This window comes from Mobula hypostoma, chromosome 17, assembly GCF_963921235.1.
Source record: "Mobula hypostoma chromosome 17, sMobHyp1.1, whole genome shotgun sequence".
Classification (NCBI taxonomy): Eukaryota; Metazoa; Chordata; class Chondrichthyes; order Myliobatiformes; family Myliobatidae; genus Mobula; species Mobula hypostoma.
In genome coordinates, this window is record NC_086113.1 from 60553362 (window position 1) to 60697540 (window position 144179).

General features: G+C 41.5%; 1 protein-coding gene across 4 annotated transcripts; it reads left to right on the top strand.

Annotated features, from left to right (window-relative positions):
* The first annotated feature begins 17935 nt into the window (after positions 1-17935).
* gcm2 (glial cells missing transcription factor 2) lies at positions 17936-66657 on the top strand. Of its 4 annotated transcripts, none has more exons than XM_063069381.1 (7): positions 17936-17981; positions 18720-18967; positions 24587-24744; positions 26284-26536; positions 41275-41387; positions 48604-48729; positions 65226-66657. In XM_063069381.1, the coding sequence occupies exons 3-7, from the start codon at positions 24652-24654 to the stop codon at positions 66102-66104; spliced, it is 1464 nt and encodes a 487-aa protein (XP_062925451.1). In that variant the 5' UTR covers positions 17936-17981; positions 18720-18967; positions 24587-24651; the 3' UTR covers positions 66105-66657. The 4 variants fall into 4 exon arrangements, with proteins under 4 accessions (XP_062925451.1, XP_062925450.1, XP_062925452.1 ...); XM_063069380.1 differs by having other exon boundaries at positions 18720-18948; XM_063069382.1 differs by having other exon boundaries at positions 18720-18948; positions 26311-26536.
* Positions 66658-144179: the final 77522 nt, after the last annotated feature.

Genomic DNA, 144179 nt, shown 5'->3' on the forward strand with positions numbered 1-144179 from the left:
AAAGAGTCAGGTGACTTCAGCAATTATTATAGCAGCAGAAGGATTTATACCCAAGAGTGAAAATAGGATGAATAGAAAACTGGACCCATGATGGACAGAAGAATGTTGTCAGGCTGTGAAAGAACAGAAATAGAGCATTCAGGCAAGTTAAAAGAACCCATAATATGCAGCATTTGATTCAATATAAGAAGGCATAGGCAGTGGTGAGAAGAACTATACGTCAAGCTAAAAGGGCATTTTGGAGGAGTTTTTGCAAGAAAATAGGAAGAACAACACCTGTGGGAGAGGTATGGAGAATGATTAAGAGGATGGGGGGAGATAGAAGAGAATGGGAATATCCAGTAATGATCTCTGAGGAGGAAACAGCAGTCTCTAGTAGGGATAAGGCTGAGATCATGGCCAAGTAGTTTGTACAGATACACAGTTCAGAAAATTTGTCTGAAGAAGGGAGAAGGAGAAGGGAAAGAATAATGAGTCAACACCAGGTGTGTTAAACAGGAGGGAAGAAACAGATGATATAATTGATGCAACACACACAAAAAATGCTGGTGGAACGCAGCAGGCCAGGCAGCATCTATAGGAAGAGGTACAGTCAACATTTCGGGCCAGGACTCTTCGTCAGGGCTAACTGAAAGAAGAGATAGTAAGAGATTTGCAAGTAGGAGGGGGAGGGGGAGATCCGAAATGATAGGAGAAGACAGGAGGGGAGGGGTGGATCTAAGAGCTGGAAAGTTGATTGGCAAAAGGGATACCAGACTGGAGAAGGGAGAGGATCATGGGAGGGGAAGCCTGGGGAGAGAGAGAAGGAGGGAGGGAGGGGAGCCCGGAAGGTGGAGAGCAGGCAAGTGAGAGGGACAGAGGGAGAAAAAAGAGAGAGAGAAAAAAAGGGGGAAAAATAAAACATATATTAAATAAATAAGGGACGGGGTGTGAAGGGGAGGAGGGGCATTAACGGAAGTTTGAGAAGTCAATATTCATGCCATCAGGTTGGAGGCTACCCAGACGGAATATAAGGTGTTGTTCCTCCAACCTGAGTGTGGCTTCATCTTGACAGCAGAGGAGGCCGTGGATAGACATATCAGAATGGGAATGGGACGTGGAATTAAAATGTGTAGCCACTGGGAGATCTTTATTTCTCTGGTGGACAGAGCGTAGGTGTTCAGTGAAACGGTCTCCCAGCCTGCGTCAGGTCTCGCCAATGGACAAGGGAGTTGCGTAGGGAGCGATCCCTGCGGAAAGCAGAAAGAGGGGAGGAGGGAAAGATGTGCTTGGTGGTGGAATCCCTTTGGAGGTGGTGGACGTTACGGAGAATTATATGTTGGACCTGGAGGCTGGTGGGGTGGTAGGTAAGGACAAGGGGAACCCTATTCCTAGTGGGGTGGTGGGAGGATGGGGTGAGAGCAGATGTGTGTGACTCCCTTGTCCATTCGTCCCCTGTATCCATTCCCAGCGATCTCCCTCCCGGCACTTATTCTTGTTAGCGGAACAAGTGCTACATGTGCCCTTACACTTCCTCCCTCACCACCATTCAGGGCCCTAGACAGTCCTTCCAGGTGAGGCAACACTTCACCGGTGAGTCGGCTGGGGTAATTATACTGTGTCTGGTGCTCCTGGTGCGGCCTTCTAAATATTGGCAAGACCCGACGCAGGCTGGGAAACTGTTTCGCTGAACACCTACACTCTGTCCACCAGGGAAAGCAAGATCTCCCAGTGGCCACACATTTTAATTCCACGTCCCATTCCCATTCTGATATGTCTATCCACGGCCTCCTCTACTGTCAAGATGAAGCCACACTCAGGTTGGAGGAACAACACCTTATATTCCGTCTGGGTAGCCTCCAACCTGATGGCATGAATATTGACTTCTCTAACTTCTGTTAATGCCCCTCCTCCCTTCACACCCCATCCCTTATTTATTTATTTAATATATTTTTTCCCCTTTTTATTTTCTCTCTCTCTCTCCTTTTTCTCCCTCTGCCCCTCTCACTATAACTCCTTGCCTGCTCTCCACCCTCTGGGCTCCCCTTCCCCCTTCTGTCTCTCCTAGACTTCCCATCCCATGATCCTCTCCCTTCTGGAGTCTGGTATCCCTTTTGCCAATCAACTTTCCAGCTCTTGGATCCACCCCTCCCCAGCTGTCTTCTCCTATTATTTCGGATCTCCCCCTTCCCCTCCCACTTTCAAATCTCTTACAAGCTCTTCTTTCAGTTAGTCCTGACGAAGGGTCCCGGCCCAAAACGTTGACTGTACCTCTTCCTGTAGATGCTGCCTGGCCTACTGCGTTCACCAGCATTCTTCGTGTGTGTTGCTTGAATTTTCGGCATCTGCAAATTTCCTCATGTCTGTGATATAATTGATGATCCACTTACGGTGGCAGAAATGGTGAGAGCAATAAAGAGATCGAGACCAACATCCTCAGGGAAAGATCTGATATGCTCTGTTATGCTAAAAAAAATCTAGGAGAAGGAGCGCTCTTGAAGTTGCTGCATTTTTATAACAGAGTGTGGGAGGAGGGAAGATTACCAAGTGCATGGAAAGAAGCAGTAATAATTCCAATAAGGAAACCTGGCAAGGATCCGTCAAAACCCACTAGCTACAGACCAATAGCATTAACATGAAATATATGTAAGATAATGGAAAGGATGATAACAGAAAGATTATTGTATGAGCTTGAGAAGACGGGAATGCTGGCAAGTTATCAGAGTGGATTTAGGAAGGGACGGAACTCAGTGGACCTCATTGAGAGGTTAGAGACTGAAATAAGAAAGGCCCAGGCAAATAAAGAGTCAGTAGTTGCAGTGTTTTTTGACATTGAAGAAGCCTATGATATGATGTGGAAGGAAGGATTGTTAGTTAAACTGCACAAGATGGGGGTTGGTGGGAGAGTTTTTAATTGGATTAAAGATCTTTTTATTTGGTAGAAAAATACAAGTTCGGATTGGATCAGAATTATCAAAACAGTACATAGTGGGAAATGACACACCTCAAGGTAGTGTGATCAGCCTGTTACTTTTCATCATTATGATCAATGATGTCTTCACAAAGGTACCAGTGGATATAGGTAGGTCACTGATTATGGATGATGGGGCCTTGTGGAAAAGAGGCGGGAAAATGGAGCATATAATCAAGAAACTACAAGGAGCAATTGATGAAGTGGTAGAGTGGGGTTATGATTGGGGATGTAGATTTTCAGTAGAAAAAAACTCAAACTGTATTTTTCACCAGGAAAAGAATTGAGGTTGGGGAAAAGTTAAGGATGCATGGGATTAAATTAGAAAGGGTTGGATCATTTAAATTTCTGGGAGTTATATTTGATTCACGATTAACATGGGCAGACCAGTTCAGGAAAGTTGAGGAGAAATGTAAAAAAGTAATAAACGTGATGAGATGTTTGACTGGTAGGGAATGGGGAGCAAGTTGTTCAGCATTGAAGATAATATATGTGGCTTTAGTAAAATCTGTGTTGGACTATGGAAATATAGCAGCTAGGTCTCTTATGAGGAAACTGGATATGATTCAGGCTCAGGCTTTGAGAGTGTGCAGTGGGGCTTTTAATACATCACCAGTATCAGCCCTACAGGTAGAAATGGGTGTAATGCCTTTGGAACTAAGAAGGATGCAACTGATGGCAAACTACTGGGCTAACTTGCAGGGGCACAATGATTCTCACCCTACTAAAGGAGTGTTGCAGGAGTGCTGGGAAAATGGGAGGTTTCAGAGGGATAACTTTAGTCAGGTAGGGAATGATATTGCTAAAGAATGTGGAGTGTTTGATCTAAGGATAAGCCCTTCAGTAGTTTATCCGGTTGTAGCTCCATGGAAGCTTGTATGGCCTGACATAGAACAGCATTTGTTAGAGGTAAAAAGGATAGGAAAATATAAAACTGATTTGGTAAGTGCATTTAACTGTCATCTGATGGAAAAGTATAGTGATTATACTCAGATTTATACGGATGGTGCTAAGGAATCTGAAACAGGAGTGACAAGGTTTGGGGTGGCTATGTCAGCAAAATAAATTGGAATCAGCAGAAGAACATCTAATAAGGGGTGTATACAGTGGAGATGCTGGCAATGTTGATTGCATTGCAATGGGTGGAGAAAGCTAGTCAAGTCAAAGTGTTGATATGCTCAGATTCATCCTCAGTTCTAGCAAGTTTAAGGTCTTTTCACACAAACAGTCAGCAAGATGTACTTTATGAAGTCCTTCAGTCAGTCACAGGAATTGCAAATCAGGGAGGTCAGGTAAAATTTCCAGCACATGTAGGGGTGAAGGGGAATGAGAGGGTGGATGAGTTGGCAAAGAGGGCATTAAAGAAAGAAAATATAGACATGCACATTAGTATCAGTAAAGCAGAGGTTAAGTGTGTAATCTGGGAAAAAATCAACCAATGTGGCAAGAAAGATGGGACAGGGAGGGGAAAGGGAGGCATTCATATTAAATACAAAAAAGTGTTGCAGGTATTAGGGTAGGTCGTGGATACAGAAGAGAGGAGACTATGTGGACTAGGTTAAGGCTGGAGCACTGTGCATTAAAAAAAACATTGAAAATGATAGGGAAACACCAGACAGGATTGTGTGAGGAATGTCAGGAAGAAGTAGAACATGTAGTTCTGAGTTGCAGGAAGTATGGGATACAGAGAGAGATGATGAGAATTAATCTAAGGGAACTGGGGGTGCAGGAATTCACGTTAAAAGGGTTGCTGGGCATGGATGAGAGAGCACAGGTTAGGGTATTTTTAACTTTCTTAAGGGGTACAGGGGTTTTTTATAGGATATGACAGATAAGCAAGAATAGGGTACTAGGATAGCCAAAGATGGGAGGATGAAGTGTAGGTTAGGGTATGTGTGTGTGTGTGTGTGTGAGAGAGAGAGAGAGAGAGAGATTGGGTGAAGGGACTTAGACTGTAAGTCTTTTGCACACTCCGGAGCAGAAGGTGGTGGTAATGCACCATTAAGCTGGGTGCCAACCGCTGTAAAACAAGACGAAGAAGAGGCATAGTGTAAACTTTGCCCACACATAGCGGAGGAGGGAGGGAACGTCGAATCAGACCATGAGAGGCCTGAGTTGGGCATTTTCGTGCCTTACAAGGCGCAGATTGGAAGTCTGTGTGGGGCGCCACTCCTTGTACAGACTAGAGCAATGTGTGATTAAGTGCATTGCTCAAGGGCACAAACACGCTACCACAGTTGAGGCTTGAACTAGCGACCTTGAGGTAACTAGATGAATGCCTTAACCACTTGGCCACGTGCCCAACACAGTAGATAGCTGTATATATACACTGGTGTGACACTCTGGTTTGGAAAATGGTCTGGAAACATTCCCATCTTGTCTGAGTGCATTCAGTCATCAGCACCTGTTTCACAGAATGTCCCATGAGATCCACTCGTTAGGTGAAATGTAGAATGAGAGGGGGGAAAAATAACAAGGAGGCAACAAAAAAATTTTTTTAAATGAAAAGCATATGGTAGGAATAAATGTTGTAATTCACTATGATTATTGCATAAATTGGAAACATGTTCTCAGGGAAATGTACAGAAGAAATGTGGCAAATGTTCAGGGGATATTTGTGTGGAGTTCTGCATAGGTACGTTCCAATGAGACAGGGAAAGGATGGCAGGGTACAGGAATGGTGTACAAAGGCTGTTGAGAAGAAAAGAAAAGCTTACAAAAGGTTCAAAAAACTAGACAATAATAGAGATCTAGAAGATTATAAGGCTAGCAGGAAGGAGCTCAAGAATGAAATTAGGAGAGCCAGAAGGGGCCATGAGAAGGTCTTGGCAGACAGGATTAAGGAAAACCCAAGCCAATTGACAAGTATGTGAAGAGCAAGAGGATAAGATGTGAGAGAATAGGACCAATCAAGTGTGATAGTGGAAAAGTGTGTATGGAGCCGTAGGAGATAGCAGAGGTACTTAATGAACACTTTGCTTCAGTATTCACTATTGAAAAGGATCTTGGCGATTGTAGGGATGACTTACAGTAGACTGTAAAGCTTGAGCATGTAGATATTAAGGAAGAGGGTGTGCTGGAGCTTTTCGAAAGCATCAAGTTGGATGAGTCACTGGGACCGGACTAGATGTACCCAGGCTAATATGGGAAGCGAGAGAGGAGACTGCTGAGCCTCTGGCAACGATCTTTGCATTATCAATGAGGATGGGAGAGGTTCCGGAGGATTGAAGGGTTGTGGATGTTGTTCCATTATTCAAGAAAGGGAGTAGAGATATCCCAGGAAATTATAGACCAATGAGTTTTACTTCAGTGAAAGAAATTAGAAAAGCTAAAAGAAGATACGAGGCTGCTCTGGCAAGTAAGGTGAAAATAAATCTAAAGGGTTTCTCCAGTTATGTTAATAGCAAAAGGATAATCAGGGATAAAATTGGTCCCTTAGAGAATCAGAGTGGACGGCTGTGTGTGGAGCCAAAAGAGATGCGGGAGGTTTTGAACAATTTCTTTTCTTCAGTATTCACTAAGGAGAAGGATATTGAATTGTGTAAGGTGAAGGAAACAAGAAGGGTAGTTATGGAAAGTATGACGATTGAAGAAGAGGAAGTACTGGCACTTTTAAGGAATATAAAAGTGGATAAGTCTCTGGGTCCGGACAAGATATTCCCTAGGACCTTGAGGGAAGTTAGTGTGGAAATAGCAGGGGCACTGACAGAAATATTTCAAACGTCATTAGAAACAGGGATGATGCCAGAGGATTGGCGTATTGCTCATGTGGTTCCATTGTTTAAAAAGGATTCTAAGAGTAAACCTAGCAATTATCGGCCTGTAAGTTTGACGTCAGTGGTGGGTAAATTTTTGGAAAGTATTCTTAGAGATGGTATATATAATTATCTGGATAGACAGGGTCTGATTAGGAACAGTCAACATGGATTTGAGTGTGGAAGGTCATGTTTGACAAATCTTATTGAATTTTTTGATGAGGTTACTAAGAAAGCTGACGAGGGTAAAGTAGTGGATGTTGTCTATATGGACTTCAGTAAGGTCTTTCCACTGAAAGTGGTTCCACATGGAAGGTTAGTTAGGAAGATTCAATCGTTAGGCATTAATATCGAAGTAGTAAAATGGATTCAGCAGTGGCTAGATGAGAGATGCCAGAGAGTAGTGGTGGATAACTGTGTGTCAGATTGAAGGACGTTGAGTAGCGGTGCGCCTGATGGATCTGTACTGGGTAAATGTTTGTCATATATATTAATGATCTGGATGATGGGGTGGTAAATTGGATTAGTAAGTATGCAGATGATACTAAAATAGGTGGTGTTGTGGATAATAAAGTAGGTTTTCAAAGCTTGCAGAGAGATTTAGGCCAGTTAGAAGAGTGGGCTGAAAGATGGCAGATGGAGTTTTAATGCTGAAAAATGTGAGGTGCTACATTTTGGTAGGACTAATCAAAGTAGGACATACATGGTAAATGGTAGGGCATTGAAGAATGCTGTAGAACAGAGAGATCTAGGAATAATGGTGCATAGTTCCCTGAAGGTGGAATCTCATGTGGATAGGGTGGTGAAGAAAGTGTTTGGTATGCTGGCCTTTATTAATCAGAGCATTCAGTATAAGAGTTGGCATGTAATGTTGAAATTGTATAAGGCATTGGTAAGGCCAAATTTGGAGTATTGTGTACAGTTCTGGTCACCAAATTATAGGAAAGATGTCAATAAAATTGAGAGAGTACGGAGGAGAATTACTAAAATGTTGCCTGGGTTTCTTCTCCTAAATTACAGAGAAAGGTTGAACAAGTTAGGTCTTTATTCCTTGGAATGTAGAAGGTTGAGGGGGCACTTGATAGAGGTATTTAAAATTACAAGTGGGGTAGATAGAGTTGACATGGATAGGCTTTTTCCATTGAGAATGGGGGAGATTCAAACAAGAGGACATGAGTTGAGAGTTAAAGGGCAAAAGTTTAGGGGTAACATGAGGGGGAACTTCTTTACTCAGAGAGTGGTAGCTGCATGGAACGAGCTGCCAGCAGAAGTGGTTGAGGCAAGTTCGATGTTGTTGTTTAAAGTTAAATTGGATAGACATATGGACAGGAAAGGAATGGAGGGTTATGGGCTGAGTGCAGGTCAGTGGGACTAGGTGAGAGTAAGAGTTCGGCACGGAATAGAAGGGCCGAGATGGCCTGTTTCCGTGCTGTAATTGTTATATGGTTGGTAAGTTGATGGAGAAGATCCTTGGAGGCAGGACTTATGAACATTTGGAGAGGCATAATATGATTAGGAATAGTCAGCATGGCTTTGTCAAAGGCAGGTCGTGTCTCACAGGCCTGATTGAATTTTTTGAGGATGTGACTAAACACATTGATGAAGGTAGAGCCGTAGATGTAGTGTATATGGATTTCAGTAAAGCATTTGATAAGGTACCCAATGCAAGGCTTATTGAAAAAGTAAGGAGGAATGAGTTCCAAGGGGACATTGCTTTGTGGATGCAGAACTGGCTTGTCCACAGAAGGCACAGAGTGGTTATAGATGGGTCATATTCTGCATGGAGGTCAGTGACCAATGGTGTGCCTCAGGGATCTATTCTGAGACCCCTACTCCATGATTTTTCTAACTGACCTGGATGAGGAAGTGGAGGGATGGGTTAATAAATTTGCTGATGACACAAAGGTTGGGGTTGTTGTGGATAGTGCGGAGGGCTGTCAGAGGTTACAGCAGGACATTGATAGGATGCAAAACCGGGCTGCGAAGTGGAAGATGGAGTTCAACCCAGATAAGTGTGAGGTGGTTCATTTTGGTAGGTCAAATATGATGGCATTATATAGCATTATTGGGAAGACTCTTGGCAGTGTGGAGGATCAGAGGGATCTTGGGGTCCGAGTCCATAGGACACTCAAAGCAGCTTCGCAGGTTGACTCCATGGTTAAGAAGGCATATGGTGCATTGGCCTTCATCAATTGTGGGATTGAGTTTTGGAGCCAGGAGGTAATGTTGCAACTATGTAGGACCCTGGTCGGACTGCACTTGGAGTACTGTGCTCAATTCTTGTCGCCTCACTACAGGAAGGATGTGGAAACCATAGAAAGGGTGCAGAGGATATTTACAAGGATGTTGCCTGGATTGGGGAGCATACCTTATGAGAATAGATTGAGTGAACTCGGCCTTTCTCCTTGGAGCGACAGAGGATGAGAGGTGACCTGATAGAGGTGTATAAGGTGATGAGAGGCATTGATTGTGTAGATAGTCAGAGGCTTTTTCCCAAGGCTGAAATGGTTAGTACAAGAGGGCATAGTTTTAAGGTGCTTGGAAGTAAGTACAGAGGAGATGTCAGGGTAAGTTTTTTTACACAGAGAGTGGTGAGTGCGTGGAATGGGTTGCTGACAGCGGTGGTAGAGGTGAATACGATAGGGTCTTTTAAGAGACTCCTGGATAGTTACATGGAGCTTAGAAAAATAGAGGGCTGAAGGGTAACCCTAAGTAAGTTCTAATGTAAGGATATGTTCGGCACAGCTTTGTGGGCCAAAGGGCCTGTATTGTGCTGTAAGTTTTCTACATTCCTAAATTAGGGTAAATCCTAACTGGCTTTGAGAAGGTGGTATTGAGACTGATGACCAGAGTGCTGGTGGTGAGGACTGTGAAGGTATGGTCAAAGGAGGTGGAAGAGTGGATGATGCAATGAACCATATCCAGGGATTCATTTTCGGATTCAAATGATTATGTCACAGCTGTCACTGACTTCACCAAACCTGTGTGGATAAATGTGTGTCTTTGAGAATGTACCTGATATACCCCAACCAGAAACCATGGATGAGCCATGAGGTTCACCATCTGCTGAGGGTCATGGTGTTAAAGACCAGTGATACAGAGTTCTACAAAAAGTCCTGATATAACCTGCAGAAAGCTATCTTGAAAGCAAAAAAAAAGCAATTCCAAATGAAATTAGAGACAGAATTGGATGTATGTCAGCTCTGGCAGAGTTCTCAGGCCAATCCTTCCTGCAAGGGGAAACCTAAAATCATAAATGGTAGTGATGTTTCACTCCTTGATGAGCTGCATGTCTTTTATGCACGCCTTGAAAGGGAGAAGACAACTAGACCTGTGCAAATCTGACGACCTTGTGATTTCTGTCTCAGAGGCCAAAATCAAAATGTCTTTCAAGAGGGTGAATTATTGCAGTGTTGTGGCTGGACACTGAAAATCTGTACCAACTAACTGGCGAAAATGTTTGAGGACATCTCCAATCTCTCACTATTACTGTCAGAGGCTCCCACTTGTTTCAAAAGGGCATCAATCACACTGGTACCCAAGAAGAGTAGGGTGAGCCTCAATAGCTGTCACCTAGTAGTATTCACTTTTCCCATAATAAAGTGCTTTAAGAGGTTGGTCATGGCTATAATTAACCTGTCTAAGCAAGGAACTGGAACCACTGCATTTTACTTACTGCCACAATAGGTTTACAGTGAATGTAAACTCACTGGCTCTCCACTTTGCCATGGAACATGTAAACAACAGCAATACCTACATTGGACATTCAACACCATCATCTCCTCAGCACTAATGAACAAACTTCAAAACATGCATCTCTGTATCTCCTTTTGCAACTGGATCCTTGTCTTCCTCCTCAGGAGATCACAGTCAGTGTGGATCGGAAATAATATCTCCTCCTCACTAATAACCAACACAGGTGCACCTCAATGATGAATGCTTAGCTTATTGTTGTACACTTATGACCGTGTGACTAGGCACAACTCAAATATCATGTATACATTTGCCACTGACACCACTGTTGTTGGAAGAGTCTCAGATGGTGATGAGGAGGAGTATTATTGCTGGTTATGGTATACTAGACTTTCACCTGCTCTTACAATCATGGTATTTATGTAGCCAATTCAAGTGAGTTTCTGGTCACTGATCTTGTTGGAGGAGGCAACGATAAGACCATTGAATGTCAGGGGGTAACTGATTATACTCTCACATTCTGGAGATGGCCATTGCCATGTTACTTACCATTTACCTGCATCCTTGACCCAAATGTTGTCTAAATTTGCTGCATACAAGGCATCGCCTGCTTCATTTGCTGCGAAATAGTGAATGGAAATGAACAATGTGCAATCATCAACGAGCACCCCATTTCTGACCTTCTGATGGAAGAAATGTCATTAAAGAAAAAGCTGCCCTAGAGAACAGCAACCACTTTATTTCATAAAAGAATGACCCCAGCCATTGGAATGTTTTTTCCTTTGTCTGTTTTTTCACTCTAACCCTGGACGCCTTGATGCCACACCTGGCAAAGGCTTGTACTGTAAAGGACAGACAGTGTCACATTATGGTTAAAATTCAGCAGTTTAATGCGTGGGCCAATGCTGTAATGAAGGCTAATGTTCAAATGTGAATAGATTATTGTGAGTAAGGGCCACTTGATAGCATTATTGATGAAACCTTCCATTAGTATACTGGGAGTACACGGAATAGGCAGTAAATAGCCCAATTTGACTTGCCCTACTTTTGGTGCTTAGAAAGAACATGGATAATTTGAAATAAGTATTTGAATATCCCAGATGTTTGGAAGAGAAGGTGTAAAAAGATATGCATTGCACTTTCTGCATTTCCAATCAAGAACATCAAGACCAAGGTAGAGAGAGAACCAATGTTCAGTTCATTACTTCATGTCAGCCAGGATCCCCCATTGAGCCCATTCTGTCTGCCTGCATTTCACCCATCTCCCTGCTGCCATTGGGCAGGTTGTGCAGGAGTCCTGGGTCCATACCACCAGGTTTGTGAGCAGTTATTGCCTTGTAGGCAATGAGCTCCCTGACGAGCTCTCTTCAATGCTGACTGGCTCTGTGGCCATAAATTCACTTTCAGGGATTCAGGGACTCTACAGTTCATGTTCTGTGTATTACTTGTTTATGTTTTTATTGTACGCATGAATTACTCTTCTTTCACACATTGGATGTATGACAGTCTTTGTGTGTGGGGTTTTTCATGGTTTCTATTGTGTTTCTTTGTTTTGTGGCTTTCTGCAAGATGAATCTCAAGGTTGTCCATGGTATACATACTTCGATAAGAATGTACTTTGAATTTTGAACTTGGAGAACCCCTGGGATTAAATACTTAGAATTGAACCCAGTTGTTGCAGAGAAAGAAGTTCCTTAAGAATGTTGAAAGAGAAGGAGAAAGTGCTTGGGGGCTTCATCATGAAAGGATAGAGGTTGAACCATTAAATATGGAAGTTGGAGATAAAGAAAATAGAATCCAGTCACTGTCCTGAGAGAGTGAGGAAGGGAAAAGAGCAGATATGGTTGAGGATCCTGGCCACACCAGTGGAGGGTACTGTAGTGAGACTGCTAGCAAGGAGAGGCAAAATTGCAGTCAATAGGATGAGTTGCAATGTAAAAGGTGGACAAAATCAAAAAGGGTGTATACAGGAATGAAGGTGTTATATTTGAATGTGTCCTGTATACGGAATAAGGTAGATGAACTTTTAGCACAGTTACAGATTGGCATGTATAATGTAGGCATCACTGAATCATGGTTAAAAGAAGATTATAATTGGGAGCTCAATATCCAAGAATATACATTATATCGAAAGGACAGGCAGGAAGGCAGAGGGAGTGGTGTTGCTCTGTTGGTAAAAAAATGAAATCAAATCATAAGGTCAGAATGCATTGAATCATTGTGGACAGAGCTAAGGAATTGAAAGGGTAAATAGATCCTGATGGGAGTTATATACAGATCCCCAAATGGTAGTAAGGATGTGGTCTACAAATTACAATGGGAGATTCAGAATGGATGCCAAAAAGGCAGTGATACAATAGTCATGGGGGATTTCAATATACAAGTAGAATGGGAAAATCAGGGTGTTTCTGGATTTCTAAAAGGGGAATTTCTACAACGCCTATGAAATGGCTTTTTAGAACAGCTTCTGGTAGAGCCCACTATATATAACCATATAAAAATTACAGCACGGAAACAGGCCATCTTGGCCCTTCTAGTCCGTGCCAAACCCTTACTCTCACCTGGTCCCACTGACCTGCACTCAACCCATAACCCTCCATTCCTTTCCTGTCCATATAGCTATCCAATTTAACTTTAAATGACAACATCGAACCTGCCTCAACCACTTCTGCTGGAAGCTCGTTCCACACAGCTACCGCTCTCTGAGTAAAGAAGTTCCTCCTCATGTTATCCCTAAACTTTTGCCCTTTAACTCTCAACTCATGTCCTCTTGTTTGAATCTCCCCTACTCTCAATGGAAAAAGCCTATCCACGTCAACTCTATCTATTCCCCCTCATAATTTTAAATACCACTTTCAAGTCCCCCCTCAACCTTCTACACTCCAAAGAATAAAGACCCAACTTGTTCAACCTTTCTCTGTAATTTAGGTGCTGAAACACAGGTAACATTCTAATAGATCTTCTCTGTACTCTCAATTTTGTTGACATCTTTCCTATAATTTGGTGACCAGAACTGTACACAATACTCCAAATTTGGCCTTACCAATGCCTTGTACAATTTCAACAATATATGATAATTATGAGGACGCACAGTCCCCTTTTATTGTCATTTAGTAATGAATGCATTAAGAAATGATAAAAATGTTTTTCCAGAATGTTATCACGAAAACACATGACAAACGGACTTAAAGACGAACAAAAACCACATAATTATAACATATAGTTACAACAGTGGAACTGAGGGAAATACATGTTAGTAGGGAAGTGGTGTTAGGTAAATTGAAGGGATTAAAGGCAGATAAATCCCCAGGGCCAGGTGGTCTGCATCCCAGAGTGCTTAAGGAAGTAGCCCAAGAAATAGTGGATGCATTAGTGATAATTTTTCAAAACTCTTTAGATTCTGGACTAGTTCCTGAGGATTGGACGGTGGCTAATGTAACCCCACTATTTAAAAAAGGAGGGAGAAAGAAACCAGGGAATTATAGACCGGTTAGCCTAACATTGGTGGTGGGGAAACTGCTAGAGTCAGTTATCAAAGATGTGATAACAGCACATTTGGAAAGTGGTGAAATCATCGGACAAAGTCAGCATGGATTTGTGAAAGGAAAATCATGTCTGACGAATCTCATAGAATTTTTTGAGGATGTAACTAGTAGAGTGGATAGGGGAGAACCAGTGGATGTGGTATATTTGGATTTTCAAAAGGCTTTTGACAAGGTCCCACACAGGAAATTAGTGTGCAAACTTAAAGCACACAGTATTGGGGGTAAGGTATTGATGTGGATAGAGAATTGGTTGGCAGACAGGAATCAAAGAGTGGGAATAAACGGGACCTTTTCAGAATGGCAGGCAGTGACTAGTGGGGTATCGCAAGGCTCAGTGCTGGGACCCCAGTTGTTTACAATATATATTAATGACTTGGATGAGGGAATTAAATGCAGCATCTCCAAATCTGCGGATGACACGAAGCTGGGCGGCAGTGTTAGCTGTGAGGAGGATGCTAAGAGGATGCAGGGTGACTTGGATAGGTTAGATGAGTGGGCAAATTCATGGCAGATGAAATTTACTGTGGATAAATGTGAAGTTATCCACTTTGGTGGCAAAAACAGGAAAACAGATTATTATCTGAATGGTGGCCGATTAGGAAAAGGGGAGGTTCAATGAGACCTGGGTGTCATTATACACCAGTCATTGAAAGTGGGCATGCAGGTACAGCAGGCGGTGAAAAAGGTGAATGGTATGCTGGCATTTATAGCAAGAGGATTCGAGTACAGGAGCAGGGAGGTACTACTGCAGTTGTACAAGGCCTTGGTGAGACCACACCTGGAGTATTGTGTGCAGTTTTGGTCCCCTAATCTGAGGAAAGACATCCTTGCCATAGAGGGAGTACAAAGAAGGTTCACCAGATTGATTCCTGGGATGGCAGGACTTTCATATGATGAAAGACTGGATGAACTAGGCTTATACTCTCTGGAATTTAGAAGATTGAGGGGGGATCTGATTGAAACATATAAAATCCTAAAGGGATTGGACAGGCTAGATGCAGGAAGATTGTTCCCGATGTTGGGGAAGTCCAGAACGAGGGGTCACAGTTTGAGGATAAAGGGGAAGCCTTTTAGGACCGAGATTAGGAAAAACTTCTTCACACAGAGGGTGGTGAATCTGTGGAATTCTCTGCCACAGGAAACAGTTGAGGCCAGTTCATTGGCTATATTTAAGAGGGAGTTAGATATGGCCCTTGTGGCTAAAGGGATCGGGGGTATGGAGGGAAGGCTGGTGCAGGGTTCTGAGTTGGATGATCAGCCATGATCATACTGAATGGCAGTGCAGGCTCGAAGGGCCGAAGGGCCTACTCCTGCACCTATTTTCTATGTTTCTAAACTGATCATCATGTGCTTGCACTTCTCACTGATCAATCTGCTGAAGTGCTGGTTATCAATAAATACAGCTTCACATTTCCAAGTCTCTGTGATCCATAAGGAAGAATGACAAAAGTGATATTGGATAAAGAGATTTCCAAGGCTTCACTTCAACACTTGTCAAACCAGTAGTAGCATTAGCAGGTCTATGTGCCATCTTCCATGGGAGATCCAGAATTTACTACTCAGTGGAGACCCAAGAGATGGCACAAAGTCTGGAGGTACTCAGTGGGTCAGGCAGCATCAATGGAGGGAAATGGACAGTTGATTATAGACTGCAGACATATTGGATATGAGATTGTGGCAAGTTAGTAGCTCAGTGAAACAAGAACTGCTGTGCTCCATCAGGTTGAGAGAATTAATGCCCCCACTGCAGTCTCTTTGTCATCTTCTTGCTATTACCTATCATTTGACCTAGGCTGTTATTGATCAAGGCCAAATAGTGTTACTGAAGCCATGCTTTCTGCTACTATTTGAGGTTATCCTACATCATCGTACAGTTATTGGATGAGATCTATACATAAACATTAGGGCAGGTCTAGTCAATTGAAACTCGGAAGTAAATACGAATATGAGTCTTTGATGTTTGCATGTTTTGTTTCGTTATGATTAGTCATATTATTATGGTAAGTAAGGCTCCTATGGTTAGTATTCATCAATTATACTTGAGCAGCCACATAAGAGTGAAAGATTGCCATAAGGTAAATGGGGAAAGTTGAGATGACAATCAAATCATGGATGATCTTATTGAATAGCAGAGCAGACTCATTGGGGTCAAGTGGCTTATTCTTTTCCCTAATTCATATATCACAACCTACATGGAACTAAATTCTAATCACCTGGAAGTATGTGGTTACAGAAGACACAGAGGAGAATTTCAATAATGTTGGTAGTTCTGGAGAAAGGTTGGCCAGGCTGATGTAACTTTCATTGGGTCAGAGTTAATCTGTGATAAAGTTATGAAAATCAAGGTGATGAAGAAGGAAGATTTCCTTCCTTCCACATAGTGTTCAATGGTTAAAGGGTAGAGATGTAACACAATTGTTAAATGGTGAGGAGTTAATGCAGAGTAAGTGTGTGATGATTGGTGTTGGATGGGTGTTACAGGGAGAGATGTAGAGCTCACTTCCTGAATGGTAGAGCGAGCTGAATTTTTGCAGAAGAAATAAACGGGCAGACTATTATTTAAGTGGGGAGAGAATTCAAAGTTCTGAGATGCAACAGGACTTGGGAGTCCTCGTAAAGGTTAACCTCCAGGTTGAGTCGGTGGTGAAGAAGGCGAATGCAATGTTGGCATTCATTTCTAGAGGAATAGAGTATAGGAGCAGGGATGTGATGTTGAGGCTCTATAAGGCACTGGTGAGACCTCACTTGGAGTACTGTGGGCAGTTTTGGTCTCCTTATTTAAGAAAGGATGTGCTGACGTTGGAGAGGGTACAGAGAAGATTCACTAGAATGATTCCGGGAATGAGAGGGTTAACATATGAGGAACGTTTGTCCGCTCTTGGACTGTATTCCTTGGAGTTTAGAAGAATGAGGGGAGACCTCATAGAAACATTTTGAATGTTGAGAGGCATGGACACAGTGGATGTGGCAAAGTTGTTTCCCATGATGGGGGAGTCTAGTACAAGAGGGCATGACTTAAGGATTGAAGGGCACCCATTCAGAACAGAAATGAGAAGAATTTTTTTAGCCAGAGGGTGGCGAATCTATGGAATTTGTTGCCACAGGCAGCAGTGGATGTCAAGTCAATGGGTGTATTTAAGGCAGAGATTGATAGGTATCTGAGTAGCCAGGGCATCAAAGGTTATGGTGAGAAGGCGGGGGAGTGGGACTAAATGGGAGAATGGATCAGCTCATGATAAAATGGCAGAGCAGACTCGGTGGGCCGAATGGCCGACTTCTGCTCCTTTGTCTTGTCTTGTCTTATGAATCTGTCACCTTTAAAATGCATCTGAGTGAAATTATGAAGAGCTTCAAACTGCAAAGCAACAGGAGGAGAGACTGTGGAGTGACACTGGCAGGAATAGATGGTTTGGGCAATTATAACTACAACGGGCTGAACAGTCTCATATGCAGGATATGTTTACCATTCATTTGTGCAGCAGCAAGAATTAACTCAATTATCCACGTTTGCTTCTTTCTGGTTTTATTTATATGTATATTCATTCAGTTCAGCATTTGCTTATTGGTTGTACAATCAGTCAAACAGAACATAGAAGTACGTAAGCAGCAGAGGAAGAGGCGCAATGGCTCAAGATATCCGTGCCAAAGACGCTGCCACTTTAAAGTAAATCAATTCTGCGGCATCTGTTTCATATCCCGCTATGACTTGCATATTGATCTGTCGATCTAAAAGTCCCTTAAACGTCACTATCGTATTTGCTTCGGCACCAACCCTGACAGCCGGCTCCAGGTATCCACCACCTTCACTGTAAAAACAACTTGGGCCTCATGTCTCTTTAAGTTTTCCCATTCTCACCTTACATGCATGTCCTCAAGTAGTTGACAGTAGTCAGTCTCTACCTGTCCTCAAGCCAACTGCTTTCCCTTTCAAGTCACGCTAACGTAAATTACATAATTAGACATATCGTATCTAAAATATTCAGTCAGATTGAAAAAGGAGCAACGTTTACCATTGCACCAGGATATACTTCGATCTGTGTAAATCATGTTTAATTCATTAGCTCTAAAAACTACACGCCGTCCCTATATCTCGTGTAACAATCGGTCAGCTTATCATTTCAAGCTGGGACATTTATCATGTCTTCGCTCATTTTTCTCTCTCTGTTTCTCCTGGATTTCAGTTTATTGAAGCTTAATTATAAAGTTATAACGTAGATTATTTCTTTTTATATAAGATAACACGGCACAATCAAAATGAATCAGAATCAGAATCAGATTTAATATCGTGAAATTTGTAAGCGACATATGCCGGTGATGTTAAACCTGATTCTGACTATGAATCTGATTCATTCCGACCCTGCCAAGCTAACATGAGTTTGAATATTTTGATGGACCCATTATGAAACTCGAACAGTTCATTAAAGTTAAAAATCCCAGGGAGCTAAAAATGAGCAGACGAGGTTGTGCTTTGTTTCTTGATAATCTTGATAATTACTTGCTACGAATCAGTAATGTGTTTGTTGACAATTAAATGTGCTTACAATGCAATATTGTATATTTTGCTATAATTGTAATTAAGCGTGTTAATTTGGGTGTTTGCAGTAATTTTGTTGTACAAGTAGACAAATTTACTTCAAATTCAACTTGAACCCCTATTTGTTCGAATTTCTATAGTAGCGTATCGAATAGTTCTTTATAGAAAGATAATTGGCAACCACTTATCAAATGTATAATCGGTTTTTTTAAAAAACTTAAATTCTCAATCTCTCAAGATAGACGTCACTTGTTAAAAGTAAGAAATGGAAAGGTTTTCATGGAGTAGTTGTTCGACCGAGCAGAATGCGCCCGCCTCCCCTCTTGTTTTCTAGGGGGCAGTTCCCGCGAGGTGAGGAGAGCGGGCGCGTTCACTGAAATGCTGGGTTGATGCATTTTCACCAGATGCAACATCGGAGACCGGGTAGTTGGAAGCACCGCGAAATTTCCGATCAGGGCGGACTGGAGATTGGTAGGAAATCCTTTCATCTGTAAATACCGTGCTTAAAAGTTAATATTGCCAATTAATTAATGTTGCTCCATTCCAGTGTTAGATCATTTAAAAACTCTTCTCATAGAGCTCTGGTTGTCCTGTGCACAGAGCCTGGCACTTATAAAAAGGTTAAACAGCAACATTACCAATTTATCTGAGTCACTTCCACTGTCCTTTTCCAGGTGGATTTATAAACTGAGCCTCTGTATCGCCTTTTAGAGCTAGACAATGACATCAGTCCAAAGCCGGAGAACGCTCCAAATACCAGTTCGTTGCTTTTTATCCGTGTTTCCCCAGATTACAGTGTAACAGATCTCCAGTAAAAATTAACCGCCTCTGAGACCCAGGTGATTTTCTCGGCGACATTTAAATCCCTCTCTTTTCGCTACCGTGCAGTGATGCGGAAAGATATATTTTTAAACCTGGAAATCTTCAAATTATAATATAAGATTCTTCATTCTGAGACAATAAGATTCTGAGATAAATATAATTTTCATGCAGGAACTCTCCATTCGTGCAATCGGCATGGGTGGGATAATTCCGTGGGTGCTTTAATTGCCTCGCATGTCTTGATCTTTTGTTCCACTAATTTGTACTTAAAACTCCAAACTTTTCGCATTAATCATGAACTAAGAAACGTAAACGTCAAAGTTGGCTCTTTCTGAGCTTTGAGACGCGCATGAAAAGATTTGTGATGGAGATGGATGATAATCGTCTTTGAAACTTTGGAACGAAGGGTCTCGGCCTGAAACGTCGACTGTACCTCTTCCTAGAGATGCTGCCTGTCCTGCTGCGTTCACCAGCAACTTTGATGTGTGTTGCTTGAAACTTTGGAATGGTATCCTGGAGAATGGACTTGGTCTCCTGGAGACGTATCGCAGAAAAAGAGTGCTTCGTTTGCTGTAGAATAGAAACGATGTGAGGAAAGAGTGGGAATCCGTTGAGGACTGACTAGGTCTCTATTGGGTGTCTAAATGTAGGTATCTGACCTACCTACAGTAAGTATAACTTGCTGAGTATTCCAGTATTACCCATTTGTGCAGTTTTATACATTTAAAGACCCATCCTCAACAGATGCAATAAACCCGTTATGTCTGATACTTTATAACTGCCTGCTTCTTAGGCATCTTAGATGGCGAGTCTCTGGAAGAAGACAATCTGATATACATTGAATAAAGTCAGCATGTCTTCATTTTGTTTATAGTGAACAGGAGTCTATGCCTGCATTAAATTGCAGACTACTGGTTAGGATGTAAAGTGCATTCGATTTCATTCATGCTTGCAGTTAAGTTTTAATGACAAACAGCATGTTAATTACCCGGGATGGAGATTTTGATTTTGCATGTGCTAAGAAAAAATTACGTAGAAGCATGTTCTAAAGATTTCAGCGTTCAGATTGGATTGATGTCAAGTAGAGGTTTACACCTGCTGTTCTTTTTTTTCTCTCTATGTGACCGTGGAAATAAATATTCTAAAATTTTGCAATATGATTTTTTTTAATTAAAAGCAGCGCTATAAATTAAAATTAACATTGTGTTGTCCAAATGTATTTTGTATAGAAATAAAAAATAAATAACTGTACTTTACCCTATTTGAATTACTATTCTACTTGAAATAATAGAATAAGCTTCCAGCTACATCGCACATTAACTTATATTTGCCACGAAGCTATTTTAATTGTTAACACATTTACACTTAGTAAACACTTCACAGTGTCCAGGTATGTCAATGGCAAGAATTTTGGAGGCTTAGGTAACTATGAACACGATAGAAGAGTTTGAAAACATTAACTCAGACTAGCAGAAAGTGCCGAGAAGTAGCAAATAAAATTATAATGTAAACTGCAGTAACAGGGAGATCTTATGCATATTCAACTCAAGTTTATTCAAGTCGGCTTTATTGTTACTTGCACAAATAAGGTGAGGTACATGTAAAGTGAAAACGTGCAATTGCCACACAGACATGTAGGTATAGTCAAGACAGGGAATGCAAACTATTTCATAACTTATTATAGAAGGCAGCGAAGAGAGAGCGATAAAGAGAGAGTGCAAAAAGAAGACCTTAGTCGAGACAAAGAAACATAATCAGGAGCAAGCCCACGAAAGTCCTTTGAAAGTGGTGGGTTAGATTGGGAGAACGGTTAACCAAAAGGACACGGCAACCCAGATTTAAAAAAAACTGGAGGAAAGAAATCGCGATGAATCTCTACAAAGCACAGGTCCCGCACAACTGGAACACTATCGCAAACGAGAAAATCTGCAGATGCTGGAGCACTGTGCTCGGGTTTGGGCTCCAGGCGGTAGGAAGGGTGCCGGTGGGATTTACTAAAATGTCCGCAGGTAGAAGCACATTTTCCCAGAAGATACTGGGTTCCGCCCTTTGGAACAGAAGTTTCCGAAAGGACTTGATAGATAGTTGTGCTCAATAGCGAGAGTTTCGGTCTGGAGTTATCAGTGATTAGCGGTGGCGGATCCAATTTCCCTGGTTTCACGAAGGATAAGTATGTGATACCAGAGAATTGGCAGAATGTGGGTGAGGAACCGGTATGGACCGGACAGGGTAAATGAACTCTTCCCGCATTGTAATCAGTGTGATTCTCTGATAACGACCATTACGCAACTTAATAACAACTCTGGAATTTTGGAAACAAACTGTGAAACATCGCAATTAATTAATTAATTATAAGTATTTTCTGTAACAATATGTAATAAAATAGAAATGTATTTTACTTCGTTCTACTTGGACCATTACTTTCTGTAACCATTATAGTGTTTATTAGATTAGATTCAACTTTATTGTCATTGTGCCGAATACAGATACAAAGCCAATGAAATGCAGTTAGCAGCTAACCAGAAATGCAAAGAATAGTGTTCTATACAAAATAACTGCGATTAAAAAGTAAGTGCTACAACACACAAGTATAAAAGTACTGAGACAGTACAATATGGGTTCAATACTGCTTAGCGCTATGATGTGAGGTTCAGCAGAGTCTTGTCCGGAGCATTTTTCCCAGCCACAGAAAGTTTCTAGAAAATAGAAAGACAGCAAGACAATTTTTTTCTGCAATCTTGTTAATAACTTAATAAGTCCTATGACCTTCTTAATGCTTATGTTTGTGTGTGTATATATACACCTGCAATATTACTACAAAAGTGCAATTGAATTTTTAAGTTTAAATACATCTTTTATTCTGAGGACATTTTCGACTTGAAACAGTAACTGTATCTCTTCACACTGACGCTGTCTGATCTGCTGAATGCCCAGCATTTTCAGTTTTTAATTCAGATCTTCGGCATCTGCAGTCCTTTTTCGCATCCCAGTTGTCTTTAACCCAATTAAAGTCGACACTTGAGTGTCTTCCCAATGATGTTTGAAATTATTGTTATCGTTTTCTCTGGACATATATTTGTTTGTTCCAGAATTAAATATGCCATGGAATTCCCAAATCCCAGCCTTATTGCGATACACAAATAAAGGATCAAATATTCATGGTAATATCACCAAAGCGAAATGAGAGCCAATTCCTTTCTCAACTTGAGTTTTTTATACTCGTTGACCACATGGATCAAGCAGAATATATCTTACTTTACAAGCTGTTACTGACCTTTCCCTTGAAAGCATTTCTTTCAAGACAACTTCCTTATTTTGCCATTGCTTTGCCAATGTGTACCAATCTGTCACGTGGAATATTATCAATAAAGATCACATGTTCTTTGCAAACCCCGCGCGCTCCTCAGTTTCAGGCAGGCAATATTTATTAGGTGCTTTGATGTTGTTCGAATGATTGGTCTTTTGAACAACTGTCAGCAAATCAATGGAAGGTTTAAAATATTCGCTTCCACTGTGTATTATGCTGGATCTGCAGCCAGTGAATGGTTCTGCAACTTTTGATTTTGCAATATTTGGGGCATTGGTTTGATGGTAGGATTGGAGCTAGCTTACTTTCTGGAATGATTTAAAGTTACTTTATGTCTGGATTTGGTTCTGGTTTCGAGGTCAATGACAGGTTTGTCATCGGGATCAGTGATGTATCAATTTAAATTGGAATGGTAATATCTCCAATTGGTGTTTGTTGAGTAGTCCTCGGAATATTCTGTGAACGAATATTTATTTATCACATCAGGGCTGAGCAGGGTTCTGAGTGAAGTCGGTGGCAGATAAGGTAATAAAAGTTCTGAAGACAGTAATACCCGTCTTTTCCTGGTCCGCTTGCCTTGTCTGCTCAGTGAGGTTGAGTGTGTGTAGATACTGGAGCAGGATTTTGGGGAGGAGAGTGGTAGCAGTGGGATGGGATGAGACACTGATGATGGTGAGGTGGTGTAGATTGCCATCGATTCCCTACATTTAATTCATGCAAAGCGGTCACCTACCTAAGCAATCCGGGTCGGACCGAGTTCTACCCATCGCCATTTCCCTCTATGCTTGGATTATAACCGTCATGTCTATATATTCAGTAGCTATTTATCTCGAATCATCTCGTCGTTTAACTCGTGCAGTAAAGGTTTCAGTGAACTGAGTACTCAACTAAAAAGACTGCTTTGCCAGAACAGGTTCCACTAAAAGATTTGACTTCTTCCAAAACTGTTTACATGAAACAACCGATTTGTTTGTTACTCTGTTTATGGACTATACATAAAACGAGGCTGCATTTAACAACGTTTTTATATAAATATGGGAAAATACAAAACACGCCTTACATTCACAAAGCAATGCGGTGCGTGGTAAATGCCATCCGCACTTGGGCCAGCGGTCAAGTTGATCTTTTGTGTAATGAATATATTTTAAAATGCCAAAACACCAAATGGCTTCGTTTACTGACAGCCGATTTCGATTTAAATGTAAACTTTGTTAACCTGCAACACAACCAACAATTCCCCCTTTTTTCCTGTTTGTGTTAATCTGTAGTTTAGACTACAAACAGGTTTACAATCATTAGCAGAACTTTGCATTACTTGGACATGTGGTTAAAATTCGCCACGAATTCTCCCCGTGCCATCCAATTACGTGCCTCGATTTAAGACTAGTTTAGCCAATTACTTTATCTTTGAAGTTGCTTTTGCCATTTTGTTTTGGTTTTGAGGAATGTGTAATTGTGTTTTATTAACAACATAAATCCTCAAACATGTTCACAGGGCCAACTCGGTCTTGTGTTTTGATGTGGTTTCGAGCCTTAATTTGTGGCGGGGTTCGGTTCCCTGTCTTCGGAGGTTGTTTGGTTGTATTTCTCACAGTGGCAGGCAGGTGGTTCTGTTCGGCGAGCTGCGTGTCTCCGTTTGGATTAGAACAGGCTACTTTCGCAGGTCACAAGCGCAATGCAACTGAGATAAACAGCAGGTATCCCTTCTCCGCTTTTCATCTCACTGCCAAAGAAAGAACGAGTCCTGAATACTGTGAGGATAAGTGGCGACATAAGGTGCAGCCTAGTGGCTAAGAAAATAAGGGGGGGGGGGGAGAGAGGAACGTAGTAGATGCAATGGCATCCCGACGCCGCAGGTTTATCTACAAAAACCTCAGCCGTTTCTGAACGCTTTTAGAAGTTACCTTTATAATTCATTGTGTCAGCTGTCTACCGCCAACCGTCTCGCTTCCTTTTCTGTCTTTCTGCCCTTTCATACAGTCCTCATGTGGTCGATGCCACCCAGCGACTTTGAGCAGAACTGATCTCCCAGCCGAGAGAGAATTATGTCCACAGGAGACCAATACGAAGATGTTGACTGCGTGTGTTCCAATGGAATGAAAATCGCTTGGGACATTAACGATCCCAAACTGCCTCAGGTAACTCTCATCGGTGCTGGCAAAGTCCTCTCTTGGAACGGAACGAATTCAGACTGCTAATTATTAACACCCAGTCTGAGGCAGTTTATAATTGGAAATAGATCCTAAACTGGCTATTGAAATTCGTAAAACCATGCAAAGCACGATGCGGGGATACTAAGGCGTTATTTTAAAAGTTTAAAAGTATAACACCAAACTTTGGGTACGTTGATTATTTAAAAGATGAGAGAAATTCAGGGGCAAAATGGATAATGAATCGACCCATCCGAAGTCAAGCTTGATAGAGCAACCATGTTCTTGACATAGATTTCCCTTTACCGTTGGCAAATTCGTCGGATTTCAAAGAGAGCTCTTTTGCAACTCTGCTGGGGTTGTGTTAGCAGTACTGAAACTATGCAAGGTATCAATGGACCGAGGGAACGGCGTTAGAACGATTAATCCCATGTTCTGGAGTATACGGTCCCACACTCGGCTTTCACGCTTCGTAAATAGAAACATAGAAACATAGAACACCTACAGTACAATACAGGCCCTTCGGCCCACAATGCTGTGCCGAACATGTACTTACTTTAGAAATTAACTAGGATTACCCATAGCCCTCTATTTTTCTAAGCTCCATGTACCTATCCAGGAGTCTCTTAAAAGACCCTATTGTACTCTCCAGATACGCCAAATTTGTCCCTATGAAAAGATTGAATGATTTAAATAAAAGTGATCACAAATTCGCATATGTTTAACGTTAGCTGTAATATGGGATCAGATTATCTTAATTTCTGTAATTAAAATTAATTGCAAAAAATTGTGAACTTTTTTGCCTAAGGCATATCCATTGAAATGAACCAACAGTGCAGATGAAAATTTAAGTTAATGCAATGTGGTCATCCAAAATTTAAAAAAAAACTAAAATGCTGGGGAACGGACATCTTTGACCTGAAACATTGATGTACACAAGACAATAACTCTGTAAAAATAAGGGGCTTGTTTTTTCAAATTCTTTATTTATTTTTCATAATTCTTATATAACCGGTTCAGTTTGTGAATTCACACTCCGCGGATTAATAAGTGGCAATCAAAACTTGTAAATTGTTGTCTAGTGAGACCAGAGCAGACCGGACCATTTACAAACCGTTGCCAGGATGGTAACGTCTGGATTATGGGCACTCTGGACAAACAAAGAAAGTCCAGCATTATAAGTCTAATTTTCATACATATATTCGTTTCTTAACAACGGCTCCACTTCTAGTGATTGTTATTTCTTAATCAGTCCTGTTTGCTTTTGATGCTATTCGTTGCAAAAGCCGCACGGACTAGATGGCCGAAGGGCCTGTTTGTGCGTACTTTTCTATGACTTTATGACTATAACATTGTGGAGGTATAGTTGAGTGATCTTTGTATCTTTTCCAATTTAAGGCCAAAATTGATGGCCATCCGCATAAACGGAATCCGTTCTTCACCTGGAGATCGCTAATAAATGTTTGTTTATAAAACATGTTTGTTCTGCTTCTTACAAGATTCAATGATTTTGTGCGCAATTTTCAGGATGTGAAGCAGTTTGACACTTTTCAGGAATGGACGGATGGATACGTGAGATATATTTATGTGGCCGACGATAAAAACGCGCAGAGGCACCTGAGTGGCTGGGCGATGAGAAACACCAATAACCACAACTGCCAGATCCTGAAGAAGTCTTGCCTGGGAGTGGTGATTTGCTCCAGTAACTGTACACTGCCCGGCGGGGGCAAACTTCAACTCCGGCCCGCGATTTGCGACAAGGCTCGCCAGAAGCAGCAGAGTAAGTATCCTAGTGCCGGATCATAGGTTACATTCCCTCGCAGAATCACTCTGACATTTCTTCAAATTTAATGCAGGTCTAAACTTGCTAACAAAACAGTAGGAAGCAAATCAGAAAAAGCAGTTCAAACGAAGTCGCTGGAGTCATGAGCAACGATGCTGGAGGAACTCTGCAGGCCAGGCAGCATCTAGGAAGAGAGAACAATCGGGTTCGGCAGGTCCTACCCGGCCTGCGGAGTTCCTCCAGCATTTTGTGTGTGTTGCTCGCATTTCCCAGCATCTGCAGATTTTTTCTTGTTTGTGCTGGAGACATGAAGGCGTTTTCCGCAAATGCAAGTTTTTAAGTAGAGTCTGGGCTTAAAATGAACATCGAAATGCATTCTTTCCACTCCACATCGGTACTTCTGAAATTAACATAAAATGAGAGAATACTGGAAACACTGACACAGAAAGGCTGCATCTGTGGGGAGAGAAACAGAGAATCTTCATGGCTATTGTGAAGGGAAGAGATGAAGCTGGGTGGGTGAGGAGGAACGTTTGATAGGGGTAAAACCAGAATGACAGTGAGGAGAAGTTATGAAAAAGGTCATCTGGTCAATGACTGCATGCCAGCAGTTACAGAGCCAAAAAGGAACACACACAAAATGCTGGACGAACTTTTGTTCTCAACAGGACAGAAAAAATGTGGGAGTTGTGAAATGCAGAGAAGGAGGTCATGCCTGGTGGGTGAAGGTGGGCATGTCATTATTCCCAAAGAGAAAAGAAAAATAAAGGGAAAAATAAACAAGCTGAGCCAGTATCACAGATGGATGACTGGTGCAGACAGTAATCTAGTTACCTGAGTTCTGTAATGTACCCAGACTGTAGGTGCTCCCCCTTAATCGTGTGTTGGGCACAGATAGACATGCCAGAGTGGGAGTGTGACTGTCACACTTCTACTTCTGAATTTACTGCCCTCTATAGCAATCAGATGTGCCTTGGCTTCACGTTAAAAATAAACTGTTATCAGGAATTATCCAAAAAACAACACGTTGTGGGGGATTGCTGGAATTGCTGGCAGCACTCAGCAGGCCAGGCAGAATGGAGAACAGTACAGAATGATTGGCCACCACAACACTTAACGTTGTATTTTGCCAAAACATACCTACCGTAGGGTAGGGCCCTGAAAAGAGCCACCAGTGAAGGGTTTCTCAGTGGCTAATCAGTTGTGCCCTCAGCACTGGGACCTATGGTGCAGAGCTGAGGGGCTGGATATGCTCTGGATTATTCCCTCAACCTGTCAGCCATTTCCTATGAGGTCCCATTAGTGCAGTAAAAATAAGGGGTTTGTTTTCATTTCTTTATTTATCCTTCCATATTTCTTACACGACATAGAAGGAAGGGGTCATTCAGCCCATCAAGTCCATGCCAGCTCTACAAGCAACCACATCAATCTCATTGCCCCACTTACCTCCCTGCAACCTATTCCCTCTGAAGTGTTTATTACCAGAACCCCAATTCTCCCACCAATCATACACCATTTCAGAAGGCCTGTCCCAGGCACAACACATAAGTGCAATTATGAAGAAAGCATGGCAGTGGCTCTACTTCCTTGGAAGCTTGTGAAGATTCAGCATGTCACCTAAAACTTTGACAAACTTGTACACATGTGTAGTAGACAGTGTCTTGACTAGTTGCATCACAGCCTGGTATAAAAACACCAATGCCCTTGAATGGAATACCCTACAGAAAGTAATGGATCTAGCCCAGTCTATCACAAATAAAGCCCTTCCCACCACTGAGCACAACTACATGGAGCACTGTTGTACGAAAGCAGCATCCATCATCAGGGACCCCCATCACCCTGGTCATGCTGTCTTCTTGCTGTTGTCATCAGGAAGAAGGTTTAGGAGCCTCAGGACTCACATCACCAGGTTCAGGATCAGTTATTACCCTTCAACCACCAGGCTGATGAACTAAACGGGATAACTTCGCTTGCCCCATCACTGAACTGTTCCCAAAAATTATGGACTCACTTTCAAGGACCCTTCATCTCATGTTCTTGATATTTATTGCTTATTTATTTATTATTGTTATTATTTTTTCTTTTGTTTTTGCACAATTTGATATCTTTCGCACATTGGTTGCTTGTCCATCCTGTTGGGTGCGATGTATTTCATTGATTCTAGTTTGGCTCCTGGATTTACTGAGTATGCCTGCTAGAAAATGAATCTCAGGGTTGTATATGATGACACATATGTACTTAGGTATAAATTTACTTTGAACTTTGAATTTCAAGCCATCTACACACTGGAGACAATTTACAGTAACTGATTAACCCACCAACTCTCATGTTGTAAGTGAGTGCATCTGGAGAAACCCAGAAGTGCAAAGAAAGAATGTGCAAACTCAACACAGATGACAGGATTGAACTGGGTTGCTGAGATGTATTGTTAAAATAATTATTTTTAAGTAGAAATATTTTAAAATTTATATTTCTGTTTCAACTGTTATCTGATAGTTTTTCAGGGATACTTGGAAATAGTTGTAATTTCTTTTGGCATTAGTCATTTGAGGGAGAGGCCTCAGACCAGCTAAGGCTCCAGAGCCTAAGGCCTATTTACCCGAGACCCAGTTGCCCAGTTACTACATGAGGCCCACTCAGTTTCTCAAGATGGCATGGCTATGTGGCTTTGAACTTGGGGCACAGAAATTCAGCAGGGCTGCGAAGAATGGTGCATGAGGTAAATCTAGCATGAGTTTGGTCCTTTTCTTCTTTGACTGAGTCTAAAGTAAGGTTATTAATACAATAAGATAAAGCATCATTCTACTAGAAAAATATTTTATCAGATTTGTTATCCTTTCCTGTGGTAAATGTAGAGATTGATTGTCTTAACTTTCCTGAAGGAGTAATCAGAATTATTGTACAAACCACCATTTTCAAATTAATTTTGAGTCTGTGAAAGTTCTCATCAAAAAGCAATGTACTGCAGAAATGTGATTTTACATGAACCATGTAATCTCATACACTCTTATATTCCTTAATAAATCAATTATACCCACTTAGACAAATATATATGCTCCAACCTGACAACTGCTCATATTTGCTCATATTTCCTTATCATGCAGGAGGCATTCTTCCTCTCTCAGAGCAAGCTCATCAATTCCCATCCCCATGTAGTTCCTTTAAGCTACTTTCTTTCATGTGTTCATTAACTCCCTCCTGATTATCCGCTTGCACAGGGAGCAAATAACCTACCAAACTGCATGTCTTCGGTATGGGGAGGAAACTCATCTGGTCACCAAGAGAATATGCAAACCCCATTCAACCACCACAGGTGTAGCCCCCCTAACCCTAACCCTAACCCTAACCCTAACCCTAATCCCTAACCCTAACCCTAACCCTAACCCTAACCCTAACCCTAACCCTAACCCTAACCCCTAACCCTAACCCTAACCCTAACCCTAACCCTAACCCTAACCCTAACCCTAACCCTAACCCTCAGGCTCACTCAACTTGCTTTTGTCTAGGGGAAGTAGCCCTCGGCCCCGCCAAACTGGGTAATCATGTTTGTGTCGATACTGTGTGATGTACCCCACTCTGCTAAATAACAGACACCATATGCGATTAAATGATTACAATTTATAGATATTACTGGAACTATGTAATTAATAGAGATAAAATATAAAAGGAAAGTAAAAGGTGCCAAGCTTATCAAAGTTCAACCACTTTGTGCACAACAGTTGGAGCTCGAGTAACGGGGTCCTCTTTCCACCACTCGATCCTATCTGACCACCTCGACCCGCCGCCTGGGACCAACCATGGTGGTCAACCAGACACTCCACATGAGTCTGTCTTCGTCTCCTCTCCTCACCAAAGACCCTGGGCCTCGGACTCCCACTTGGGGTCTGTCCGGTCGGCCAGATTACAGCATTGCGTCTCCTCTCCCTGTCCCCATCGTGCCTTCTGCCCCAAAGCCCACACAACACAATAGCTTACAGATATTCTTGCTTGTAACATCTATCCCAATTGGTTCATTCTCTCCCTTATCAATAACATAACCCAAACAAGCAGAGACAGAGAGAGAACTCTTTACATCGCAGTTATTTCAGAAAAGCCATTTTAATTATAACATAACAAAGGAGCCATTTTGATTAGCCTGCGCAGTAACATAACAGAAGAAACCCCTTACACAGGTTTTCAGATTGAATGTGTGTTATTGGAGCCATGAGTCAGCAAGTTACCAGCCCTGCCACTGTCTGCACTTTCCCATGCTCTATTTCACCTCCAGGTAAAGATATGTTTTGTTCTGCTCTTTAGCTAACATTTTGCTGCACTCTACTACATCTTCCTCCATTATAAATCTTCACAATTTTGATGAGCTCTGTTGCCAAATATAAACTCAGTGAAAAGATACTTCCAACTCTTCAAATCTCTTTTTGTAGCTCTCGCCCTCATTGTTGATAGCATAATATTGACAGAGGCTTAACTGAAAATTCGTTGATAACTTTTGGGATAGCTAAGGACACCAGGGACCCAAATTAGCAGACAAGCACCAACAAAATGTTTTAAGGAAAACTCTTTGTATTAAACTGTGGCAATGTTTCCAAAACAATTTTTCATTCCAGTACATGCAGTAGGACTGCAGCTATTGGTAACTGTGAAATGCAGTGTACCACAGTCAACCACATACCATAAAAAGTAAATAACAAAGGAAATTGGTGGATGTGCATGAAGGTTGCAAATTCAGACATCAGTACCTGGTCTGCAGCCTTTTAAAGATGATTACAGAGAGAAGCTGGTGCTACTGTTAACATTAGAAATGTTAAAAAAGATTTATACAATACTCAATGGTCAACCAGCTTGTTTTGTTTTAGCCAGTGTTGCACTGGGTTGGAACTTATTACACTCAATGTTCAATCATGTTCAGGAAGAATCTTGAATCTTTTGCCCTTTGACTTATCAGAACATGCTGGGGACTTGAGGCTTTGAGGCATTTTTGTTTTCAAGCGTACTAGAAGTAACCCTGCATCAATGCAAAAGAGCAAAAAAGACCATTATATATAAGAACAGAATTAGGCTATTCGACCTATCTAGCCCGCTCCACCATACAGTCATGACTGTTTTTTCTTCAACCCCACTCACCCAGATACTCCCTGTAACTCTTTCTTTCTTTTCCAATCTTTTTATTAATTTTCAAAATTATAAACATAGCAACAATATTAATGAACAGAGATTGGGATTACATTATTAATAATTGACACTGCAAATATAACATTGGTAATAATACAGATGCATTAAATTTCCCAAACTCTAAATATAATTAAACATGGTAGAGGGATAAATGAGAAAAAATCTAAAAAAAAAACCCAAATTAGAAAAGAAAAAAAATATATTAATTAAACTAAGCGATATTAACCTAAACTAAATAAACTAAAAACAAAACTATAGAAAAAAAAGACAGGCTAACATATTACATTGGATAGAATCATTAATGTCATTAACTCCACTCCTCTATCCGTATATTTTAAATTTAAAAAAAAAGGATTTGGAAAGGTCAAACTACATCATATGGAAATGTTGAATAAATGGTCTCCAAGTTTCTTCAACTTTAACCGAAGGGTCAGAAGTGCCACTTCTAATTTTCTCTAAATTTAAACAAGATATAGTTTGAGAAAACCATTGAAATGTAGTAGGGGGATTGACCTCTTTCCAGTTCAATAAGATAAATTTTCTAGCCATCAATGTTAAAAAAGCAAACATCCGACAGGCTGATGGGGATAAATAACTATCTTCCATCATTGGTAACCCAAAAATTGCAGTAACAGGATGTGGTTGTAAATTAATACGCAAAACAGTAGAAATAATATCAAAGATATCTTTCCAATATTTATGCAAGAAAGGGCAAGACCAAAACATACGAGTCACGGAAGCAACTTCAGAATGGCATCTATCACAAATTGAGCATATATGTAATTAGAAACGAGTTAATTTGTCTTTAGACATATATGCCCTATGCACCACCTTAAATTGTATCAATGTATGTTTAGCACATAAAGAGGACATGTTAACTAATTGAAAATTTTTTCCCCATTTTTCTATAGGTAAATGAAGTTGGAGTTCTCTTTCCCATTCAGTCTTAATTTTGTCAGATATACCTGAATTTATTTTGATAATCAAGTCATAAATAAATACTATTAAACCCTTCTGAAAAGGATTTAAACTTAGAATTTTTTCCATAATATCAATTGGATGTGAAGTTGGAAATGTGGGTAAATTAGTATTTAAAGAGTTTCTAATTTGCAAATATCTGAAAAAATGAGATCTAAGCAAATTATATTTATTAGATAACTGTTCAAAAGACAGGAAACAGTTATCCAACAATAAATCATGAAAGCTTAATATACCCTTCATTTTCCACACCGAAAAAGCTTGATCTGTAATAGAAGGTTGAAAGAAAAAATTAGACGTAATAGGGCTTGATAAAATAAATTGGTTCAAACCAAAAAATTTACGAAATTGAAACCATATTCGTAGTGTATGTTTAATTATTGGATTAGCTATTTGTTTATTTAATTTAGAAATAACAAATGAAAGAGAAATCCCTAAACTGGAAGTCAAGGAAAACCCTTGTACAGATTTACATTCCAGGTTTACCCATTGTGGGCGTAAAGTTATATGCAAATCTTGTGTCTAAAGTATTAAATATCAGATATGAATTGCCCAATAGTAAAATCTAAAATTCAGTACAGCCAAACCACCATCCTTTTTAGACTAGTGTAAATATTTTTTACTTAATCTAGGATTTTTGTTCTGCCATATATATGAAGAGATTTTAGAATCTAAAGTATCAAAAAAGGATTTAGAAATAAAAATTGGTAATGCTTGAAACAAGTATAAAGTTTTGGTAGGAGAATCATCTCAATAGCGTTAATTCGGCAAAGCATTGATAGCAATAATGGAGACCATTTAATAAACAATTGATTAATTTGATCAATTATAGGTAAAAAAATTATGCTTAAATAAATCCTTATGTTTCTTAGTAATTTTAACACCCAGATAAGTAAAATAATTAGTAACCGTTCTGAATGGTGAACATCTATAAATTGGAACCTACATATTTAAAGGGAAGAGTTCGTTCTTATTAAGGTTCAATTTATAGCCCAAAGAATTACTAAACTTATCAAGCAAGGATAGTAGTGCCAGAATAGATTTTTCGGGGTTAGAAATATATAGTAATATATCATCAGCGTATAGTGATAACTTATGTGTTTCATTCCCACGGGTGATACCAAATATATTAGTTGATTCACAAACAGCAATGGGCAAAGGTTCTAAAGCAATATCAAATAGCAATGGACTGAGAGGACAACCTTGCCTGGTGCCGCAAAACAACTGAAAAAAGGGAGATCTTTGATTATTGGTAAATACTGATGCCGAAGGAGTAAGGTATATTAATTTAATCCAAGATATAAATGTCGGACTAAAATTAAATTTTTCAAGCACACTGAATAAATATGTCCATTCAACCCTGTCAAACACTTTCTCAGTATCTACTGAAATGACACATTCTGGAGTTCTAGATGAAGAAGTATAAACAATATTCATTAATCTCCTAATATTAAAAAAATAACCATTTTTAACAAATCCCATCTGATCAACAGAAATAATTTGAGGCAATACTTTCTCCAATCTGGTTGCTAATATTTTAGAAAATATCTTGAAATCTACATTCAACAAAGATATAGGCCTATATGATGCACATTCAGTGGGATCTTTAACTTTCTTAAGAATTAAGGAAATAGAAGCACCATAAAAGGATTGTGGTAATTTATCTATAGATAATACATCCTTAAAAATTCTATATAACCAAGGTGAAAGAGTATTAGAGAAGGATTTTAAAAATTCTACCGTGTAACTGTCCGGACCAGGTGCTTTACCTAAATTCATCGAAGAAATAGCATTTTTAATTTCACCTTCAGTAATGGGAGTTTCTAATATTAAACGTTCATTGGATGATAATTTCAGAAAATTAAATTTCCTTAAAAATTCATGCATTATAGTAAGATAATCGGGAGATTCTGATTGGTATAGTGAAGTATAAAATTCTTGAAAGAAATTATTTATCTCATCATGATCAATGGTCAGGATACTATCACTTTTATGAATCTTAAGATTCTGGTGTTTAACCGAAGCAGTTTTTAGTTGATTAGCCAGTAATTTACCAGATTTATCATGGTGTATATAGAACAGACTCCTAGTTTTACTTAATTGATTTTCGATCATGGATGTTAGTAATAAGCTATGCTCTATTTGAAGCTCAACTCTCTTTTTATAAAGCTCCTTACTTGGAGCAATAGTATATTCTTTGTCAATTTCTTTGATCTTATCAACCAACATTTGCATTTCATTATTAATTCATTTTTTCAGTCCAGCAGAATATAAAATAATTTGTCCAAGTATATATGCTTTAAAAGTGTCCCATAATATTCCACCAGAAATTTCTTCCATAGCATTTGTTGAAAACAAAAAAATCGATCTGATCCTTAATGAAATTAATAAGCTTCGAATCTTGAAGAAGAGTAGAATTAAACCACCATTGTCTAATATTGGAAAATGTATCTATTAATTTGATAGATAGTTTCAAAGGTGCATGATCGGAAATTGCAATGGAGTCATAGTTACAGTCAATAACAAATGGAATTAAACAAGAGTCAATAAAGAAATAGTCAATTCTAGAGTACTTATGATATACATGAGAAAAGAATGAAAACTCTTTATCCTTAGGGAATAAAAATCTCCAAATTTCTACAATTCCTGTATCAATCATAAAAGAATCGATAAGAGTAGCAGATTTATTTGGAAGTGTCTCATTAGAAACAGATCTATCCATCAAAAGATTTAAACAACAGTTAAAATCTCCACCCATTATCAGCATAAAATCATTTAAATTAGGAAGAGCTGTAAACAAATACTTTAAAAATTCAGAATGGTCAATATTTGGAGCATATACATCCACCATGACAAACTTTTTATTAAAAAGTAAACCAGTAATTAACAAAAATCTGCCATTTGGGTCTGAAATAGTTTCATAATTCATTAATGATACTGAAGAATCTATGAAAATGGACCTGTAACTCTTAATCCTTTTATCAATAAAGAAGCTATCAATCTCTGCCACAATTGGTAAAATGGGCAGAGTACTGGCAGATTGAATTTAATCCTGGTAAGTGTGAAGAAAAGCTCTTTGGGAGGTCTAATTAGATAGGTCTACACATAGAAGGTAGGGCCCAAATAAGTACTGAAGAACAGGGGTCTTGATGTATAAGACCCTGTATTCCTAAAGGTGGCAAAATGGGTAAATAAGATGATGAAGAAGGCATAGGAGATACTCGTATTTGTCAACTGGGGCATAGAATTCTGTATGCGAGTGATAAGGTTTTGATACAACTTTTCAAACCCTTTGGCGTGCACTTGGAGTACTCTGTGCAATTCAGGACACTACACTACAGTGGCTGAGAGATTATTGTGGTGAAAATAATGTTCTGGGAATACAGGTGAACAAACAAGAGATTCTATTTATTACCCAACCTTTGTTACCCCAGAAAGTTTCTAGAGATAGCCCAGCTTCCTGAAATACTGGAGTTCTTATGTCTGTTTGACATTAGCTCATCAATAGTGAGAAATGGTGATAGGTGCTCAGGACAGAATGGTGCATGATGGAACTGATTGCACTTGTAATTCTAGATGGTGCCAGGCCCAGAGACGAAACTGCACTGCTTTGCTACAGTCTATGAACTATCTCCTGGAGTGTAGATAGCAGTGTTAGAGATGCACTGTAAAGGTCAGCTTAAGGAAAAGACTTTATGTTCAGATCTACCACCCTACTTGACTGGTGGTGACAGAACTTGATCAATTGTCTTTTGCCAAATTTAACTCTGTCTGAAATGACAAATTAATTGAACAAGAAGCAGCACTTCATGAGAAGATAGTTCTGGATGTAAAGAATCCAGAACACAACAGATTATGCAGATGCTGGAAATCTTGAGCAACATCCACAAAGTGCTGGAGGAAGTCAGCAAGTCAGGCAGCATCAGTGAAAGGGAATCATTTTTTTGACATTTTGGACTGAGACCCTTCAGAAGACTGGAAACAAAAGGGGAAGAAGCCAGAATAAGAAGGTGGAGTGAGGGGAAGGAGAAAGCTGGCAGGTGATAGGTGAAAACAGGTGAGGAGGAAGTTGGTGGGTGTGGGAAGAGGGAATGAAGTAAGAATCTGAGAGATGATAGGTGGAAGAGACAAAGGGCTGAAGAATTAGGAATCTGATAGGAGAAGAGAGTGGAGCATGAGAGAAAGGGAAGGAAAAGAGACATCAGAGTGAGGTGATGGCAGGTAAAAAGAAGAGAATAGGTGAGGGAGGGGTCAGAATCAGGAATGGAGAAGAGAGAAGAGGAGTGGGGAGAAATTACTGGTGTTAGAGGACTCAATGTTTATACCATCAGGTTGGAAGCTACTAAGAAAGGATATGAGGTGTTGCTCCTCCATTTTGAGAGTGGCCTCATCGTGGCAGTAGAGGAGGCCATGGATTTTCATGTTAGAATAGCAATAGAAAGTCAAATTGAAATGGTGGCCACTGGAAAATCCTGGCTTTAGTGGCAGATAGAGTGAAGGTGCTTAATGAAGCGGTCCCTTAATCTACATCAGGTCTCACCAATATAGAGGAGGCTTCACCAGGAGTACTGAATACAAGAAATGACTCCAGCAAACTCACAGGTGAAGTGTGGCCTCATCTGGAAAGACTGAGGACCTGAATAGTGGTGAGGGAAGAGGTGTAGGGACTGGTGTAGCACTTGTCCCGTTTGTAGGAATAAGTGCCAGGAGGGAGTTAAATGGGGGGAGAGGGACAAGGGACAAGGGTGTCAGATTGACAGCAATTTCTATGGAAAGCAGAGAGGTGGGGAGTGGTGGGAGGGAAGGATGTGTATAGTGGTTGGATCTCATTGTAGATTATGTATGTTGCAAAGATTGCTGTGTTGAATACGGAGCCTTGTGGGGTGGTAGATAAGGACAAGGGGAACTCTATCCATGTTATGGCAGCAGGAGGAAAGGGTGAGGGCAGAAGTACAGGAAGTGGAGGAGATTCCAGTGAGAATAGCATCAATGGTGGTAGAAGGGAAACCCCATTAAGGAATCATATTATTACCGGCATGTGTCGTGAAATTTGTTAACTTAGCAGCAGCAGTTCCATGCAATACATCATATAGAAGAAAAATAAATAAATAAGTTGCCGAGTGTGTGTGTGTGTATGTACATTGAATAGATTAGAATTGTGAAATAATATATATTTTAAAAAGTGAGGTAGTGTTCACAGGTTCAATGTCCATTTAGGAATCGGATGGCAGAGGAAGAAGCTGTTCCTGAGTGTGTGCCTTGAGGCTTCTGTACCTCCTACCTGATGGTAACAGTGAGAAAAGGACATGCCCTGGGTGCTCAGGGTCCTTAATAATTGACGCTGCCTTTCTGAGACACTGCTCCTTGAAGATATCCTGGGTACTTTGTAGGCTAGTACCCAAGATGGACCCTACTAAATTTACAAACTTCTATAGCTTCTTTTGGTCCTGTACAGTAGCTCCTCCCCACCCCCCATACTAGACAGTGATGCAGCCTGTCAGAATGCTCTCCACGGTATATCTATAGAAGTTTTCAAGTATATTTGTTGACATGCCAAATCTCTTCAAACTCCTAATGAAGTATAGTTGCTGTCTTGCCTTCTTTATAGCTGCATCAATGCGTTGGGACCAGGTTATGTCCTCAGAGATCTTGACACCCAGGAACTTGAAACTGTTTACTCTCTCTACCTCTGATCCCTCTATGAGGATTGATATGTGTTCCTTTGTCTTACCCTTCCTGAAGTCCACAAGCAGCTCTTTCATCTTACTAATGTTGAGTTCAAGGTTGTTGCTGCAACACCACTCCACTAGTTGGTATATCTCACTCCTTTACACCCTCTCATCTCCATCTGAGATTCTGCCAACAATGGTTGTATCATTATCGAATTTATAGATGGTATTTGAGCTAAACCTAGCCACACAGTCATGGGTATAGAGTAGAGCAGAGCAGAGCAGTGGGCTAAGCACACACCCCTGAGGTGCACCAGTGTTGATATCAGCGAGGAGGAGATATTATCACCAATCCACATAGACTGTTGTCTTCCGGTTAGGAAGTCCAGGATCCAATTGCAGAGGGAGGTACAGAGGCCCAGGTTCTGCAACTTCTCAATCAGGATTGTGGGAATGATGGTGTTGAACGCTGAGCTATAGTGATGAACAGCATCTGACATAGCTGTTTGTATTGTCCAGGTGGTCTAAGGCCATGTGAAGAGCCATTGGGATTGCATCTGTATTGAGCTAATGTGGCAATAAGCAAATTGCAGTGGGTCCAGGTCCTTGCTGAGGGAAGAGTTCAGTCTAGTCATGCCCAACTTCTCAAAGCATTTCATCATTGTAGATGTGAGTGCTACTGGCAATAGTCATTAAGGCAGCTCACATTATTCTTCTTAGGCACTGGTATGATTGTTGCCTTTTAGAAGCAAGTGGGAACTTCTGCCCGTAGCAGTGAGAGGTTGAAAATGTCCTTGAATACTCCAGCCAGTTGATTGGCACAAGTTTACAGAGCCTTACCAGGTACTCCTTTGGGACATTCTGCCTTGTGAGAGTTCACCCTCTTTAAAGACAGCCTAACATCTTGAGACAGAGATCACAGGGTCACCAGGTGCAGCAGGAATCTTCACAGCTGTAGTTATATTTTCCCTTTCAAAGTGGGCATAGAAGGTGTTGAGTTCATCTTGTAGTAGGGCATCACTGCCATTCATGCTATTGGCTTTCGCTTTGCAGGAAATAATGTCTTGCAAATCCTGCCAGAATTCTCATACATCCGATGTCGCCTCCAACCTCTTTCAGAATTATTTCTTCGCCCTTGAGATAGCTCTCCACAAGTCATACCTGGTTTTCAGGTACAGACTTGGGTTGCCAGCCTTGAATGTCACAGATCCAGCACACACTCATCCACACAAATTTTAATGAATCAGTAATAACTGCAGCATACTAATCCAGATTCAAAGATGAATCCCTGAATACGGTCCAGACCACCGATTCAAAGCAGTCCTGTAGGTGCTCCTGTTCTTCCCTTGTCCATACCTTCTTGGCCCTCACTACTGGTGCTGCAGTCTTCTGTCTCATCTCAGGGAGCAGAACTACAGCCAGGTGATTACACTCCTTTTTCAAAGAAAGGGGTTTCCTTTTTGAGAAGGTGCAGAAAAGATTCACGATGTTGTTATCAAGACCAAAGGACTTGATTTATAAGGAGATACTGAATAGGCTGGAACTTTATTCCCCAGAGTGTATGAGGCTGATTTTATAGTGTAACATCATTATGGGTGTAGATAAGGAGGATGGTCACAATCATTTTCCCAGGGTAGAGGAGTCTAAAACTCCAGGACATAAGTTTAAGGCCAGAGGGGAAAGATTTAAAAGCGACTCGAGGGAAAACCTTTTCACCCAGAGAATGGTGGGTACATAGAATGAGCTACCAGAGAAAGTAGTAGAGGCAGGTGCAATTACAACGTTTAAACAGGCATTAAAAATGTTTAGAGAGGTATGGACCTAATGCAGGAAAGGTTTGTGGAGACATATTAATCATGATGGAAGAAGGTTACCATGCTGTCTGACTCTCTGAGTCTAGGCAGCTTGCTTTTGTCTTGCTGACATAAAACACATTGCAGTGTTATGTCATTTGCAGACTTTGAAATTACTCTTCAAATGTAACAACGTTCCACTATTCAATTCAATCTTTGTTGATCAGCATCTCAATTGCCGCAGGTTTTGTGATGTCCTTTCCTTAAAAAATATTTTCATCTCCCTCGCAAGGATTTCAATGAATCCAGTATCTAGTACTTTCAATTTGTTTCCTCACATATTGTTCAGATTTAGAAGGAAATCATTCAGCCCATCAAGTCTAGGTTAGTTCTTAGGGAAATCATTCCCCCATGCATTTCTCTGTATAAACTATTCTGTCTCACATCCCTAACACCTCTGCTCTCCTACATTAGAGATAGTTTATGGCAGCCAATTAACCTACGAACCAGAATGTCCTTGGGATGTGGGCATCTGTGGGGGAAGGGAATGATTGATATTTTCATTCAAATCCACTCATAGATCCTGCTCAACCCGCTGAGTTCCTCCAGCAGGCTGCTTGTCGTTCCAGATGCCAGCTTCCAGAAGCTCTTGTGTCTCCAAAGGTAATGTGGTCTTAAAGGGTTTTGACTCAAAACATAGACAATTCCTTTTCCACTACAGTTGCTGCTTGACTCACTGAGTTTGCCCAGCAGATTGTGTGCTGCCTCACTTGGTTTTTCTTTCTTTTCTTGATCCCATCGTGGAGGTGTCACCTTGGACATTTGACTTTCAGTGGAAACCCTCAGTCAGAAGCTGGATGTTAAAAAAACTGCAGATGCTGGAAACACCCAGCAGGTCAGGCAGCATTTGTGGAAAGGGGAAGTTAATGTTCCAGGCTGAAGATCCTTTATCAGGGTTTAAACCTACATTAGACACTGGCAATGTGCAACACTCCCAGTGGGAGGACTAACTTTAAGAATCATCTCTCAGATATAATTTCCAGATTCCACTGGTGTTGTAACTGAGCCCATTTTGTGTCCTGTTTCTCTGATACAACAAAAATTAATGTGTAGCTTTGTTTTCCAGAGAAAATGTGTCCGAACTGTAACTCAGGATTGGAGTTGGTTCCATGTCGAGGTCATAGTGGCTATCCAGTAACTAACTTTTGGAGACTTGATGCCAAAGCCATATTTTTCCAGGTAAGGCTTCTCAGGAGACAAGAAGAAATATTAAATGTTCTTTAATCCCTGGTCAGGCCTCAGTTTGACTCTCTGCATGATCGGTACCCAAATGATGTCCAGCGCACCAAATCTGACCAGCAACAAACTTTGGGTTGTCACTGCTGAAGGGATCCAATATTTTACTGTGTTTAAGGAATACAGCAGAGATCTTCCTCCCACAACCCCCAACATTGCAGTCATTATAGAGAGCTAGTGAGAGGGTCAGAGAGACGATTGTATTGGTCAAGGAGAGAGTCAAAGTCAAAGAGTTTATTTTGCATTTGCACAAACACATGTATGCACCGATGCAATGAAAACTTACTTGCAACAGCCTCATGGGCAACAGATATACAACATTCACAAGAAAAACATGAATAAACATAAATGATAGACAATTTTATGAGAAAGAACACAATTAGAATAAAACAAAACAAAGTCGATATTAGTACAAAGTGACCAAAGTGGTCAAAGTGTTGCTATACTGAGTGTAACAGCCAAACCAAACCAAACCATCCAAAACAATTGTTGCTGCCAGCAACCCTAAAGATTTGTTATACTTGCATGACCTACCCCTACTTCTGTAATGATTACTCCAAAAGTCAAGGATATGCATTTGATCCTTTATTAGCAATTAGCAAACATATCATCTTGAAGCTAGAAAACTTAATTGTATCCAAGTGTAAGTTAAGCGTAACTGAGCATTACTGAGTGATCAGCAAAAGATATGACATCCGCTGGTCCCCAGCTACTACAAACTGCAATGAACAAAGCATTAAGATGTAACTTATTCCCTTCACTTTTACCACCACACTATTTACCATAATAAACATGCAACACAGAACACAATGCAGATAGAGAACAGATGCATGGCTCCTACAATAAAGTAGTGCTAAAGTTTGTGCAGGTTGGTTCAAGAACCGAATAGTTGAAGGGAAGCAATTGTTCTTGAACTTTTGTGGTTTGGGAACTCAGGCTTCTGCATCTCCTGCCCGATAGCAGCTGCAAGAAGATGGCAAGGCCTGGATGGTGGGGATCTTTGATGAAAGATGTTGCCTTCTTCAGGGAGGTACTGGGCTGGGTCTACTACTCTCTGCAGGTTCTTACATTCCTGAACTGAACTGAACAACACTGCACCACGCCATGAGGAAGTCAGTCAGAATACTTCCAACAGAACACCTGTCGATGTTTGGCAGCTGTGTTGAGTAGGCAGCGATGGTGGGAGTGAGGGTAACATTGGATTCAGAGTGCGAGTGGGAGTGGAGGTAAAGGCAGGCATGTAGCGAGGCTGAGAGTGGGAAAGAGAACCATAAAAAGGCAAGGAGGTTCTTTCAAAAGCTGCGTGTCTGGGGGCGCTGAGTGAGGCACTGAATGGCACATGAGGAAAGAGCAGGTTTGACACTGATGACACTGCAGCCTGAAAGCTGAGAGAAGCTTCAGTGGAGTCTAAACAGAAGTGTGGAAAAGGACAAGTTTGACTGAGGCAGGCAGAACTGTAGAAGTAAGGATGAGCCTGAGCAGAAGGGAGCAGAGCACTGGGAATACTTTGGCTGTGAGGTGGAACTGAGTGCAAGGGGAGAATCAAGACTGTGGTGAGATGTAGAATAGATCACAGTCATGTCAGAGAAGGAGCAACAGGTGAGAGGGCACTGTTAGTGGAGCAGAGTGAGATTTAAGGAAGTGGAGCTGAGACTTGGGAGGACCATCAAAAAACAGGACAGGAGGCACCTGGAAATGATAAGAGAGAGAGCAGAGTACAAGACTGGAGAATTCAGAGCATTGGGAAAGAGGGACTGAGAGCGAATGGGGTGTGATATTCTGACCACTAGGAGTGAGGCTAAATCAGGGAGTGATGTCACATCAGAGTGAGGAGTGGACTGATAGAGATTAGGAGCACAGAACTCGAGGAGTACAGAGCTTTGAGAAATCGAGACGTAGACCAAGGGCTAGGGAAGGCTGAGGCAGGAGAGAAGCAGGGAGTCAGGAGACAGTGAGGTTGAGTGGAGACCTGGAATGAGCATAGCATAGAGCAACGCACACAAAGAATGCTGGTGAACGCAGCAGGCCAGGCAGCATCTATAGGAAGAGGTACAGTCGACGTTTCAGGCCGAGACCCTTCATCAGGACCCCTTAGCCCAAAACGTCGACTGTACCTCTTCCTGTAGATGCTGCCTGGCCTGCTGCGTTCCACCAGCATTTTTTGTGAGCGTTGCTTGAATTTCCAGCATCTGCAGATTTCCTCATGATAGCATAGAGCAGGGAAGTGAGACTGAGAAAGTTAGTGGATTGGAAGAAGAACATTCCTGAGAGTGGATTGTTAGGTGAATTGCATTCTAATTGATCGGAGTTGATCTTAAGGCCAGTTTTCTTACAAAACGTCTCAAGGACCATGAAGTTTGTCAATATACCTTTGAGAGAGTGACTCAAGCAATTTTAAATTAGTCTTTTAAACATTAAACAAAATACAAAGAAACATTAAAACATGTGCAGATGCTTGAAGTAAAAGCTGGGATATTAGAGTCCTACAGCACAGAATTATATTTCCCTCCATTACCATCTTGGCAGCACACTCCAGACTCACCACTCTTTGTGTAAGAAATACTTGCCCCACACATCTCCTTTGAATTTTCTGCCCTCACCCTAAATGCATGCCCTTTACTATTAGACATTTCAACCCTGAGAAAAAGATACCAGCTGCTAGAGAAAACGACCCAAGTTTGTTCAACCTCTCCTTATAGTGCATGCCTTCCAATCCAGACAGCATCCTGGTAAATTTTTTCTGTATCCTCTCAAAAGTGTCCACATCCTTCCTATAATGATTCAACCAGAACTGAATGCAACATTCCAGATACAGTCTAACCAGAGGTCTGTAAAGCTGCAATTTGTGTCTCTTGAACTTACAGCTTCAACTAACAAAGGCAAGCACATTACCACTCTTTTAACTAGTGCAGCCACTTTCAGGGAACTATGGACTTGGAGCCCAAGACTCTGCCGTCCAACAGCGCTATGAAGCCTTATAGCTGATCCCCTTGAAGTTTGGCTTGAAATAATTCAAGAGCAGTTGAGTTTCAACAGCTCTTGAATTACAAGGTCAAGGTCCCGCATGGGAGGTTAGTTAGGAAAATTCAGTCTCTAGGTATACATGGAGACGTGGTAAATTGGATTAGACATTGGCTCGATGGAAGAAGCCAAAGAGTGGTAGTAGAGAATTGCTTCTCCGAGTGGAAGCCTGTGAGTAGTGGTGTGCCACAGGGATCAGTGCTGGGTCCATTGTTATTTGTCATCTATATCAATGATCTGGATGATAATGTGGTAAATTGGATCAGCAAATTTGCTGATGATACAAAGATTGGAGGTGTAGTAGACAGTGAGGAAGGTTTTCAGAGCCTACAGAGGGACTTGGACCAGCTGGAAAAATGGGCTGAAAAATGGCAGATGGAGCTTAATACTGACAAGTGTGAGGTATTGCACATTGGAAGGACAAACCAGGGTAGAACATACAGGGTTAATGGTAAGGCACTGAGGAGTGCAGTGGAACAGAGGGATCTAGGAATACAGATACAAAATTCCCTAAAAGTAGCGTCACAGGTAGGTAGGGTCGTAAAGAGAGCTTTTGGTACATTGGCCTTTATTAATCAAAGTATTGAGTATAAGAGCTGGAATGTTATGATGAGGTTGTATAAGGCATTGGTGAGGTCGAATCTGGAGTATTGTGTTCAGTTTTGGTCACCAAATTACAGGAAGGATATAAATAAGGTTGGATGAGTGCAGAGAAGGTTTACAAGGATGTTGCAGGGACTTGAGAAACTCAGTTACAGAGAAAGGTTGAATAGGTTAGGACTTTATTCCCTGGAGCGTAGAAGAATGAGGGGAGATTTGATAGAGGTATATAAAATTATGATGGGTATAGATAGAGTGAATGCAAGCAGGCTTTTTCCACTGAGGCAAGGGGAGAAAAAAACCAGAGGACATGGGTTTAGGGTGAGGGGGGGGGAAAGTTTAAAGGGAACATTTAGTGGGGGGCTTCTTCACACAGAGAGTGGTGGGAGTATGGAATGAGCTGCCAGACGAGGTGGTAAATGCGGGTTCTTTTTTAACATTTAAGAATAAATTGGACAGATACATGGATGGGAGGTGTATGGAGGGATATGGTCCGTGTGCAGGTCAGTGGGACTAGGCAGAAAATGTTTCGGCACAGCCAAGAAGGGCCAAAAGGCCTGTTTCTGTGCTGTAGTTTCTATGGTTCTATGGTTAACAGGAGTCACTTTCAACTATCAAAAATGATAAAGACTATTCCTGCTGGAGGAACTGTAGAGGGCAATAGACAGCCGAGATTTCAGCCCAAGACATTAATGGTCCATTTTCCTCTACAAATGTTGCCTGAACCCATTGAGTTCCTTGAGCAGTTTGTTTTCTTTTGCTCCAGATTCCACCATTTAAAAATTGGTAAATTGGTTTATTATTGTCGTATGTACCAAGGTTCAGTTTGACGACAGAAGTGATGGCTTTGTGACTACATTTGTGGATAATACAAAGATAGGTGGAGGGGCAAGCTGTGTTGAGGAAGCAGGGGATCTGCAGAAAGACATGGACAGATTAGGAGAATGCACAAATAAGTTGCAGATGGATACAGCATACTGAAGTGTATGGTCATGCACTTTGGAAGAAGGAATAAAGGCAGAGACTATTTTCTAAATGGGGAGCAAATTAGCAAATTCAGAAATTGGAGGTGCAAAGTGACTTGAGAGTCCTCTTGCACGAGTCCATCAAGGTTAATTTGCCGGTTGAGTTGGTAATAAGGAAGGCAAAAGCAATATTAAGCATTCATTTTGAGAGGACTAGAATATAAAAGCAATGATGTAATGCTGAGGCTTTATAACAGTGAACAGTTTTGGGCACCTTGTCTAAGAAAGGATGTGTTGGCATTGGAGAGGTTCCAGAGGAGGTTTACAAGAATGAGCCCAGGTATGAAATGGTTAATTTCTCCATTCTTTTTTACTAAACTGCTCAAGCTCTGTCAGATTGCATGGGGATCATGAGTGAACAGCCCTCTTCAAGTGCAGCCACAAATTCTCTATTGGATTGAGGTCTGGACTCTGATTTGGCCTCTCCAGGACATTAACTTTGTTGTTTTTAAGACACTCCTATGTAGCTTTGGCTTTATGCTTGGGGTCATTGTCTTGCTGAAAAACAAATCTTCTCCCAAGTCGCAGTTCTCTTGCAGACTGTATCAGGATTTCACTGTATTTTGCTGCATTTTATTTCACCCTTTACCTTCACAAGCCTTCCAGGACCTGCTGCAGTGAAGCATTCCCACAGCATGATGTAGCCACCACCATGCTTCACGGTAGGGATGGTATGTTTTTGATGATATGCGTTGTTATACCAAACATAACATTTAGTCTGACCGCCAAAAAGCTCAATTTTGGTTTCATCAGACCATAGACCACAGAACCTTCTTCCTGCTGACTTCAGAGTCTCCCACTGCCTTCTGGCAAACTCCAGCTGAGATTTCATGTGAGATATTTTCAACAGTGGTTTTTTTTGCCACTCTCTCATAAAGCTGCGATTGCTGAAACACCCGGACAACAGTTGTTTTATGTCCAGTCTCTCCCATCTCAGCCACTGAAGCTTGTAACTCCTCCAGAGCTGTCATGGGTCTCTTGGAGGCCTCCTCCACTAGTCTCCTTCTTGCACGGTCACTCAGTTTTTGAAGACAGCCTGCTCTAGGCAGATTTTCAGCTGTGCCATATTCTTTCCATTTCTTGATGATTGACTTAACTGTACCCCAAGGGATATTCAGTGACTTGGAAATTTTCTTATGTCCATCTCTTGACTAGTGCTTTTCAATAACCTTTTCATGGAGTTGCTTGGAGTGTTCTTCTGTCTTCATGGTGTAGTTTTTGCCAGAATACTGACTCACCAGCTGTTGGAACTTTCAGATACAGGTGTATTTTTACTACAATCAATTGAAACACCTTGACTGCACACAGTGATCTCCATTTAACTAACCAATTGGCTGCAACAGTGGTGGTTTGGTGTGTCATATTAAAGGGGGTGAATACTTATGCAATCAATTATTTTTTGTTTTATATTTGTAGTTAACTTAGTTCACTTTGTAGAGATCTGTTTTCACTTTGACACAGAAGAGTATTTTTCTGTTGGCCAGTGTCAAGAAGAAGTCAAATTTAATCCACTGTGATTCAATATTTTAAAACAATAAAACATGAAAACTTTCAGTGTGGTGAATACTTTTTATAGGCACTGTATGAGGAGCATTTAATAGCACTGGGCCTGCATTTGCTGGAGTTTAGAAGAATCTGGGGGAATCCCATTGAAACCTACCATATATTGACATGCCTGGATTGAATTGTCGTGGAGATGATGTTTCCGATCGTGGGAGAATCTAAGACCAGCAAGCACAACCTCAGAATAAAAGGGTGTCCATTTCAGAATAGAGAAGTTCTTTAGCCAGAGGGTGGTGAATCTGTGTAATTCATTGCCACAGACAGCTATGGAGGCCAGGTCATTGGGTATATTTAAAGTGGAGGTTAATAGGTTCTTGATTAGTAAGGTCATCAAAGGATATGGGGAAAAGCTAGGAGAATGGGTTTGAGAGAGAAAATATATCAGCTATTATTAAAAGGCAGAGCAGACTCGACAGGTCAAATGGCCTATTTCTGCTTTTTATGGTCTCATGCTTTTTGCATGCCATCCATACAAATTATTTCATCACATCAGTGCGTTGAAGCAGTAAAAAGGAAAACCATAAAAGGTGCAGAATGAAGTGTCACAGTCACAGAGAAAGTACTGTGCGGGCAGACAAGGTGATAACCAGGTAAATTGGAAGGTGCTAGGACATAACAAGGTAGATTGTGAGGTCAGGAGTGCATTCAACTGTCTTCCTTGAGCCTGGTGGCACGTGCTTCCAGGATTTTGTATCTTCTGATCAATGAGACGTGGGAGAAAAGAGAGAGGTGGGGTGGTTGGGATCTTTGATTTTGCTGGTGCTTTACAGAGGCAGTGAGAAATGTAGACAGAGTCCATGGAGGGGAGGCAGCTTTCTTTGATGTGCCCACAAGTCTCTGCAGTCTCTTTTGTCTCTAATGATCAGATTTTTTAAACATGTTGATTTTACTTAGATATTCTGCAGTTTAGAAATATAAAACTTTATAAACATTATGTATTAATTACACAGGCCAAAGGAGTTCATGACCATCCAAGACCAGAGAGTAAATCAGAAACCGAAGCAAGGAGGAGTGCTGTTAAAAGACGACTTACCTCTCCACATTATACACATAAGAAGAGGCACATGGAATCAGAGGTAGGAAATGCACCACAGTGGACTTGATATCCAAGTCACATTAGCATATGTATTCCGTTAATTACCCATTGGATTGCAATGACGTGCAACAGGACTAAAGCCTAACTCCCTTTCTCAGATGGATCTTCAGATTCACCCAGATTATGTGTTCTTCTGTAGTGCTCCTAACACTTTCTTCACTGCCCAAAGGTCACTCCACAAAGGTCTCTCTTCCAAGGGTTCCCAATCTTTTTTATGCCATGGAGCCCTGCCAATAACCAAGGGGTCCATAGGCTCTGCCAACAATTGCAGGAAGATGAATTTATTATCCTCTTCCATCACTCTGCTTTCAACAAATCTGCATGTTGAACCAACAGATGAAATTATACCTCCTGCTGTCATGCTCCTGTGAAGTTATTCTGCTCTGTGGCCCCATTTAATGTGTCATTGATCTGTGGACAACTCGTAAACACCCGTATTCCCACCCAAACATGACTCTTCATTAGTTCAGCTACTCAAAATATAATCAATTAAATACATCATCCAATCTCACTATCACAGGAAAATCTTCTGTTGCCTTAGACCAATGGTTCCCAACCTGGGGTCCATGGTAATAGGTTAATGGTAGGGATCCAAAGCATAAAGAGGGTTGGAAATCCCAGCCTTAGACCAAATCTAGAGTTGTAAAGTTATATAACAAGTAAACAGGGGCCCTTTGGCCAAACTCATCCATGCTGAACAAGGTGTCAACCTGAGCTTGTCCCGTTTGCCATATCCCTCAAAATCTTTCCTATCTACGTACTCCTCCAAATGTTTTTCTTTTAAATGTTGTCATTGTACTCTTGTCTACCACTTCCTCTGGCAGCTCATTCCATGTATGCACTATCCTCTGTGTGAAAAAGTGCCCCCGAGGTCCGCTATAGGTCTTTGCCTTCTCACCTTACACCTATGTCCTCATATTTTAGGCTCCCCTTACTCTGAGAAAAAGACTGTGATATTTATTTATACGCCTCTTAATTTTATAAATGTCAATGATGTCACCCCTCAGCCTTCATTGCTCCAGGGAAAACTGTCCCAGCCTATCCAGCTCATATTTATAAAGAAGCTCCCCTGTTCTGGCAACATCCTCATGAATCTTTTTGGCACTCTGTACTTTAATCACATCCTTCCTTTAGTGCGCGTACCGGACCACCACACAACATTCTAGGTTCATTTTCACCAACATCCTATACAATTGTAACATAACATCCCAACCCATACATTCAATGTCCTGCCCAATGAAGGAAATGAAGGACTCCTTCACCACCCTGTCTAACTGGTTCTTCACTTTGAGGGATCTATGTCCTTGGCCCCTCTGTTCTGCAATGTTCTCTAGGATCCTGTTATTTACTATGTATACCCTAATATACTTTCCCAAAATGCATCACTTTGCAATTGTCTGAGTTAAATTCTATTTGCTATTCCATAAGGTGTAGCAGCAGAATCAGACCATTCAGCCCATCGAGTCTGATCTGCCATTGCATCATGGCTGATTTATTATCCCTCTCAACCCCATCCATCTGCCTTTTCCCTTACTAATTAAGAGCCTATCAACCTCTGCTTTAAATATACCCAACTCTCTTCCTACTTTCCCTTTGATCTAGATCATGTTGTAAATTTAGAGTTTTCTTCACTGTTCGCTCTCCGCAATTTTTGTGTCATTGATAAACCTATTAATCCTGCTTCCCGCATTCTCATCCAAACTATTAATATCTATGTGACAAACAACATTATTGGCTATTTTAATCAGCATCTTCATAAAGAAATCTTGATAATGCTCTCTACCTGAATGCTTTATTTCCAGTATGTTAATCATACATATATCTACGATTCATTACAGTATTCTTGAGGCCTCCACTGTGGGAAATGTGGACCTAGATGCAAAAATGGCCAACAGCACTTGTCATTGGTGACCAATGTAAATGTTCTGTTGACGTTTAGGGTTAAGTCTGAGTCCAAATGAAGGGTCTTGACCTGAAACATTGATTGTCCATTTCTCTCCATAGATACTGTCTGACCTGCTGAGTAATTCCAGTATTTTGTGTATTGCTCCATATTCCAGTATCAGTAGTCTCTTGTATCTCCCGTGTAAATATTCAGTCTGATAGAAATGAGAGGAATCTTGTGTTCTCAAATATGATTGTCAACGCTTCCTTCTCAGACTGAGACCAGTTACTCTTACTCATTGTTTCTGTATGTGATGCAAAAGCATTAGGCTTTTTCTAGCAATTTTCCATATGGTGGCTTGTAATAGGAGGCATCATAGGGCAGCAGAGAACTGGCTAGTGAGAATTCCATCTTTTCCTTGCCTACACTTGTCCTTTCCACTTACCTCTGTGAAGAGTGTGCTCAGCTGTGCATGGGAAAGATTAATGTTTGGTGACATTCTACAGATATACAGCTGCTCGACAATTTAGCCAGTTTCAATCCTTTTCCTTTCAATTTTTACTTGCAGGTTCCTAGTCTACAGCTTGCAATACATGCAGAATATGCAAAGTAACACATGGGAAACACAGATCTACAAGGAGATTCTTAGTCTAGCCCCAATAGGCTTGTTCCCTTTCAACAAAGCCCGCAGTTCAAATGAACTATTACATAAAAATTATTCTAATATTGGTAGAGGATGCAAATATTCTTTGGTACTACTTCTATGTGCATTCTCTAACGATATTCTGTCATTCTCTGATATCCTCACTTGGTCCTGGGGGTTTATAAACCCTTAAACATTCCATCAGAGAAAGAGAGATGTGGTGAGAGAGGGAGAACGAGATGGGGTGAGAGAGAGAGATAGGGAGAGAGATGAGGAGTGAGAAATGGGGCAAGAAGGAGAGAGAATGGGGAGAGGAAGAGGTGGCAGAGAAAGATGGGGAGAGAGATGAGGGAGAGAGGGAGAGAGAGATGGAGCAAGCGAGGGAGAGAAAGATGGGGTGAGAGAGAGATGGGGAGTGAGAGTGAGAGAGATGGAAAGAGAGTTTGATGCGGTGAGAGAGAGATGGAGAGATGGGGAGAGAGATAGGGTAAGAGAGAGAGATGGGAAGAGAGGGAGAGAGAGAGATGGGGTGAGAGAGATGGGGAGGGAGAGGGCTTAAGGACTGAGAGAGGGAGAGAGCTGGGCTGAGATAGAGAGGCATAGGATGGAGAGATATGGAGAGGGTGAGATGTGGGAGAGAGAGATGGGGATAGAGAGATGGGGTGACAGAGAGAGTTGGAGATGGGAGAGAGAGGGGGAGAGAGGAAGATGGGGAGGGAAAGAGGCTGAGAGAGGGAGAGATGGGAAAGAGATGGGGAGGGAAAGGGGTACATCAGGAGGGAGAGGAAGATGGGGAGGGAGAGGGTGAGATGGGGTGAGAGAGGGAGAACAAGTTAAGGTGAGGGAGAGAGAGATGGGGTGAGAGAGAAAGCTAGGGAGAGGGAGAGAGATGGGGCAAAAGGAAGAGATGGAGCAAGAGGGAGATAGAGAGAGATGGGGATTGAGAGAGACGGGGAGAGAGTGAGATGGGCTTGGGGGAGAGAAAAAGAGAGATGTGGTGAGAGAGGGAGAACAAGATGGGGAGAGATAGTGGGAGAGAAAGATTGGGAGAGAGAGATATAGGGAGAGGGAGAGAGATGGGGTGAGAGGGAGAGTGAGATGGAGCAAGAGAGGGAGATGGGGTGAGAGAGACAGATGGGGCAAGAGGGAGATGGGGAGTGAGAGAAAGAGATAGGGAAAGAGTGAGATGGGCTGAGTGGGGAGAGAAAAAGAGAGATGTGGTGAGAGAGGGAGAGTGAGATGGGGTGAGAGAGAGAGAAATGGGGGTGAGGGGGAAGAGAGAGAGATGGTAAAAGGGACAGTAAAAGATGAGTAGATAGAGATGAGGTGAGAGAGAGAGAAAGAGTGATAGGGAAAGATGGAGATATGGCGAAAGAGAGAGATGGGGAAGGAAAGAGATGGAGATGGGTGAGAGAGAAAGAAAGGAGGGAGAGATGGGGAGAGAGCAAAGAAAGATGGGGGAAAAGACAGAAGGCAATGGGGAGAGAGGCAGAGAGAGGGAGAAAGAAAGCGATGGAGAGATGGGAAAAGAAAGAGATGGGGAGATGGGGTGGGAGAGAGTGAGATGGGGAGAGGCAGTGAAAGATGGGAGAGAAAGATGGACAGAGAGAGAGAGATGGAGAAAAAGAGAGGAGACAGAGATAAAGAGAGAGGGAGTGAACGAGAGAGATGGGTTGTGGGAGGATTTGAGGGAAAGAGGTGAGAGAGGGAGGGGTTGACAGATGGGGTGAAAGTGAGAAAAGGGGTGATAAAGAGGGGAGAGAGACAGAGAGTGTGTAAATTTTGCACGTTAAGTGATTCACAGGATCAAGGATGGTTAAACACAGTTTATATTAAAGTGTATCTGAATATTTGCCAGATCAATTTGAAACCTATTTCAAACCACCCAATGTATTTGAATTGAATAAAGACATTCAGTTTTCATGAATTGACTTTCTTTAAGGTTGTGGAAGAAAATTTGAACTAAAGAATGAAGGTTAAAGCTTTAATTGTAGATATTGACCAGATTTCTTTTAACTGATGGTTTTGAGTTCTGTGTGGCCTTGAAATTGAAATTCAGTTGTGATATCTGGCTCTCAGTCAATAGAGGTTTTAAAGTGGTGAGTTGTGGTGAGAAATTGCTCTTGTTTCATCCAGATTAAACTCAAATGAATACTTTAGTTTTAATTCAAACAAACATTAAGCATTGTTTTATCCAGTTACTGCAAGTCTGGGTGGTAGATTTTGGATTAGCCCCACTCAAATGGAAGTTTTCACACACAAAATGCTGGAGGAACTCAGCAGACCAGCCAGCATCTATGAAAAAGAGTACAGTCGACTTTTCAGGCCAAGACTCTTCATCAGAACTGGAAGAAACAATGAGTCAGAGTAAGAAAGCAGGGGGAGGGGAAGAAGAAACACAAGATGATAGGAGAAACTTGGAGGTGAGAAGGGGGGGGTGAAGTAAAGATCTGGGATGTTGATTGGTGAAAGAGATACAGAGCTGGAGAAGGGAAAATCTGATAGGAGAGGACAGAAGGCCATGGAAGAAAGGAAAGGGGGAGGAGCACCAGAGGGAGGTAATAGGCAGGTAAGGAGATAAGGTAAGAGAGGGAAATGGGAGTGGGTAATGGTGAAGGGTGAGGGGTGCATTACCAGAAGTTCAAGAAATCAGTGCTCAAATGCAAGTTTTGTCAGGGAATAACAGGGAATAATAAATTAGGTTGATTAAAGATATTCAATGTTGTTTTAAAAGCTCTGTTCTAAATAGATTTTCTGTGAGTTTTTAAGTCATTAAGGAATGAAATCAGTTTTGTAGCAGTAGTATTGTTCATCAGTGTAACAGACGGTGGTGCCATGTAGACACTGAAGCTTCCCAATCTACCAAATAGCTCTCAGAACTGGAACAGAACCTCAGGATAGTTTACATTTGATAGCGACCTCTCTGGGAAGGTTAATGATCCAAAAAGAAGGATCATTGGGACATGGGAAAACAGCACACAGATTCAACTTCCATAATACCATTATAAAACATTTACGACGAAAAACGTAATTCCAGCCTAAAAATTAGTCAAAACTAGTTTGTGTGGCTAAGCTTGCAGGTACAGCAGTATGAAATCTTTTGGAGATAAGACTATCATCGCAGCAAGCTGCAAGTCCACACCAATTGTGGTGTCAATGGTTATTAAGTTATCCAAGCTCCCTATGGCAGCAGGGATAATTTCATCATTTCAGAATCAGGTTTAATATCACTGGCATATGTCCGGGCATTTATTATTTTGTGACAGCTGTATATTGGAATACTTAATAAAAACTATAAATAACATTAAAAATATATATAAAAAATTAAATGTGTAGTGCAAAAAGCGACAGAAAAATACTGAGGTAATATTCATGGATTCATTGTCCATTCAGAAATCTGATTGCGGTGAGGAAGAAGCTGTTCCTGAAATGTTGAGTGTGTGTCTTCAGCTTCCTGTATCTCCTGTCTGATGGTAGCAATGAGAGGAGGGCATGTCCTGGATGATAGGAATTGTTAATGATGGATGTCACCTTTTTGAGGCATCACCTTTTGAAGATGTCCTGGATTGCTCAAGGTGGAGCTGGCAGAGTTCACAACTTTCTGCAGCTTTTTCCAATCCTGTGCACTGGGTCATCCTTACCAGATGGTGATATGACTCATTAGAATGTCCTCCACGGTCCTCCTGTAGAGATTTGTGAGTGTCTTTGGTGACATAGCAATTCTTCTCAAACTCCTAATGAAATATAGGCACTGTCACACCTTCTTTGTAACTGCATTGGTCTATTGGGTCCTGGACAGGTTCTCAGATGTTGACACACAGGAACTTGAAATTGCTTACCCCTTGTACTTCTGATCACTCGATGAGGACAGGTGTATGTTCCCTCATCTTCCTTCCTGAAGTCCACAACCACCTCCTTGGTCTTACTGACATTGAGAGCAAGGTCAGTGCTGCAACACCACTCAAGAAGCTGATCTATCTCACCTCTGTACGCCTCCCTGCCACCGTCTGAAATTTTGCCAACAATAGTTGTGTCATTTGCGGATATATAGATACAAGCCACACAATCATGAGTGTAGAGAGCAGAGCAATGAGCTAGACTTGTATCCTTGCGGTGCACCAGTGATTGTAAGTGAGGAAGAGATGTTAAAGCATAAGACACAGGAGCAGATTAGGCCATTTGGCCCATCGAGTCTGCTCCACCATTCCATCATGGCTGATTTATTATCCCTCTCTACCCCATTCTCCTGTGGCAATTAATCTTGCATGAAGATTCACAAGTCCCTTTGCACCTCATTTAGAAAATGGTCCACACCTTTATTTCTTCTGCCAAAGTGCATGACCATACACTTCCGACACTGTATTCCATTGCCACTTCTTAGCCCATTCTCCTAATTTATTGAAGTCCTTCTACAGACACCCTGTTTCCTCAACACTTCTTTCCCCTCCACCTATCTTAGTATTGTTTGCAAACTTGGCCACAAAGCCATCAATTCCTTCATCCAAATCATTGACATATAATGTGAAAAGAAGCAGTCCCAACACTGACCCCAGTGGAACACCACCGGAGTCACGGCAGCAAAACAGAATAGTCCTTCTTTTTTCCCACTATTTCTCTCCTTCCAGTCAGCCCATCTTCTATCCTTGCTGGTACCTGCAAAAACTCCAAATAAACCACACCCACTGACTCTCCTTTGTCTATACCTCAAAGAATTCCAACAGGTTTGTTAGGGAAAAATTCCCATTTAGAAAACCATGCCGACTTTGGTCTATTTTATCATATGCCTCCAAGTACACCAAAACCTCATCCTTGGTAGACTCCGACATCTTCCCAACCACTGAAGTTAGCCTGGCTTCAGTGTGGATGGAAAGATATCCTTTCTTCTGCCTCCCTCCCTTCTTAAAGAGTTACTTCCAATCCGACAGACGGTGGTCTCCCAGTGAGGAGGTCAAGAAGTCAGTTACAGAGGAAGATACAGAGGCCCAGGTTTTGGTGCTTGTTGATTAGATCTGAGGATATTGAACACTGAGTCGTAATCAATAAACAGCAGCTGAGTAGAAAGCCAGTGAGATTGCATCCACTGTAGATTTATTTTGGTGATAGGCAAATTGCAGCAGGTTCAGGTCCTTACTGTCTCCATAATAACCAACGAAGAAGGAGCTGACATGAGGTACACAGTCACAAGCACAGTGTTCTCCCAAAGTACAGAAAGATTACCTTCCTGGAAAACCATTTATGTCATGATTTTCTCTAAAACAAATCCATTTCTCCTGGCAAATCCTGTATAAAAAGTGGAGATGCATTCCAACAGGGTTTCTCTCTCAATATTAATCTCCCCACAGGTGTATGGTCCAAGGGCAAGGGAATTCTCTCTATATTGTAGGGTGAAGTAAAGGGGTTACTATTTTAATTAGCTAGAAATGGATGTCACTGTGTTTGGTGAAGTATCATTGTACTGTATCAATAGAATAAATTGCTTTGTCAGTTTCCAAATCAGATCCCATAAGTGGCCTCCTGCTGTGAACCGTCAATCTGAAATTGTTGTACTTGGTAAACTAGTTCAGTGTTCTGTATACATTTTCCCTTTATTTGCATAAATTCAGCATGAGTGAATTCCATTTTTCAGATATTTGGGTTGTGTTTTGTGAATTCTGTAAGGGCAAATTCACGTTGCCCAAACTGCTGTAATACAAAAATTGCAAGAGGCAATAATACGTACCTGCTGTTTCAAGTTATTTTCAGAGATAGCGATAGTAAATGAATAGAGGTCAAGGCAAAGAGAGATAACATTCTCCCATACTTTCCTACAACACAGGAGGGGACCATTTCAGCCAATCCAGTTCATAGAGCAATCCCATTCTCCCGTTACCAATTCTCCTGATAGGCTGATCAACTCCTCCTCCACTCACATATGCTAGGTCTTATTTAGAGAAGCCAAGTCATATATCTTTGTGATGAGGGAGGAAAACAGAGGGCCTGAAGGAAGCTTACACAGTCACAGGAAGAACACACAGCCTCCATTTAGACAGCACCAATGGTCAGTACGGAACTCGGGTCACTGGAGCTGAAAGGTAACTACTTTCACCATCTGTTCCACAAACTAGATGAAGGTAGTGAACTGCCCCTGATGCCATCACCAGAATAAGCAAGGCCTTGGCAGAAGAAGGGGATGCTTTGGACAAGAAACCACCAGACCCCAGCCAAAGACAAGGGTCTGTAAGGCACAAGATGAGCATGCAGGGAAACTGACTTCAAAAGGAACTGATTGCACAGCTCCTAAATAAATAATAACTGAAAAAACTTAATTAGTGAAGGAGCAACAAATTAAATTTAAATGTGTATAAAAATGGCATGCTGTTCACAGGGAGAGTGTGGACCACACCTAGAAAGTGAATGGGTCCCCCTTACATTGCTTACACTTGCAAGTGAGTGGTTGATCAGTAAATGCATCTCTGACCTAGCTCTGGCCACTGTTAGTTATCTATTGCTCTTCGACAGTGTGATTGTGGGGTTCTGGGGAATGTGACTAGTGTGCGCTTTAGAGAAAGAGACTATGGTGTGTCTGTGAGTATGAGGTGTGTGTGTCTTAGCTCAACAATCTCAGTCATAAATGCTCAGCTGACCAGTTGTAAGATCCTACAAAATATTTTGAACCTTGTAAAAATTGTCACAATGGTAGGATTACGACCCTTCAGAGCACATACTGCAGCACCTGAATGGTGCTAATTATTACCTGCGCTGGGGGCATCGGTCATCAGAGTTCATTCCTTCCACCTCTGGCTTTACACTGGATTCACATCACAACAGCTATGAATTCCATACTGGAAACAGTGAGGCATTAATCCCTGCAGAAAATCTCCTGTCGATTTGCTCTTTTTCCTCAGGCAATGAAACCAAACTATCTCTTGAACTTTATATATTTAATAAATCTACAGGGTTTATTTCACCCTATTTTATATCAAACATCCAATGTGTACATATCAACAGTTTTCACAAAAACAAATGTTGACGGTGAACAACATTAAAATAGAAATATACAGAAGGTAAAGCAATCTCCCTGGTACATAGGTACATGGAGCTTAGGAAAATAGAAGGGTACAGGTAGGCCTAGGTAGTTCTAAGGTAAGGACATGTTCAGCACAACTTTGTGGGCCGAAGGGCCTGTATTGTGCTGTAGGTTTTCTATGTTTCTGTGTTCTGGTAGACCTCACTATGTAGCAATTTTATCAGAGCACAGGGACAGTACATAACAGGAACAAACCCTTAGGCCCACAATATTGTGCTAAACTAATTGAATTAAGCAATCAAATGCACAACTAAGCTAATCCATTCCACCTACATTATAAAAATATCCTTCAATTTTCTGCACATTCAGGTGCCTATCTTTGCACCTCTTAAATACGTCTATCATATCGGCCTCCACCACCACATCTGGCAATGTATTCTGGGCACACACCACTCTCTGTAGAAAAAAACTGTGCCCCCTCATCTCCTTTGAACTTATACTCTCTCACCTTAAATGTATGCCCTCTGGTATCAGACATTTCAACATGGGAAAAATAAAGGGACTATTTACTTTATCTATGCCTTCCACAAGTTTATAAATCTTTAGCAGATTTCCCCCTCAGTCTCCACCACTCCAGAGAAAACAATCCAAGTTTGACCACCTTTTGTTATAACACATGTCCTCTAATCCAGGCGGTGTCCTGGTAAACCACTTCTGTGCCCTCTCCAAAGTCTTGAAATCTTTCCTACAACGGGCAACCAGAACTGAATACAATACCCCAGGTGTGGCTTAACTAGAGTTTTATAAAGCTGCAATTTCCTGACTCTCGAATTCGACTAGTAAAAGAAAGTATGCCATATTTCTACCCTCTCAACCTGTGTAGGCATTTTCAGGATGCTATGAAACAGGACCCAAAGATCCCTCTGCATATTGACACTGATGAGGATCTTGCCATTAACAGTGTACTGTCTTTTTACATTTGACCTCCCAAAGAGTAATTTTGACAGAGTTAAATTCCACTATGGTTTCTCTGCACATATCTACAGCTGATCAATATTCCATTATATCCTTTGCCAATTTCTGCACTATTCACAACACAACCAATCTTTGTATTATCTGCAAACTTACTAACCCACATTTCTACATTTTTCATCCAGGTCATTTACAAGTATCACAAACAGAAAAAGTCCCACCAACCACTACCTTGGACAAGCCAATTACAGTGCCTATTAAAAGTATTCATCCCCCCCCCCGCCCCTTGGAAGTTTTCATGTTTTATTGTTTTACAACATTGAATCACAGTGGATTTAATTTGGCTTTTTTGACTGTGATCAACGGAAAAAGACTTTTGTGTCAAAGTCAAAACAGATTTCTGTAAAGTGATCTAAATTAATTACAAATAAAAAACTCAAAATAATTGATTGCATAAATATTCACCCCCTTTAATATGACACACTAAATTATCACAGGTACAGCCAATTGGTTTTAGAAGTCACATAATTAGTTAAATGGAGATCACTATGTGCAGTCAAGGTGTTTTCATTGATTTTAATGAATGATTTTAACCTTTCTGCGGAGTTGCTTGGAACATTCTTTGTAGTTTTTGCCATTCACTTTCTACGTGTGGTCCACACTCTCCCTGTGAACAGCATGCCATTTTTAATACACACTTAAAGTTAATTTGTTTCTTCTTCACTAAAAAAGGTTATTGAAAAGCACAAGTCAGGAGATAGATACAAAAACTATCCAAGTCACCGAATATCCCTGGGAGTACAGTTAAGTCAATAATCAAGAAATGGAAAGAATATGGCACAGCTGTAAGTTTGCCTAGAGCAGGCCGTCCTCAAAAACCTATGACAGCTCTGGAGGGGTTACAAGCTGCAGTAGCTGAGATGGGGGAGACTGCGCATATAACAACTGTTGTCCGGGTGCTTCACCAGTCGCAGCTTTATGGGAGTATGGCAAAGAGAAAGCCACTGTTGAAAAAAGCTCACATGACATTTCAGCTAGAGTTTGCCAGAAGGCATGTGAGAGACTCTGAAGTCAGCTAAAAAAAGGTTCTATAGTCTGATGAAATCAAAATTGAGCTTTTTGGCCATCAGAGTAAATACTATGGTGTAAACACCACACATTATCAAAAAAACACAGCATCCCTACGATGAAGCATGGTGGTGGCTGCATCATGCTCTGGGGGTGTTTCACAGCAGCTGGCCCTAGAAGGCTTGTGAAAGTAGAGAGTAAAATGAATGCAGCAAAAATGGGGAAATCCTGGAGGAAAATATGATGCAGTCTGCAAAAGAACTGCGACTTGGGAGAAGATTTGTCTTTCAGCAAGACAATGATTCCAAGCATAAAGCCAAAGCTACACAGGAGTGGCTTAAAAACAACAAAGTTAATCTCCTGGAGTGGCCAAATCAGAGTCCTGACCTCAGTTCAATCGAGAATTTGTGGCTGGACTTGAAAAAGGCTGTTCACTCACAATCCCCATGCAATCTGACAGAGCTTCAGCAGTTTTGTAAAGCAGAATGTGGAAAACTTGCAGTGTCCAAATGTGCAAAGCTGATAGAAACCTATCCTTACAGACTAAAGGCTGTGATTTTTGCCAAAGGTGCATCTACTAAATACTGACATGAAGGGGGTGAATACTTATGCAATCATTAATTTTTGTTTTATATTTGTAATTAATTTGTTGTAGATATCTGGTTTCACTTTAACACAAAGAGTCTTTTTCTGTTGATTCGTGTCAAAAAAGCCAAATTAAACCCATTGTGATTCAATGTTGTAAAACAACAAAACATGAAAACTTCCAAGGGGATGAACACTGTTTATAGGCACTATATGAAATCAAATGGTCAATTCATCATGCATCCCAGGAATTTTAATCTTCTGGATGAGCCACCCATGAGGGATCTTGTCAAACCTCTTACTAAAATCCATGTAAACAACACCCAGAGCTTTACTTTCATCAATCACCTTTTACACCTCCTCAAAAAACTCAATCAAGTTAGTAAGACATGACTTGCCCTGCACAAAGCCACACTGACTGTCCAAAAGATCAACTCTGAAAGGAAAGTTACAGGCTATTGATTGCAGTGATGGTTTACTCAAAAAAGTGAGATTAATAGGGTAAACTGCAGTAGTTTTGTTTGCTGCCAGCAAGTCATCACTGTGATTCACCAATGCCATCTTAGACTGTGTTGTCTCAGGGCCAGGGAGAGGGCCTGTCTGGCAGTCTCAAAGGCAGCTTGCTGATGGGGTCCCCCACTGGAACGGAGTCTTTTCCAAGACACCTGATATCATCGTTAGGTGGGGAACATATTGTCGCCAATACCCAAGTAGCCCCACAAAATGCCGGGTCTCCTCTTTAGAGGTGGAGACCATTGCTCCCAATATTTCTCATTTGGTCTTTTCCAGTATTTCCCATTGTCCAGAATGTCATTGTATTCACAAGAATAACACATCCTGGCTAGGCCCTTGCATCCTGTCAGGATTGATAGACCATCGGCAGATTATCCCCAGTCTCCAACCTCAACAGCTCCCCACTCTCATAAATCCCAGTGATCAGGACCCAATGATGGAAAGCTTTAGTCCCCTCCTCCACTATGTTCCACTCTTCTCAAGATTTTAAATCCCAGTCTAACAGAGAGGGATGTTTAACCTTTACCACGGTCGTTAATCTCTCCCACAAAGACTTCTACACCCCGACAGTCCCTTGTAAGGCATTGTTTACCCCATGACTTGATGACAACCCACTTCCCAGTCAGATATGGGCAGCCTGGGATCGGATCAGTTCCACCTCCCCCTGCGTCCCATATCCTTAACAACCATGCCACTAATAATTCCCCCAGTTTCTCTTCTGTAGCAATCCCCCAGCTCCACCAATTCCTTGGAGGAGTAGTCCTTTGTCAACACCAAGGTGGCCACCATTTCAGGTCTCTATTCCCACTCTGCCTCTAACTGGATGACACATTGTCCCAGGGTGTGAGTTTGTCCTGGAGTGCTGTGAGGCCTGGAGGCTGTGGGGCACTTGGAGAGTGAGATTGATCAAACCACATTTCTGTGGACGTATTAACCCCAGATAATAGTGATTTCAAGGGCTGGGATGGGGCATACAGATGAAGGTGATTTTCCACCCTCTTATCCTGATCCTCAGGATCAAATCAAATATTCCCATCCCAGGTATCTACGTCATCACCATGTAAAATGAGAGCCTGGACTTTCACTGGGTCCAGTTGCCAATTAGCCCTTCAGTCCACTTCCTGCTGCTAGACCTTGGCCAGGCAGCAGACAATATCAAAACTCCATCTCCTCAGCCCATGTCTATGCCATGGTTGTGCAGCACTGATACAATACCTCCACCTCACCTTTAAGATTCTCTATCCTGTTTTTGAGATATTGTCTCGTGTTGCTCTTTTAGAATGGCCACCAACAGCCAAACAGCTCCCCCTCTGAATCCCTCTCTTGCCTGGAATCCCTAACCCATTTAGTATGGACACGAGCTGCTGCCCAGTCTTATCCCTTGGGGGTCCAGTTTGTTCATCCAATCCACTGGTGTACCCTGTGGTCAACCAGCACAAAATAGCTTGGCTGACAAAACCCTGTGGTGTTATCGGTCCACTCCATTTCTCAGTATTTTTTGCAAAGGGGGGGAAGGGGAGGTTCTTCCTTCTTACTCTCACTTCTAAATATTTTGCTTTCTACCACACTCACTATATCTTGTCGACTACACCAAATGTTACATTACAACAAAAGGTTCTTGGACCCACCTTGGTAAGGCAGAAAGACACAGATTCCAGTAAGTCACTATGAACTACAAAACTTTGTTTATTAGGACAGAATAGCAAGGATTAAAATACTTACCTCAGAATGTGCAGGCCCCTCTCAGCCTCTCATTCTGCCTGATCGGGGGCAGCTTTCATGACCAGCCAGTCAGTATGTCTTTGAAGAACTACCCCCAAGCCTCTAACCATTCTACCTTTGTACCAATTCCACTGATATGGAATGCTGCAGTAAGTGGCTCTCAATACATTAGTACCAGCTCAAACCACCAAAACCAGAACCGATCAGCACTCTTCATGAATCCCACCCCTACATTCACCTAACTTTTAGCTTCCCACAGTGTAATGAAATCTCCTGCAGCCAGTTCTGTTACATTTAATGCCACTGTGGTGAGACACTTAACAAGCACAAAGATGAAGCCTTTCCAATATATTGGCCTGAGCAGTCATCAATCCAGTGGTGCCAAGCACTACCACCTCCATTAGGGTTGGAATGTGCAGATACAAATATTCATTCCTGATGCTTTCTGCTAGCCCAGTAGTTTACTGTCCAACCAACAAGAAATGATTTACTTGCTGTTTATTCAGGCTGAAGCAATTTATTGTCATGGTTCAATACCTGATATTTTGTGCAAGCTGAAAACAGTGGATACGAGGCTTGTAGCAGCACCAAAATGTGAGAGTACTGCAGAGATTGAGTGTTGGCTATGAGTCAGGATTGAGAAGGGTTGTTGGTGAATGAATAATAGGGATGTTAGTATCCACCACTAGACATCCAGTTAAGATATTGTCTTTAAAAATCTGTGTGCTGACCATTCCAACTTCATCCAGCACTACGTTAATCAATCCTCAGAACAACACACCTAGCTGGAGTTACACTACTGGAGTTTAGGGCGGCAATGAAGGTCTTCCATCTCTGGTGGTGTTCAGGGCTTCCTACATTCATGTCAGTAGCTTCCTCTCAGTTTTCACTACCGTCAGTCATGCAAGTCCCAGGTGGAGACTCAGGAATACTGCCATGCTCAGATGTAGAAGGATTCTTCATTGCTGTTTCCGGAACAATTTTGTTTTACCAGGCAGGGTTGTTAGCCCCCAGCTGAACTCTGAACCCCAGAGGACTGGTGGACCACTCTCAGTCCGGCTTCTACCTTTGACCTGTTTGGCATGGGTGACCCCGCGAAGAGCCAAAGCATAATACCTGACTCCAGGTCACTGAAGCATGCAAGCCTCCGAATCATGACAAGGTTGTGGTTCTCTTGGAGGGTACTCCTAATATTGATTTCCAAAGATATCCACTCCCCGTGCTTTTTGAACACGTATCTTGAAGGTCTCTTCACACCTTGAACATTTCTCTTCCTCCCTACCTCCAACACTAAGGGCTCTAGTACTTTGTCCAAACCTTCTGGAGACCACTCTCTTCCACGTGGTGCCACCCTTCAGCGTTTAAAAGGTCAGGTTTGTGTGCCACACCTTCTTGCACCTGCTCAGCTATAGCATATATGCACCAAAAGAGATGCATATTGTTCTTATATGGGTTGGATTACCTTTAGCTAGTGCTAGACATTCACTATATCGGTCTCCGTGCAAGATGCACTGGCCTGTGTGCTACAAACAATAATAATTAGTAGCAGTACAAAGTTAGATCAGTAGCTGTTGTACATCAAACAGGAGAGGGTTAATCATATTACTAAAAACAGAAAAGATTGAAACAGGCAGCAGGTCAGGTGATGACTTCAAACAGAAATTTTAATGCTTTCTTTTCAGGAGATGCTCCCTGATTGGCAGCATTTTCTGTTTTTATTTTAGAATTCCAGCATGTGTAATGTTTTGATTTTCATTTAGAGTTAATTGTACTTCTTGATTCAAATGGGTGATTTCATGTGCTCTCTTTGCCTAATGCCCATAACACTGGCTGGCTGTGGAATGTGGGAGACCCGAAGTGATAAAGCTTTCTTCTCACATGAGAAAAATCACTCTATGTTATAACAGTTAGATCTATTTATAGAACAACATTTTTGTGCGGAAAGATAACCATTATTATTGATAAGTGTTGAAATTCCCACTTATCTTTTAACATCAAGGAGATCCAAAATGTGTACAATCCTGCTGGGATTTTTGCACTGCTTACTCCATTATAAATTGTCACATATATGGTTTGTTCCAGATGGGTCGATACCATGATGGGGGTGGTCCCTTCAACAGCCTCCACCACCTGCCTTGCATGGAAGCTCCAGACAGATATGGCATTATTGCAGAACCAAACTTTCCCATTCCAACGCACCACTACTCCCATTTTCAAAATACAGAGCCTTACAAATCGAGCTATGATCCCAGCAACAACATAGGGGAGATGACTTCACCACTTCAGAAGGTCTGCAATCCAAGGATCTATATGCCTCGAGGTTCGTGTGGCTATGATTTTACTGTGCCTGGTTACGTGGGTTCCAGCACTTATCCAGCTCTTTACAAAGATACTGGTAATATACAGCCTGAGGCTGACTCAGGAAAGATGTGCATGCAGCTTAATGGATCCCAGCAGGGCATGGGCTCTTTGAATGTTCATGATCGGAACTTAGATGTGCCAAATAAACATCATGGATGGAAGCAAATATTGAAAGGATATGGGAACGACTGTGGACACATCACACCCAATTCCAGCCATTATTACAATGGGGAATACCCTTGCAGATTGGCTGGTTCTGGATCTACTCCTCCAGCTTTACAAACTATCATAACCACAACTACCAAGGTTTCCTATCAAACTTACAAACCTATGAGCAAGTTTGGTGATAACATTTGTGATGCTAAAAATCTTCCAAACTGCAACCATTTGGCAGAAATCATGCCTCCTTCCATATATCCTGAAACAAAATTCCAAGAGGACAATGGTGTGATCAAGTCATCCCTAGTCTACCAACAGGAAGGAACGTCTAAAACAGAGCGGTCCGAAGGGCTGGAAAACTACAGATATGGAAGTTGTCCCACAAATTCCTATCCTGATCGATTAGTTCATTCCTTCAGATATGATACTGGAGAATACTAAAAACGAACTAATCAAATGTTTGCGTTGAGTTGAATATAATTGTTGTTATGGTCTCTGATTGTGGTCCTCATCATTTATACAGAAACTACCCTTTGGATTGATGTACATAAAAAAACAATATTTCAATCCATTAATGACCTGGCTTGCAAGAGATGCACTGCTACTCTAAATAGAAAGCTATTCTGTGAAGAAAAAGCATTTTAGGATGTATATTGTATACATTTCTCTGACATTAAACTTGACCTTTGAACCTTTGAACCTTTTGTATTGAGAAGTACAATTTTAGCCCTGTTGTTAACTAAAATGTACTATACATTATCTTTGAAATGCTTCAATGAAAACCTGATGAATTTATCTGTAATTGAATTACAATTTAAACTGAAACCTTTAAAAATAAACCCCAGAAAAGCCCAGTAAAACAAGGAACAAACGAGTGGAATTCATTGAACTGAACCATTCCCAAATCATGAAACGTTTCCTTCAGTTCTTAACCAACCAGAGACACTTCAAGTACAAAACTGCAGCTCAAACCATTGACGCTTACCCAGCTAAAGATAATAATTATTTCATCACTTCCATATCAATATCCTTCATAATCAATACTGTTATCATTATGGAAACTATTGTATATGTTTGATCTAAAATATGGTTAAATAAACTTATTATAGTTGTTAAATAGGTACAATCCAAGGAGGTCTGGGTATGAATTGATACATTAAATGTCACAGCATCATGTGTTTTTGTTTTGAAACTCAGAGGGATAAGAAAATGCAAACAACAGGAATTCTGCAGATGCTGGAAATTCAAGCAACACACATCAAAGTTGCTGGTGAACGCAGCAGGCCAAGCAGCATCTATAGGAAGAGGCGCAGTCGACGTTTCAGGCCGAGACCCTTCGTCAGGACCGTCCTGACGAAGGGTCTCGGCCTGAAACGTCGACTGCGCCTCTTCCTATAGATGCTGCTTGGCCTGCTGCGTTCACCAGCAACTTTGATGTGTGTTGCTGGGATAAGAAAATAATAGATTGGAGCTTGACTAGGTTCCTTGAGTGTGTTCCGGTATTCTACAAGATTGTGTGTGACCTCCTGCCTCTGGGCCATTTTCTTCCAATATCCTCACATCTCTTGATTACCTCGTCCTTTGGGATCTGTTCCAGTCAAGTCTACTCAGAAGTTTCAACCCTAATGTGACGTAGCACAAATGAGCATGGATGTTAGGAGCCAAAGAGCTGAGCCCATTGTGTTATCCAAGGATCCTCGAATGTTTTAGAGTCCAACTTGTTCTAAGCCTTTAAAGTTGGACTCCTTTGCTCATTGGGGTGACAAAGAATGGAATGCAATTTTTCATCCATTACCACCCCAAAGAGATGGAGTGAGACGAACATAATCCAAATCTAAGTGATGGTGCTCTTTATTTGTATCAGCAGCCCCGTTGGAGAGGTCTTTCATTTTCCCATTTATGCTTTAGATCATACTGGAATATTGAACTTCAGACGGTAAATTGGGTTAAAATGGTAAAGCATCAGAAAAGTGTAAGTTTTTACCTTTCACTCAATTCTGTAGGTCAGATATAGAAAGAATTTGGACAGAATTGATACCTTTCAAGTCTTTGGGATGCCTCAAGTTCCTTCATACTAATTAAAGCATCTATAATATTGGTCACTAGCCAATAGACCACTGATTATTGAAGCATCAAAACATGTAGCATATTCCCATATTTTCTTTCGTTAGAGAAGTAGGCCCTTTGGCCCATCAAATTGATACTGGGTCAGTTCCATTCCTTGGAACTTTTTCTCTCTCAACTCTACAACCCTCACCCCCCACCCCACATCTTCCACTACTCACCTGTATAAGAGGCAATTTAAACCAGCCAACTAACCAACCAATCTATCAACCAGTACATCTTTGGGATATGGGAAGAAGTAGTCACAGCCACAGGGAGAACATAGAAACTCTACACAGTCAGAATTTATCCCGGATCGTTGGAATCATGCAGAAGTAACGTTAACTGTCATACCATTGTGCTACCAAGAATAACTAAATTAGTCAAAATGTCATTTGAAATGGTATGAGGATGATTCATATCCAGAAAAACATTGTAAAAAGGGTCCTGCACCGTTCCTGACAGGACAAAACTACAGACAGCACTTCACGCCTTAAGAGACACTCTTCAAGCAACCACACAGCAGTAACATGTTCTAAGGATGCCTCAGAGGAGAGGGAGGCTGTCGGGTACAGGGGGAAGTCTGACGTAGTCAGTGAGGCATATGACAGGAGGTAGGTCCTGTGTACCAGGGGCCTCTGACAAGTATGACTAGCATCAGCTCCAGGTTGAAAGGTTGAATCAATGGTAGCAACTGCTAAAGAGTTTACCCAGACCCTGATGTGCAGGTTCAGGATGTTGATGTTCCCCCTCATGAGCTCACACGTTATTTCTCAGCACATTTCCCCAAGAAGCACACCCACCTGTCCCGCAACCAGCCACCCCAGAATTGCTCTTTCAAGTGTTATTAGTTAGTAGTCTGTGGATGATATCCTTCCATGTCGCAATGGCGCATTGGGTGACAACCCTGCCATTTCTTTAGTGTTTTTCTGTTTTACAAGGCCGAGTTGCTAGCTTAACGCTCAACCTAGCACAGAAGGAAATTATCCAAGGAGCCGGTTGAATTTGAACCCGAAACCCCTTGCCTCGAAGTCCTGTCCGTGCAGATGCCACTCTACCACCAGCCAGCTTAACTGAATGTTATGGTCTTCCATTAACGTATGATTTGTCGTAGCTGTGTTATGTGTGATTCTCAAGATATTGGTAGAGTTCAAATGCATTCTCCTTTAGGATAAGTAGCATAATTGGAACATGGAGTAATACAGCATTGTGGAAGGACCTTCAGCCGAATTCCCCGTGCTAACCAAGATGCTCATCTATGCATTTGCCCACATTTGGCCCTTATTTCTCTAAATCTTTCCTATCCACATACCTGTCGAAACATCATTCAAATGTTATAGTACCTGCCTCAAATAATTCTGCAGAGGTAAGTCACACTGGTGTGGCTTCTGCTGGCATTGGTGTATGTTCATAGTGGTTAGAACAGTATCTTACAGTGTCTACACTCGACAATTGAACATAGAACATAGAATATAGAGAGTATATCACAGGAACAGGTCATTCAGCCCACAATGCTCTGCTAAATCAGCTAAAAAGCAAGTTCAGCACAACATTGTGGGCCGAATGGCCTGCTCCTGTGATATACTCTCTATATTCTGTGTTCTATGTTCAATTATTGAGTGTTGACACTGTAAGATGCTGTTCTAACTGCTATGCTACCGTGATTTTTTTTAAAGGAGAAAGCATTATTCACTCCCAAGTTTCAGTCAAGGTTTACTTCAAGCATATTCACATGGTATGCATAATGTTAGCAAACATCATTAGATGAAGTATGAATTGGTGCTCAGTTCCCACCCCTGTCTGTAAAGAGTTTGTATGTTCTCCCTGTGACTGCATTGGTTTCCACCAGGTGTTCCAGTTTTCTCCCACATTCTGAGGGTTAGGGTTAAGGTTAGTGAGATATGTTGGCACCGGAAGCATGGTGGCAATTGCAGTTTGCCCTCAGCACATCTTCAGGCTGTTTTGTTCTCTGAGGCAAATAATGCATTTCACTATATGTTTCAATCTTTCAAAATACATGTGACAAATAAAGCGGGAGTGTAAACATTTCACAACAGTTATCAATATTCCAACTCCTGCCATTGCTGTTGAGTTATTCCAGCAATGAGAACGTGCATGAACCCCATGCAAGATTGATTACCATCTTGCAATTTTTATCTCTTCTTTTATCTCTGAGTTTTTTACTCAGAGAGTGGTGAGGGTGTGGAATAGGCTGCCGGCGACGATGGTGGAGGCAGATATGATAGGGTCTTTTAAGAGTCTCCTGGATAGGCACATGGAGCTCAGAAAAATAGAGGGTTATGGGGAATCCTAGGGAATTTCTATGGTAAGGACATGTTCAGCACAGGTTTGTGGGCCGAAGGACCTTATTGTGCTGTAGGTTTTTTATGTTTCTATGGCGCCAGAATTAACCTTCGAACTCTGAATCCCCAAGCTGCAATAGCGTCTGTAATTGAGGGAGATGGCAAGGTGTGCTGTAGCCATTGGACTAATCCTGTACTGAGGGGATTGAGAATCACTGCGACACTTGGTCTCCAAAGAAAGAAGGTATATAATGAAAGTAAATTAAAGTGAAACGTAAACATTAGTTGTGAACTTCAATGTGTATGCAGAAAGAAAAGAGGCTAGAGAGATCATTGGAATTAGAATTGGTTTATTATTGCTACATGTACTGAGATCCAAGGAAAGGTCAGTCTTGTATACAGCTCACACTGATCAAAGCATTACACAGTGCAAGGATATGTTTATGATACATATAAATGACCTGGAAGAAAATGTAGATGGTGGATTTGTAAGTTTATAGATGATACAAAGATAGGTGGTGTTGTGGATAGTGTATAAGACTGGCAAAGAATACAGCAGGATATAGTTCAATTGCAAATATGGGCAGAGAAATGGCAGATGGAGTTTAACCCAGCCAAATGTGAAATGTAGCACCTTGGTAGATCAAATGTAAGGAGACAGTACACTGTTAAGGGCAGACCTTTAAAAGTGTTAATAAGTAGAGGGATCTTGGGGTCCAAGTTCATAGCTCCCTGAAAGTGGTTACACAAGTTGATAAGATAGTTAAGAAGAGATATAGCAGGCTTAACTTATTCGTTGGGGCATTGAGTTCAAAAGTCAGGAAGTTTGTTGCCGCTTTATAAAACTAGCTAGGCCACATCTGGAATATTGCATATAGTTCCTGTTACCCCATTATGGAAGGATGTCAAAGCTTGGGAGAGGGTGCAGAAGAGGTTCACCAGAATATGCCTGGATCAGAGGGCATACGCTAAAACAAGGGGTTAGACAAGTTTTGGTTGTTTTCCCTGGAGCGACCGAGGCTGAGGGGAGACCTGATAAGATTTTGAGAGGTATAGATAGAAGAGACAGACAGTATCTTTCTCCCAGCATTGAAATATCTAACGCCAGAGGGCATGCATTTAAGGTGAGAGGGGGTAATTTCAAAGAAATGTGAGAGGCAAGATTTTTTTTTACACAGAGAATGATGGGTTCCTGGAACGCATTGCCTGGTAGTAGAGACAATTATGTTAGGGATTTTAAAAAGATGTTTGGATGGACATATGAATGTGAGGAAAATGGGAGTATATAGGCATTGTGTAGGCAGATGAGATTAGTCTGATTATGAATTTAGTTGGTTCCGCACACATTGTGGGCCAAAGGGCCTGTTTCTGCTTTGCACTGTTCTGTTTTATGTTTTGTGTTCTAAGGTAAATCAAGTGTAAATGAAGTGTAACAGCTACAGAGCAAGCTCAGTGTAGTCAAAGAACATGGTGCGATATCGTAATGAGATAGATTGTGAAGAACTAGATAAATTGGGAGGCCAAGAACCCACAATGGTTATAAGGGAACCATTTGCTAGTCTTATAACAACAGGGTAGAAGCTAGTGGTACATGCTTTCAGGTTTTCATACTTCCTACCTGATGGAAGAGGGGATTATTTGTAATGGGGAATGAGAGTTGACAGAGAAATTAAACTAATACTCTGTGTCAGGTTTCATGGCAGACATACAAAAAAATCCCACAAAAATTACAAGAAATGAGGAAATGAATATCAGCAAAAGTGTTGAATTGGCGGGATTGAAAGGAGATAAATTTCAAAGACCAGACTTATATCTCAGACTTTTGGGTGAATCTCTGGTTATTATCTTTCAAAATCATATGGATTCTGAAATGGTTCTTCCAGATTGAAAAATGGCAAATGTCACCCCACTGTTTAAGAAAGTAGATAGAAATAATGGGGCACTGGAGACCTTTTACTGAACTCAGTTTTTATTCTATGCTCAGTTCAAGGATTTTTTGTTATTTTATGAATATTTTCCCAAATCAATAAATAATTCTTTAAAAAGCAGTCATTAAGATAGATCCCATTTTGCTCTCTTTTAACACTTATACTCAGAAGTAAGTCTAGATAGTGACAGTCACGGGCTGACTGAATACGTCTCCTCAGATTCTGCAAGCTATATCCATTGATCAGAGGAATCCATGGGCAAGGCACTTGCTGTGTCAGACATAATGATAAAGGGTAGCCTTAACCGTGTTTCTTTCAAGGAACACAGTGGGTTCCGTTGTTCGCAGTGGTGCCTTATTCCAATATACTGTAAGTGAGCCAACTCTGTAAACTCCCAGCAAATAGGTTTAGCACTGAAAGTGACACCACCAGTCAGTATCTTGCTGCTTTTAGTTTACCCAGGCTGTGAGCTGCTTGGTCGGAAACTGGAGATCGTTTGCAACATTCCTGCTGGGTGATACAGCCTTGAGAGCGAAATCCTGCAGATGAACAACTTTGACAAAGTCTTCACTTCTCTCACATAATGCACACCTTTGCTTGTCTGCACAGACAGAATGCGATAGCACTTCACCTGATTGAGTCCTGCCGAAGGGTTTCAGCACAAAACGTCAACAGAACTCTTTTCCATGGATACTGCCTGGCCTGCTGAGTTCCTGCAGCATTTTGTGTGTGTTGCTCGCATTTCCAGCATCTGCAGATTTTCTCTTGTTTGTCATCTGACTGGTTCCTGAGGTGTAGATTGGCAATATAGAAAGAGGTTAAGTACATAGATCTCAGCTGTCTACTATTTAGGAAATCAATTTTTCAGTGTTAATGCATATGCAAGTAGATAAGAGTGGTAACAAATCCATACCTCCCTGAAAGTAATAGAACATAGAAATCTACAGCTATTACAGTCCCTTCAGCTCACAATGACCAAGTAACCTAGTCTAGAAGCTGCCTAGAATTTCTCTGCCACATAGCCCTCTATTTTACTAAGCTCCATGTAAAAGAGTCCCTTAAAAGACCCTATTAAATCTGCCTCTACCCCCATCGCTGACAGTGCATTCCACACACCCACCACTCTCTATGTGAAAAACTTACCCCTGACATCCCCCTTGAACCTACTTCACAGTTAGAGAGAGTGGCAAAAGAGGCATATTGCTAGGGGCATAGAAAGTTATGTGGCATTTGTCTCAATCATTTTATTAGGCTGCACTTGGAGTATTTCATGCAATTCTGATTACCCCTCTATAGGAAGGATGGAAAAACTTTGGAAAGGATTTCAGGAGAGGTTTACCAGGATACTATCTGGAATGGAGGGCATTAACTGTAAGGAAAGGTGAACAAACTTAGATTGCTTTCCCTGGAACGTCAGAGGCTTGGGGGACACCTGACAAAAGCTTATAAAATTATCAGTGGCAGAGAAAAGTTAGCTAAAATCTTTTACCCCAGGGCAGAAATGTCAAATAGTGGAGGGAATAGCTATAAGGTGAGAGGGAGAAGGTTTAGACAGGAGGTGGGGGGCAACCTAGAAAAATACAGAGAGTGATGCACCCCTGCAACGTGCCATCTGTGGAGGTATAGGAAGCAGATATGACAGAGGCCTCCAAGAGGCTCTTAGACAGGTACATGAATGTACAGGAAACAGAAGGACATGGACATAATATAAACCAAAGGGATTCATTTAGCTGTGCATTTGATTACTAATTTAATTACTTTGGCATAATAATTTGGGGGCAAAGAGCCTGTTCCTGTGCTGTTTAGTTCTGTGTTCTCTGTGTCCCTGGATCTGTGAGGTAGCAGTGCTAATTGTTCTGCCTCCACAGGTATGTCTGCACTGTCTGATCTGATGAAGCCAACTTATATTCTGCATTGGTTGCCCTTTTCCAATTGGTACCCCCATCAGGTGACTATTGAGGGAAGGCTAGTCTTTAGTGCCAAACTTAGTTGGTCTTGAACAATGTGGTGGAAGGTGTTTTTGCTTGATCACTAAAGTCCACATGATGAAAGTTCACACAGTGCTGCCAGATAGCAAATCCCACAATCCCAGTGGATAATAATGGAGGAGACATGAGGTTTAGTTAAATCAGGATGATATAAAATTTGGGAGGGAGTTTGGAATAAGTCCATAAGCCCATACGATACAGGAGCAGAATTAGGTCATTTGTTCCATTGAGTCTGCTCTGCCATTTCATCATGGCTGATCCATTTTCCCTCTCAGCCCCAGTCTCCTGCTTTCTTCCCATATCCCTTAGACACAAGGAAATCTGCAGATGCTGGAATTTCAAGCAACACACATAAAAGTTGCTGGTGAACACAGCAGGCCAGGCAGCATCTCTAGGAAGAAGTACAGTCGACATTTTGGGCCAAGACCCTTCGTCAGGACTCCTTCACCAGATGATCTTTAGGGAATGGGATAATCAGGACCCCCACCCCCACCGTCCCAGGAGCTAGTATGGACCTGATGGCTCAAATGGCCTTCTTTTTGACCTGTGGAGTTCCTCCAGGATTTTGTGTGTGTTGGCCTTTTTTCTGTTGTTATATATTAAGTGCTTTTGTGCCCCATATCCAGTGGAGATCACTTACTCCTAGGCTTTTTGCTGTCCTGATATCAATATCAGTACTTTTGTCTCTCCTCTGAAGATGAACATTCCAATTCCTAAATGACACCACATCAATGACATCGTTGGGTGATGAAACTATGGGAAAAAACACTGGAGCAAAAAACTAAATAGCAATAATCTTCAGCTCTTATACAGGAATGAGGCACTGAGGTATCAGAAACAAAATAACAGTGTGTGGCAGATGATGATGCTCCACTTAAGACAATTTAACATATAATTTTCTTTTTACTGAAGGAAAATAAAATTAAAATATCTACTGTTACTATTAAAATAAGTCTGTCTATTGCCATAGTAGACATAATAAAAACTGTAATTTGTTGTTGGATTTCAAACATATCTCAACATAGATAAATTATTAAAAATTACATTTAAGGAAAATAATTCATCTAATTTAAAACTCCTGATGTATTGAGATAAGCATTAAGGATAAGGATAATTCTTGGTGTCAACAGTCCAAGGATAATGTAATGCAGCTTTATACACAACAGAGATAACCATTAAGGAATAAAAAATTACCGAAATTCATCCTCTGTTCTACATTTCGGGGTCATCCAGGTGTTAGAAGAGGGAAAGAAAGAACAATACCCCTATGTTATCTTCTGACACCCAGTGCAACAAGGTACAAAAGTACCACCTTTCCAAGTAAAAATCAAAACGGGTCTTGCCAATGAACCTCTACAGATTGGTATTAAGTTTCATACCTCATTCCTTCTTTCTTCTCTCTGATTACCAATAAATACACTGATAGAGACAAGATAAGTTTTAAGCATTACATGAATTACCAATCTACATTCAAACAAAATAAGATTAAAACAGAATGTGAAGTTTGGATTACTGAAGCTATACCACATGAGGGTTCATCATGAGTAAAGTCAACAATGTTTATGTAAAATCAAAAGGAAAGTTTCAACTTCAAAGGAGTAAGCCATAAACATTTTTGGAATTATATTACAAGCCTTTTAATGACATTTTTTAAAAAGAAATAGTTGGCAGCAAGATAGTGGAGACAAATATATACAACAGTAAATATACAACTAGCTAAGAAAGACAATGTGAAAAAGGTAGATGTTCCAAACACATGTGAGTAACTGATAAAACAAACAGGTCAGGATGGGGAACAGCTCACTGAAAGTGGCCAGAAGCATAAAAGCAAGAGAAAATCTGCAAATGCTAGAAATCAAAGCCACACACACACACACACACACACACACACACACACACAATGCTGGAGGAACTCAGCAGGCCAGGAAGCACCTATGGAAAAGAGTAAACAATCAAAGTTTCAGGCTGAATCTTGATGAAGGGTCTTGGAAGGGATTTGGAACAGTTCTGATGAAGGGTCTCATCCAGAATCGTATAAGCTCTGGCTTTAACACATTTTTTTAATGCCAACATTTATTTTTGCTTCTAAAAATGGAAAAAACTGCAGACAGTGAAAATACAAACAAAAAATCAGAAAATCCTGGACATACTTAGCAGATCATATGCAAATGTGAAACAATAAGCAGGATTAACACTTTAGGCTGACATTTCATCCTCCACAGTTGTTGCCTTCATCAGCATTTTCTGATGTTATTTTATTTGTAGTATTTAAGGCAGATAAATCCCCAGGGCCAGATGGTCTGCATCCCAGAGTGCTTAAGGAAGTAGCCCAAGAAATAGTGGATGCATTAGTGATAATTTTTCAAAACTCGTTAGATTCTGGACTAGTTCCTGAGGATTGGAGGGTGGCTAATGTAACCCCACTTTTTAAAAAAGGAGGGAGAGAGAAACCGGGGAATTATAGACCAATTAGCCTAACGTCGGTGGTGGGGAAACTGCTAGAGTCAGTTATCAAGGATGTGATAACAGCACATTTGGAAAGTGGTGAAATCATCGGACAAAGTCAGCATGGATTTGTGAAAGGAAAATCATGTCTGACGAATCTCATAGAATTTTTTGAGGATGTAACTAGTAGAGTGGATAGGGGAGAACCAGTGGATGTGGTATATTTGGATTTTCAAAAGGCTTTTGACAAGGTCCCACACAGGAGATTAGTGTGCAAACTTAAAGCACACGGTATTGGGGGTAAGGTATTGATGTGGATAGAGAATTGGTTAGCAGACAGGAAGCAAAGAGTGGGAATAAACGGGACCTTTTCAGAATGGCAGGCAGTGACTAGTGGGGTACCGCAAGGCTCAGTGCTGACACCTCAGTTGTTTACAATATATATTAATGACTTGGATGAGGGAATTAAATGCAGCATCTCCAAGTTTGCGGATGACACGAAGCTGGGCGGCAGTGTTAGCTGTGAGGAGGATGCTAAGAGGATGCAGGGTGACTTGGATAGGTTGGGTGAGTGGGCAAATTCATGGCAGATGCAATTTAATGTGGATAAATGTGAAGTTATCCACTTTGGTGGCAAAAATAGGAAAACAGATTATTATCTGAATGGTGGCCGATTAGGAAAAGGGGAGGTGCAACGAGACCTGGGTGTCATTATACACCAGTCATTGAAATTGGGCATGCAGGTACAGCAGGTGGTGAAAAAGGCAAATGGTATGCTGGCATTTATAGCGAGAGGATTCAAGTACAGGAGCAGGGAGGTACTACTGCAGTTGTACAAGGCCTTGGTGAGACCACACCTGGAGTATTGTGTGCAGTTTTGGTCCCCTAATCTGAGGAAAGACATCCTTGCCATAGAGGAAGTACAAAGAAGGTTCACCAGATTGATTCCTGGGATGGCAGGACTTTCATATGAAGAAAGACTGGATGAACTGGGCTTGTACTCGTTGGAATTTAAAAGATTGAGGGGGGATCCGATTGAAACGTATAAAATCCTAAAGGGATTGGACAGGCTAGATGCAAGAAGATTGTTCCTGAAGTTGGGGAAGTCCAGAACGAGGGGTCACAGTTTGAGGATAAAGGGGAAGCCTTTTAGGACTGAGATTAGGAAAAACTTCTTCACACAGAGAGTGGTGAATCTGTGGAATTTTCTGCCACAGGAAACAGTTGAGGCCAGTTCATTGGCTATATTTAAGAGGGAATTAGATATGGCCCTTGTGGCTACGGGGATCAGGGGGTATGGAGGGAAGGCTGGGTTCTGAGTTGGATGATCAGCCATGATCATAATAAATGGCGGTGCAGGCTCGAAGGGCTGAATGGCCTACTCCTGCACCTATTTTCTATGTTTCTATGTTTCTATTATTTATTGCAATGCCTGCACTGTTTTCTGCACTTCATGCAGCTCTGGGTAGGTCTGCAGTCTAGTGTAGTTTTGTGTTGTTTTACATAGTTCAGTATAGTTTTTCTATTGTTCATGTAGCACCATGGTCCTGAAAAACGTCTCGATTTTACTGTGTACTGTACCAGCAGTTATGGTCGAAATGACAATAAAAAGTGACTTGACTTGACCACTGTACCTAACCATACACAAAGTTCATACTGACCACTGCACCTAAATATACACCATGTCCAATACTGACCACTGCACCTAAATATACACCATGTCCAATACTGACCACTGTACCTAAATATACACCATGTCCAATACTGACCACTGTGCTCAACGACACACCACATCCATACTGACCACTGTACTTAAAGATACACCAAGTCCAAAACTGTCCACGGTACCTAACTATGCACCATGTCCATACTGACCAATGTACCTAACTATGCACCACATCCATACTGACCAATGTACCTAACTATAAACCATGTCCATACTGACCAATGTACCTAACTATATTTCACATCCATACTGACCACTGTACCTTACAATACAAATCCCATTTGTCCAGGTGACATCCATAGCCTTTAATGCCTTAGTTATTCAAATGTCCATTTAGCTATCTCTTCAATGTTATCTAATCCCACCACCTCCTCTACAGTGAGTTCTGTATATTAACCACTTTCTGCATGAAAAGCTTTTACCTCAAAATCTGCTCTCTCTCACCTGAAGCCTGTGTCCTCTTGTTTTAGATACCTCTACCAATTCAAAAGGGATTCCTACTCTTACTCTCTCTGTACTCTATATACAGTAACTCTATCAGGTTGCCCTTTGTTCTGAGGAATACAAGTCCAGCTTATCCAAACTCTGTTTTGTTACAGAAGTCCTTCCCAACCAGACAACATCCTGGTGAATCTTCTTTCTGATATTAAAATTCTATGTCTCATTCAATAAAGGCAAGTGTACCTTCTTCACCACCCTATCCACTCATGCTGCCACTTTCAGGGAACTATGGACTCGTAGCCCAAAGTCTTTCTGTGCATTAACAGTCCTCAGGGTCCTACCATTTACTGTACATGCTCCACTCTTATCTAACTTCCTGAAACACAACAACTTGCACTGGTTGGAATTAAATTCTTTCTAACATTGCTCCACCCAATTCTCCAGCAGTTCTATATCCTGCCATTGCCTTAGACAACCTTTCTCACTATCTACTATGCCACAGGTTTTCATTACATTCAGAATAGGTGTGAATCATACTTAGCAAATACGGAGCTTAGCAACTAGAAGAACACCTTGCCTCAAGGTATTTAAACAGATTTACAACTTGTTGCGGTATTGTTAACGACCGAGGAACAGTACAGAGGAGGTTTATTAAAATGTTGCCTGGGTTTCATCTCCTAAATTACAGAGGAAGGTTGAACAAGTTAGGTCTTTATTCTTTGGAGCATAGAAGGTTGAGGGGGGACTTGATAGAGGTGTTTAAAATTATGAGGGGGATTGATAGAGTTGACGTGGATAGGCTTTTTCCATTGAGAATGGGGGAGATTCAAACAAGAGGACATGAGTTGAGAGTTAAAGGGCAAAAGTTTAGGGGTAACATGAGGGGGAAGTTCTTTACTCAGAGAGTGGTAGCTGTGTGGAACGAGCTTCCAGCAGAAGTGGTTGAGGCAGGTTTGATGATGTTGTTTAAAGTTAAATTGGATAGATATATGGACAGGAAAGGAATGGAGGGTTATGGGCTGAGTGCAGGTCGATGGGACTAGGTGAGAGTAAGAGTTCGGCACGGACTAGAAGGGCCAAGATGGCCTGTTTCCATGCTGTAATTGTTATATGGTTATATGGTTATAAGGTGGAGGATTCAGCTCAGAGAGTTTTGTGGCTGGAACATAGCCTGTTATACCTTTAGCCATGAACCTATGCGGTCCGTATTGTGTGCACTGGTGGCAAGGCAATAGGAAGGAGGTTGCGAAGAACTATAGGACAGGTAGAGACAGAAGAAGGAGATGGGAAAGGGCTCTGGCTAGGATTGCATATTTATTGTGTATTTAATATTTCAATAATATTTGAATAATCTTGTTTGAATAAAATTGGTTGATTAAGCATTAAGCATTCTTGTTTGTTTAAATAATTAATTCTGGGTATAAGTATAAATATGTGAATCGCATACATCGCCATGCTGTCGCATGATACGACATACCACTTATACCACTCCTTTTCTCCTCTGTGCTGGCCATCTGCTTCTCCACTCTCAGTCCTGATGTGGTGTTTTGACCCAAATTGTCAACAATTACGTTCTTCCCAATGATGCTGCTTGACTCTCTGAGTTCTTCCAGCACTGTATGTTGCTTATGTTTATACATCATGGACAAAAAAAAATAAAGATTGGCTTTATTTGTAACACATACAAAATGGTGGAGGAACTCAGCAAGTCAGGCAGCATCTGTGGAAATGAATAAACAGTTGACATTTCAGGCTGAGACCCCACATCCACCTTCAGTTGATAGTAACCCAGGAACAATTGACTTTGGGTAGAACAAGTTCAAGAGTACAGCCAGAGGATTGTGCACAGACCCTTCAGATGGGGATAGGGGTCCAAAGTTCTTCCAGCTCAGAGACATTCTGGTCTAGTTCTGGTCAGATCTAAATGTTTTTCAGGCACTAACCAGCACTGGCTCAGAAAACAGATGGACTCTCTACTTAAGAAGTGGCAAATTTTCTTCAGTAGTGAACAGCAGGGAAAAATACAATAACCTCATGTTTTGCAACTTCAACCCTGCTGAAGGGTTTTGGCCCAAAACGTCGACTGTACTCTTTCCATTGATGCTGCCTGGCCTCCAGGATTTTCTGTGTGTTGCTTGGATTTCCAGCATCTGCAGATTATCTCTTGTTTGTGATTGGTAACCTCAGTAACCTCTGGTCCCCATAGAAGTTCAAGGTTCAAAGTACATTTATTGTCAAAGTATGTGTACATTCTACAACCTTGAGATTTGTCTTCTTACAGACAGCAACGAAACAAAGAAAAGCAAAAGAACCCATTAAAAAATGAAGACCCAATGTGCAGGAAAAAAAACAAATCATGCAAACAGTACACGCAAGCAAATAACATTCTGAACTGAAGTCCACAGACCCTTAGTTCAGCAGAGGGCCGAGTAAACATCATGGAGCAACAGCCCTTCTTTCACCTCAGGTCCTGACACTCTGACTGTTCCAATCTGGCCCAGCACCTAACTCATCATCCAAATGTCGGGTTTACTTGCTTGGATGCAACCTGGGGCCTGGACCCCACCACCTTGATTTGGCCTATACTTGACCTTCCCAGTTCAGTCCAGCACTTAAGTTGATGTCCAAACACTGGGTTCAGTTCCTTCAATACACTCTGAGGCCCGGACCCTGCTGCCTCGATCTGGCCTGTAGACGACCTTTCCAATTCGGCCCAGTGCTTAAATCACTCGAATCTCGCGTCTTCCTCACTCTCAGTGACAGACCTGCTGCCTCGCCTCGGATTTGTCACATCAAATATGCCTCCAAGTCCAAAGGGGGTGGCAGGCTAATCTTTTGGGTGATATTGAACATGGCCTACCCTACCACACTGAAGTCCGCTGGTTGAGCAGAGGGGTTGTGCTCAAACGTTTTTTTCAATTACGTGCGGAAATTGGACTATTCATGAACGAGAAAGAGAAGCCAGTGACAGAGTTGGATGACCCAGACTGGCTTCACGATCTTGCATTTTTGATGGATATAACAGAGCACTTAAATGTGCTTAATGTTGACATGCAAGGCCGCAACAAACTTGTTACGAAATACTACGACAGCATTCGTGCCTTTCAAATTAAATTAGGCATGTGGGAGATGCAACTATCCTGGAGCAACCCAGCTCATTTCCCCTCTTTGCAGTCTGTGCATGTCACTCATGGGAATAATGACAACATGGACAGGTACAAGGACAAAATATCACAGCTGAGAAGTGAGTTTCAGAATCATTTCCAAGTCTTAATTCAGCTCAAGAAGGAATTCTCACTATTTTGCTCGCCGTTTGCTGTCAGCATCAGATGTGCCGGAGGAACTCCAAATGGAACTAATTGAAATTCAGTGTAACTCGGCTTTGAAATATAAATTTGAAACTATGGGTCTAGACTCATTCTATCAATACCTGGGACCGATGTACCCCAAGATGACAGACTTTGCCTCAAAGATCCTTTGCATGTTTGGGACAACCTATCTCTGTGAGTAGGTGTTCTCCATAATGAACATTAACAAATCCTAGCTACGCTCGCAGCTGACAGACAGACATCTAAATAACATTATGAAAATGACATTTGCCCAGAAACTGGTCCCTGATGTTGACAGGCTGGTTAAAGCCAAGAGATGTCAGGTGTCTGGAAGCAGCAAATGAAAAATGAGTGACACTGTTCGATGCACTGTGACATGTAAGCAAAATGCATTCTGAAATATTGAGTGTCATAATATTGTGATTCATACATTTTCTGACTATTCTATTATTGTAAATGTGATCACTTCAATAAAAATTAGAGGCTAACAGTGTTCATTGTCTGAGTTTGATTGCTGGAAGCAGGCTAATAAAAATTAGGTGCAGTTGTGTAGCTGACATTTACAATTTGTTTCGTTAGGTCTACATTTGTGTCTGCTAATGTTCGATTTCAGCAACACGCCTCACCAGCAACTTTGATGTGTGTTGCTTGAATTTCCAGCATCTGCAGAATTCCTGTTGTTAATGTTCGATTTCAAATGGTTTATTAATGGAAAGTTTGTGGCTCCCAAAACAATTTTAGCCAAAATAGCATCGTTTTTCTCTCTCTCATCACAACTTTCTTGTGGCCTGCGACTGTAAGTTAATACCAATCATAAAAATAATGCTTGCTAGGCAATCTTCCTCATAAGAAACGAAATTCGTAAAGTGAAACACTTTGTAGTTATAGCAGAGATGGAGACACATAAGAGAAGGTTGAAAAAACGAAGGCAACGAAAGCTGTGGGAGCACGCGCGCGTGTGTTCACGCGTGCACAACTGATCCGGCCCGTATGATTTTGCCCAATCTGGCCCGTGGCCTAAAATGAGTTTGACACCCCTGCTGTACATCATTAATAATGAACAACTTTGGGCTATGAACCTATCCCTTGTTGCTCCATTAGTTCCATCTCTCCAGTCAGAAAAGTCTCTGCTTTCAATGTGACTACCAATTTTCAACCCATTAAAACACATACCCCAATACCATGGACTTTAAATGTAAATACCAGCTTCCTATGTGACATCTTGTTAAAAGCCTTCTGGAAATTAAATACACTACATCTACAGGGTCCCCTCCATCAACTCCCATCTCTGATGTGGACCAGCTAGCTTCTGAAGAAGCATAATGCTTCAGGGAAGTACAGCAAGGTTTTCTTTGGAACATCAGGGACTAAGAGGAGACCTAATATAAGTTTATAAAATGGAGGCATAGACAGGGTAGAAAGTCAGTCTTTTTGCCCAGAGCAGACATGTCAAATTCTAAAGGGCACAGCTTTAATCTGAGAATGGGGTAAGTTTAAATGGGGCAAGATTTCTTGTACAATGTGTACATGCTTGGAACAGACTGCCCGGAATTTGTGGTGGAATCAGATACAATAGTGGCGTGCAATTGGTGTTAGATAGGCATGTGGCTATGCAGGCAATGAAGGGACATGGATTATGTGTAGGCAGAAAGAACTAGTTTAACTTGGCATCATGTTCAGCACAGACACGTTTGGTGGGCTGAAGGGACTGCTCCTGTGCTGTAGTGTTTGATGTTGTATGAACCTGAGTGTATTTTTCCATACCCTCTCTTTGCTTTCCTAATTTTTCTTTTAAATTCATATTCTCTTCACTCCTGCTATATTAAGCTCTCCATGTCTAAAATAATGCTGCCTCTTTTGTCTTACACTAACCTGCGTATGTTTCCTCATTCAAAGACTCCAGATCTAAAAAATGTGGTTTACCGTTGTGGGAACATGTTTATCCTGAACCTCTTGAATCCCCTTCTTAAATGTCTCATCATCCTCCATTGCCATGCAACTTTACTAGCAAGAATGATCTAGCCATTTCCAGTTCTCTCCAATTTTACAGACTGCTCTAAATAATCATCAGTTGAAAAATACATAAAAATGACTCAACGTGGTATCCAGACCTTCACAGTTTTGTCATGAATGGCATTAGAAGCACCTAAGACTGATAAGAAAGAACAATTACTGAACATGGAGTGTTACATACCTCAAGGAGATCTGTGATTTTATTTGTGAGAATGATGTAATGGTCTTTTGGAGGTCACCTGATGTAATTTTCTCACCAATGTGAGGTCACGTGAGGACATGTTCACCACGGGTGTATAAGAGAAGACCTCAGATGACGCAGTAGTTTTTAGTTTTTAGTTTTCCAGCTAGAACGTGCGGCTGTGTCCGTTTCTGTTATGTATTTGTTTTTATGACGCAGTTTCACTTTTAAAACTGAGTGTTACGTTCTGTTGCAAGGTACAATAGTGCTGGACTGGCAATTTTTGCTAGATGTGTTGATGTGCCTTTTTCCAGCAGTATTGGAGAGTGAAGACTTTATCGAAGTACAGGATATGAAGGATTAAAATAAGTCGGGAATGTTCGGCAGTTTAATAAAGGATCGACCTTATTGAGTCTTCGTTGAAGAAGTAGCGACCTGCATCGAAGATAACTCTTGCCAAAAGAGAAACATAGAAACATAGAAACATAGAAAATAGGTGCAGGAGTAGGCCATTCGGCCCTTCGAGCCTGCACCGCCATTTATTATGATCATGGCTGATCATCCAACTCAGAACCCAGCCTTCCCTCCATACCCCCTGATCCCCGTAGCCACAAGGGCCATATCTAATTCCCTCTTAAATATAGCCAATGAACTGGCCTCAACAGTTTGCTGTGGCAGAGAATTCCACAGATTCACCACTCTCTGTGTGAAGAAGTTTTTCCTAATCTCGGTCCTAAAAGGCTTCCCCTCTATCCTCAAACTGTGACCCCTCGTTCTGGACCTCCCCAACATCGGGAACAATCTTCCCGCATCTAGCCTGTCCAATCCCTTTAGGATCTTATACGTTTCAATCAGATCTCCCCTCAATCTTCTAAATTCCAACGAGTACAAGCCCAGTTCATCCAGTCTTTCTTCATATGAAAGACCTGCCATCCCAGGAATCAATCTGGTGAACCTTCTTTGTACTCCCTCTATGGCAAAGATGTCTTTCCTCAGATTAGGGGACCAAAACTGCACACAATACTCCAGGTGTGGTCTCACCAAGGCCTTGTACAACTGCAGTAGTACCTCCCTGCCATGAAAGGTAGTTCATGCAAGGTGCTCTCTAGAATTTAAGGTCAGTTGTTTTAAACTGTTTATTTCCTGCATCGTGAATCCTTTGGACAGAACCAACAGGAAAGTCTTGTCTATGAAGAAATCCTTCTCCAGAGAAGTCTCTCCCAATTGAACGTATAAATCTGTTGGATTTTCTAATTTACCATTTTAAGAACTGTATTTAACTTTGCCGCTTTAAGAACCAGTGCCAAGTGACGATTTGTTGAACAGCCGCATGGCGGTTAACTTCCGGTTAAGGTTTTCGTTTGTTTTTTTATTGTTTATCCGTGTTTAATAAATGTTTAGTTGTTTTTATATAACCTGTCTCAATTGATATTCATTGTTGCCGGTTACGTAACATAATTTGTTGGGGCTCGTCCGGGATATTTTCTGATTTTGGGTTTAACTGCTGGTAATTGCTATTCTGATTTGGAAAAGGAAAATACCCCTTTTTTCAGTTTGATTGGTATGTGAGTGGTATTCGGCAACAATGAATATTGACGAGTTTATGGACACGCCTGACCCGGTGTTTTCGGAGAATGCGAGAAAACCTGTTGTATTGGAGATTGCTAGGAAGTTGGATATTCAAGGAATTACAAAGAATACCACAAAGGCTTTAATACAAAGAAAAATCACTGCGCATTATATTACTTTGAAAATGTTTGAGGATGAGGTGTTAGATAGGCTTCCAATGAGTAATCTGGAAATGCAGTTACATCTTGAGCAGTTAACGTTTGAAAGATTTAAAGCAGAAATGGCTGAAAGAGAGGCTAATAAAAAAGGGAATTTGAGGAAAGAGCGGCTAATAAAAAAGGGAATTTGAAGAAAGAGAAGCTGAAAACCAGAGGAAATTTGAGTTAGAGATGGAGAAATTAAGGATGGGAAATCAGTCTTCTGGTTCTAAGAAACAGTTTGTTGCTAGTTGTGTGGTTATTTTGGCTCCTCCATTTAATGCAGCTGAAGTGGAGAAATATTTCCAGCATTTCGAAACTGTTGCTCTGAGTCTAAAGTGGCCGAAAGAGCAATGGACAGTGATGTTACAAAGTGTAATTAAAGGCAAGGCACAACAAGTTTATACAGCTTTAAATGCTGAGCAAGCACTGGATTATGATATTGTTAAACGGCATATGAGTTGGTTCCGGAAGCGTATAGAGAAAGATTCCGAAATTTGAAGAGATCTGTGGAAAAAACTTATGTGGAATTTGCCAATGAGAAATCTGTGTGTTTTGAGAGATGGGTTTCCTCCAAAGATGTGTATGGGGAGTATAATAAATTAAAAGAGTTGATTTTACTGGAGGAATTTAAAAGAAGCATTCCTGTTGAAGTGAGAACATACTTAAATGAAAGGGACACTGCTACATTGCAGGAGACTGCTAAATTAGCTGATGAATATGCTTTAATTCATAAGAATAAATTTTCTCCAGGTAGAACTTTTAAAAGGAAAAATAGCACAGAGAGTCAAGGTAAATCAGAAATTAAATCTGAAGTTAGTGAGAAAAGTAAGGGTGAAGGAAAGACATTTTGGTATTGTTTGTAATTATTGTAAGAAACCTGGACATGTAGTAGCTAATTGCCTTCGATTGAAAAAGAAAGAGAAAGAGGTAGTCCCAGATGTTTGTGTGCCGCATATTGAAACACCTGTAAATTCACAGGGTTTAGGAAATACTAATGAAGATGTGTCAGAGTCTGACCAAGTTAAGAGGAGATATGAAAATTGTATAACAGAAGGATTTGTATCCTTGAAAGAAGGATCCAATTCAGTACCAATAAGAATACTTAGAGATACTGGAGCTTCTCAATCACTAATATTAGACAGTGTGCTAAAATTTAGTGGTGAGTCTGACATTGGTGAGGGAAATTATATAAGAGGAGTTGGGAGTGACCTTATGCCAGTACATTTACATAGAGTAAATTTAAGGTCAGGATTAATTACAGGGGTTGTTAAAGTAGGACTACAATCCAGCTTACCTGTGAATGATGTTTCTCTTTTGTTAGGGAATGATTTAGCGATTTAGCAGGTGGACAAGCTTTTCCTGAAGCGCATTTGACAATAAATTGAAATTCTGAGGAACCACAGAGGGATTCTAACACAGATTCTTCCTGTGTTGTAACAAGAGCTATGGCTAAAAAGACTGATGTACAGGATGAGGTTGTTACCCATGACAGTTCAAATCAAGATTTGAATTTTGGGATGTATTAGAAACTTCCTTACCTACATTATTTGATCAGGATGTTGGTGGTAAGTCTGACCAGGAAGATTTGTCTTTATCTCAGAAGGAGATGATAGCAGAGCAAGGTAGAGATCCTGAGATAATTAAATTAAAAGAACAAGCTCTTCCAGATAGTGAATTTGAAAAAGTACCAGTGGGATATTATTTTGAAAAGTGAGTATTAATGAGAAAGTGGAGATCACCTACGATTCCTGCTAGTGAGGAATGGGAGGTTAATCATCAGGTAGTAGTTCCTAAAATTTATCGAAATGGGATTTTAACTATGGCTCATAGTATTCCTTTGGGTGGTCACTTAGGTGTAAAGAAAACTATGGACAAAGTTTCTAAACATTTTTATTGGCCTAGTTTAAGAAAAGATGTGGCGACATTTTGTAGAACATGTCATGGGTGTCAAATTGTGGGTAAACCTAATCAAGTTACTCCAGTGGCCCTACTGCAACCAATTTCAGTATTTGGTGAGCTGTTTTCAAAAATCATTGTAGACTATGTAGGTCCTTTACCAAAAACTAGAACGGGACATCAATATTTGTTAACTATTATGTGCAAAGGGTCTAGGTTTCCAGAGGCAGTACCTCTTAGGAATATAACAGCCAAAACTGTGACAAAGGCTCTTATAAAATTCTTTATTTATTTTGGGTTGCCTAAGGAAATACAATCGGATCAAGGTAGTAATTTTATGTCCGGATTGTTTCAGCAGATAATTTATAAACTGGGAGCAAACCAGATTATTTCATCAGCCTATCATCCAGAATCACAAGGAGCCTTGGAGAGATTTCATTCTACATTAAAAACTATGATTAGGACATATTAGGACAATGAAAATTTCTTTTTATGGAGTGGTATTTTAACATTTGTAACACTCCTACTGTATATTAGTTTGTAAAGTGATGAAAGATAAGACTGTATATATTGTGTATGTTGTAAATTTTATACCTTTGTATTTTTTTTTGTAAATTGTTAATTGTTAAAATTTTGTTCTTTAAAAGACCAAAATTTTTTTGGAGGGAGGTGTTACATACCACAAGGAGATCTGTGATTTTTTTTGTGAGAATTATGTAATGGTCTTTTGGAGGTCACCTGATGTAATTTTCCTGCCAATGTGAGGTCACGTGAGGACATGTTCACCATGGGTATATAAGAGAAGACCTCAGATGACGCAGTAGTTTTTAGTTTTTAGTTTTCCAGCTAGAACGTGTGGCTGTGTTTCCATTTCTGTTGCAATTTGTTTTTATGATGCAGTTTCATTTTTAAAATGGAGTGTTACGTTCTGTTGCAAGGTACAATAGTGCTGGACTGGCAATTTTTGCTATATGTGTTGATGTGCCTTTTTCCAGCAGTATTGGAGAGTGAAGACTTTATCGAAGTACAGGATATGAAGGATTAAAATAAGTCGGGAATGTTCGGCAGTTTAATAAAGGATCGACCTTATTGAGTCTTCGTTGAAGAAGTAGCGACCTGCATCGAAGATAAGTCTTGCCAAAAGAGCAAGGTAGTTCATGCAAGCTGCTCTCTAGAATTTAAGGTCAGTTGTTTTAAACTGTTTATTTCCTGCATCATGAATCCTTTGGACAGAACCAGCAGGAAAGTCGTGTCTATGAAGAAATCCTTCTCCAGAGAAGTTTCTCCCAATTGAACGTATAAATCTGTTGGATTTTCGAATTTACCATTTTAAGAACTGTATTTGACTTTACTGCTTTAAGAACAGTTTTCGCATTTAACGCTTTAAGAACCAGTGCCGAGTGACGATTTGTTGAACGGCCGCATAGCGGCTAACTTCCAGTTAAAGTTTTTTGTTTTTTTTTATTGCTTATCTGTGTTTAATAAATGTTTGGTTGTTTTTATGTAACCTGTCTCGATTGATATTCATTGTTGACTGTTACGTAACAGGAGAAAGAGATAGAGGAAACTAGTTCTGCGATTTGTAGGTGCAACACACCTATAGATCTACATCTGATTTCTTAAATTAATAGCATTCTAGGAGCTTGTTCCTGTATAGAAGTCTCCATAAGTGAGGTATTGGTAACCAAAGGATGTATGTGCAACTTCTTGGCCCAGTAATGCTGGCTTCCTTAATGCAGAACTTTTCCTCCTAACCTACTGTAGTTCTTTCCCATCATATGATTAGTAATTGCACAAAGATTCTCCCCCATTGATACACTTTCTACTTGATCAGCTTGATTCAACATTAATACCAAATTTTCCCTCTATTCCTCTTTGTTGGGCTTGGTACATTTACTATTCTCATAACAGTACAGAAGAAGGCTATTTAACCCATTGTGTCCATAGTGGTTCTCACTAGAGGAATCCTGTTGGTCTCCATTCACCCAACCTTAGTTCCCTATAGATTTACAACTTATTCCTCTCGCGTGTCCACCGATTCCCCTTCAGACCCTTCCACCCTCACTAAAAACCCTTGGGATGTGGAAGGAAACAGAAGCACATGGGGCAAACCCCAAGCAGTCACAGGGGGAATGCAAAATCCACAGAAATCCACAGAGGTCAGAAACTGTTTTGCCTCCAGGCCACGCTCACTGAATGCAGTTTAAGAGTTCTGTGCTCTCTGTACTTCTCACACTGATTTTATCCCAGTTAACATCCAATCACTGAAATTTCCCAGTTTTGTAGATATGAGTTATTTACCTGCATTGCTTAGAGGTATACAGTAAACTCTCAAAAAGGTGAATGCTCCTTTACTTTGTTTTTTTAGTTCAACTCTATAGCCACATTTGATGATACTCCCCACATGCCAAGATTCTCACAGCTGCAATTGTTTCTTTATTAAGTCCTGTAATCAGGAATGTTAAATTTCCAACCCTGCCTCACTTTAACTCACATTGATGTTAGAGCTATAACGTTAGATTCCCTGAATTCCCCTGCCTTATTTACTAAACTACTTGAATTGAGATCTACAGTCAGACTCATTTTTTTTAACTTAGAGTCTTAGAAAAGTACACCACAGAAACAGGCCATTCAGCCCATGTAGTACATGCTAAACCAAACTTCCTACTCCCATTGACCATAACCCTCCATACCCCTGTACACCCACATACCCATCCAAACTTCTCTTAAACATTGAAATTGAGCTTGCGTACACCACCTGTGTGGGCAGCTCAATCCACACTCTCACAACTCTCTGAGTGAATAAGTTTCGCCTCAAATTCCCCTTAAACTTTTCATCTTTCACTCTTAGTTCCACCCAACCTCAGAGGAAAAGCCTGCTTTCAATTACCCTACCTGTATCATAATATCCCTCTATCAAATCTTAGAAACCATAGAAAAACTGCAGCACAGAAACAGGCCTTTTGGCCCTTCTTGGCTGTGCCAAACTATTTTCTGCCTAGTCCCACTGACCTGTACACGGACCATATCCCTCCATACACCTCCCATCCATGTATCTGTCCAATTTATTCTTAAATGTTAAAAAAAATCCACATTTACCACCTCGTCTGGCAGCTCATTCCATACTCCCACCACTCTCTGTGTGAAGAAGCACCCCCTAATGTTCCCTTTAAACTTCTCCCCCCCTCACCCTTAACCCTTAACCCTTAACCCATGTCCTCTGGTTTTTTTCTTCCCTTGCCTCAGTGGAAAAAGCCTGCTTGCATTCACTCTATCTACACCCATCATAATTTTATATACCTCTGTCAAATCTCCCCTCATTCTTCTATGCTCCAGGGAATACAGTCCTAACCTATTCAACCTTTCTCTGTAACTGAGTTCCTCAAGTCCCTGCAACATCCTTGTAAACCTTCTCTGCACTCTTTCAACCTTATTAATATCCTTCCTGTAATTTGGTGACCAAAACTGAACACAATACTCCAGATTCGGCCTCACCAATGCCTTTTACAACCTCATCATAACATTCCAGCTCTTATACTCAATACTTTGATTAATAAAGGCCAATGTACCAAAAGCTCTCTTTACGACCCTATCTACCTGTGACGCCACTTTTAGGGAATTTTGTATCTGTATTCCCAAATCCCTCTGTTCTACTGCACTCATCAGTGCCTTACCATTTATCCTGCATGTTCTACCTTGGTTTGTCCTTCCAAAGTGCAATATCTCACACTTGTCTGTATTAAACTCCATCCGCCATGTTTCAGCCCATTTTTCCAACTGGTCCAAGTCCCTCTGCAGGCTCTGAAAACCTTCCTCACTGTCTACTACACCTCCAATCTTTGTATCATCAGCAAATTTGCTGATCCAATTTACCACATTATCATCCAGATCATTGATATAGATGACAAATAACAATAGACCCAGCACTGATCCCTGTGGCACACCACTAGTCACAGGCCTCCACTCTGAGAAGCAATTCTCTACTACCACTCTTTGGCTTCTTCCATCAAGCCAAAGTCTAATCCAATTTACCACCTCTCCATATATACCTATTGACTGAATTTTCCTAACTAACCTCCCATGCGGGACCTTGTCAAAGGCTTCCCTCAATCTTCTACGTTCCAAGGAATAAAATCCTAACCAATTCAATCTTTCCTTATAATCCATGTCCTCCAGACTCGACAATATCCTTGTACAATTTCTCTGTACTCGTTCAAACTTACTTACATCTTTCCTATAGGTAGATGACCAAAATTATACATAATACTCCAAATTAGGCCTCACCAATATTTTATACAACTTCAACATAACATCCCATCTCCCATACTCAATACTTTGATTTATGATGGCCAATATGCCAAAAGCCTTTTTTCCAAAGTGGGCACGTGGCCAAGTGGTAAAGGCATTGGACTAGCGAACTGAAGGTCATGAGTTCGAGTCCCAGCCAAGGGAATGTGTTGTGTCCTTGAGCAAGGCACTTAATCACACATTGCTCTGCGATGATACTGGTGCCAAGCTGTATGGGTCCTAATGCCCTTCCCTTGGACAACATTGGTGTTGTGGAGGGGAGACTTGCAGCATGGACAACTGCTGGTCTTCCATACAACCTTGCCCAGGCCTGCGCCCTGGAGAGTGAAGACTTTCAAGGCGCAGATCCATGGTCTGGCAAGACTAACGGATGCCCTTACTTTTTTCCAACTCCCATGTATCTGTGATTTATTCAAACGTTGGTTTTCATTGCCTTTCAAAAATTTTAAATTCATTTTCTTCATCCATTTTCAGATCTGTTTGTTTCTCTGCAGAATTTTTGTTCAATGTCCCTCCACCACCCCTGCCAAGTTAGTTTAAGTTTTTCTCAACAGACCCAGAAAGATTAGCATCTAGATGAAAAACATAGAACAGCACAGCATGGGCACAGGACTTTCTGCTCATGATGTCTGTACTGAACACGATGCCAGATTAAACTAATCCCATCTGTATGCACATGGTCCATACATACCCTCCATTTTCATGTGCTCATCTGAACGCCTCTGAAATACCACTGTCCTATCTGTTTCCACCACTTCTGGCACCTGCCCCTTTCTTTTGTGTAAAATAAAAACTTGCTGTGCACATCTCTCTTAAACTGCCTACTTCTCACCTTAACTGCCTTCATTTCCACCCTTGGAAAAAGATACTGACAGTCTTCCCAGTCAGTGCCTCACCTAATTTTCTAAGCTCCTCTTGGATTTCTCCTCAGCATACAATGGTCTAAAGGAAACAATCCAAGTTTGTCCAACCTCTTCTCTTAGCCAGCGCCTTCCAATCCAGGTAGTATCCTGTTAAACCTCTTTTACACCAGCTCTAAAACCTCAACATCGTTGCTGTCATGGGATGACCAGAACTGCAAACAATATTTCAAGTACAGCTTAACCAAAGTGTTATACATCTGGGTATTGGAACAGGCACTGTTGAGATGAAATACTTACTTTCTGGACAGGTTCCACCTTCCCCAGGTCCAGTTCTAATGTGCCAGTTACTTAAAGCACTCCCCGCCATACCACCTCTTCAGCTATATGTTTACTTGCACTCTCTCCTTATTTCTATACTCCTTGGTGCACAGCACAGTCCATCACAGGTAAAGCTCTCCTCACCTTTGAACACATCTAAAAGAGCACTGCCAGAAGAAAGCAGCATCCATCATCATGAACCCCTACCATTTAGGCTATGCTCTCTTCTCGCAGCTGCCATAAGGAAGGATGTACAGGAGCCTTGGGTCCCACAACACCAGCTTCAGCAACGGTTATTACCCTCAATCTTCAGGCTTCTGATCCAGAGTTGGATAACTTCATTCACCCCAACACCGAGCTCATTCCACAACCTGTGGACTCACTTTCAAGGACTCTACAACTTTTCTCAGTATTATTTATTACATATTTATCTGTCATTATTCTCATTTTGTTTTGCATTTGCAGCAATTTATTGTCTTTTGCACATTGGTTGTTTGTCCATCTTTTTATGTGTAATTTTTCATTGATTCTATTGTTTCTTTGAAGTTACTGAAAAGAAAATGAAGAAAATGAATCTCAGTGATGTACATGGTAACATATATCTACTTTGATAATAAATTTACTTTGAACTAATCTTGAATTTATTAATATTTTGGTTCTGCTTCTTGATCTCTTTCCTAATTCCTTAAATAATGCCTCTGTAGGGTCTCATGTCTTTATCTTTCTTTATTAATCTTTTTATTGATTTCAAAGGAACATAAATACAAACAAGAGGAGAATTATCTCAAATATATATATCAATAACAATACAAAACTGAGATTAAGGTAGACATTATCAAAATCATACATAGCGTTAAGCTAGTATATGATATATAATAAATAAAAAAAACAGCAATTCTCCTCTTATGAGTTCATGAAGAGGAAAGAGAAAACTTTGAATTTTAAATGAAGGAAGAAAAACCCACTACACTATACAAAAAAAAAGAAACAACAAAGAAGGGACGGGGCAGTCCATTTTGAGGATACGACCAAAAAAAAAGAAAGACTTTCTGATCAAACTCATGTCTATGTCATTTGTACTCATATGGACTACAGTGTCTGGTTGATAATGATTCCACTATAGAAAATCTGGCAGCTACTTCATGATAACCTTGACCCACTCCTTGTGGATGCACCTGGGAATCACTTCTGTGATCACAAAAACACTTATCTCCTCCCGGAACCCTATAAGGAGCTCTCTAGATCCCTTTCTTCCCTCCCCCTACCCCCAAGCCTTCAGTGGTGCAACGTTTACATTCTGGTTGCAAACACTGGAGGAATTCTTTCTTCAGGGAGTATTCCGAACCAAATACTGGTTGAAAAGCAAGCTAGAAATTTTCTAAACTCCTTACCTGCTCTGTTTTTGTTTGTCTGATGGCCACCCATTCCCTCTCTGCTTCTGATCCCTTGTACTGTGAGAAAACTAACTCCTGAAACAGGCTATCCATGAAACACCGAGCTTGCAGCCGATCTAAGATGCTGCTTATGCTTCAAGACCAGGAACTTGAGCTTCTCCATTGGAGGAGTGAGGCTGCTCAGGTGTGACAGAACAGGCTGGCAATGCTGGTTCTCCAGTTAACCTTGCCCCTTTGCCTCTCCTCCTCATCCTGTTCCTGGTGTACTTTCCCCAGTAGTTCACACATTTTGCCCTCCTGTTCTGCAGTTCTTGGGAGTTCACTATTTACACATAACACTAAAACAATCACTAGCTTGGCTAATCAAAACAATTCCTTCAGTTAACGTGATCTGCTGGTTTATAACTCATAAAAATAAGGATTCTAGCACAGGCATTTCAAACAGTTTCATCTATTTTCATTCATACTGTTTGTAGACAGCAGAACATCTCCAAAAGACCCGAGGGACAGTTTGGGGTGTCCTAAAATAATTGCTGTGTTAGTGGGAACAAGCTCACAACACCCTACACAGGCATTTAAAAACCCTCAGTCTGCCTCTCTGAGAGGTGTGGAGGTTGGATTTGATGGTTGGTGAATAGTTATGTTGGAAAGTTAATGAGAAACCCTCTGTATATTTGTAAATTCTTGTACATGCATGTTCGTTTTCATTTGTCTAACTGTAAATACTTTTTTACTTCACAACTTTTGGGCAACCTTAGCTCTTTTTTTTTCACCTGGCTCTCACGTGCTGGTATGGCTTACCATCTGTTTTTTTTTTCAACTGGTGACCCTTGTCAGGCACGTTTAGCCGCACCTGAAAGTGAGGTGTGACACCGGGGTATTAAGAGTTCTCTTATGACACAGCATGTACCTTCCTTCCATTGGCCAGATGCACACAACTGTCCCTATTCCTAACCAAATTAACTCATGAAGCAGAAACAAGAATAAATAAACCAAATTATTTTTATTTATTCATTTTCCTTATGTTCATAAGTGCCAACCTGCTTGATTGCCCTTTAGTTCACTAAACACCATGCCCAGCACACACTGATATTGTTGTTGGTTTAATTCTGTCACATGTATATGGAGAAAACTTTTGTGCGCCATCCAGACTGGCCATTCCACACAGCGAGTTATTAAAAAGAAAACAGAAGGCCAAATAGAGTTGACATTTTAGGTCAAGGCACTTCACCTGGAGGGTGTCATTACAAATGTCGGTGTCACTTTCCTCCACAGATGCTGCTCAACCTACTGAGTTCCTCCTGCTTTTTGTGTGTGTCAAGATGCTCCTGCAAGACCAGACCCAGGTGTTGAGGAATGGCAGGATCCTCAGGAAAAGACAAGAGGTTAAACATCGGAATCAGAGTCTCGGAGGAACGACTAAGAGTAACTCATCCTCTCCGACAAACAGGGCCCAGCAGGAGCAACACCATGAGAATTTATTCTCTTTGACATAATGATCAACCTCAGGAACTGACTGAGAGTCCTCTTCAAATAATCACAGAAAGCTGGAAACCTGTGACCACCTCAATCAACTCAACAAGATTAACTGAAAACACAAGGGCATAACCACTCCAATCAAGGCCTTCAGGTGCTCATAAACCCAAGAAGATCAATGCTCTATGGCAAGCTGCCAGGTTCATGACTGTGCGTTGCTGCAGATTCCAGCATCTGCAATTTTCTTATGTCTGTGGGGTATAGTTTTGAAGTTAGAAAGTGCAGTGCAAGTAGGCAAATGAAGTGCAAGGGTCACTACGAGATGGATGGAAAGATCAAGCATTCTGTTTCAGTGCCACACATATTTTGCAGAACCAACAGAGCCAGACTGGAAAACTGCAAAAGAATAAACACAACTTTTCACAGCTGGATCATCTGGCATAGCCTAAAGAGCGCTCATGTTCCAGGCATAAAAAATACAAAGCATCTAATGTTCCCTTAGGGATCAGATTGAACAATTTGACCCTGATTTATGATTGACCAACTGAAACTGAAAGGAACCAAATAAATGCAAGTTACACTTCAGTTTTCCAAACTATTATAACTATTTTCCAAACATTTATTAAGGGCACAGGGCACATGGGTACAATTGTATCAACTCTGCTTTCAAGTGTTTGCAGTAAATGTTTCATCACCCCAGGAACTATCAAAGTCCTTTAGAATCAACAAGATACTTTTTTATGACTTCTGTTACTGTAATGCAAATGTTTTTGTTAGGTATTGTTTCCATGATTGATACAACACAGAGCTTTTCGGACAACAAGCGTTCAAACTATAAACTTAGATCTTAACAGCCTGGAGTTTGCTCTCAAAGGTGACCTTGATAAAAGATTCCCACAATAAACTACCCACCTCTGTGGCATAGATGTCCCCATTTCCCATACTGGCTGAAATCCATTCAAAGGGAACAGCAGCTGTGATGTTACTAAACTGGCTAAGAGGACAATCCCACAATGAATTTTCACCAGGATGCAAAATGTTTTATTTCAGCCAATGTTTTAAATAACTCACCAACTTAGTATCGAAAATTGGGGGGGAAATGGTATAAGTTAAAATATCATTAATTCTTCTGAGGAAATTAAAATCTGCACGTATGTTTGTTTTTCCAAAGCCAGAGTTTGAGATACAATAACTTATCAAAGATCGAAGTAAATTTATTATCAAAGTATATATATGTCACCATACACAACCCTGAGATTTGTTTTCTTGCAGACATACTCAGTAAATCCAAGAACCAGAATAGAATCAATGGAAGACCACACCTAACAGGGCAGACAAACAGCCAGTGTGCAAAGTACAAAAAACTGTGCAAATACAAAATGGAATAAATAAGCAATAGATATTGAGAACATGAGATGAAGAGTGTTGTGGAAACAGTTTAGTAATGGGACAAATGAAGTTGAGTAAAGTTATCCCCCTTGGTTCACTGGTATGATGGTTGAGGGGTAATAACTGTTTCTGAAACTGGTGGCGTGAGTCCTGAGGCTCCTGTACCTCCTTCCTGATGACAACAGTGAGAAAGAACATGACCAGAATGGTGGGGGTCCCTGATAATTGATGCTACCTTCCTGCGACAGCACTCCTTGTAGATGCGCTCAATGGTGGGGAGGACTTTACCTATGATGGACTAGGTCATACCCACTACCTTTCATAGGATTTTCTATTCAAGAGTATTGGTGTTTCCATAACAGGCTGTGATGCAACCAGTCAATATACCCTCCACCACACACCTATAGAAGTTTGTCAAAGTGTTAGATGGCATGCTGAATCTTTACAAACTTCTAAGTAGATGCGCTGCCGTGATTTTTTTCATAATTGCACTTATGTGATAGGTCCAGGGCAGGTCCTCTGAAATGATAACACCAAGGAACTTTAAGTTGCTGACCCATGCCAGCAATGAACCCCTGATGAGAAAGTGGCCAGTAAGTGAGTGGGCCAGTGAAGGAGTGGAGCTTTGAGGCTTTGATTCAAGAGGCTTCGACGAGAAGAGGCGGAGGACGAGCTTGCTCCCAGTTAGGCTTTACAATGCCTGAGACGGTGATGTGCCTCTCATGTGAGATGTGGCAGTCTTGGGGGAACGCCCCTCTCCCGCAGAGTCACATCTGCCAGAAGTGCATACGGCTGGGCGATCTGGATGACCGTGTAAGGAATCTGGAGCAGCAGCTGGATGACCTTCGACTCATAAGGGAGAATGAGGCAGTCATAGATGAGAGCTACAGGGAGGTAGTCACACCTAGGCTGTTGGAAGCAGGTCGTTGGGTGACAGTCAGAGGGGGGAAAGCGAAGGTGAGCAGACAGGTAGTGCAGAGCATCCCTGTAGCCATTCCCCTGAATAATAAGTTTACCGTCCTGGATACTGTTGGTGTAAACAACCGACCAGGTGTGAGCCACGGTGGCAGGGTCTCCGGCATTGATTCTGACCCAGTGATGCAGAAGGGTGGGATGGAGAAGAGGAGAGCTGTCATCATTAGAGACTCTATAGTCAGGGGAGCAGACAGGAGATTTTGTGGACGTGAGAAGGACACCCGCATGGGTTGTTGCCTCCCAGGTGCCAGGGTCCGGGATGTCTCTGACCGGGTGCACGACATCCTGGTATGAGAGGGAAAGCAACCAGAAGTCGTGATACATGTTGGGACCAACGACATAGGCAGGAAGAGGGATGAGGTCCTGAAGTGTGAGTTTCAGGAACTAGGCAGAAGGCTGAAGAACAGGACCTCAAGGGTGGTTTTCTCAGGATTGCTGCCAGTGCTACGTGACAGTGATGGTAAGAATTGGAGGAGATGGCAGTTGAATGCGTGGCTAAGGAGTTGGTGCAGGGAGCAGGGTTTTAGATTTTTGGATCATTGGGATCTCTTCTGGGGAAGGTGGGACCTGTACTGATTGGATGGGTTGCACCTGAACTCGAGGGGGAGCAATATCCTTGCAGGTAGGTTTGCTAGCATGGTTCAGGAGGGTTTAAACTAATTTGCAAGGGGGATGGGACCCAGAGCGATAGAGCAGTGAAAGAAGTGCATGGAGTAAAGCCAGATCTAACATACAGAGAGGCTTTGAGGAAAGAGAAGCAGAATAAACGGCGTAAAGACAGTAAGGTAGAAGGGCTGAAATGTGTGTACCTCAATGCAAGAAGCATCAGAAATAAAGGTCATGAACTAAGAGCTTGGATACATACATGGAATTATGATGTAGTGGCCATTACAGAGACTTGGCTGACACCAGGGCAGGAATGGATTCTCAATATTCCTGGATTTCAGTGCTTTAAAAGGGATAGAGAGGGCGGAAAAAGGGGAGGAGGGGTGGCATTACTGGTCAGGGATACTATTACAGCTACAGAAAGGGTGGGTAATATAGCAGGATCCTCTTTTGAGTCAGTATGGGTGGAAGTCAGGAACAGGAAGAGAGCAGTTACTCTACTGGGGGTATTCTATAGGCCCCCTGGTAGCAGCAGAGATACAGAGGAGCAGATTGGGAGGCAGATTTTGGAAAGGTGCAAAAATAACAGGGTTGTTATCATGGGTGACTTTAACTTCCCTAATATTGATTGGCACCTGATTAGTTCCAAGGGTTTAGATGGGGCAGAGTTTGTTAAGTGTGTCCAGGATGGATTCCTGTCACAGTATGTGGACAGGCCGACTAGGGGGGATGCCATACTAGATCTAGTGCTAGGTAATGAACCGGGCCAGGTCACAGATCTCTCAGTGGGTGAGCATCTGGGGGACAGTGACCACTGCTCCCTGGCCTTTAGCATTATCATGGAAAAGGATAGAATCAGAGAGGACAGGAAAATTTTTAATTGGGGAAGGACAAATTATGAGGCTATAAGGCTAGAACTTGCGTGTGTGAATTGGGATGATGTTTTTGCAGGGAAATATACTATGGATATGTGGTCAATGTTTAGAGATCTCTTGCAGGATGGTAGGGATAAATTTGTCCCGGTAAGGAAGATAAAGAATGGTAGGGTGAAGGAACCATGGGTGACAAGTGAGGTGGAAAATCTAGTCAGGTGGAAGAAGGCAGCATACATGAGGTTTAGGAAGCAAGAATCAGATGGGTCTATTGAGGAATATAGGGAAGCAAGAAAGGAGCTTAAGAAGGGGCTGAGAAGAGCAAGAAGGGGGCATGAGAAGGCCTTGGCGAGTAGGGTAAAGGAAAACCCCAAGGCATTCTTCATGTGTGAAGAACAAAAGGATGACAGGAGTGAAGGTAGGACCGATTAGAGATAAAGGTGGGAAGATGTGTCTGGAGGCTGTGGAAGTGAGCGAGGACATCAATGAATACTTCTCTTCGGTATTCACCAATGAGAGGGAACTTGATGATGGTGAGGACAATATGAGTGAGGTTGATGTTCTGGAGCATGTTGATATTAAAGGAGAGGAGGTGTTGGAGTTGTTAAAATACATTAGGACGAATAAGTCCCCAGGGCCTGACGGAATATTCCCCAGGCTGCTCCACGAGGCGAGGGAAGAGATTGCTGAGCCTCTGGCTAGGATTTTTATGTCCTCGTTGTCCACGGGAATGGTACCGGAGGATTGGAGGGAGGCGAATGTTGTCCCCTTGTTCAAAAAGGGTAGTAGGGATAGTCCGGGTAATTATAGACCAGTGAGCCTTATGTCTGTGGTGGGAAGGCTGTTGGAAAAGATTCTTAGAGATAGGATCTCTGGGCATTTAGAGAATCATGATCTGATCAGGGACAGTCAGCATGGCTTTGTGAAGGGCAGATCGTGTCTAACAAGCCTGATAGAGTTCTTTCAGGAGGTGACCAGGCATATAGATGAGGGTAGTGCAGTGGATGTGATCTATATGGATTATAGTAAGGCATTTGACAAGGTTCCACACGGTAGGCTTATTCAGAAAGTCAGAAGGCATGGAATCCAGGGAAGTTTGGCCAGGTGGATTCAGAATTGGCTTGCCTGCAGAAGGCAGAGGGTGGTGGTGGAGGGAGTACATTCAGACTGGAGGATTGTGACTAGTGGTGTCCCACAAGGATCTGTTCTGGGACCTCTACTTTTCGTTATTTTTATTAATGACCTGGATGTGGGGGTAGAAGGGTGGGTTGGCGAGTTTGCAGATGACACAAAGGTTGGTGGTGTTGTAGATAGTGTAGAGGATTGTCAAAGATTGCAAAGAGACATTGATAGGATGCAGAAGTGGGCTGAGAAGTGGCAGATGGAGTTCAACCCGGAGAAGCGTGAGGTGGTACACTTTGGAAGGACAAACTCCAAGGCAGAGTACAAAGTAAATGGCAGGATACTTGGTAGTGTGGAGGAGCAGAGGGATCTGGGGGTACATGCCCACAGATCCCTGAAAGTTGCCTCACAGGTGGATAGGGTAGTTAAGAAAGCTTATGGGGTGTTAGCTTTCATAAGTCGAGGGATAGAGTTTAAGAGTCCTGATGTAATGATTCAGCTCTATAAAACTCTGGTTAGGCCACACTTGGAGTACTGTGTCCAGTTCTGGTCGCCTCATTATAGGAAGGATGTGGAAGCATTGGAAAGGGTACAGAGGAGATTTACCAGGATGCTGCCTGGTTTAGAAAGTATGCATTATGATCAGAGATTAAGGGAGCTAGGGCTTTACTCTTTGGAGAGAAGGAGGATGAGAGGAGACATGATGGAGGTGTACAAGATAATAAGAGGAATAGATAGAGTGGATAGCCAGCGCCTCTTCCCCAGGGCACCACTGCTCAATACAAGTGGACATGACTTTAAGGTAAGGGGTGGGAAGTTCAAGGGCGATATTAGAGGAAGGTTTTTTACTCAGAGAGTGGTTGTTGCATGGAATGCACTGCCTGAGTCAGTGGTGGAGGCAGATACACTAGTGAAGTTTAAGAGACTACTAGACAGGTATATGGAGGAATCTAAGGTGGGGGCTTACATGGGAGGCAGGAATTGAGGGTCGGCACAACATTGTGGGCCGAAGGGCCTGTACTGTGCTGTACTATTCTATGTTCTATTTGTTCTATGAGGACTGGCTTGTGGACCTCTGGTTTCCATAAGAACATAACATGTAGGAGCAGAAGTATGTCATTTGGCCCATTGATTCTGCACGGCCATTCAGTCATAGGTTGATTCAGTTCTTCCAGTCATCCCCACTCCCCTGCCTTCACCCCATACCCTTTGATGCCCTGGTTAATCAATAACCTATCTATCTCTGCCTTAAATACACCCAATGACTTCGCCTCCACAGCTGCACGTGGCAACAAATTCTGACTAAAGTAATTTCTCTGCATCTCAGTTCTAAATGGACGTCCTTCAATCCCGAAGTCGTGCCCTCTTGTCCTAGAATCCCCAACCATGGGAAATAACTTTGCCATATCTAATCTGTTCAGCCCTTCAACATTTGGAATGTTTCTATGAGGTTCCCCCTCATTCTCCTGAACTCCAGGGCATACAGCCCAGGAGCTGCCAGAGGTTCCTCATATGGTAACCCTTCCAGGGTGAGGGGAGGAGAAGATGGCAGTGCAATGCTGCGTGTGGGGCCACTCCAAAATGATATCATATTTGCAAGTAGATACCGTGCACAATCCTGATTTGATGGAGTCAGACATGAGAAGCACGGAAGAACATCTGGAGAAACTTCTGAAATGCCCGCTTCACTGCCGCTACTAATGTGTGATCAAGAATCTCCGGAGGGGAAGGCCCCAAATCCTCGGCTTTGCCTATTGCCTGTTGCAGGGGCCAGGGTCGAAGCGCTCAGCAGAGATGGTGCTCGGTGCTCGGTGTCGGAGGGCTGGTCGGAGGATCGAAGTTTTCGGATGGACTCAAGAGTCGGCTGTGGTCAGGTGCTTCCAGGGTGCTGCATCAGCAAGTTTGCGGTGCTGGAAGCTCATGGCAGTTGGAGTTTTTCTTCCTTCTACCGTCTGCGTGAGATGATGGGACTTTCGAGAGACTTTGAGACTTTTTTTTACTGTGCCCATGGCCTGTTCTTTATCAAATTATGGCATTGCTTTGCACTGTTGTAACTATATGTTATAATTATGTGGTTTTTGTCAGTTTTTCAGTCTTGGTTTGTCTTGTGTTTCTGTGATATCATTCTGGAGGGACATTGTATCATTTCTTAATGCATGCATTACTAAATGACAATAAATGAGTACTGCGCTTCCTCATAATCAAACCTAATCTAATCTCATTCCTGGAATCAATCTTCTCGGAATCCTCTCCAATGTCGGTATATCCTTTCTAAAATAAGGAGCCCTAAACTGCACACAATACTCCAAGTTTGGTCTCACGAGTGCCTTATAGAGCCTCAACATCACATCCCTGCTCTTGTATTCTATACCTCTAGAAATGAATGCCAACACTGCATCGCCTTCTTCACAAGCGCCTCAACCTGGAGGTTAACCTTTAGGGTATCTTTCACAAGGACTCCCAAGTCCCTTTGTAGCTCAGCATTTTGAATTCTCTCCCCATATAGATAATAGTCTGTCTGTTTATTTCTTCCACCAAAGTGCACGATCATACGCTTCCAATATTGTATTTCATTTACCACTTCTTTGCCCATTCCCCTAAACTATCTACGTTTCCTCCTTCTGAAGTCAATAATCAGCTCTTTGGCCTTGCTGACATTGAATAAAAGGATGTTGTTCTGTCACCACTCAGCCAAACTGTCAATCTCCCTTCTATACGCTGATTCGTCACCACCTTTGATTTGGACAACAACAGTGGTGTCATCGGCAAACTTGTATGTATCATTGGAGCTGTGCTTAGCCTTACAGTCATGTGTAAAGTGAGAAGAGCAGGGGGCTAAGCACATAGCCTTGGATAGCTTATCACTCCGTGCATGATTAAAACTCTGTTCAATCTCATGTGAATTGTTGTGTGTTGGGAAGTTAAACCAGGGCAGGACTTACGCAGTAAATGACAGGGCCCTGAACACTGTAGTAGAGCAGAAAGACCAAGGGCTGCAGGTATATACTATAGTTCCCTGAAAGAGGCAATGCAGCCAAACAGCGTGGTGAAGAAAGGTGCGTAGCATATTTGCCATCATTTGTCAATGCAATGAGTATAGGAATTGGGATGTCAAGTTACAGTTGTACAAGATGTTTGCTGAGGCTGCATTTGGTGTACTGTGTACAGATCTGGTCACCATGCTGCTACAGGCTGGATGTGATTAAGCTAGAGAGAGAGTGAACCAGATGAATGCGGCTGGGACTTGAGGGCTTGAGGTATAAGGAAAGAATGGACAGGTTCAGAATGTTTTCCCTGGAGTGAATGAGCCTGAAATGTTTCCTTATAGAGATTTACAATATCATGAGTGACATCGGTAAGGTGAATAGTCAGACTTTTTCCTGGGGTTAACGGAGTCGAAAGCGAGAGGGCATAGGTTTAAGGTGAGAGAGGAAAGGTTTAAAGGGGAACTAAGGGGCAAGATTTCTCCACAAAGGATCTTGTGTATATGCCTGGGAGGTGGTAGCGGTGGGTAAAATCACAATGTATGCAATTCCTGATGTGAATAGGAAGAGCACTTTAGAGGAATATAGGCCTCTAATATGCAGGCAAATGGGACTAGCTCATGTGGGCAGTTTGGTTGCCATGGGCAATTTGGACCAAAACACCTGTTTCCATGCTCTATAACTCTACAACATATTCCGGATATTGTCTGTCACCAAAACTCAAATTTTGACATTTTGTTGATCTCCCTGACTGGGCTGCAAAACAGCACATCATGCCCTTCTGATAACCGCTGGAATTAATGGCTGATGTTTGGTAGCAGTGTCTGCTCCTGACCACTGAAATTATATGATCATTCAGCATCACTCTGTGGCTCCTATCGCCAAGACAAACTTACATCCAATGAGCCAGCTCACCTCAAATTCCCATCTGCCTTAACCTCCTAGACACCATCTTACCAAGTGGGATCTTTTCAAATGCATCACTGAAGTATATATAGACAATATCTATCACCTTCCCTTCACTTCTTAGTTATCCCCTTGAGAGATTTAATCAGATTAGGATGTCACTCTCCCTGATCAATACTGCCCTTGATAAAGCATTGGTGGGACCTCACTTGAATTACTGTGAGCAGTGTTGGCTCCTTATATAAGAAAGGATGTGCTGGCATTGGAGAGGGTACAAAATGATTCTGGGATTGAAAGGCTTATCATGTGGGGATTGTTTGATGGCTCTGGGCCTCTTCTCAGTGGAATTCAGAAGAATGAGAGGTGACCTCACTGAAACCTATCGAACGTTGACAGGCCTCGACGGAGTAGATGGTGAGGAAGTCTAAGATCAGAGGAAGCAGCCTCAGAATAGAGGAATGTTCCTTTCAGAACGGAGATTAGGAGGAATTTCTTTAGCCAGAGAGTAGTCTGTGAAATCTGTGGAATTCATTGCAACAAGCAGCTGTGGGGGTCAAGTCATTAGGTATATTTAAAGCAGAGATTGATAGATTCTTGATTAGTCAAGGCAGGAGATTGGGCTGAGAGGAAAAATGGATCAGCCATGATGAAATGGCAGAGCAGACTTGATGGGCCAAATGGCCTAATTCTGCTCCTATACCTTATGGTCTTACAGCCTTTCCAAATGTACATAAGTCCTATCCCTCAGTAATATCCCTACCATTAATGTAAAGTTCACTATACTTTGGTTGTCTGTCCTATTCCTGCTGCTCTCCTTAAATAAAGGAAAATATCATTAGATAACATCTAGTCATTTGACACCTTACTTATGCCCTAATGAAAATGTAAAAACCTCCATCAAGTCCCTTGCTGTCTTGTAGTAATTGAAACTTTCATATTTTTGAAAGGGTGTGTGCAGTGAATTGAACAAGCCCTAACTCTCAAAACAAAAGAGACTAGAGATGATGGAATCTGAAGCAAAGATCAAGCTGTTGGAGAGAAATAGATGGTCAACATTTCAGTTTGAAAACCTCTGTCTGGACTTACCTAAGTTTATCTTCCAAGTTTAGTTTGCATCTATTATGTAATTATAGCAACTTTGCAACATTCAGTCAATTTATATGAGGAACTAGTGGATGAGACAGCCTTTGTAGGAAACTCCCATTTCAGGCACCAACTTGTACATTTCTATATTGATTGATAAGAACAAGCTTCAATGGTGAATGCTGTTAGCACCACAAACTGGTATTTATATAATGCCTCTAACAGAACAAGCAATCCTAATGCTCATTGACAAACTAAAGTTTGAGAAAGCTTGCCACTGTCTCACAGAAGGGTAAGAGGACCCATGGTCAGTCACAGAGATAGGTTTTAAGAATAAGTGTCAAGGAGAGAGCGATGCACCAAGAAAGCTGATAGCATAGCCCTCTTTGGTATAGACTTAAAAACAGGAGACTGCAGGAAAGTAGAAGAATGGAGAGGGAAGAATGGACTTTCACAGTAATAACAAAAAAAATGGATTCAAAAACTCTGAAATAAAACATGAAACCCTGGAAACGTTAGTCACAGATTGCACAGACAGGAAGCATATTCACCCTATAACTCTTTCCATTAACCAGTCAGACTAGAGGATTCATCCCCATAGAATGTGGTCACCTTATAAAAGGTATTCTCCTAGCAATCCCTCACACCATCTCTGCAGCTTAACACTACTCCTTTTAAATCACTTTTTTTCTGCTTCTGGAGAGGAAACTTTGACCTGAAAAGTTTTGTTCTCCCCACAGGTGCTGCCTGAGCCATTGAGTTTTTCCAGCATTTTCAGCCTTTAGATTAGAGATAACAATTTTTAAATTACTAATTTTACACTAAAATTTAGCCAATTAAAAGTGGGCTTGCAAAATGTGATTGTTTACATCACTTCAGCTGTAATAACCAATGTTTAGTTTGGGGCACGCACTATCATTTTTTATCAATTTGACCTTTCAAGAAGCACGGTATTAGGGTTATGGGGCAAGATAATGAATCAATGGGAGTAGACTATTAAAGGCTTTATACAATCATCTGTCAAAATAAAAACATTAAGAATGCACAAGTTTATATTATAAATCATATCCACTTTAAATCATGGAGTCCATTTTTAAGAAACAATGTAAACAACAAATAGAATTCCCTTAAGCTGCCTATCACATTTTAAATGGTTTTTGTTATGGTCAATTTATTAATTAACTTATTAACAATGGAAATATTTTTTCAATGACCTGTGGTTGTGAGGTGAAAGCTGCCTTTATTGATGTTCACTGATGAAAATCGTGTCCTGTCAAGTCTAATTGTAACAAATGGGCCAACACACTGTGCCACAGTGTCAGTAACAGCAGAACCACATGCCATGATATGGAATGATAGCTATTGCTACAACATAGGTCTTCACAAAATGCTCACCTATTGTTTCCAAAATATTCAAAAACTTTAGCCAGGAGCTATCTTCAGAATTATGAGAAAGGCACCAGCTCATTCTATTAGGTAGCTTCCTTCTCTATTTATTGGAGACTTTCTAAACTCAATTTAACACATAAATGCTGTATTCTTCTAATGGATGGGAAATCCTGCAGAATGGATCTATGTATGACAATAGGAAGTGTTAGTATTTAGTAATTACAAATGTGCAAAACTCTATTGTTTGTTTCACAATCAAAAAAACAGTCCTTGTTTTACATAATGTTATATGTTCAATATTAATAACATTTCAATTCCATAGATGCTGCCTGACCTGCTGAGTTCCTCCCATGTTTTGTGTGTATTGCTTTGGATTTCCAGCATCTGCAGATGTGCTTGTGTTTGTGTCTTCACTACTCTGTTCACTATTTAGTAAAACGTTCCGAGTGAAAATTGGGAGGATGTATTGGTGGTGAATTAGTTAACACAACCAGTCACATATCTACAGATGTTAATCTGATGCCATGGAAGAGGGAAAACATACTATGTGTCACAGGAAGCATGAAAAATGAGATCAGAGCTCATTTATGCTGCCTTGATTTCACTCCTGTCTGTGTTAATGATGCGTATCAGTGAAACTTTGTCCTCTTTGATAAGTGTTGTTTCCTTAAAGTGTGTTTCCTATAAGAATTGGAGAAAAATTGCAATTAATGAAGGAAAGTATTGAAAGAAAATGCAATGTGGAGTAAATAGTTTTATAAGTAAGTTATATACATCTGAGCACTTTTAATGCTTCTTGGCTATCAAATACTTGAAACTTTTCTTATCTCTAGATATAGTAAGAGTCTCTGGAGATTTAATGGGACTCAAGGGAGTGAAATATGGACAGGTTGAGCAGGCTGTGACTCTATTTATTCTAACATGGGAAAATGGGGGTGATCATCTAGAAATATATAAAATTAGAAGGGTCATAGATAGGGTGAATGCACACAGTCTTCTTCCCAGGACTGGGAAATCTAGAACTTGAAGGCATAGGTTTAAGGTGAAAGCGGAAAGATTTAACAAGAACATGAGGGGCAGCTTCTTCACACAGATGGTGGTCCGTATGTAGAATAGGTTGCCAGTGGAAGTGGTTGCGGTAAGTATATTAATAATATTTAAAAGATGCTTGGACAGGTACACTGATAGAAAAGACAGAGCGATGTAAGCCAAATGCGGACAAACGGGGCGAGATTTGGTGGGTATCTCTGTCAGCAGGGACCAGCTGGGCTGAAGGGCCAGTTTCCTTGCTGCGTAACTCTGAATCTGATTGGATGTTTAGGTTGTCATTTTATATTTATTTCCACAGAATATTATGGTGCATAAATTCCTTGCTTCCTGACATGCACTTCTCTTTTAGGGCGGCAGAGTGGTGCAGGAGTTAGTGCTGCCTCACAAGTCCAGTAATCAGAGTTTGTTCCTGACCCCAGGTGCTCGCTCTGTGGAGTTTACATTTTCTCAAACCATGTCGATTTCCTCTGATTGCCTCAGTTTCTTCACACACCTCAGAACAAGCTGGTGGATTAATTACCTTTTATTTTAGGTTAGTGGCAGAAAAAAAGCAATAGATGGTGAGTTGATATGCCAATGGGAGACAATAAGGCAACAGAAAATGGGACTGATGGGATTGCTCCCTTCAGAATTGCTGAGGACCCAATGGGCCAAAAATCCTCAGTTTGTATTTTTCTTGGCATAAGAAAAGTTTCTGCTGGGTTTCCTGTGGATAATGTTATGGATAAAATGTGTTTCTAGTACAAAGTACTTTGAAAAATAGAATGAGATCAGTGGGACCCATTGGACTTGCTGATCTTGCCACTGCAAAATTACAAATTATTTCAATCCTGCTGGAATTTTCCTTTCTATTTGCAAATGAACTTCATGGAAAGTGGTGATGCCTTCAGCTAATGTTAAACTACTGCAGAGTTATGGACACAACAAACCAGCATCATCTGACTCTGTCGGCCATCATTAGCTCCGTCTGTACTTCCCGCTGACTTGGGAAAACAGCCAACATAATCAAGGATCCCTCCTAGGAGGAGGTGAGGTGAGAACAGAGTTGTGAGAAAATAGGAGATGTGAGATCAGAGCCCACTAACCACAGCAGAAGGGAAACCACGCTACCTGGAAATGTGGGTATTTCAGATGCCTTGCAATGGAAAGCCTCATCTTGAGAGCATATGTGGTGGAGAAAGAAAACCTGGGAGAGAGGAATGATGTCTTCACAAGAGGCAGGATAGGAAAAGATGTAGTGGGTTTATTGTAACCATAAGTGGATAGTTTGTCTCCTGAGATGGAGACATTGAGATCTAGAATAGGAAGAGAAGTATCAAAAATTTGAGAGGAGGGTTTGGGTTGGTAGTGAAGGTGATAAAATTGTTCAGTTCTACACAAGAAGTAACACCAATGTGGTTATCAATGTAACAGAGAAAGAGTTGGAAGTGGTACCACAGAAGGTTTGGAACAGGAACTGTTCCACGTAGCTACCCAAATCACAGGAGTAGCTGGGGCTCATGGTTACACCTTTGATTTGTAGAAAGTGAGAGGAGTGAAAAGAGAAGTTGTTAAAGGAAAGAACAAGCTCAGTCACGCAGATTAGAGTGTTGGTGGAGGGGAACTAGTTGGATCTTTCTTGTAAAACGTGAAGGGCTTTTAGAACCTTCCTGAAAGAGGTGTCTTAAAACTCGACATCCATAGTCTTCCAACTGCACTCCCCACTCACCTCCCCTACCTGGTACCACTTGCCTGTGACTTTACTGCCTTCCTGAGTCCACTAATCACTTCAGAAGCCTTTCATACCACTCCTTTTCTCCTCTGTGCTGGCCAGCTGCTTCTCCACTCTCAGTCCTGATGTGGTGTTTTGACCCAAATTGTCAACGATTACATTCCTCCCAATGATGCTGCTTGACTCTCTGAGTTCTTCCAGCACCGTATGTTGCTTATCTTTATACATCATGGACAAAAAAAATTAAAGATTAGCTTTATTTGTCACACATACCTCAAAACATACAGTGAAATGCTTTGTTTGTATCAAATCAAATCAGTGAGGATTATGCTGGGTAGCCTGCAAGTGTCACCGTGTTTCTAGTGCTAAGATAAAATGCCCACAATTCACTAACCCCAACCTAAATCTTTGGAATATTGGAGGAAACCAGAGCACCCTGAGGAAACCCACACGGTCATGAAGAAATGTACAAACTCCTTTCAGACAGCGTCAGGAGCAGTCTAGGAAAGGTCCCCATTTGCCCAGTATCGAAATGTCAATAACAAAGTTCAAAGTAAATTTATTATCGAAGTACATATACTGTATGTCACCACATACAACCCTGAGATTCATTTTCTTGCAGGCATTCACAGTAAATACAAGAAACACAATAGAATCAATGAAAGTCCGCATTCAACAGGATGGATAAATCACCAATGTGCAAAAGACAAAAAACTGTGCAAATATAAAATGAAAAAGTAATAATAATAATAATAATAAATAAATCAATAAATATGGAGAACAGGAGACGAAGAGTCCTTGAAAGTGAGTGCACAGGTTGTGGGAACTGTTCAATGAATAGAGGGTAAGGAAGTTAACTCCTTTGGCTCAAGAGCCTGATGGTTGAGTGATAATAACTGTTCCCAAACCTGGTGGGGAATTGGCTGCATATGGGAAACGATAGTTACTATTACCCTCATTTGGATACTTAATGCCAACCAGTGCAAAGTGTTGGAGTTGGGGAGGGAAAACCAGAGTAGGGCTTACACGGTGAGCAGTAGGGCACTGAGGAGTGTGGTAGAATACAGATCCATAATTCCTCACAAGTGCTGTCACAGGAGGATAGGATTGTAGAGAGAGCTTTTGGCATATTGGCCTTCATAAAGGTATTGAATACAGGGGTTGGGATATTATATTGAAGTTCTATAAGATGTTGCTGAGGACAAATTTGCAGTATCGTGTACAGTTCAAGTCATCTAGCAACGGAGAAGATATCAATAAGTATGATAAAGTGCAGAAAAAGTTGACAAGGATTTTGCCAAGACTCGAGGACCTGAGTTATAGGGAAAGGTTAAATATATTAGTACTTTATTCCCTGGAGCAGGGAATTAATTTTTTTTATGGCATGGACCAATACCGTAGACCCCAAGTTGGGAACCCATGCCCTAGAGCATGAGGAGTGATTTGATAGAGGTATACAAAATTATGAGAGGTATAGATAGGGTTAATGCAAACAGGCTTTTTCCACTGAGAGTTGGTGAGACTAGAAGTAAAAGTCATAGGTTAAGAGTGAAAGGTGAAATACTTAATGGCAATATTGAAGAACTTCTTCACTCAGAGAATGAATGGAATGGGTGCCAATAGAAGCTATGGATATGGGTTCAATTTCAACATTTAAGAGAAGATTAGGGAAGTACATAGATGGGAGGTATACGTCAATGGGACTAAGCAAAGTAACAGTTCAGCACAGACCAGATGGGCCGAAGGGCCTGTTTCTGAGCTGTACTGCTCTATAACTCAATGACTTCAAAGAAGTGGCATGAAACAAGAGATTGGAGTCAGTCATGCCGATATGAATCAGCTGGGTGACTGATACTTTATTTGCTGAGGATGAAGACCTTACGCAGGCAATGACAGGAGTCAGACCAAGTAAACACTGGGATTTGCTATTCTGGCTGGCTTCCAACAAGTGCATGACTACACTCACAAAATTTTTCAGTGCCTTCTCACCAGCAAGGAGCGTGTTTGAACTTCAAGGTTCCTACTCTTAACTTTCAGTTCATCAGGAAAGGTTCTGACAGGAAGATCTTTATAAGCCTTTATCTTCGGCATCTGAAAATCCCCATCATATCTCTCCCTAATAAGAAATTACGCCTCCATATAATGGATAGCTCCTTCTACTGTTGCTCTTGCCAAGACTTGAGAAACTAATAGCTCAGCAGCAACAGCAGGCAAACACTCCGTTTCATATTGTTAATCAATGGATTGCCGTTGCGGAGGTCTAGATGCCTCGATAACCTAGGACAGGCTGTGCTGCAATCACACCCAGACCTCAAGAATCATTGTGGTGTAACATGGTCAGTGCAGAGGAATGAAGGTGAGGACACCCCTTCTGAAGGGAAGGGTGAACTTTCATTACCCAGACATAGCCAATGAAAGGACTTCCTCATAGAGCAAAGCTGAGTCAGTGATCTTCCCTGATACAGACAGCCACAAGGCAGAAGGTGGCACGACTGGTAGAGCCACTGCCTCACAACTCCAGTGACCCCTGTTCAGTCCTCAGGTGTATCTCTGTGAAATTTGCTTGTATCCCCAAAGATATACATGTTGGTAGGTTGGTTGACCACCATAAATTACCTCTATTGCAGACAGGCAGGTGGTAGAATCTGAGGAGGATTGTTGGAATGGTGGGGAGATCAAACAGGGATTAGTGTAAATGAGTATCTGATGGTCAGTTCACAGTCAGTGGAAAATGATTCTATGATTGTGTTTCTGACAGGGTAAAGGACTTTAGCCCCTAACATTCCTGCTGGTTTGGTTGGTGGGGCATTCAGTATCTCTGCCATCATCTACCTCCCAGGTGCAGACTTATAAAGCCTCAGCACTACATCCATGCCATTATATTCTTGTTGAGCATCGTCTGACAATTATCACCCCCAGCAGCGCAACGCCTGCTCTTGGGTGTTCAATTCTCTGCAGCTAGGCATAAACACATGACCCACAACAGACACTCTATCCAGCACTAGAAATTAAGTGGAGAGCCCATCCACCAGGTTTGCGGAGGTTAAACATTTTACTGCACTACTGCTAGAACCCTGAGCTTTCCCAGTCAATATTCATCAATAATCCACACACTTGGCTGTCATTTTTAGTTTCATTAGAATAGAGAAGGTATTTCAAAGTAATTCAGTTTCTTTTGATACTGAGGCATTTTCCTGCCCCAGGAAGTTTGGCTTTTGATGAAAGAGAACAATGGGCAATATGTGGGAGTCATTCGGGAACAGTTAAGAATGCAAGTAAATCCCAATGCTGCCCTTTAAATTGAAAATTATTAAAATAAAGTACTGATACTGGGAACCTAGAACAGAAAATGCTGGAAACAGTCAGCATCTACAGTAAGGGAAAGAGTTTTGAATATTGAAAGAGTCGACATGCAGAGGATGTTTCTTATAGTGGGAGAGTCTACAAGGATGTCTCTTTAGAACAGCAAAATGGAGATATTTCTTTAGCTAGAGAGCGGTGAATCTGTGTGGAATTCATTTGGTGGTGAAAACAGAGAGCTAGAGATTGCAATGTGCCTGGAAAGGTATAATAAGTCAGCCCTGAGCTAGTTTGGTGAGAAATTTCATCACAGTGAGGGCCCTTCATGTCCTGTTGACAGAATGGTCTTGGTTCTCTCAAACATACACATGGTCCACCATCTCTTGTGGAGCTCTGTGAGAAGATATATTCAGCTCTGGCTTGAGGGCTGAGGTGGAGGGGTGGGTGGGGTGGTTATGCAAGGTAAGGAGGTAGCAGATCTTTGCTAATAGGGAGGGTATTAAGTGGTAGAAAGGACCAGTTACAGAAAAGACTGTTGAGGGAAAAAGTGAATCCTTGAGGACGGGGCTAAAATTGAGGATCATGTATGATTGGTGAGGAGAGGGTCTGAATTATGAAGCTGGGGCAAAGATGTTGAGGGAGAAGATGAAGGAAATGATGAGGGTAAGCTTGGTAGGAGAGAACTGAGCTGGGGTTGGTGGTCATGGTGGGATGAAGTGAGTGGGTGGAAGCCAGAAAAGGCTGGTGCAGATTGGACAGAGGATCGGACTGGGGTAGAGATAAAAGTAACAGGGAGAAGGCAGTGGAATGGGAGGATTAGTAAGTTAGCCATGATTGGATTGTAGAACAGGCTCAATGGGCTGATAGCCTAATTCTGCTCCCACATCTAATGGTCTTATCAGAAAATGGATTGCAGACCTGAAATGTAAACTGCTTTTCGTTGCACAACTGCTGCTTGATCTGAGTGCTTTCACCTTTTTGTGTTTTTTTTCCATAATTTCAGAGAGGATGGGCATTTCACATAGCCTCTGGCATCCCAAGGTTATTTAAGCCTGTAGATTTTACTCAACACTGTGACTTTAGGCTTTAAGCACATTCAGCTTCTCCCTGTTTAGCAATTACATCTCTAGTAGCATACAAACCTCTTTCAAAACAACATCTGTGAATACTATTGCACACCGAATTCTCTCTGGATGTTTTTTTGGAAGTATAGCTGACCATTTGTCTGTTATTTTATTTAGAGATACAGCACAGTAGAAGGCTCTTCCAACCCAATGAGCTGGTGCTGCCTAATTACACCCATGTGACAAATTAAATTACTGACCCGTATGTTTTTGGAATGAGAGAGGAAACCCACACAGAACATACAAACTCCTTAAAGATAGCAGCGGGAATTGAAGCCCAGTCCCTGGTGCTGTAATAGTATTATGCTAACTATCTCTTTCCCACCATGTCTGTAACCTACTTGCAGGTACTTCCAGGGTTTTCTTATCACTAACACTGTATTTCTCCCCTTTACCCCAACTCACTCAGTGAAGTTATAGAAAGAGCCTAAATCAATTTGCCTTGCCCCATTGGAAGTTATAAAAATCACAATCCCAATATCTCCATTTTTGAAAATTCTTAACACTGCACATGAAATACATCAAGTAGTTAACATAATCAAGGACCCCTCCCATCCTGGTCATTCTCTCCCCTCTCCTGTCAAACATGCCTGATAGATCTCCTTGACAACATGTAGGGACAAGAACAGCTTCTATTCTGTTGTTATCAACAGACCTTTGATACAGGAAAAGATGAACCCTTGATCTTGCAACCTGCCTCATCTTTGTCTGTCTATCTGAAGTGTACTTCCTCAGTAACTGTAACACTATATTCTCCATTTCATCTTCTATCACAGCTTGTTTTCTAAAGCCATTAACCAGCAATGGAAACAATTGCATTACAACTTAGACCACAAAAGGTTCTGTTATAGAAAGACTCGGCTTGGCTTCTTTAGAAGGTCAAGTAGGGGTTTAAGAGAGCCATTTAAAATTCAGAGCTGCTTTAAATGGGTTAGCACTGCAAGAACCCAGGGGAACAGATTTGAAATTAATCAACTAAAGGTTCAAGCAACAGTGTTCAAACAAGGTGGAGCCAAAATGGATCTAGGACTCTGCCTAATCACAGTTTGGAGCCATACAAAAAATTCAACTGAATGTCTCCTAAAGAAGTTAGATAAACACAAGAAAATCAGCAGATGCTGGAAATCCAAAGCAACACACACAAAATGCTGGAGAAACTCAGCAGATTAGACAGCATCTATGGAAAAGAGTAACTGTCGACATTTTGGGCTGAGACCCTTCATCAGGACAGGAAAGGAAGGGTAAGAAGTCAGAATAAGAAGGTGGGGGAGGAGAGGAAGAAGTACAAGGTGGCAAGTGACAGGTGAAACTGGGAGGGGGGAGGGGTGACGTACAGAGCTGGGAAGTTGATTGGTGGAAGAGATAAAGGCTGGAGAAGGGGGAGTCTGATAGGAGAGGACAGAAGTCCAATGGAAGAAAGGGAAGGTGGAAGAGCACCAGAGGGAGGTGATGGACAGGTAAAAAGAGAAGGAGTGAGAAGGAAACATGAATGGGGAATGGTGAAGGGGAGGAGTTAGATAAATATTTGAAAGGGTGGAAAATATGTGTTATTGGTAAAGAGCAACATTGTTGAATAGTTCTTCCAATGAGTCAGCAGAAACTAGTGCCCTCCTATATCGCTAATAGAAAGGAGAGGCGAAGAAGAGTCTGCAACACATCGATGGGTGCAGGTTCAAACAGAGCTGTGATGACTGACGAAGTACAGATTGAGGACAACCCCGGTGGGGTGTAGAATAACTAATTTAACCAACAGGTACAGTGTACTTGCTTTCCCTGGGGATAACAATAAAATTTGTTGGAAAAGAAAACTGTCCAAACGTGTAGCAGGGAAAGAAGCATGATGTGGTGGTTGCAGGGGAGAGACCGTGTCTTGTATAAGCAGTTTTGAGAGTCCCACATGTGATGCACTTTGCCAGGGTGACCATCCACTGTAGTTCATGTGGGAACCAACATTATGGTAAAAAATGAGGAAGAAGCCCGATTTGCAGGTAACAGTATGAGGACCTAGATAAACAAACAGCAACTGAAGGATTAAAAACTCTGGATTATTGATGGTTTATGCAAATTGGCAAAGAGGCAGGGAGTTATTTAAAAATAGTTGACAGAGTACTGTAAGGAAGAAGTGTTCATGCATCATTACTGCAATAAAAAGTAACTGTCCCGATGGACAGGGCTCTGCCTAATCACACTATGGAGTAGGGACCCACCGTAGAGTATAAATAGAGGTAGCAACAAGGGCTTTAAGTCAGAGAAGATCTCAACAGAAAAAGGCATTGTTAATGTTGAACTAAAACAGAGGTAGACCAAAAGTCAGGTATTGGAAAATAATGAGCAGGAATCAGCAGCTTATCTCCATGTTATGTGGAACATCAAATTTTTGGATTGTCACCTAAATACAAGTTCTATTGTTGACAGGAAGAAAAGAAAGCAGAATGTGAGAAATCCAGGCATTGTGGTGATACAAACAAGGATGGGAATCTGAGAGGTGAGGAGGACATGAAATCTCTAGAGGTTAAAGCAAGCGGGCAAGAGGGTGTAAGATGAAGTATGATGCGGGATAACGTAAGCTTTGACATTTTGGCAGAAAAGCAAAACAGAATATAATGTTTTTAAACATTGAGAAACAGGTAAATGAGGGCGGGGCGGGATCTGGGTGGATCGGTTCATGAGATGCAGAAAGTAAACATGAGGCTGCAGTTGTGGCAGTAAGTTGTCTGTGGTCTTTATTGCCATCACAATATGTAAGTCAGCTTTGCTGCCAAATTTCGGGGCTTTACTGACACAACACTCCAAAATATTGTGCTGTTCTCGTCAGTTTATCTCGGGAAGAGAATAATCCCATGTTATCAGTGCAGCATGGATCAACTAAACTGGTTTATGGAATAAAGGAGATAATCTATGGCAATTCATCACTGGAATTTCAAAGCATGAGAGATTATCTCTGAGACAGACAAGACGGGAGACATCTGAGTGGTTGTTGACTCAGGTTAAATAATCTTGAAGTGGTGAGCAATGTAGCCTGGAAGTGGACCTATCTATGGACAGAAACTGGTAAATGGAATTAGAATGGATGGTCAGCATGGATGCGTGAGCTGACAACCCTGCTTCTGCGCTATATGACTCTATAACTTTGAGCACTATGAGTAGAAATCTTAGCATTCACCATGGCAGCTCAGTGTGATGGTTGCTCATTATTCAAAGCTGGAACACAAGAGACTGGAGGTGCATCTGTAGGGTGAAAGGAATTGTCAACGTCTGGGTGAAACCCTTCGCCAGTGTAATTGAAAACTGAAATTGATAGATTTTTGTATATTAAGAGAATCGAGGAAAACAAAGTGGGATGGGTATGATACAGCAGGCTGCAGAGGTGACAGTCATATTCCTACTTCTTTGCTTTATATCACATAAAAACAAAAATGTTGGCAACACTCATCAAGTCAAGCAACATCTACAAACAGAAACACAACAGTTCAGGCCAGGACCCTTTATTTACCTGAAATATTGACTCTGTTTCTCTATCCACAGATGCTGCCTGACCTGCTGAGTTTTGTTTTTAGCATTTTTTGTTTTCATTTCAAATTATGGTTTTATTTTATCTTCATCTATGTGCTTTAAGCAGTTGGGATAAAAGGAGGACTAAAAGACGTAAAGTGTCTGAACCGAGAATTATAGAAAGTCAAATATTAGAAAAGAACATAAACTGGGGAGTGTGGCTGAAAATAAGTGCTGATTTTCCAAGCAATAAATGACAGCTTTAGATTCCTTTAGACAAACAAGTATCATGCTTGCAGTTTTCAGTGACACGTCTGAATCTATCACAATATCTGAAACAGTTTCGCCCGGGCATTGATTACAGTTGTTAAAGTTGCATCATTGATTGATGGGACTGGGATGGTGAACATGCTTTTCAACCACTTTAACCAACCCAAAAAAAAGGCCATGACTCCTGATTTGGTTGGAACCAACAGCTTCCATCAGTGGACACCCTAGCCAAGTTGACTTCTTCTTCCCTTGTGGAATTCTGTTTAGTTTAGGATGAGTGATGAATGGCTGAGTGAGGAAATCTAGGTGGGTAGACAGGGTGACAGACAATAATCAAAATATGAAACCACACAAGCATTTTGTTAAGGTGATATAAAGTCACAATGTCACACAGCAGAGAAACAGACCCTTCAACACACAGAACCTATCCAAACATCATTCACCCATTTGCAGTACATTAATCCCAACACTCATCCTATTCTGCCCACATTCCCAGCAATTCCATCCACCCACACACTCGGAATAATTTACGCTGCCCAATCAACCTATGACCCACATGTCTTTGGGATGTACGTGCAAACAGGAGCACCCAGGGGAAAGACATGTGGTAACAGGGAGAACATACAAACTCCACACTAACAATATCAGAGTTTAGTATTGAACCTAAGTCATTGGAGCTGTGAGCATCAAATGTCAAAATGCATATTGCAGAGGCCTCACTTTAATAAATAAATACACCTGACTGAAGTCTGTAATGATCCCTAGTGGAAACGACAACTTGTAATAGTATAAAGTCCTTTAACCCCAAAGCACTGGTGCAATGGATGAGGAACAATGTGTGCAAAGGTGCCAAGTCTAGCCAGCAATACTGGAGGAAACCACTTGACTGCAGGCGTCATTGTGATTCAGCCTGTCTACTGCAGCTGGAGGACTGGAATGTGATGGAGGTCTGATTTAAATGTTCACGATATATTTCTTTGGATTTACCATTGAGTTCAGTAATGTTCTATAAATTAATGAGTTAAAAGACAAGATGCACTTCATCTCAACGAGGGTGGATGTAAATACATTTGAGTAAGTTTTCTTGTTTATTTTTCTGTATTTAATTCTCAATGGTTTAGTGTATTTTATGTTATTTTTAATTAGTTTTTAAATTGATTCTTCCAATTCTTCTCGATCATCAAAGGGACTGGCAACAGTGAAAAGGCCCTCAGGAACTAGAGGCTATCAGAACACTGTTAGCTGGTTTGAGAGTGTGGCCTCAGCATGTGCAACCAAGTCGACAATCATAGACTACTCTATCTCAAAGAACGTCAGTGGTGGAGTCGTTAAGAGCCAAGGCTTAGAATGGAAGTGGGTCTTGCAGGCATCGTTTGGCATTATCTGGTCCAATGTATTCGGCTGCCCATTCAGTGTGCTAAGGCATCAACGATAGTCTTGTAGGTTCAATAACAACATTTAAAGACAGTTGTATAGGTACATGGATAGGAAAAGTTTCAAGAAATATGGGTCAAATAGGAACAGCTTAGATTGGTGTTTTGGTCAACTTGGACCAGTTAGGTTTTTTTCATGCTGTTTGACTCTATGACATGTTGGAAAGTAAGAAAAGTCCAAATGGAGTGGCGTATTGTGATTTGTGTTCTTAGTACATTAATGGTTTTCATTATACCTGGTAAGGCTCTGAAAATCAGTGCCAACCAACTGGCAGGAGTATTCAAGGACATTTTCAACCTCTCACTGCTATAGGCGGAAGTTCCCACTTGCTTCAAAAAGGCAACAATACCAGTGCCTAAGAAGAATAATGTGAGCTGCCTTAATGACTATCGCCCAGTAGCACTCACACCTACAGTGATGAAATGCTTTGAGAAGATGGTCATGACTAGACTGAACTCCTGCCTCAGCAAGGACCTGGATCCATTGCAATTTGCCTATTGCCACAATAGGTCAACGGCAGCTACAACCTCAGTGGTTCTTCACACGGCTTTAGACTACCTGGTCAACACAAACACCTACATCAGGATGCTGTTCAGTGTCTATAGCTCAGCATTTAATACTATCATTCCCACAATCCTGATTCAGAAGTTGCAGAACCTGGGCCGCTGTACCTCCCTCTGCAATCGGATCCTCGACTTCCTAACCAGAAGACCACAATCTGTGTGGATTGGTGATAACATCTCCTCCTCACTGACAATCAACACCGGTGCACCTCAGGAGTGTGTGCTTAGCCCACTGCTCCACTCTCAATATGCCCATGACTGTGTGGCTAAGCATAGCTCAAATACTATCTATAAACTTGCTGACAATACAACCATTGTTGGTAGAATCTCAGGTGGTGACAGGAGTGAGATATGCCAACTAGTGGAGTCGTGTCACAGCAACAACCTGGCACTCAACGTCAGTAAGACGAAAGAGCTGATTGTGGACTTCCAGAAGGGTAAGACGAAGGAACACATGCCAATCCTCATAGAGGGATCAGAAGTGGAGAGAGTGAGCAGTTTCAAGTTCCTGGATGTCAAGATCTCTGAGGATCTAACTTGGTCCCAACATTCGATGCAGTTATAAAGAAAGCAAGACAGAGGCTCTACTTCATTAGGAGCTTGAAGAGATTTGTTACGTCAACAAATTACGCTCAAAAACATCTATAGATGTACTGTGGAGAGCATTCTGACAGGCTGCATCACTGTCTGGTATAGGGGGACTACTGCACAGGACTGAAAGAAGCTGCAGAGGGTTGTAAATTTAGTCAGCTCCTTCTTGGGCACTAGCCTACAGAGTACCCAGGACATCTTCAAGGAGCAATGTCTCAGAAAGGCAGCGTCCATTATTAAGGACCTCCAACACCTAAGGCATACTCTTTTCTCACTGTTACCGTCAGGTAGGAGGTACAGAAGCCTGAAGGCACACACTCAGCAATTCAGGAACAGCTTCGTCCCCTCTGCCATCCGATTCTTAAATGAACATTGAATCTTTGAACACCATCTCACTTTTTTTTATATATAGTATTTCTGTTTTTGCACGATTTTTAATCTATTCAGTATACATATACTGTAATTGATTTATTTATTTATTTATTATTATTATTATTATTTTATTTTGTTTTTTTTCTTCTATATTACATATTGCATTGTACTGTTGCTGCTAAGTTAACAAATTTCACATAACATGCTGGTGATAATAAACCTGATTCTCATCCCAATAGACTACGCTGAAAGGGATTGTTTCTAGAAGCATGAATTGTGACCAAGATGCCTCATGTAATTGGTGCAATTCAGACAGATAAGCTGAGTGTCTGTGTTTTACATTAGGGAACATCAATTTCCCAAAGCTTATTGCAAAAATGCTGGAATCATACAAAAGAACTTCTAGGCACCTGCCTTGAAGTGGTATCTTGATTTATAAACAGGACACTGACGGGGAGATCAATGATTAACTGGCAGCCAAAAAGAAAACTAGAATCTGCATGCATTCTGTGTAAAATGAGAAGGAAAGCAGGTGTGTTGGACAACGACTCCTGCACTTTGCTAAGGTTAACAAACAACATAGTTTCGTCATCGTCTTTTACCTTCTATTCTGCATTCGTTTTGGTTCACAGCAAGAGCAAAGCATGTTGCCTCTGTTATGTCTGCAGAGCAAAGAAAAGTGCTAATTGATCTGCACTCCCTGTTGACCCTCCTGTTCAGTGATATGTTCGACATTTCACTACAAGACCTAAGGCAAAATATTTTTTCGTTACTTCAGGATTCATTTCACATTGCTCAAAGTTATTGCAAATATTGTGGTACAGATCATTTTTCGTAGATGATTTGCAATAGCCATGCATTGGTTTGAAAACTGGCTTTTGCTACTTACAGATGCCTTTGCAATTTTAGTACATAGTCACTGCAACAATGATCAGATCTAAAGTTAAAGAATATGTCTATATTTAGTCTTCAGCAGTTTAAGTGCAGAAGAGAGTTCAGCAGAGAAATGAAGTTCCGAGAACCCTTTTCTTGTCACTGTACACCTGGTAGAGTGAAATATCCAGCTGCCCTTGAATCCTATTCTGAATAGAATCACAAAATAGGATCTGCATGGAATCATTTTAAGCTACTTCTTTGGAGATGAAGTGTCTCTGTGCCAAAAGCAGACAGACACACAGAATGACACTATGCTATTTTGTTCTTCTGGGTCTGCAAACCATTTATACAAGTACGTTTTTTGAAAGCATAAAGTTGGATAAATCACTGGACTGGACGAGATGTACCAGTGGGAGGTGAGGGAGGAGATTGCTGAGCCTCTGGAGATGATCTTTGCATCATCAATGGGGATGGGAAAGGTTCCGGAGGACTGGAGGGTTGCAGGTGTTGTTCCTTTATTCAAGAAAGGGAGTAGAGATAGCCTAGGAAATTATAGACTACTGAGTCTTATTTCAGTCGTTGGTAAGTTGATGGAGAAGATCCTGAGAGGCAGGATTTATGAACATTTGGAGAGGCATAATACCATTTGTATGATTAGGAATAGTCAGCATGGCTTTGTCAAAGGCAGGTCATGCCTTACAAGCCTATTTGAATTTTTTGAGGATGTGACTAAACATATTGACGATGGTAAAGCAGTAGATGTAGTGTATATGAATTTCAGCAAGGCATTTGACAAGGTACCTATGCAAGGCCTATTGAGAAAGTAAGTAGGCATGAGATCCAAGGGGAAATTGCTTTGTGGATCCAGAACTGGCTTGCTCACAGAAGATAAAGAGTGGTTGAAGACGGGTCTTATTCTGCATGGAGGTCGGTCACCAGTGGCGTGCCTCAGGGATCTGTTCAGGGAACCCTGCTCTTCGTGATTTTTATAAATGACCTGGATGAGGAAGTGGAGGGATGAGTTTGTAAATTTGCTGATGACACCAAGATTGGAGGTGTTGTGGATAGTGTGGAGGGTTGTCAAAGGTTACAGTGAGACATTGATATGATGCAAAAATGGGCTGAGAAGTGACAGATGGAGTTCAACCCTGATAAGTGTGAGGTGGTTCATTTCGGTAGGTCAAGTATGATGGCAGAATATAGTATTAATGGTAAGACTCTTGGCAGTGTGGAGGAACAGAGGGATCTTGGGGTCTGAGTCCATAGGACACTCAAGGCTGCTGCGCAGGTTGACTCTGTGGTTAAGAAAGCATACGGTGAATTGGCTTTCATCAATCATGGGACTGAGTTTAGGAGCCAAGAGGTAATGTTGTAGCTATATAGGACCCTGGTCAGACCCCACTTGGAGTACTGTGCTCAGTTCTGGTTGCCTCACTATAGGAAAGATGTGGAAAGGGTGGAGAGGAGATTTACAAGGATGTCGCCTGGATTGGGTGCATGCCTTATGAGAATAGGTTGAGTGAACTCGGCCTTTTTTCCTTGGAGCAACAGAGGATGAGAGGTGACCTGATAGAGGTGTATAAGATGATGAGAGACATTGATTTTGTGGATAGTCAGAGGCTTTTTCTCAGGGCTGAAATGGCTAGCACGAGAGGGCAGAGTTTTAATGTGCTTGGAAGCAGGTACAGAGGAGATATCAGGGGTAAGTTTTTTACGCAGAGAGTTGTGAGTGCGTGGAATGGGCTGCCGGTGACGGTGGTGGAGGCAGACATGATAGAGTCTTTTAAGATACTCCTGGACAGGTATCTGGAGCTCAGAAAAATAGACGGCTATGGTAACCCTAGGTAATTTCTCAGGTAAGGACATGTTCAGCACAGCTTTGTGGGTCAAAGGGCCTGTATTGTGTTGTAGGTTTTCTATGTTTCTATCTTTATATGACAATTCAAGGCACCCCAAGGCATCTTAAGAATATCACAAAACCAGTCAAATACTGCTTTGGTATTAAGCAATGTCATGCTCATCTCACCCCTGGAATTTTAGCTCTTTAGTTCATACCTGGACCAAGAATATAGTTGTGCTAGAAAGTTTGTGAACCCTGTAGAACTTCCTCTATTTCTGCTTAATTATGGCCTAAAATGTGATCAGATCTTCACATAAGTCCTAAAACTAGATAAAGAGTACCAAATTAAATAAATAACACAAACAACATTATACTTGTTCATTTATCTATTGAGAAAAATCATCCAATGTCTCACGTATTTGTTGGAAAATGTATGTGAACCTCTGGGGTAATGCCTTCTACAAAAGCTATTTGGAGTCAGGTGTTCCAGTCAATGAGATGTGATTGTAGGTGTGGGTTGCAGAGGTGCATTCCCCTATAAAACACACAGTCAAACTCAGGTTACTGACAGAGCCTGCTCTTCTCAAGAAAGATCTGTTTACGTGCACCATGCTTCAATCAAAACAACTTTCAGAGGAACTTAGAATAAGAATTGTAGAGATATATGAAGCTGGGAAAAGCTATAAAAGCATTTCTAAAGGCCACAGTAAGTGAAATTGTCTACAAATGGAGGAAACTCAGTACTGTTGCTACTCTCACTAAGATTGGGTTTCCTGCAAAGATCGCACCAAGAGCACAATGTGCAATGTTGAAGGAGGTGAAGAAGAGCCCAAGGGAAACAGCATAAGACCTGCAGAAATCTCTAGAACTTGCTAAATTCTCTGTTCCTGTGTCACTAAACAAGAATGGCATTCATGGAAGGACACCACAGAAAAAACACATGCCCTCCAAAGAAATTGCTGCATGTCTCAAGTTTGCAGAAGACCACCTGAGTGTTCTACAATGCTTTTGGGACATGTTCTGTGGACAGATGAGACAAAAGTTGATCCTTTTGGCAGAAAAGCACATTGCTATGTTTGGAGGAAAAAGGGGACTACACACCAACACCGAAACCTCATCCCAACTGTGAAGCATAGTGGAAGGAGCATCATGGTTTGGGGCTGATTTGCTACTTCAGGGCCTGGACAACTTGCAATCATTGAGGAAACAATGAATTCAAAATTGTATCAAGACATCTTACAAGAGAATGTCAGGGTAGCAGTCCATCACCTGAAGTTAAATTGAAGTTGGGAAATGCAACAAGACAATAATTTGAAATACAAGAGTAAATCAGAATGGTTTAAAAAGAAGAAAAATTGTGTTTTGGAATGACAGAGTCAAAGTCCTGAACCTTAATCCTATAGAAATGTTGTGAAAGGACCTTAAACAAGCAGTTCGTGCAAGGAAACCCACCAACATTCCAGAGTTGAAGCAGTTTTGTAAGGAGGAATGGCCTAAATTTCCTACAGGCCAATGTGCAGGACTGATCAACAGTTACCGAAAACGTTTGGTTGAAGTTATTGCTGTACAAGGGGGTCACACCAGATTCTGAAAGCAAAGGTTCACATACTTTTTCCAACAAATACCTGTAATATTGGATTATTTTTTTCAGTAAATAATGAATAAGTTCTTTGTGTTATTTATTTAATTTCATTCTCTTTATCTAGTTTTAGGACTTACTTGAAGATCTGATCACATTTTGGATCATACTTATGCAGAAATAGAGAAAATTCTACAGGGTTCACAAACTTTCTAGCACCACTGTATATTCAAATTAGGAGAGAAATGATATTGATAAAATCACAAACTGATTATTGGTGATGGGCTGAAATATTGCTGTTGAAATTCTGCTAATGATTAGATTAACAATAATCATATGCTTCCTCAAGTCTTTTTAACCATTCAGCATAGAACCATAGAACCATAGAAACCACAGCACAGAAACAGGCCCTTTGGCCCTTCTTGGTTGTGCCGAACCATTTTCTGCCTAGTCCCACTGACCTGCACACGGACCATACACCTCCCATCCATGTATCTGTCCAACTTATTCTTAAATGTTAAAAAAGAACCCGCATTTACCACCTCGTCTGGCAGCTCATTCCATACTCCCACCACTCTCTGTGTGAAGAAGCCCCCCGTAATGTTCCCTTTAAACTTTTCCCCCCTCACCCTTAACCCATGTCCTCTGGTTTTTTTCTCCCCTTGCCTCAGTGGAAAAAGCCTGCTTGCATTCACTCTATCTATACCCATCATAATTTTATATACCTCTATCAAATCTCCCCTCATTCTTCTACGCTCCAGGGAATAAAGTCCCAACCTATTCAACCTTTCTCTGTAACTGAGTTTCTCAAGTCCCGGCAACATCCTTGTAAACCTTCTCTGCACTCTTTCAACCTTATTTATATCCTTCCTGTAATTTGGTGACCAAAACTGAACACAATACTCCAGATTCGGCCTCACCAATGCCTTGTACAACCTCATATTTCTTTGTGTTCATTTCTGCTGCAGTGTTTGCTGTATAAGATACTCTGAATAGCAGAAACATATTATTATTAAATAATGTTAAATAATTTACACGATAAGTTACATAAACTAAATTGAAGTTGTATTCCTGATCTTTGCCAAAGTACCTCAGATCATCTGGTCCAATCAAAAAGAGTGCTTTAGGGCTAAAGAGGCAAAATAGCAGCTCAGATTCCCTACTTGATCCTGATGTCTGTAGGATACATTGTGGATGTTGGGCAGCATGGCAGTGTAGTGGTTATAGCAATGCTTTACAGTACAGGTGACCTGGGTTCAATTCCTGTCAATACCTGTAAAGAGTTTTTACATTTTCCTGTGACCATGTGGGTTTCCTCCGGGTGCTCCAGTTTCCTACCACAGTCCAAAGATGTACTGGTTAGTAGGTTGATTAGTCATTGCAAATTCTCCCAAGATTAGGCCAAGGTTAAATTGAGGGATTGCTGGGTGCAGCGGCTCGCAAGGCCAGAAGGCCCTATTCCAAATTGTATCTCAATATACGAGAGGTGATTGATAAGGTTGTGGCCTAGGGTAGAAGCAGTCAATTTTAGAAAACCTAGCACGTTTATTTTTCAACATAGTCCCCTCCTACATATACACTCTTAGTCCAGCAGTCGTGGAGTATATGGATCCCTTCTTTGTAGAAGTGGTCCACAGCAGGGGTGATTGATAAGTTTGTGGCCTAAGGTAGAAGGAGAAGAGTTATTAACTTCTGCATAATCACTTAAAGAGTTGAACTGCACGTGCATGTAACGAGAGCGTCTTGGACCTCCAGCTGGTCCACAGTAGGGGTGATTGATAGGTTTGTGGCCTAAAGAAGAAGGGGATGAGTTATACAGCTCTTGTTACACGCATGTTCAGTTCAACTCTTTGAGTGAAAATGCAGAAAGTTTGAAGTTTCTCCTCATCGCCTTCTACTTTAGGCCACAAACTTATCAATCACCCCTGCTGTGGACCACTTTCTGGAGGTCCAAGACACCGACTTCTACAAAGAATGCTCCACGACTGCTGGACTAAGTGTGTAAATGTAGGAAATATAAATGGGCTAGGTTTTCTAAAATTGACTCCTTCTACCTTAGGCCACGAACTTATCAATCACCCCTGGTATAAATAAATAAGGAGCATACTGGAGTCCAACACACACTAACAAAGAAAGGATAACCATTTGGATGAGGGTGAAACTTCAATGAAGACAGTTGAAGGCACAAAAATTCAAATGTCAGAAAGTTAAAAATACTTCTTTAATGAAGCCAATATGAATCTCTTCCATGTAATACTTTTCCTTTGAAGGGCTAAAAGCTACAGGTGCTAGAAATCTGAAGTAAAAGAAGGAATTGTAGAAAATATTCAGATAAGGCAGCATCTCTGTGGGAGGGCTAAGATCAACTTTCCAGATCATTGACCTTTCAACAGATGGAGAATACTGGACTTTTCCCTCTAAATAATACCTGACTTGGATGCAAGTTATACAACAGCAAAGGCCAGGGATACAGCCTACACTCTCTATTTACAAAATTCAACTACATATTGGATTTACTGTATTAACATTATCTAATCATAAATGTTCTGCATAAATGGTCAAACAAAGATTGAGGATGTACTATTGGGTACAAAGTAGAGGAAGGCAACAACCCTCCAAATGGACCACGATGAAGTAAGCATTTCATCTTATTAGGTCCACCTTTGATCATCTTTCTCCCTGTGTCTTTTTCTCAATTGCCTCCATTTTCTCATCAGTTTCCAACCACACTATTCAGTGCTTTTCTATCAGTGTTTTGATACTCCCTTTACAATAGTTGGTCTGGGTCTTGAGTCATGACAATATTTGAAAATGGGTAATATCAGATCAACAGCTCCCATGCATCTCTTCTGATTTTAATTTCCTTCAACTTTAATGATGACAGTGCACACAAATCTGTGATGCCCTCTTCTGCCTCTCTCTACCTTCTTGTGAGTGGATTCAGCATATTGAGTTTGTTTAAGTAAACAACAGGCAGATCAAACATAATATTTGGGATATGAAGGAAGGCTCAAAGACAAATTTAGAAAATATCTTTTGAAATGCAGAGTCAAAGTACAGACATAAAAAGAGAGGAGCACCGAAAAAGTGAATTTAGATTAAAAAAAAAGATTCTCAGGAATAGCTGGATCCTAAAGAGTGGTGATGAATGGGTGTTTAAAGAAAGGAAGTTGCAACACTTTACCCTATGAGTCACCGAAAAACATAACATGTACAACCATCAATGAGCAATCAGGCCTGGATAATCAAAAGGATAAACATCAAAAGCAAAAGGATCAAAAACAACATTGTGTAAACATGGTATAGAAATTAGAACACAGATTTATTATATTATTGCTGAAGGAAGAGAAAGTAAATGTATATTCAGCAATTAACATTACCAACTATATTTATTATTAGAGCATATTCAATACATGTCATATGGCATGGCTTAATAATGAGAACATAAGAGAAGATTAGGGAAGAAAAAGTATTCAGCTAAATGTTTTCTTTCATAATTATCATTAGATTTAGATAATCAACTAACATAGCATATGTTCCCGCTCTTCATTTCACATCCCATACATCTTTTACGTACATTCTCACTCTCTAACAATTCCCATTCCCTCTTTGTCCAGATAATGGTGTTTATAGCTTTTCCCTGATTCTATCATATTAGAGACATCCACTCCACCCTCCCTACAGTTTCTTTTCTCTTATTCTCAGTTCTGATAAAAAGGTCGGACCTGAAATGTTGATCCTGTTTATTTTCCCACAGAGGCTGCCTGACTTGCTGAGTAATTCTAGCACCAATCCGTTTTTATTTTAGGTTCCAGAATTTTTTTAAATTTTGAACGAAAATACTGATCCATTAACAGATAAACAGGCTTCCACAGGAAGTAATACGTTCCGTTAATGCTGCAGAAAAATAAATGAGGTCTTTATTTTAAAGTAAGATCCTATGGAGAACAATGTAATGAAAATAAATTTCCTATTGTATGTATTAAATGTCCAATGTATGTACTTCTGAATTTAAAAGTGTTTACATCACTACAGTACGCTGTAATTGTACCTGCTTCAACCACTTTCTCTGGCAGCTCATTCCATATACTCACCACCTTCTGCATGAAAAAGTTGTCCCTTAGATCCCTTTTAGATCTTTCCCCTCTCACCCTAAATCAATGCTCCCTAGTCTTGGACATCTGTCCTAGGTAAAAGACAGTTACCATCCACATTACCTCTGCCTCTCAGAATTATAAACATTTCTATAAGGTTTCCCTTCATTCTCCTACATTCCAAGGAATAAAGACTCTCCTGGCCATCCTCTCCCTGGAACTCAGGCCCTCTAGTCCTAGCAGCATCTTTGTAAATCTTTCCTGTATGTTTTCCAGTTTAACCACATCTTTTATGTAACAGTGTGACCAAAACTGTACACAGTATTCCAACTGTGGTCTCAACAACTTTATACAGTCAAATGTTTCAGCATAATGTCTCAGCTCTGTACTCAATGCTTTGTCAGAAGAAGGCCATAACGTTAAACTTCTAAACACAAGATGTTCCGTAAATGCTGGAAATCCAAAGCAACACATACAAAATGCTGAAGGAACTCAGCATCTCAGGCAGCATCTATGGACTGATTATTCATTTCTATAGATGCTCCCTGACTTACTGAGATCCTCCAGCATTTTGTGTGTGTTGCTAAACACCTTTTTTCACCACCCTGTCTACTTGAGATGCCCATTTTAATAATGCACTGGGCCCCCTCAGCTTCTCTGTTCCATTCCACTTCTTAGTGCCCTATTCAGAAGACTTGGGCTTGAAGCAGGTGGGCACTTCTGACTGCAAAAGCAAGAGGCTGAAGACATTTTTAAACCTCAAACATGGCTATTTATCATCAGTACCATCTTAGTATTTTGATACAAAGGCAGAACTCTTGAGAAATAAGGGGATATATAATCAACATCCTTAACATAGGCGGTCTGTTTCAGCAGCTTCAACTCAAGTAAGCACAGAGTGATAGTCAATAATACAGCATGGAAATAGGCGCTTCTACCCAACCTGTCCTTGCTGGAAATGGTGCCACCAAACTAGTCCTATATACCCTAAACCCCTCCTAGCCATGTACTTATCCAAATGTCTTTTGTATGTTGTCACTGAAATAAAGACTGTGTGTTTGCCTCATCTATGTCCCTTGTGAATTTAAACACCTCTAGAATGTCACCCTCAATCTCTTACGTTCCAAGGAATAGAGATTTACCCTGCCCAAACTCTGCCTATCACTTGGGAGCTTGAGTCCTGGCAGAATTTGTTTGCAAGTCTCATTATCCTTGTGATGAATAAGATTAATGTGATCATAGGTAAACAGAGCAAGAATCTTAAAATAGAATACACAGTTTCTATTCGTCCATGTTACAATGTAAGTAAGGACCAAAACTGACAATCAACCTACCTATCCAGAAGTTGCCTGAGCTACTGGGAGCATCGACCTGTGAATCTGCTGGGGTTGTCTACTGTGTCTGGTGCTCCCGAAGCAGCCTCCTCTGCATTGGTGAGTCCAATCAGAAACTGGGGGACAGCTTCGTGGAGCACCTTCACTCCATCTGCCAAAAGTAGAACTTCCTGGTGGCCAAGCATTTTAATCCAATTCCCATTCCCTTCAAAATGATGCCACCCTGAGTGTGGAGGTGTAACACTTTATTTTCTTTCTGAATAACCTCCAACCTGATGTCATGAATATCAATTCCTCCTTCCAGTAAAAAAGTTATCCTCCCCCCTCTTTTTCTATTACCCTCTCTGACCTTTTACCTCTTCTCACCTGCACCACTTCCCCTGGGTCCACCCTCCTCTCCTATCAGATTCCTTCCTCTCCAGCCCTTGATCTTTCCCGTCTACCTGACTCCACCTATCACAATCTAGCTATCCTCCTTCATCCCCTTCCACCTTTTTATTCTCAGTCCTGAAGAAGGGTGTCGACCCAAAACACCAACTGTTTATTCATTTCCAGAGATGCTGCCTGACCTGCTGAGTTCCTCCAGAATTTTGTGTCTGTTGCTTTGAATTTCCAGCATTTGCAGACTTGCTCATGTCTATGATTCAAGCACTGTGTCTGTAATAGTTTTTTAAAAAGCCTCGATTAAAAGAAGAGCTAAATTACTATATTCAAGACCCATATGTACAGCCAAGGAAACCAGCAAAGCAGGCTACAAACCACAGAGCACACACATTGCCATTCTATGATGTTAAAAACATCTTAGAGTTGATTTTGAAATCATCTTCTTGACATGTGGGACACAGGTCACTTGCATCCTTTCCAATCCAGTCACTCAGCAAACTTAATTCTGACTCGGCAAATATTTCAGTGTAACATTACTGAGGTGTGTGACCTTTCCATAGTCAAAGGTTAAGGTCTGATTATGTTTGTCCCTGCTCATTGTCATGCATTGTCTCCCTAGCTCTTTACACCTGTGTCATCTACAGACCCCTTTCCTGAATTGCCAACAGATTCACAATATCCTTATTATTTCAATCTGTCAGTAAACCATGTGTGTCAAATTGCTGGTGTTGGAATATTGCATGAAGTACATTCAAATTCTTCCAAAGCTTGCAGAGAAGTATTAACCCATAGACAAAAGTATCCAGAAATGAAAGACAGTAAATTCTGTTGGCACTAACCAGAATCAGGTAATTATTGTGCAAATAGAAACTGAGTTAATGTTCCAGCGATTTTTCTCTCTCCACAGATGCTACCTGGCCTATTAAGTGTCTCCAGAATTGTCGCTATTCTCATTCTGGATTTCCAACATCTGTCATTTTCTTTGATTTTCTAAAGTTCCATTGTAAATAGGGCCTCACGACCAGCCGCTTTTCAATATGCCAAGGATGTGGCCAGGAAGACTAGCATGCCTTCGGAGTGCCGGATTTCGTGGCTCTGGAGGTGGGCAGATTCGAGGTCAGTGCTGCCCCCTGATGTGACGTGGGAGTACACAGAAGATCGAAAGCAGCAAGCTGGTGCCTGAGTTCTTTGGGCACGGAGCTCGGAAAAAGCAACGCAGCAGACTTTTAACACCATAAATCGGCAAGGTGCTTGTTATGTCTTCCCTCTCACTGTGAAATGGGGACATCTCTTTTTCTCTTATTAGGGAGAGAGAGGGCCTGTGGTATGTCAAATTACTGGGTGAATGAGTAGTTTTTGGGGTACTGCACATCTCTGTCTTTATTGGTGCTTTGCTGCACGCTTGAGTGCTCAGTGGAGGGTGCAGATACTCTTTTGCTGGTGGGGGAGGGGAGGGTTGTCGCTTTGCTGCTGCTTATGCATGGGAGGGGCTTTAAGGGTTCTAACACTTAACTGTCCTTCATTCTTTGGAGCACTCCTCTGTCTCTGTGGGTGTTTGCGTAGAAAAAGTATTTCAGGATGTACAAACGTATATTGTATACATTTCTCTGACATTAAATGTGCCTATTGATTGAATCTATTGATTTGTAGCACTTCACTTAAAGAATTGATAGATCTGTATTCCTCACTGTCTCAAACACCCAGAACCAATCTTATTGGTTCAGTAACCTCAGTAAGCCATCTGAAATCTCTAATTATCCATCCACTGCCCCCCATACCACCCTTCCCCATACACAGCTACTGTACCCTAACTTCTCTTTTACTGCTCTTCTGGACCCCACTAAAACTATTAATGCTGCCTTCAACTCTCATTGCTCCTCTCAGTACAAGCTTCATCTCTGTCCCATTTAATTCATGGAATGTAGGCTTGATAAAGCAAGAATTTCCAGCTGGAATGCATAATTCAACATGTTCTCATGACCAACAGGTTTCCACATTCTGGGATGATACTGGAATGCAAAGTTAAGTCCTGGCTTAAATCCCTCTTATCTAAATAACACTCACAATATGCTGGAGGAATTCAGCAGGTCAGGCAGCATCCGTAGGATCGAACAGTCAACGTTTCGGGCCGGAACCCTTCATCAGGACTGAAGAGGGAAGCCCTATAAAGAAGGTGGGGGGAGGGTGGGAAAGAGAAGGCTGGTAAGTTCCAGGTGAAAAACCAGTAAGGGGAAAGATAAAGGGGTGGGGGTGGGGGAGGGGAAGCAGGGAGGGGATAGGCAAGAAAGGTGAAGAAGGAATAAGGGAAAGCACAGTGGGTTGTAGAAGGGGGCGGAACCATAAGGGAGGTGATAGGCAGCTGGGCGAGGGGGCACAGTGAAACTGGGCTAAGGGAAGGGAGGGGGAGGGAATTACCGGAAGTGGAGAATTCAATGTTCATACGAAGGGTCTGGAGACTACCCAGACGGTATATGAGGTGTTGCTCCTCCAACCTGAGTTTAGCCTCATCATGGCAGTTGAGGAGGCCGTGTATGGACATATCCGAATGGGAATGTGAAGCAGAGTTGACATGGGTGGCAACCAGGAGATCCTGTCTGTTGTAGCAGACGGAGTGGAGAATTCAATGTTCATACCAAAGAGCTAGAAACTACCCAGTGGAGAATTCAATGTATGACCCCAGCATCTGCAGAATATTTTGTGTTTACTTATCTAAATGTCTTTTGAAAGTTGTTACTGTACCTATTTCAATCATTTCCTCTGGCAGCTCTTTTCACATACTCACCATCTTTTGTGTTAAAAATTTTGTCCCTCAATTCCCCAGTAAATCTTACTTTTCTCACCTCAAACTAATGTGAGTTCAGAACTATCCTGAACTGCAGGCTCACTTTTTGTACCAAATTCCTCAAAGATGATGTAGCCTCTAAAATTTGCATTAGTTTACCTGGTTTGATTCCCATTATCTCCTTGCCACAGTGTCAAATGTTTTAGTTTAATGTCACTAATATCAGTTAATGTAATTATGACCTATATATCCTTCCCTGCCCTTCCCAGCTTGCTTCCAATCAATGGCCACACCATCCTCTCCCATAAATATAACCTCATTTCAGTAGCTTATTGAACTACCCATTAACAACATATTAAATGTAGCCCATAATATAACAAGGAAAGCTGACAAAGGGGGCATGGTAGATTTGAACTATACAGATTTTTAGAAGGCATTTGACAAACTTAAAAGAAAATAAACATTTGGAGAACTGAGACACAAGAAATTTAAGGGTCAGTGGCAGGATCAATAAAAAAATATTGACACATGGGCAGAAGACAGGGAGTGGAAATAGATAGTTGTCTTTTGAACAAGAATACAGTATAAATCCCTAAGTTATAGGAGCAAAATTAGGTCATTTGTCCCATCAAGTCTGCTCCACCATTCAATCATGACTGATTTTCTTTTTCAACCCCATTCTCTCCATAACCATTAACCTACTTACCAATCAGGAACCTGGCAATCCCTGCCGTAAATACACCCACAGGTTCTCTGGCTCCTGGCTGAAGAAATTCCCTTTCGTCTCAATTTTAAAGGGAAGTCTCTTTATCTGAGGCTGTGTCCTCAGATCCTAGCCTCTCCTACCAACTGAAACATCCTCTCCACATCCACTCCACTTCTAGCATCTGTAGAAGTGAGAAAGCAGTCCATAGATGCTGCCTGACCTGCTGAGTTCCTTCAGCATTTTGTATGTGTTGCTTTGGATTTCCAGCATTTACAGAATATATTGTGTTTAAGAAGTTTATAATTATGGCCTTCTTCTGACAAAGCATTGAGTACAGAGTTGAGACATTATGCTGAAATATTTGACCATATAAAGTTGTTGGAGACCACGCTTGGAATACTGTGTACAGTTTTGGTCACACTGTTGGTCACATTGACAACTACATTGGCGCTGCTTCCTGCACACATGCTCAGCTTGTTGACTTCATTAACTTTACCTCCAACTTTCACACTGCCCTCAAATTTACCTGGTGTATATCCGACACCTCCCTCCCCTTTCTTGATCTTTCTGTCTCTATCTCTGGAGACAGTTTATCTACTGATGTCTACTATAAGCCTACTGACTCTCACAGCTATCTGAACTATTCCCCTTCTCACCCTGTCTCTTGCAAAAATGCCATCCCCTTCTCGCAATTCCTCCGTCTCTGCTGCATCTGCTCTCAGGATGAGGCTTTTCATTCCAGGACGAAGGAGATGTCCTCCTTTTTTAAATAAAGGGGCTTCCCTTCCTCCGCCATCAACTCTGCTCTCAAACGCATCTCCCCATTTCACGTACATCTGCTCTCACCCCATCCTCCGGCCACCCCACTAGGAATAGGGTTCCCCTGGTCCTCACCTAGCACCCCACCAGCCTCTGGGTCCAACATATAATTCTCTGTAACTTCCATCACCTACAACGGGATCCCACCACTAAGCACATCTTTCACTCCTCCCCCCTTTCTGCTTTCTGCAGGGATCGCTCCCTACGCGACTCCCTTGTCCATTCGTTCCCCCCAACCCTTCCCACCGATCTCCCTCCCGGCACTTATCCTTGTAAGCGGAACAAGTGCTACACATGCCCTTACACTTCCTCCCTTACCACCATTCAGGGCCCCAGACAGTCCTTCCACATGAGGTGACATTTCACCTGTGAGCTGGCTGGTGTGATATACTGTGTCTGGTGCTCCCGGTGTGGCCTTCTATATATCAGTGAGACCTGACACAGACTGGGAGACCATTTCGCTGAACACCTATGCTCTGTCCGCCAGAGAAAACAGGATCTCCCAGTGGCCATCCATTTTAATTCCACATCCCATTCCCATTCTGATACATCGATACATAGCACCTCTACTGTCAAGATGAAGCCACACTCAGATTGGAGGAACAACACCTTATATTCCGTCTGGGTAGCCTCCAACCTGATGGCATGAACATTGATTTCTCTGACTTCCATTAATGCCCCTCCTCCCCTCCCTTATTTATTTTTATTCCCCTCCTTTTTTCCCTCTCTCTCTGCCCCTCTCACAATCACTCCTTGCCTGCTCTCCATCTTCCTCTGGGCTCCCCTCCCCCTTTCTTTCTCCCTCGGCCTCCTGTCCCATGAGCCTCCCCCATCTCCAACTCTGTATCCCTTTTGCCAATCAACTTTCCAGCTCTTAGCTTCTTCCCTCCCCCTCCTGTCTTCTCCTATCATTTCAGATCTCCCCCTACCCCTCCCACTTTCAAATCTCTTACTATCTCTTCTTTCAGTTAGTCCTGACAAAGGGTCTCGGCCCAAAACGTCAAGTGTACCTCTTCCTATAGATGCTGCCTGGCCTGCTGCATTCTTTCCAACAATGGATGGTTCAAGGACCAGGTAAAGAAATATTTCAAAAAATAGCTGCTGCTTTAGAAGTCACTGCCTAAATGTAATAGAAGGGGAAGGTCTAAGGATGCTCCTTAGTTAAGCTCCTTTTTAGGACTCACGGAATTAAAGGAAAGTTATTAAGGAATTAAGTATCAGGCAAAGAGAGGGTGTAATATGTAGGTATATCAGAATGTGAGTAGTGAAGTTACCCAACTTGGGCATTCAAGTATTCAATAGATTTATTAATAACTGATCTGTTGGAAAGGCACATATTCAAGTTTGACAATAATGGGAAGGCAGATAGCATCATAAATAGTATGGTAGAAACATAAAGTTGCAAAGTGATATCAAAAGATTCAGTGAACATGGAATGCATTTCGACACAGGCAAATCTGAGGTCACACCCAACAGTTAGAGAAGCTATAAACTATTCACGCCAATGCTTTTCTCAATCCTTGCCATCTCTTTATCTCCTATACTCATATTCCCTTTAATCTCCAAGTTTTGTTCAGTTCATAGATAAACCAGGCTTCCCTTTTTTTCATCAGCTTTCTTCATCACAATATTTGAAGTGATCCCAATGCACTGCAAGCCCAGGCAGACCGCTCCCTGTACTTCCTTAAACCTAAGCAAGAAAGGAGAAGCCTCAGAGAGCATGTACAATAGCACCAACAGCCAGAGTAAGTAATCCAGCAACTAGTGTTTCTTACTTTCAATAACACTGACTGGGGATCTGGTCCTTCAAGTTGTTTGAAGAGTTTGCTGAACAAGGTTAGTTTGTCTGGAACACTGGAGTTGCAGAGTGAGTGTGGGAGACTTTTTTACATTTTAAAATTAAGCTTCATTCACAAAAAATACATACACAAGGTAAACAATACTAGTACGTTGCTTTGTGTACATTCATAGTCTTGTCCAGAAGCTCACTGCATGAGCTTTTTCTGCAGAATGCTAAGAGTTACCAGGTGTGCACACTAAATTAGCAAATGGTGCCTGCACACTTCCTGCCAGAAGTGCAAGTGCACTCTATTTTAAAGCCTCAGTTGAATGGACTACAGTGAAAGAGTTTTGTTCTGCAGCCCAGTTAATGCTCTTTACCAGTTCTGTACCATAGAAGCAACAATGCACCAATTGGGTATAGTTCAACTGGTAACACACATCAAAGTTGCTGGTGAATGCAGCAGGCCAGGCAGCATCTCTAGGAAGAGGTACAGTCGACGTTTCAGGCTGAGACCCTTCGTCAGGACTAACTGAAGGAAGAGCTAGTAAGAGATTTGGAAGTGGGAGGGGGAGGGGGAGATCCAAAATGATAGGAGAAGACAGGAGGGGGAGGGATGGAGTCAAGAGCTGGACAGGTGATTGGCAAAGGGGAATCACGGGACAGGTGGTCTGGGAAGAAAGACAAGGGGGGTGGGGAACCCCGAGGATGGGCAAGGGATATAGTCATAGGGACAGAGGGAGAAAAAGGAGAGTGAGAGAAAGAATGTGTGTATAAAAATAAATAACAGATGGGGTATGAGGGGGAGGTGGGGCATTAGCGGAAGATAGAGGCTACCCAGACGGAATATAAGGTGTTGTTCCTCCAACCTGAGTGTGGCTTCATCTTTACAGCATAGGAGGCCGTGGATAGACATGTCAGAATGGGAATGGGATGTGGAATTAAAATGTGTGGCCACTGGGAGATCCTACTTTCTCTGGCAGACAGAGTGTAGGTGTTCAGCAAAGTGGTCTCCCAGTCTGCGTCGGGTCTCGCCAATATATAGAAGGCCACATCGGGAGCACTGGATGCAGTTTATCCAGACTGACCTCTACCTTGCCAAGGCACAGCGACAACTCGCGGATACCTCCTCTTATAGCCTCAATAACATTAGCGTGAGAACATTATGGAGGGAAACACTGGATGATCCCATTCATTGCCTGACCTACACCCAGAGACAGACATAGAAACATAGAAAACCTACAGCACAATACAGGCCCTTCGCCCCACAAAGCTGTGCTGAACATGTCCCTACCTTAGAACTACCTAGGCTTTACCCATACATTCATTAGACACTCATTAGATACCAGTGACTACGGTATAACTGGGGAAAAACTAATGCAGATATGTGATAACCATTCACAACCCATTCACTAATGCGAGGGTTTAAAATTAAATCTGGACCCATTTAGTGTTCAGGCCTCTGAGTTACTAAAACTACCTCAGAGGAAGTTACCAAACAAATTTTGGCTCTGGGCTAAATAAGGACATGTTAGAATGGAAAATTAAACATCAATTAAGATGTAGATTTTTAGAAGCATCTTTAAAAGGAGAGAGGTGGAAAGGTGGGGAAACTTTGGGAGGGACTTGGATCCTACAATTTGCCTCAGAATTATTATACTGAAAGTGTTTCTGAGAGCTCTGATTTGAAGAGGAGACTTCAGAGAACAGAAATAAGCACTTGCAAGCCTCCAAGAACTCACTGTGCATTCTTAACACATAATTTAATAGCAAGGAAATTCTGTAAGTTCCTAGATTAATAACAGCTTTGATAAATTGGTAAACTGTTTTATTATTGTCACCTGTACTAAGGCTATTTTCTCATAGACTATTTCTTTAAACAGTGCATTGAGGTAGTACAAAGGAAAGCAATCATAGAATGCAGAGTAGTGTTACAGATACAGAGAAAGTGCAGTGCGGACAGATAGGAAACTGCAAGGCCAATGTGACGTGTAGAGTCCATCTAAGGACCATTCAGTCATCTTATAACAGCAAGGTAGCAGGTGTCCTTGAGCCTAGTGACACATGCTTTCAGACTTTTGTATCTTCTGCCCATTGGGAGGGGAGAGAAGAGAGCATGAACCGGGTTGGTGGGGTCTTTGATTCTGCTGGCTGCTTCCCTGATGTATAAAAGGTATACACAGAGTCCAGTGAGTTTTTGTGCATTTGTCCTCATGTCATTTTTAGATTCCATGGTCAAAGTCATTTACGGTACATCAGTGTCCCAGTAACATTGCACTGATGGGCTTGGAACGGCTTTGTAGAAGTTCATAGAATCACATGGCAGAGAAACAGGCCCTTACAGTCCAGATGATTCATTCAAACCATAATGCTATTCACACCAATCCCATATAACAGCATTAGCTCTATATCTCTCTACCTCTATCCTTTCAAAATACCTGTTCAAATGCCTCTTAAACATTGTAAAAGCATCTGCCTCTAGAAGCTCTTTGGCAGTTCTTTCCAGATATTCACCAACCCTGGCTGAAAAACACCCCTCAGATCTCTCCTCCCCCCTCTGTTTAAAACTGTGCTCTTTAGGTCTAGTCTCCCCAGTACTGGAAAAAACATGTTTGACTATATGCTACGTACGTCCTTCATAATCTTACAGACTTCTATTAGGTCACCCCCTCAGCCTCCTGTGCTCCAGCCTATCCAATCCCTCTCTAAGAATTACAGCCTTCCATCCCAGGCAACATCCCAGTGAATCTCCAGCCATTAGTCTCACACGAGTTATTTCACTCATCCACTAAAAACCATTGCATATTATTTCAGTTGGCAGTTTTTGCCAAATTTCTCTAGAGCAGGAAAAAGTTTTCAACCACCAAATAAATGTATGAAATGCTCAACGGGCAAACAGAGATCCAGGTGCAGAGAAATGCCGTTTGCAACACTGGTCCTTACATGTGCTTCTTCTGGGAAAGGCAAATCTGCTCTAATATCAAGAAGAACTAGAGAAATTTCCACTGGATGCTGGGACAACCTTTAAGCCTGCAGCAAATTCAATACGTTTACATTAATAGTCCTGTTCCTTTCTGCATTCCAGCCCACCAGGCTCTTGCAAAAATAGTACCTGAAAACATAATGTGCCAGCATTCGCTGTAGCCAAGGAGTTAACAACATCTGCCATTAGATAGACTTGTCCTTTCATGTTCAGTTTGTTTAATTTTTTATGTGTGTGGATCAAGTTGCTGAACGTGCAAGTCGAAAACATCATTGCAATGGAATAGAGCAGCCAGACTGTGAGTGAACTGGCCAGGCATCACAGAGCACCCTGGCCAACCAGACTGGCACTGCAAGAAGGGGAAACTAGAGTTGGTGAATTGGATGGATATGGTGAAAGAAAGAAAGAGAGGGAAATAAATATGGGATAAAGAGAGAAAAGAGAAAGTAAAACTAGACTTAAAGAGGATTGAGGGATGCATTTTTATATTTTAAAGGATTGATAGTCTGCACTTCTGATAGGTGATAAAGACTCAGTGTTTATCTCCTGCACATGGTGCAACTTAAACTGCATTTTCCATAGTGGGCAAGGTGCTAATTCCACAAAGCCAAGAGCAAAAATGGTCTGAGGAGGCATTAGTGTCTATTTTTAACTTGCTGTTGGGCATTAACCATCAATATAGGCTGTTCCTAAGGTTATGAATGCCCAGTTTATGGACTCCCCATACATAAATGAGCACCCATAATCCAACATACATTCATATGTTTGTTCCTACGAAAGGAGGAACTACTTTTCTCCGTTTTTACTACTAGTTGTTTCCAGGGCCGGACTTTAGGCAGGGCTAGGCTGGGCTGCAGCCCAGGGGCCCAAAATAGGTAGCTACCATCATGGTAGACAAAAAAAATTACGAGGGTGGAGCACAGAAAAGAAAAAAGAAACAAGAAAAAGAGGACCGTGAGAAAGAAGCATTAAAAAAGACATTGAAATTGACAGAATTTTTTAAACATGTTTTCGATGATGCAGCAGTACCATCGCTCTTGTCACAGTCTGAGACCGGTGGACAAATGGAGACTTGTTCAACAGCTAGCGCTGGCACCAGCGTTAGCACAGGACCACCGTCCTTGCCACAGTCACAGTCAACAGCTAACATTGAAGAGACAGAGAGCATGACTTTGGGATTCCCAACCACAGAGGTCTCCGAACAACCAAGTCAGGCCGCCATTAACATTAACGTTACTGCTACTGAGGAACGTTAGAGCACTGATACTGCTCGCTGGGAAAAGGAAACGTTAGATGATTCAGTCCAAGTGTACTGGGCTAAGAAAGGGCTGGAATCCTGCCAGAATATGGATGTGGATATCAAAGCTTCAGAACAAGTATACAACAGCAGAGACGTTTATTCTCCAAATTTCACTTGAAACGCAAGCTCGTAAATGGTGAGTACATATCAAGGCAATGGCTTTTATATTTCCCTGCCACTGGCTGTGTGTTTTGTTTTGCATGCTGCATCTTCAGTGGTGGTAACTGTCAGTCCATCTTCGAAATTGGCTTTAGCGACTGGAAACATGCCGCTGAGCACACAGGAGTGCATGAAAATAGCGAACACCACAGGAAAACGATACTGACCTACGTTACACTAGCGTCTGACAACAGAAGAATAGACACAGAACTGCAAAAACAATATCCCTTCTCTCTCTGTACAAGATCTGCACAAGAGAGCATCTGATCTCCAAAGCAGATATTCAGCTGACCTGGAGTTAGACTTTGTGGAGGAGATTATCCATTTCAGGGAACTTGTAAGTGGCAAAGATATTTCATCCACAACAGAGCTTTTATGCTTCCTCAGAGAAAAAAACTTGCAGGTCATCTTCCGAAATGTAAGCATTGCTTTGAGGCTTTACCTGACTCTCCCTGTCACAAATGCAAGTGGTGAGCGATCTTCCTCCAAGCTCAAGCTAGTGAAGAATGGGCTCAGATCCACAGGACAGGCTGAATCATCTTACTCTGATGTCACTTGAAAGTGATCTTGTTCGGAAACTGGATTTTAGTGATCTGATTAAGGACTTTGCTGCGAAGAAATCCAGAAGAACTAGGCATTAATTTTGAAAAACAAACATCTGACTTAGTAAATTCTAGGCTTGTGTGTCAGTGCTGTTCCTGTTTTTGTGGCAATAGGCTAATAGTTGACTATTTACAAACCTAGTAAGTAATAAGTGGTCTTTACTCTGCAAGCCCAAGAGCACAGCAATAGGTTAGTATGTGCTAGATCTCATTCTTCAAAAAGATTGTTGGAGTATTGTCAAGTTTCCTAGTTTGCCATAGTGCCATCTCTCTTGGCCTTTTCGTCTCTCGTTTCCATTTTACTTTCTCAGAACACACGTTTGAGAGAAATACCAGATAAAAATGCTTTGGTATTGTTTGAGAAATAAGGCCTATAGTATGTGCAACAATAGCTAAATAAAGATTTAAGATTGGGTACATCATACTTTGTCTCCCTCATAACTTTACTAAGCCAACTAAGCCTAGGTCAATTTTTGAGTGCTTTAGATGCTGTCCTTCAAGCTAAGAATCTGCATTACTTTCTGTCCTCCCTCTTAAGGCCTGTAAGTTTATAGCCTACATATTGTACTAAACCAATGTCTTGGTCCACAGCTTTGATATTTAGACCAGTATGACCTTTGCTCTTGTTCTTGCCTTTTTTTGTTTGGTACAGCAGCATTTTAGGGTGTCGGCAGGGGCCCATCAGGGCCTCCAGCCCAGGGGCCCCGGCCCCACTAAATCTGGCCCTGGTTGTTCCTGCTAGCCTTATGGGTCTCTGAGGCTATTCATTACAATGCTGTGGAGGTATGCTTTCTATATTGAATGATTTTTGTGCGCTCATCCAGCAAAGACGACCCCTGCATTATTGCCCTTCAGGTTACAGAAATTCTCCCTTACAGAATCAATACCCATAAATTCGGGATACGGAATGAAATTTATTCTCACAGGATTTATGTGAAAAAAAAACACAATATATTTTTTGTTTCAACTTGTGCTGAAACTCTTTGTATACACACAGATGTCACAACATCATATTTTGAAAACTGTTGATACTGTCCGTTTGCCAGGGTCACATTCTTAATTTGTGTCTTACATTTGGTTGAAAGTCAATACACATCAAACACTGGAGGAATTCAGCAGGCCAGGCAGTACCTATGGAAAAGAATAAACAGTTGATGTTTCAGACTGAAACCCTTCATCAGGACTTGAAGAGTCTTGGCCTGAAACATCGATTGTTTATTCTTTTCCATAGATACTGCCTGGCCTGCTGAGTTTCTTCAGCGTTTTATGTGTGTTGACCCGGATTTCCAGCATCTGCAGGTTTTCTCATGTTTGGCTGAAAGGCTTTGAGAGGTTAGGAGGTGAGTCACTTGCCAAACCTCTGACTTACCATTATTAGAACACTATTTCATGTTCAGCTAAGTTTCTGATAGTGGTGTCTTGGTGGCAATAACATCAGTAATATTAGGAATACAGAGTAAACTCACTCTTGATGGAAATATTATAACCTATTGAAGCAATTGAAGATGATTAGATTAGATTAGATTCAACTTTATTGTCATTGTGCCGAGTACAGATACAAAGC

Excerpts from the sequence above, each read along its gene's own strand:
- gcm2 (XM_063069381.1), top strand. The coding sequence starts at position 24,652 with ATGTCCACAGGAGACCAATACGAAGATGTTGACTGCGTGTGTTCCAAT. Across the intron at positions 24,745-26,283 it reads ACGATCCCAAACTGCCTCAG|GATGTGAAGCAGTTTGACAC; the intron begins GTAACTCTCATC and ends CGCAATTTTCAG. Across the intron at positions 41,388-48,603 it reads CCAAAGCCATATTTTTCCAG|GCCAAAGGAGTTCATGACCA; the intron begins GTAAGGCTTCTC and ends TTAATTACACAG.